Genomic DNA, 130,304 nt, shown 5'->3' on the forward strand with positions numbered 1-130,304 from the left:
CCCAGGGCCGCTTTCCCGCTGCCCCCATCCTCGTCTCCGAAACACCACGCAGCCCAGGGCACCGCGCTGGGCCTGGCTTCGCCCTGAGGAGGAATAAAGCGACGCCACCTGGGGCCATCCCGCCTGCCGCCCCTCTGCCCCCAGCCTGGGGGCGGTTTGAGGCGGTTTGGGTCAGGGCCTGCGCCGGGGCGGCCGTTGGCCGAGCGGTGTGAGGTGGCGGGGGGCAACGCGGGGCGGGGGGCTGCGGCCGAGCCCCTCCGGGGCAGGTGAGGCTGGGTGCGACGTCGGGGGAGAGGGGAAGCGCCCGCCGCCCCGCCGCCGCCGCCGTTCCCGCCTCAGGGCGGGGTGGGGCCTGGCGCGGCTCCCCGCCGCCCCCCTCTCCCTCTCTCCCTCCCTCTGCCCCCTCCCGCCTCGGCCGGGCGCGCTGCAAGATGGCGGCAGCAGCCGAGCGCGGCGCGGAGCTGCCCGCGGAGGAGCCGCCGCCGCCACCGCCGCCGCGGGGGGCCGGGGCTCGGTCGCCGCCGCCGCCGCTGGGCGCCGAGGAGGTGGCGCGGCGCCTGGGCAGCACCCGCCGCCAGCTGAGCAACAGGCGCAAGATCCTGCTGCGGAACCTGCCGGCCGAGAGCAGCAGCCAGGTGCGGCCCGGCCGCGGGGGCGGGGGGCGCGGGGGATGCTGAGGCGGCGGCGGCCGGGGCCGGGCCGGGTCCCGCCGCCCCCTCGCTCGCCCCTTCCTGCCCGGCCGCGGCTTCGCGGGGCGCCGTCGCTGCCGACAGCTCGGGGTTTTTTTTTTTTGGGGGGGGGTGCCCTAAAAACACTTGCTATATGTGTTTTTAAGCGAGCCGCCGTCGGGGGTGGCTCCGCAGGTGGCCGCCAGGCGCTCAAGACTCGGCAAAACGTTCCCTTTTTTTTGTGTGAAAACAGAGCTCGAAAGCTTCAAACCTGCTTCCCTCGCAGAGGATTTATTCTTCTTCCTGGCGTCGGTCTTTCTGAATCCGTCGGTGGTTTGGGTTGCTCTGCGCTTATTGCAGCTGTTAGCGAAAATTAGCGAACTCTTAAAGGGGATGTTAATAGTGCGTGAGTCGGGTTTTTAAATGATTTAGTTGCGCCACCGCTTGCCACATCCTTAAGGGCTCTGAACTGGTGGGTGTATTTAACTTCATGTGCTAGCGTAAAAATATGTGGTTATGGTTTTTATTGTGAAACACTCCTTGTATCTCTTCCTCCTTTTCTCTAAAGTAGAGGTACCTACTCAGGTCAGTACTTACTACCTGTAGGTAAGCGCAGTATATGAAGACTAATACTCTTTCCATAACTTCCATAGCAAGCATCCGTTCTTTCTAGAGAAAATCTTCCACAGATCAGTATAATTTGGCCCAGGCTGCAGGAAGGGCTTGACGTGGCCGTTCTCCACGTCCTGGTCTCGTCCGCGTGGTGCCTTTCGGCCCGTTTAACCGTGCTGCAGCCCCGTCGCGGGTAACTGCATCTTCGCAAACGGGAGCTTTGCTGGGCTCCTGCGGGATGGTCGTGCAGAGCTTCGCCTCTGCTCCTGGCGGCCTCCCCTTGCTAAGTCACCGCTCGGAAAACCCCGCTTATCTCTATCGCCTCGAGGGCCGTCGCGGTGGTGTTGGCGGAGAGGGCTTCCCGGCATGTCACGGCATCCCGGCTGCCGAGAGCCGCAGCTCCGTCACCTCGTCAGACGCTGCAGTGGTTGCGTTAAACCTTGCTGTTTCCCACAGCAAACGCCTCGTGGATTCACATGTGGTCCGGTTAAATACAGATCCGGTATGCGTGGAAACTATCAAATCTGGTGTTGCGTGCTCAGACAAAGAATGCTGCAAGACAATATTAGCGTGAAAGTCTAGTTTTGCAGCCATACGGTATCCTGGAAGTTTGCCCACTTTGTTTTGACGACTTGGAAGCAGCTGAGACCAATGTCTTTCTCTCAATGTGTGAGATTCTTGTGCTGTTCATCTACTGCTAGGCTAGAAGCAAGGTCATACTGCACAGGTCCTGAAATACAGTTGGAAAAGATGTTACTTTAATTTTTAACATAATTGAGCAATTGGTGTTGGTATGTAAAAGTGGAATAATCACAGTGTAGAGAGGAACTTTCTATCCTGGAGTGGTTTGGAAGGGAAAGGTATGTTTGTGGTCAGGCACGTTAAGTATAGCTGTATATTTGGCTGTCATGTTACTTCCATAAATTACCATGAAATTTATCGTATCTTAAATCAAATTAACACCTTTGGTAAACGCTATGCAAAGATGTTTTCTTTGCCACTTTGCTGTTGAAATGGTTGGTTGTCCAAAGAAAATCTGTTAAACTATTGTACAATTTATTCTCTGTAAAGAAAGAGATGAACATCACTGAAAATGCAGTAAAGGCTTTCGGAATAGGATTTCAAAAAGTAATTCTTCATCTCTGATCACTGGAATGCTGGGTTACCATCAGTCCTGGTTATTACGTGAAGGAGTGAAGCCAACCTTTGCTAAAATAGTTTTCCAGTAAGAAACATTTCTTTTGCTGATATAGATATGATTGATGGAGATGTTTGGTTCTGTCAGAAGGTTTATTGTTTTCAAAATGAGAACAGAACTCCTTTTTTTTCAGGTGAAATTAGGTAGTGAGGGTTTTCCTCTGCCTGTTGCAGCTACATATTAACTTTTTCATTTATTATTGTACACGTAATCTTCTGTTACCTTTGGAGTTCCACCTGAGTTAAATTGAGGTTAAAAAAAATTGCTCCTAAGGCCACAGGAAAAGTGTATCTTAGTTGAGAAGTTTCTGAAGCAGAAACAGACAACCACAGATCTGTAGTCTTAGAAACCAAACAAATCGATTTTCAAGTGTCAGAAGTGTTGCCATGTGGCTATGGCGAGGGGGAAAAGGGTGCCCACCTTTGAATCTTGGTAAGTTAGATTTCCCTCTGAATGCATTTGGCCACATCTGTATTCCTAAGAAAATCCAGTGCCTGTTTTTAGGAGGAAGAGCTGTCCAAAGAAAGCAGTCTGTCATTCTCAAGTAAATCGTTTCCTTCTTAGCTTGGTTCATCACGTGCAAGTGTGAAGGGGAAGCAAATTAAGTCAAAATTACTTAGAGAAGATTCTTTCTGCAGTGGCCTTACAGCTCAGTCTGCAGGTATTTGCTAGCAGGTTTAATACTGCTTCAAGCAACTCTCTCACTGCAGTCATGGAGAGAGTTTGGGGTTCTGATTCCTCCAGCGTAGTATCTAGACTGTGCTTCACTATGGCTGCCAAGATCTCACTGTATGCAATTTGAATTTTTTTGCCTTAACGCAATATTTGTGTCTGTAGAGAGACAAACGCACGTTATCAAATGTGGTTCAGTAAACTGACGTAACTGTTGCTGTGATCTCTCTCTGAATCCTAAGACAAAGCACTGTTGCTAGCTGTACAGCTGTATTTTTTTATTACTTTATAGATTGCTGAGAATATAAAATTATGTGGACATTAATTTGTTCCTGATCTGACTGAGGACTCTGTTAGCTGGGTCAGCATTGCTAGTAAAACTGCTTACCAGATCAACTCCTGCCTAAACTAATGCAGTGTTTTCCCTCCCTCCCCCAATCAAAATTTTTTTTATCATTGTGGCCATATGAAAACTGTATTAAAAACTTGTTCAGTTTCTTCTTCTAATAAGGCATCCTTTCTTCTCCCAGCCTGGCCTTCCTTCTCAAAAGCTATGAAAGAGGCGCAATCTGGTGACACACCATGCACTAGGTATTTATTTCAAATGTACTTCAGATTTTGGGGTAATACTGTAGCACTGGCTACTGCTTTAAAGGAGAATTCAGGACATGATTTGGACCAGGCTACATCCTGAATTGCAACTTGCCCTCCTCTTTCTCCACGGATCTTGGTTCCCGGCATCAAGAACACCGCGCTGCATACCAACCTTCGCATACAGGACGTGCTCTCCGAAGAGACGATCCCTTCTCCTCCATCGGCCTTTGCAAAGTATACTCCCCTAACATGTATTTCTTGTTGCAAAAGTGGGGGAGCATCATCTGCTTTTACCAGAGTAATGGTTTTATGGCTCCATTAGGCTAAGAGGCTATAGGCGGCGTCCAAGCAATCCTAGCAGGGCAGTGCTATGTGATGTTTTACAGTAAGGCAGGAAAGGTCTCACTGGTATCAGTGACTTTTCTAAATTGTCAGATGGTGGGTTTGTTCTCATTAGCATTAACATCCTCTGATGCGTTTTCATGGTGAGACTGACATTAATATCAAGGATCTTTGCAGAGAGACATAAAGGTAAGCTTAGCTGCAGTTGTTTCTTTCATTCTGGTCAGTGCTCAGTGTAAATTAGCAACATCCTGGTTGGAGGTCCCTTGCGATAGCTCTGTTGTGCGGGTATCTCTGTGATCCATCAGTTCTGAGGAATCAACTCATACATCTCAACAGCAAGTAACGCAGTTGCGACCTGTGTTGGCAGTGCACAGTGTTCAAGGCATGCAGCACAAAGCGGAGGTCGTTGGATGGGCATGAAGCTGCTCAGGGTGCTCTGGGTCACAGGAGGACCTCTCAGGGCAGAGGGAGTGAAGGAAGTCCTGTCTCCCTTTTGTCCTTTACTGCAGGAGAGATGCCAAGAACTTCGGGATGACCAAGGTGTCATCATCTATGTCCTCATCTATGTCTGATTAATTTCCATGTAAGTAGCAGCTTATAAAGGTGATATAGATTGGCAGTCTGATACTATGGCATACCAGCTGAGATCTCACAAAATTGCTCTTAAGAAGAGTAGAACTTGGTTTATCTTTTTTACTAATCATCACTGAGATGTATAGGAAGATCTCCCGCATCCACTGCTAAAATTAGATGACCAACAAGGGCAGTTCATTTTTGATTCCCCTGTGTGCTCTTTGCAGCTAAGGAACCAGTGATGCATAAGTTGCACTTGCTTTGTGTAGGGTATGAAGTAAAGTAGGGCTGATTAGTTATTTTAATGCTCTGTAATTCTTCTTTGGCACAGCAGAATCTAAAGTCAAAGCATTCAGATGTTGGTAAGGAGCTGGTACAGTCCACTTGTAGGCATTTATTTTGTGTTTTGGGACCTGATGTTGCTCTCCATGTTTTTTTTCCCCCCAGTGTCTGTTCCTGATCTAAAGACAAATCACCACTTAGAATGATGCTGTCTCTGTTTTTTATTTCTTTTCTCTCTGGATTAAGCACAGCTTTTCCTTGTTCCTTTTTGATCGAAAGCCTTTTATGAACTGTGATGTTTTCAGGAAATCTCTCTCTTCCACTCTGTTGTATGCCAGACACTTCAGTAGAAGGGGCCTTTGTGTTTTGGTTTGTCCTCTGTCACACTGACCGACCATGAACGGCTTACTTGCCGGATAGGGAGGAATGCTCATGCCTTAGGATGGACGTGCTTTCTGATTATTGCTTTCCTTTTGCCTTGTGCTCTCGCTCTCTCATGTTGCCTCCTCTGTGTCTTTTTCATGTCATTTAGTTTGCATACGCTCAGGTATACCTAGTACGATGAACTGTTCCTCTTATCAACACGTTAATACGTCCCTGGAAGAGCAGAGGAATATGTTTTTCATTCCTTATCCAGGATAAGCCTGTTGAGAAACTGTTGTTCTTCTGTCTTAATACTTTCTTCTGTTACTGTATTAAAGATCTGTGGAGTGCATGGGTTTTACAAAAGTGAGAGTCAGTTCTTAAAGAAGAAGATACCACTACTTTAGTATGCCCCAAAGGCAGGTTATGGCCTAGGATTACGGGCTTGATTTTATTTCTGGTTTCATAGTTTGTGGCTGTTTGTGGAAACGAAGAGGGAATGCTGTGAGGAAGAGCTTGTGGCCCCAGCTATATGCCCGCTATTCCTGGACACCAGGGCAGGTGGGAGAGCGGGCACACTTGGTCCAACAACCAGTGTTCATGTAAGAATTTTCTTTAAAGCAATGGTGAAAAAAACTGAAAATTTCTTGAAGAGAACATACCTCTGTATGAGTTTCTATGTGCAGCTGGCATGGAGGGCCCAATCCTTGCCCGAATTTTTGCTTCTTACTCATAAAGCTGACAGGAAAGTTTAAACTTGCACCAATCCTTGTGTTTTGTTATCTGAACCTCTTGTTGGTAGTGTCTAGCGCTATAAACCACAGTTCTTGCTCTCCAGCACATTCTCTGTGGTTTTTCCTCAATAACAGGTTATTTTAAACTATGTTCATGTTCTCTTGCTTACTACTGTTTCTCACAACGGACTTTTTTATATATGTCTACGCTGAACTGCATGTGTTGTCATGGGCTCAATGATTTGGTGGTCTAAAACTTTTGAATTAAATGGACATCCCCTTATGGCATTTGTAAATGTAAAGCTTTTTCCTGAGAAATCCTCCTCTTTCCTACTCTGCCTGCACAAATGAAAACAAAGTTTTTTCTAGTTGTGAAATGATTTAAAACATCTTGACTAGCCAGATATGTTATTTGGTTCAACTAGTTAAAAAATAATTGATTCCCATTTCAAGAATGTGTTTCATGAAGTTCAGGCCTTCAGCTACTTACTAGGAGCCAAGTTATAGACCAGGCTCGTACAGTGTTTATGTTGGAAACGCCACTAAAGCTTACTATAGAAGTCTTGCCAGGCACCATTATAATGGTTTAACATTTTTGTTGCCCAAACAACATCATTCAGTATTACATCTAGAGAGAGAAATACTTACTTTTAGGGTGCTGTAGGCTTTATATACAATATATTGTGCCAGCTGATGGCTGAGTATTTCTTGCATGTATTTTTGCTTGCAGTCCTAGGTCCTTGGTATGACAAGCTGATTTTATTAGAAATAATATGTTGAGCTTTCTTGATTTGGTAGATGGGGCAAACATGCCTGCTAATGACTGCCTTTCTTGTGCACATTTCAAAAAGGGAGGTAACGAAGTGCAAAGATGGATCCTCTCTAGGGAAGATGTTCTCTCCCTTTGAGAGATGCTGATTTCAAACAGATAAGACACAGTGAAAACTCATGTTGATAGTTCTTCCACCCAAGACAAGATGGGACAGGCGAAGAATTAAAGTATTTCAAGACCACGTTTCTTACAGTAGTAAATATTACATTTTACATTTTTTTTAAAGTCTGTGTAGTCTATGTTTACAAGTGCTTTCTCTCAAAAAAACATTAGGTTTACAATTTGGTTTTGCTTTTTCTGTGCTCCTTTTGAAGTGCGAGCTGATTATTCTCTAGTTAAGATTTTAGTTTTTACTAATGATTAGATTAACTGGGTTTTTTTAGTTTATTTTGAAGAATTTTGAAGATTTAAGGAACTGTGTAATAGCTAAGCATTATTAGTTACATTTCCGTCCCAGGATGTTTAGTTAGAGCTGCTGGCATGGTCAGTGTGTTTATGCAACTGCTGTTTGCCCCAAACAAGCTTCCTCCGCTGTTTTTCTTTTTCTCTCCATTCCTGCGGCATGTATCGCCCAGCCCGTGCATGGGGACAGATCACATGGGAGCTGCAGCGCGCCGGTTTTCTTCGGCACAGGCACGTCTTGGAGCTGCGCTCATGCTGCACCGTTGTGCCAGGAGCTGGTGCTCGATGTCGTTCCGGGCTCCGGAGCCCGCCGCGGTTCCCTCCTCGGAGTGCAATTATTGAGAACCAAGATACGCGCCGCTGTAAACAGCGCTTGTGTTGGAAACTGCACGAGATTCATTACTGCGATAACTCTGCCAGAGAGCATTATAACAGTTTACAATTTTGGTTACCAAAATATTATTATACAGGACGACGTTCTGTGTACGATGCTCATGGCAACTAGACCTTCTGTGTGTCAGTGGATGTTGCCGTTTTGCTTAGAATTATGATTCAGTAAAATCATTTATTCTTGTAATTGTCAGTCACATTGTTTAGACTGGTAGATTCATTAATGAGAGGAAAAAATCCTTTACGGAATTGCAGAATCACAGAATGGCTGAGGTTGGAAGGGACCTCTGGAGATCATCTAGTCCAACCCCCCTGCTCAAGCAGGGTCACCTAAGAGCATGTTGCACAGGATCGCGTCCAGGCGGGTTTTGAATATCTCCAGAGAAGGAGACTCCACAACATCTCTGGGCAACCTGTGCCAGTGCCCTGTCACCCTCACAGGGAAGAAGTTTTTCCTCATGTTCAGATGGAAGCGTCTGTGTTTCAGTTTGTGCCCGTTGCCTCGCGTCCTGTCGCTGGGCACCACTGGAAAGAGTCCGGTCCCATCCTCTCGACACCCTCCCTTCAGATACTTGTACACATTGATAAGATCTCCTCTCAGCCTTCTCTTCTCCAGGCTAAACAGGCCCAGCTCTCTCAGCCTTTCCTCATAAGAGAGATGCTCCAGTCCCCTAATCATCTTTGTAGCCCTTCGCTGCACTTGCTCCAGTAGTGCCACATCCCTCTTGTACTGGGGAGCCCAGAACTGGATGCAGTACTCTAGATGTGGCCTCACCAGGGCTGAGTAGAGGGGGAGAATCACCTCCCTCGACCTGCTGGCAACACTCTTTCTGATGCAGCCCAGGATACCATTGGCCTTCTTGGCCACAAGGGCACATTGCTGCCTCATGCTTAACTTGGTGTCCACCAGCACTCCCAGGTCCTTCTCCGCAGAGCTGCTTTCCAGCAGGTCAACCCCCAACCTGTACTGGTGCCGGGGGTTGTTCCTCCCCAGGTGCAGGACTCTGCACTTGCCTTTGTTGAACTTCATGAGGTTCCTCTCTGCCCACCTCTCCAGCCTGTCCAGGTCTCTCTGAATGACAGCACAGCCCTCTGGAGTATCGGCTACTCCTCCCAGTTTGGTATCATCAGCAAACTTGCTGAGGGTGCACTCTGTCCCTTCATCCAGGTCATTGATGAAGAAGGTGAACAAGACTGGACCCAGTCCTGACCCTGTCACCCACAACAATCACTCGCCGCTTCTTCCGGGTGTTCCCGCAAGGCACAGGGTCTGTCAGCCCAGTTGCTTCCCTTGAAGTCATGCCCAGCTCCTCCTCAGCCTGGAGGGCACTAAACCTGTTCCTCAATTGCAAGTCTTCAGGAGTAGGAGCAGCGACTCCAACAGCTCCTGGGGAATGTGGTCTGCGGCGTGTCATGACCATACCTGAGGAAGCGTACACTGCTGGGATCGGAAACGAAGGTGCCTTCGTGTGCCCTTCTGCGCAAACTGCTGCGCAAACTTCTGCCTCTGTTCGCTGCCTCTGTTAGCTGCGCTTTAGGAGAAGTAGTTTTGTAATTCTTACACGGGAAAATACTAACTGTGGTGGGGCTTCACCAGCAGGCAGGGTGACATGTGGAAGCAGAAGCCACCGCTCCTGCATGGTGCCACGATGGATGCTGTTGCAGCTGCCTTGCGAAACGCAGGTGCATGGTGATGGTGCCAGGCCACAAGTGGCTGCTGTTTGTTTCTGCCGTGCTCGGGGAAGGCCTTTGCTTACATTCCCAGCGAGCCAAGAGGGTTGCACTGGAGGAGGTGCCTGATTTGGATCACCCGTTTCTCCTCCCAGAGTAAACTGTCCTTCCTGGCCCAAATATTGGGTAACTGCTAGGAGCAAGGGGACAAATGATGTTCAGCACCGTTGGCGCACAGTGCATGCTGGAATATAGTTAAACCTGGTTAGGAGCAGTGGCCTGTTCTTCTGCTTTCCTTGGCAGTCCTTTTCTGGCAGAACAGAAACCATTAAAAAATCAAAAGGATTGCAGTGCTCATTCTTTTCTACCAGACCTAAATGTTGAAAGATGTTGAGGGTAACATTCAGAAAAATGCCCGAGTCACTTGAATAAGAGAGACTTGAATTCAAAAGCTGGCTTAGTACTTTTGAAAATATTATGAAGACTCTTAGTCTAATGTAGATAGATATATACATAAATCTGTTTAATTTGAAGGAGTTTACGTTTGTTTAAGGATCAGTTTGGTGCCTTTTATTTTAGTAAATTGTCGCAAATGGTCCTTATGTGAAAGATGCTTTCACTGAAATCATATATAGACCCAACTGTGGAATTAAAGGTCTCCATCCTGCAATGGGAGCTGTGGGAGCACAGGAACGAGCATCTTCCCGGAAGAGCCTGTTGCAGGATCCTGCCTGAGTTTGCAGCAGTCTGTGGAAATCAGCGTAAAATTATTTTGCTTAAATCAGTTTTTCATTTTCATTACGTTCTCATCACTTTCGACATGAGACCTCGTCATTATCCCATGAAGATACACTCACCACAGGTTATTTTCCTTCTCAATTAAAGTTTCAAACAGTCATTAGGAAATCATCTGAAATCATCTGGTTCACAGAGGATTTTCAAGATAGTGTTAAGAGCCATTTGAAATAATACTTCCTGCTACTTAATCGCCATATAAAAATTTTAAGGTTATTCTTTTAAAATAATGTTTGAAATAGAAAAAGGGGCCACATTTATATTTTTAAGTGGGACAGTAATAACTCCAGTAATAACTCCATTGGGAGTGACTTCAGGGTCGCAATATAGCTGAGCTCTTCAAAGCTTTGGAGAAAGCCCCTTGCTGCTTCAGTCTCGCGCGATTGTGAACAAACTGCTATCATAATCCTCATTAGAGAAATGTCCACGGTCAAAGCACCTACCTGACTCGAACCATTGAATTGTTCCTCGCATATTCTGCTTTTCAGAAACCGCGTTCTTATCACATCTGAATGGAAGATGGCCGGTAGCCTGAGAAGCACTGTCATGTATTATTAACGTAGTATTTGACAGCTGTTAACTAGTGAAACTAGAGATTGGTGTTCACATGACTAAAAGGTGTACACCTGATACCAGCCAGATAGGACCCGATTAACCTCTAAGCGGTATCTCTTGAATTAGCAAACCTGCGGGTAGACTGAGCTCCTGGAAATTGTCTGCAATGGCACTTTCAGATAAAGTTTGTTCATTAGTCTGCTTACTCAAACCGTGTTTTGTTTTACTGTATGGGACTTACCCCACTAAAAGGTTAAATATGTCCAAGTTAGTACTAACTGCCTCTTCCGGGGGCTGATTAATGTTCGTCTCTTCACTCTTGCGGTTGAGCTGGTAATAGTTCATGTTTTTTGTGGGGCACCCGCATACATTTTGCTGTAGGAAACCGGGACACAACACACCCCTTCTGTGCTCCCTCCTCCCCGACCCATCCCATTCGCCTTCTCTTTCCCCGTTAATTACTCTGAGCGAATAAAGTCAAGGGGTTCGTCGTTGACCACCTGTCTTACTGACAGAGGATACTTCCCCAGGGGGTTTTCTGGGCAGAATTCATTGCGAGTAGAAAGAATATCCATTATTAAAGGAGTGAAAATCTGCTAAAATGAACTTGAGCAATTAGAGGCAAGTAGAGTAACTGTTGCATTTGATCCTGGCCTTGCTTGCCCTCAGTAGACGGCATGATGTGGTGTTGCTGATATCTCTGGTCTATGTAATGTTTTAACTATGCTAGCTGTGCTTCTGAGAAACTGTGTTTTTTCCTATGTAGTGAACTGTGGTGTAACTCATCTTTATCAAAAGACAGTCAGCAAGACACCCTGTTGTGCCTATGTGCCTTTATATAATGAAATAAATTTATCAAATTCAGTAAGTTCATTTTTCATATGAGATAAAACATGGCTGCAAGATTATAACAAGCTCTTTTGTAAACAAATATTTGATAGTGTTTCCATGGTGACTTTTTCTGTTTATTGGGAAAGTTTTAGTTCAAAAGATGAAGCTGAATTTATACACTTATTTATTAAGTCTGGTGAATTGTTTTTCTGATGTTGCTTGTACTTGTCTCTTTCAGGAAATCCATGACTTATTTAAAGATTATGAAATAAAGTATTGTTATGTGGACAGAAATAAAAGAACAGGTAAGAACTTAAAATCTTCCAGTGTCATACGTGTCCATGCTGTGAGGAAATTAGGGAGGGACATCTGCCATGGGTGAAGTCACCCGCTTATCTGCCAGCGCATCATGCGATTACCCCTCCGTGGGTTTTTTGGCTGTAGAGTTTGTCAGCTTCTACCAAAGTCAATGGAAAACTGGAGAACTTATTGACGTCAATGAAAAGTAGATTGGCCCACTGTGGTATCTTTTGGGCATTCCCCTTAATCAGTGTCTTTTTGGGACAAAGTGAACCTAAAATGGCTAATATCCTGTGAAAAATTAATCCTGAGGCCTCCCTTAGGACAAATCTTCACACATATGTATGACTTGAGCAGAGGAAAACGTATCTAGCTCCAGATGCCTTTATGTCAGGTAATATAAGCCAGAAGCACTTTCTTTTAGCCATACTTAAATCTTTGAAGGAAACATTTTCTTTAATAATATTAAATCCTGACATTTTAAAGTTTTATCTTCCATTTAGAAATTAATTTTCTAAGTAGGGAATTCACAGATCTCTAGTGGCTGTGAGATACAGAGCTGGGCAAACGTTTCTCTGCCCGTCCCTGTCCTTCCAAATCGTCCTGGGTACCACGCACCGCAGCCTGGGTCATCTCCTGAGGCGACCTTGCGTTGCAGGGCCAAGTCTCAGTGCGGTGTCTGTGCCAGGTTTCAGGCAGGATTTTGCCAGGATAATGGTGTTTCTGGCCCTCAGGAGCAAAAGTTTGTGTGTTAGTGTCCAGTTATCTTGCGAATTTGATTTGATAGCTGTAAGGCAAGTGTGTGGGGGAGGTACTATAATCTGCTATCTATCAACAGTCGTATCTATGCGTTCAATGTGATGGGCATATTTGGAAAATACAGCTGGTTGCAGCTGTTGGGAAAGAGTGAGAGAAGGGTGAATTTTACCATTTCATTTAGATCCTCTCATATATAACTGTTTTTTACTACATACATGTCAAACTTGCATATTCATGTGTATTTTTGTATGTTTTACTGCATGCCTCTTCAAATTCTGGTGGCTGCAGTACACTTTTGCTTTTTGCTTCTCCTTTTGATAGAATAAATTATTTTATCTCGGGATTCAGGAGTTTTAAAACGGCTTAATGTCACAGAATCTTAACATGTTGCTATACAATCAGCAAAGGTTGTTTGAGTCTCTCAGCTCTACAGGCTCATGTTCTTAATATTAGAGATTATTTTTGATATTAGTAATTTTGCTTTGCAAAATTTGCTAGTGGTTTTGTTTTGTGTCTGTGGGTGGTTATCTGTGCTTATTTTGTCTCGTTTAAATAAGTACCGACACATCAGAATAGTCATCCACCCAAAAGGTCTTCAGATATGTAGTGCAGTATGAATTACTCGTGTAGGGAACTTCATTTGTATTGGTTTTTTTTGTTGTTGTTGCTAGATACATTTAGTGTCTTTTTAGTTTGATGGAAGTAATCAGAACTTTGTAGAGCATTGTGGTCTTTTGAATGAGTTCTAAAATTCTTCTGAGTAAAAACAGTATTTTCACTTTACTATACAAACTTATTTAAAATTGGTGATGAACTCACAGAAGTAGCCATAAGTGACCTGAAAACTTTTGGAAAACAAATTTTATCTTTAAAAAAACTAACTGAATTTTTAAACTTGTTTGTCATCTATCCATACCTTTTGTGTAACCATTCCTAGAATACCAAATATTATCCTGTTACACAAATCTTGCAGTGCTATGTCAAAATTCTGGATTGTACAGCAGTGGTGATTGCCTCGTATTTTATATCTGTTTCAGAACCAGATTGCCCATTTCCTCACAATCTTTTGAATTACTACAGATTGTAAAATCCTTTGCAAATGCGTTGTGTGTTTGTACAAGCTGATTGCTTGCATGAGCCGTAACAACATTCACTGGAACAGCACAACTGAGATCTCAAATATTATGTGTTTGTCCATAAGATTATACTCAGTTCTTTATTTGCTTTGTGAATTAACACAAGATAGTCACATTTGTGGCACAGTTCAGATACGACTTTAAAATACTCTGTGGATGTTTATATTTTATTTAGAAATCCTCTTTAGACTGTTGTAAGGTTTGATTATTTAGACATGAAAGAAAATGTTAGCATTTCTGCCTCTGAATAGTGTCATCTTACAGTTCATTTGCTTTTTTCACTTGTGCAGTGGTGTTCGTAGAAACGGATGATTAATAGGTGATCTGGAATAAAAGATGTTTTCTGTTCAAAGAATAATCTTGCAACCAGAGCTTCCTGGAGTTGAATTTCAGGAAGTGATCCTATTGCAGGAGGATAGGCTTTGGTAGGACTAGCACGAGTTTACCCAGAGTCATGGTGTGGTTTATTCATAGAAAGGATCAACAAGAGAGTTTCAACAAAATAACTGTGCTTAAAAAAAAGAGAGAGAGCAAAAAAAAGTGTTGTGTAAGTAATCGTACCAGGATGCCTGATTTATGACTGTGAATTCTGCGCTATTCTTAGTTTGGGGATAGTTAAGAATACTGGATGTATTTCTTGGCTTGAGTTCTTCCTACAGAAATGATAATTGCATAGCGAGGAGGAAAGCATTCTTTATACTTGTTTCTGGACAAGTGAGACTCCAAATTTGGTTGTAGGATAAGAAAATACAGTTACCGCAGTTCTCAGGCTGTGGTTTCGAACAAGTTTCTTACACTGAGTCTTGTTGCTGCCGACTTCCTCTTCTGTCTTCGGACCTTTTTGACTGGGCTCCTCGGCTTTGTTATCCTGGTTGTGTGCGTCCACCGAGAGAGGAGTCAGGCGAGGCGGATTGGGATTGGAGTAAACGTCCTTGCTTGGCGTTTGAGATGTGGGGAGATTCTGCATCACCTGGGCTAGATGCGATGTGGTGGCCAACGTCTGTACCCCAAAGCGTGGGCCGGCAGGACTTTTTAAATAGTGATGTCCACAGCATAGCTCTGAGTTTTCCTGGCTTTTGCTTCTTGAGATTGAGAAATGTTTGCGTTTGAGGTATCTGAATAAATTCGTGGCCATAAGGCAGGGTGAGGTACCTTTGCTGCAGTTCTAGCAAGGTCAGGCAAGACTTTGCAGAGCTCCAAAGAACAAGAGATTTTCCTCCTGGGGAATAAGGGTCCTTCTCATGAGTATCATTAAGGCAGACTTGGAATAGACTGAGCTAACGACCTGAGCTTTCTGGATTATTTCAGGAGCGTTGCTGGCTTAAATTAATCTCCCTCTAGGGATGTGGTATTTCCTCGGTGTGGCAGACGGTTGGATGGCATTTGAAAAGTTTCAGGCAAAACCTGGGATCAAGTTTGAAGGGAAACCCTTGATACCCTTTGTGTGGTAGCTTTCTAATAGGCTAAAGACTGGCAGAATTCGTTTATCAGATGCTCAGAGAAATTGTGCATTTTCTTTGTCGGTTCTGGCAGGCACATTTTTAAGCAAAGCTAACCTTCCAGCCTCTCGTGTATTAGGCCTATAGGTCGAAGCCTACATACGACATATAGTAGAAGAAACTCCATTGGAATTTCTGGACTTTCAGTGTTGCCCTTTCTCCTGCTGTTTTAATGGATGGTATTTTCCCTCCTGGTTTCCTTGTCCCAGTAATGAAATTTCAAACAAACTACATATGCGCAAGTGCTTTTGAGATTTGCATGTACTTGTTTAAAGGAATTCATAAGATATGTATTAGTTTGAGAGTTTTTGGTGAGTAATTCCCTCTAAAATGTTTTCTTTTAGAGGGAAAGGGAATTGTTCAGAAGACCTGCAGACTTGATACAGCATCTTTCACACATTTCTATTAATTTTTATTCCCGAGTTAGAATGTTTTAAATGCCATAAGGACTTGAAACCTAAAAAAGATCCAGTAACCACAAAGTGAGAATTTATGGATGCTATCTTCAAAGAAATTCAGTTGAAGCAGGGATATGTTGACCTCAGTGGAAAATGTAACTACTCTTTGTTTACCAAATGTAAAATATTGTTGGATACTAAGTAGTGAGGGTGTATATGTTTATATACACACTCACATTTAAAATCTTTGAATTAATTAGATATAATGTCTGGCTGATAATGGCAGATTTTAAAATATATAATACAAATGTATAAATGCCAGCATTCCTGGCTCTGTATTGCTTCCTCATGATAAATTCAAAACTCCTGTTTTTCCTCTGTGACTTACATTGGCGAGTTTTGGGTTGGCTTGGGGGTGAGACAGGCTATCGTAATTACTTACGTAGCCGGAAGGAAGCTATGGTAGATAATGTAACTTGTTTTGGTCTTTTACAGCGTTTGTTACTCTGTTAAATGGAGAGCAGGCTCAAAATGCAATTCGGAAGTTTCACCAGTATTCTCTCCGGGGAAAAGAAATATCAGTGCAACTCCAACCAACAGATGCTTTGCTGTGCATTACTAATTTGCCCATTTCATTTACGTTACAAGAGTTTGAAGAACTTGTGCGTGCGTATGGCAACGTGGAGAGGTGCTTTTTGGTCTATAATGAAGTCACTGGCCATTCAAAGGGCTACGGCTTTGTGGAGTATATGAAGAAGGACTCTGCTGCGAAGGCGAGACTGGAACTGCTGGGGAAGCAATTAGACGAGAACACGCTCTTTGCACAGTGGATGGATGTTAATCAGCTGACTCCAAATCTTATTCACTCTAAGTGCCTTTGTGTAGATAAATTTCAAAAAGACTATGCTGATTCAAAAGAACTGATGCAGACTTTCTCACTAAAATATAAACCTGTGTTCTGCCAGGTATGTTGAGTTTGTGCCTTTTGGAAGATCAAAGTTATGACCTAAATAGCTCTATGTTTGCATACTGCACTGCTTGCTGTTTTGTCTTTTTATTCTTCATTTAAGCAGTGAATGGGTATGCATGTGCATTGCAGTATATGATGTGGTACAAATGTTTTATTGGTATGAGTTTGCAATGATTGGTATAGATCGTCTGGGAATTCTGCAGGAGACCACTCCCATGAAGTGCCAATAAAATGTTTATAACACATCCTGTCTTCATGTATTTTATTGAATGTTATTTCAGAAATATTTTAGAGCTTTTAAAGTAAATGTTAATAAATGGTTTTATTGCTCAGAAAAGAAATCCAGAGTATATGAGCACCATAAGTGCAACTGTGTAGATTGTGGAGAATATATATAATTAATATCTTTTAGAAACCTCTGAAAATATCTACTGTGTTTTTTCCATGGCTTGGGATCTCATAGTTGCGGGCGTGCTATTGATTGAAATGCTACATCTTTTGGGAAGCTTGCAGGTACGGAAGAGGTAGATCATTGCTTGTCTTTGCAAAGATAAAGGTTTCCTTCTCCTCTGGGCGGCCTGTGAGATACTAAACAACAAATAAAACGTTGCTCGCAGAAGTCCTGCAGAGCAGCGCACCATAGACAGGCAGCAGCAGGAAAGCTGTATTTATAGTCACGCAGTTGGGTATGATTTCACTTGTTTTTTGTTTTATTAAGTATCTTGGAAGGCTGCTCAGGGATTAGCTTCAAGGATAAGCAGCCAGGGATTTTGAGCGTCTAAGATCAGGAGGTCCATCAGACTGTCTGGTCAGACCACCTGCAGGCCATTATGTCTCCCCAGAGCCTCTTTTGGAGCCCCGGGAGCGTGCACTTGGCTGAACCGTATCCTTGCGCTGGCTTCGGCCAAACGCATCCAGAGGCGGATGAATTGCAGGGAACTTCCCAGCAGCCGCCCGTCCCTTGTCGCTGCGCGCTTGGGTCTGTCTCCTCGGCTGGCCTCCGCTTCGCTCCGCTGGTGCTTGTTTTGTCTGTCTTTCCCGGCCCGAGGAGCCTGTGCCCCCCTCTGTTTGCTTCCTGTAAGAAGGCGTTACACACTGTAGCCAAGTCCCTGCTCAGTCTTTTTTTAATTAGCTGAACAGATTGATCTTTTAAAGCCTTTTACTGTAGGCCATCTTCCCAGCTGTCAGATAATCCTGCGGCTGTTATCAGCGCCCTCAACAGTTTTTCAATGTTTTAAAATTACAGAGTTCAAAGACTAGCAGATTTCTTTGATAAAGACTGTTTGCCATAACACTGCTCAACTGTGCAGTTAGCAGCCTTTAAAAATTGACTTTCACCTTGCTCCTTTAATCCTAATGATACGTGAGTCACCCCTGGCATAGGCGGGGAGGAGGTGTTCGTGTATGCATTGGGTCAGGTAATGGCACTAGGTACGTGTTTATAAAATATAGGAATTAAACAGTATGCTTTTGTGTTGTAAAAGAGACACCCGGTCAAAAATACATCCAAAAAAACATTCTTGGCATGCTTTCATGTTACCTCTCACTTGTATAAATACATTTTATAATAGACTTTTATAATAGGTCTATTGTAGATAGTAGTTATATAAAAGTATAGATAGTAGATATATAATCTATCTATAGTAGGTATGTAGTATCTCTATAAACTGTTTATAGTATATCTACAGTAGATATATAATCTGTTATAGATAGTAGATATATAATGATAGAAGGAATGTAGGTTTAATTGTGATCATTTATGATTTGTTCTCAGTGATTCTCAGAGGACAGATGTGATTTACTCTCCATCACGCCTCCCGTTTCCCCTGGGCAGGGAAAAGCCCTGCCGGGTAGGGGAGGCTCTCCGCAGCCAGGGCTGTCGGGCCGCAGCCGGCGAAGGCAAGGGGCGCTGGCCGCTGCGACAAGCCGAGCGTCCTGTACCCGCCCCGTGCCTCTGTATCAGAACAGCACTAGTTAATTCTGCTTTTATGAATGAGATGATCTAAGAATTAAGTGCAAAGAAAGGCAAGAAAGGAAGACCGAGAAGCGGTGGGAAAAGCAGTGAGGGGTTGTGGCACAGTATGCAGAGAGGTAAGAGAGGATGGAGCAGCAGAAACCTGGGGGGGTTCAAGGGGGAACGACTAGGCAGAACGCTTTAGCTTCATCTAGGAAACCTTTGTTAGAAGAATTAATACATTTTAGAAAAACAATATGTTCAGTCTCACTCTTGGTTTTTTACATTTTGATTATTACAGTGTGTGTCTTCTCCTTCCATTTCTTAGTCATGGTGAATCCAACCTTCAAACCACTCGTGCAGTTAGGTTCTCTGGCGGTCATTTTGATCGTTGTGCCCAGCTCCTGTTACGGCTTCTCTGACGTAGCTATCTTGTACTTCTTTTCTTCCTTCTGCTGTTAACTCTGATGCCATATTTCATCATGTAAATATGTGTGAATTAAAATTCTTAGTTGAACTCAATAGAGCCCTTTTTTCTTTTTCTGATTTATTTCATTTTATTCCTAAGTTTACATCCTTTATTTTATTTTTTTTTTTTGAAAACACTTTTATTTCTCCTCTATTGAAAATGGAAGCGTTCTGTCAGGAAGAGCTGAAGCCAGATATTTATGCATGGTTCTTAGAAAACTGGCATTGCCTAGGAGGGACTTACAGGAACATGTATCATCATCTACTTCTTTGCTTTAATGGAATGAACAACTCCTCATTCCTTTCCCAGGTCACCTTTAAATTGTAGCTAGGAGCTCTCCGCTGGTATTTAGATAAGGGCAGAGGGCTTTTCTTCAGTACCTGCTTATTTGGGAAGTTTAAAAATTCCTGATCCATTTGCAAAAATACTGATAGCTACAGTTTTACATATTAAGGGAGTTTTTAAACTGTGCTTGAAACCGCAGTAACCTGCACACACACACACATATATATGTATGTGTATATATATATGTGTGTGTATATACATGTGTGTTCTGCACAGCTCTTCGCAGAGGTTAGTCTTAACAGTGGCATTGAATATTTGACCACCACCTTTTTCTTCAGAATCGCTGAAATTGATATTTCAATTGTTACTGTATTTTAAGTTTTACTCTTTGTGGGGCCTAATAGTTGGGAGTAGGTTGTTTTTTCAGTGAAATCTGGAGGAGGCTTTCTCTGTTCCTGTTCATCAGAACAAGTAGCAGCATATCATTTCTGTTCATTTTGGGACTGGACATTTTTGCCTAAGCTTTACTCCCTCCCTCCTCACCCCTTTTTTTGTTTGGTTTAAATCTGCTCATTCTGCTTTAAAACTCTTCAAACAAAGGACAGAGCATTGTTTGACAAGTAAGCCTGTTTCCAGTCTGACTGATTGATCAGTCTGGCATCTTCTGTCAGCATTAAATACAACCGCAGACTTCGGATCCTCTCAGAAGGCAGTATATGTCACTGGAATTTATGTTGTTACATGTTTCAACAACTATCATGTAGTCTTCTGAATGACGTTTTTGTTAGTGCAGGCTTAAATAAGCTGAACAGTAAAGAGTTTGTAATTCTTATCCTGCAAAATAAGAACTGTTGTAGGATGTGGCTGTATTTAAAAATTCCTTCTCAACCTTTTTATGCTTTAAAATAACTGTTAAATACATTTCATAGCTCAGGTTCTCCATGAGATTAGTTGGAAGTGACAGTGGTAATTCAAGTAGACACAGGATGCCTGCCTAATATAATGTGAAGCAATGATATTCAGGTTATATTTACCACATTTGAGAAAGAAACGTATTCATTTAGGTAGGTATTAACATGGGATGTCAACAGTTTGCAAAGTATTTTGCAGGGGTGGGTGAAAATATTGCAAGATGAATCCCTGAAATTCTGCATTTTTGTTCAGTGTGTTATGACATGTTGTTTCAGTTTGCTCAGGATGAAGACAGTTATATTGGTGACTTTGCAGTGGTGGAGTACGAAACGGCAGAGCAGGCTGAGAAGGTGCAGGAAGTCACCGATGGCATGACCGTCAGAGGGAGGAGAGTGCAGGTGTCGTACTGTGCCCCGGGAGCGCCGGGCAGGAGCACACTAGCAGCCCTCATAGCGGCGCAGAGGATGGTAAGAGGGCGCTCCGCTTGCAAAGGGAGGTGCTGAGGTCTTGAACGCGGGTGCTATGTGTTCATGCGTGCATTTGAGCGAGTGAAATCCACGTGGAGCTCCTATTTTGACTGGTGCTGGTTGGTTGGCCGAGTGGCAGCCTTTTTAAGCAGGAGAAAACCTGATGAAACATGAATGCTTCAAGTGTGATGCTGCGCCGAAAAGCAACTCCATGAAATTACACTGTGAGATCTTGTGTTTGTATCCATGTAAAGACTGTGAGTGAAAACTGCTAATACGATAAAATCAGTAATGAGTTTGTTGTGCCCTGCGCAACCTGAGTTGAGTCAAAGAGCTTGAGCTGCATTTGCATTAGGAAAATCGCTGAGTTTTCAGAAGCATCAGCCATTTTTTGGGTCTAGCTAGCCTATTTCAGTCTCCTCCCTAGGCAAAACAAAGCCATATACTGCAAGGAGGAAGGGTAAAATATGGCCGTAAGACACCACAAAGTTACGCTTACGTAGCTTTGTGATTTTAGTAAGTACAATTTTCTGTGAGAGGAGTTGTTTCAATTCAAAACAAAAGTAAATGGAAGCGGAGTCATTTGAAGAGCTATAACTTGGTTTAAAACAAAGAGACAAATTGTCAGTTTTAAAATAAATTTCAAGGTAGTAGAAATGGTTTAATTTCATGCTCAATATAGAAGAAAGCTTTCTGCACCCACATGTCATATCAGATTATTTCCTAGAAAATTGGATGTGATAAGTGTTACATGAAGCTGTCTTGAAAGTAAAGCAGAACAATCTTGTTATGTATCTTTATAGAAGAGGAGATGAGTGGAGCTATTATAAGACAGCATGTGTTGGTCATGTTAACGACGCCTTTCATATCCTCCTTTATTGATAACGCTCCCTTGTTTAAGGGAAAAAAAAGAAATGGGCCCTAGGGAAAAATAATAGGTTTGAAGCTTTTGGGAAGTAGTTAGGAGTTTCGCTTGGGGGGAAGGAGCATAGAAAGGAGCAGGAAACAGAGAAGGAGATGCTGGGATTATTTTTGTGTGTAAAATGAAAGAGCTACATCAATGTCATGCAAATTTGAGCTCTTTGTGGTCTGAGAAATAATTCATAATGTGTAAATTGCAAAGTTGGCCTGTGATTAGACCTTTAACTACTGCAAAATCTGGGAGACAGAGTGGGAACATTCAGGTACTTCTAAGTCTATTAGGAAGCAACAGGAAAAGTGTGAGAGCAGAAACCAAGACACTTAGCGAGAAAGGGGAGAAAGACAACACTGATATTACCTGAGTAAAGGTAGTGCTGGGCTGTATTGTCAGTTAGCTGTACAGAACTAAAGTGAAATGGGTTGATTATTTAGATTTGGGATGTGGATGTTTTAGCTCGGGTTCTGTGTATCTTATTCAAGAAAACAGTAGGATTTAAATGTAGGCATTTAAATGTATTCTTTGTTTTCTCCTGATTCTAACATTTTGATCTCTCTCCATTTGAGATGAGGAACAATAGGAAGGGATTGCTTCCAGAACCAAATCCAGTGCAGATTATGAAAAGCTTTAGTAACCCGGCAATGTTGCAAATGTTAATGCAGCCCCAGTTGCGTGGACATACTGTTAAACCTGGTAAGTTGTTTGAAGCCGAGTTAGAAAAGAAACCCTGTGCTTAGTGGTATAATGCTTTCAGCAAAGGAGAGAAGCAGGAATAGCCTTTTAAAATCTGTAGACAGTTTCTCAGTGTATCTGTGTAGACACTTTTTCATTCTTTATGAAAGCAACAGCAAAGAGGATAGTTAAGCTACTGCAGCAGGGTAAAATTTAGTGTTACCTAAAAACACCCTTGCACTAACTCTGGGGTCTCTGAATGTTTATATTAGAAGCAGATCTAAAATGAAATCTCTTTTCCAGACATCATTAAAATTTGCAAGTTTAAATCTGATTCCAGATCTGAACTTTGCAGCCTGAAGTCTTGCCTCTTAAGTTTATACTATTTTAAAATGATTATTCACACTTGTATGCTACCATAGTTGTACATAGCGTTTCATAAGAAAAGCATTAGCCCAAAACATTTATCTGAAGGAATCTGCCTTCTCAATACGATGAATGTGAATAAATATATTAAAAGCAATCTTACCACATTTCAAATAGTGAAAGTATTGGGAACAAGAATAGGAGCAGATAATTTGGAGAGTCAAGTGGGATCAGCTAAGAGTGTGTGACATATGTATTGTACTATTTCTCACTTTTCAGTCTTACCAGTAGGCTCAAAAGTACGGTTTTCACTGGTGTTTGTCATGGGCTCCTGGCTTCCTTTGAAAGCTTGTCATTTTGCTGGTAGCTTTGAATAATCAATCTTCTAATTTCCTGAAAATTCTCTCTGTAATCTTTTCTTTCTCTGTACTGTGAAGCTTCACCTTTACTGTGATCGTTCTTTTGGTGCTGTAAAACAAGTAATTGTACTGCTGGGAAGTCTTTACTTTGTCTTAGCGTTTTAATCCCTTAACATTTTTTTCTTAAATTCTCTGTTCTGTAAAGCTGTTACTTTTTTACAGTTTGAACATACTTCAGCTTTCCTTGATGAAATCTGCTAATTTACTACCTTTTTATAGTTGGAGAAAGAGAAATTTTGTGTGAAGCGACTATATCTTTCAAAGCACTTTAGCTAATGCTCTGGTCTTGCAATTGGCTGCAGGCATTTCTGCATCTTTGAGTAAAACTGTCAACTTCAGAGGAGCTTCATGAAAGCACATTTGATCTCTAATATGCTGTTAACTGCAGATCAAAGCTGGGTACACTGAAAGGTTTCATTATAGTGACTGTTATTGTACTGGAGACTTTTCTGGAAACCAAGTCTGAAATATATAGAATAATTCTGTAAAGACCATTTTTCCCCCTACCTTATAAAAATCCTGTAACTTTTTCTTGTGTTTCTAAAACAGTTCTTGGAGCATCTGCAGGTTTACCTCACCTTATAAATACAGCAGTTGGCCCAGCTTTTTTGCAGTTGAATAAAGTTCATCAGGTATGTCTCTCAACACAAGATAACTTTTGTCAAAACAGATATTCGTGGAGATCTTAGCATGAAAAAATATTTTAAAATTTTCAAGAGATTACAGCTAAAATCAAGTATTCTCATTAAAGCTGTCTCTTAAAAAAAAAAAAGCACTCTATTACGAGATGCCTGAGGGGATATAAGTAATAGCCCACTGTCCTTACTCTCCACAAGTGACTTATTTTATCTTACTGAGTTTTTGATTTTCTAACACCTGCTTATGAAGCAACAACTTGCCATTTCTGGCAAAAAAATCACCCCTTTTAGAGGCAGAAGAGCATGGGGCATCCATTTCTCTTGGAGCTACTCATATGTACTGTCTGTAGAGATGTTATTGTTTTATCTTATTCAAGCCAAGAAGCTCATCATCATCTTCATTTTAAAGCTTGCAGGAGTCAAAATGTGCTATATTTGCCATAAAAACAGTAATTTGCAGATGTTGCTTCTTAATCAAAAATAAACCAAAGCAATGAGCTGTTTAAAGTGTTCTCGGAGTACTTGTAATTCATTGTAAAGTTGGTATGACTTCCATGTAGACTCCAGGATCTCTGAAAGTTCCTATAAAGGCTATTTAGGATGAATTTACCCTGGAAATCGGTGATGAGAGCAAAGGCTGGAATAATACCCTCAGCCAGAACTCCTCCCTGCAGCAGTGTGCTTGGCCCACGGCCTGCCGAGCGTCCTCCTCGTCCTGGGGTTCGCTCAGAGGCTTCTCCGGTGTTACAGCTCTGCTGCGAGCCGTAATTTGCCTTTAGTATTCGTGCAGGGGGATTTTCATAAGTCGCTATGAGGGACTGGAGTCAATTCCATTGACTTTTTCTTTCTGATGTTTCAGAAATTCCCATACAGCAAATAAAATCCTCTTAAGTATTCGTTATTATTTCTGCTACTCTTTTGGCAGACGTAGGCTTATAGATCTTAGAAGAAACTAACCTAAAATGCAGATATACTCTTTACAGTAAATATATTTAACTTTTCTGTTTTTCTCCTAAAAAGTGCCAGAGGAATATATTCATTTCAAATGTTAAACATATTATTTAATTCTGCACCATCAAATGAGTCGCTTTTGCCCTGAGCAATGAAAATCTTACATCGTTATTTGCTTGTCCTTCTTTTATTTAAACAGTATCTGCAATTGGTATATTTAGTTACTGCTGCTCTTTCTTTGGTCTTGGAGAATCTATGCTTCCTTGGAAGGCAATATGAATGCTTTCTAATCCCAGCTGGAGAAAGGCATGTTTTACACAGTTAAGAGTCTGACTGATGATGATCCCATGTTTCTGGCTTACAGGGCTGCAGCAGACAAGTTAGTGCTTTCTCTTTGGAGAGACTCGTGCATCTAATACTCTTCCATGGAGCCTCCCATCATTTAATTAGCTCCAAACCTGATCTAATAGCCTGAATTTTGTTGGCAGTGATTTGATTATCTCAATTCCTCCTGCTAGGCTCATTTTGCTGTTATTCAGTGACTTATTCCAGGCTGTTCCCTAAAGCCGGAGAAGCAGGTCACTCTTACTGTCCTGGAATTCAGTATGGTCACAACGCGGGGGAAGAGAGAGCGTCTCGCAGGCTCGACTCCCTCCCCGCCTCCCCAGCCCCACACTCGCTCAGCTGCCTGCGTAGGTTGCTTTTGCTATTTTATATTCAAGGTTTTCTAAAACAATCTAATAAGAAGAAACAATATTTTAGGATGATTCTGCCAAAACATTATAAAATAACTGATAGAAAGATCCAACAGAGAGGAATTTGAACAAATGGGTGATTCACCCGCTAATTTTTCAGCTCTGGAATTAGCATGACTTTTAACTTCTTTCTTTTAATTTTTCTTAATTATGGCTATCATGTGCTAACATAATGCATTTTAAACTTTTACAGTGATGTGTTTTCCTGAGTCATACAGCTGTTTACTACATCTTTATTGATGCAGGGACTTCCTTTTGCAGCCGATCAGATTTTCCACTCTTGTATTCCTGAAAGTTTTGCAATTGAGTTAATATATTTTCTTTCTTGGCATAACCAAGTTTAGGAAGAACATCCAGTGGTATTAGTGACAGTAAATGGCTGCAGATAATATCTGTGGAAAATCTTTAAGGCAATTAAAATAGCAGATGCATCATTATCCAGATATGTTTTAAAATAGCAGGTTTCTGAGTCTAGAATCTAACATTGTAGTGCCTAAGATGCCCTTGTTTTGCGTGTTGTTTTATTTGTAAAGAATTTTTAAAGCTCCAAAGGACTGTTCCTTTAAGTGAATAGCCACATTACAGGCTTATAGAGGTTTTTTTCTAAGAAATCTGACCCTATTCTGCAGAGACGCAACCTAGGCTTGAAAATTTTTGTGAGGTGTTATGGAGCTGACCATAAAATATGCAGAACCATACGTCCTGAGAGCTGCCTTCTCTTTAGGTATTAGCTTCGTTATCTGTTTTATGGTGATCTTGCCTATGTAGGAAATTTCAAAAAATGAGGACGGCAGTACTCACTGTGATTTCACACAGTCCGTGTCCCGTTCGTCTCTTCTTGTACTGCTGTACAAAAACATTTGTAGAGCAACTTACGTTTTGCCTGGCGAATCACGCTTGGGAACTGCTGCCAGAAAGATGGCTGAAAACAGTTTCAGGCATGTGTTCAGCTAGTACGAATCCTAATGTGGTTTTGTGATCTGGCGTGGACAGAAGTTTGCTTTCAAACCGCCGTGCTGGCCTGAGCACACAGCTGAATATACCTGCAGCAACGTCTGAACGTGGTATCCCAAAGTTGCTGATTAAGTGCCTCGATTGTGGTGGCGAGCAGCGATACAGAATTTTTGCCTGAATCACAGTGCAAATGACCTGCCAGCTTTTTAATGTTTCTGGAATAGAACTTAGTGTAGATAGTTCCCACTAGAAAGGGGAAAGAAAACATATGTGGATATTCCTCTCTGAAGCAATGATACGGTTTGTGAGACAAGGGATGAGAGTTATAACAGAGTTATAACCCTGCTAGTTATAACAGAGCCCTGTAAAGTCTCTAGCTGCCTGACGGAGCTTGTGTATTGGAAATGCAGTGCAAGGCACAGTGCAGGCGGTAACAGATGCTGAGGTCCTTATTCGTGCAGCTGGTACCGCTGAAGCCCTGGTGACTCGTCTTTCTTACCGTACCAGTGCCTCGCCTAGGCTCTCTGCAGAGGCTTCAAACACGTTCACCCTTTCCCGGTGGCTTAGGTGCAGGGGCTTGAATGGAGTCTGGATCGTGTTTGGAATATACTCTTGGTCCTGTAAAAACCATCACAAAACATATTTGTGGTTGTGGCTGTGGGGGGGAAAAAGGACGGCTAGGGGAAAGGAAGGTTAAAAGAACTTGAAGTCACTTAGCTCTGTGGAGGAAATAGTTATTTTCTTTTGCTGTAGTAATTCAGAAGATGATTTCAATTTCTGTAAACAGTATTACCGGAAAAAGAAGGTACTGTTTTCCATGTTTCTCAGCTAACACTTCTTTCATTAATTTCACAGAATTCAGTTCTGGGGAGTACATCTAATTTACTGCTGCAGAGCCCTCCTCACCTGCCGTTGCCGCAGCAGCAGCTCGTGAAGATTGAGAACATTCAGGCTAATAGTGTAAGGTCGTCACTAACTCTGGCTATCTTTGGATACTCTTATAAGTGAGAGAAGAAATAAGGTTTTTTTAAATCTGTTTTAATTTAACAGTTTGCTGTATCCAGAAAGATTAACTGAAATCTGTTAATCTGAAAATTATAAGAAATAGCTACAGACAGATTATTTACACATTTTCTATTCTTCCTTACAGAAACCGGGTTTGCTGGGAGAACCTCCAACGATGCTGCTTCAGACAGTACTGGGAATAGGGGTGATGCCATCTGTGAGTTCGGGCATGGGAACCCGTGGAGAAGCTCATAAGTGTAAATGACATTTTATTTCCTACTAAATCAGCTTGAAATTATGTATTTTACTTTCTCCCACTTTAGCAAACACAGTGATATGTTTGAACCTTACCACTGCACAGTAAGGTGGGGACAGAGCTGGACAATAATACAAGTCATATAGCTATTCCCTGTGAAATGCCTGGGGATATTGCTGCACTGATAAGTTTTTTTCATGAAGCGGCACAACGTTAGAGGCCTCCCAGTTCAATAAACTGAAACATTTTAGGGGGAAAAAATCAGAAGTGCAAAGAGTGTATATATATATCCATTTAACTGTTATAATTCTGTGACAGATATATGATTCCCTCCTCCTCCTCCTCAAGAAGTTCAGTGTATTTTAGTTCTCAGTGTATTATTTTTACTCTGTACATTTTTAATTGCTTTATAATAATAACTCTACAGTAATATCTTATATTGTTTATCCCACCCAAAATAAAAATGCTTAGAATGAGACCATACGTCCCAGCCACACTTGTTATTTCTTGTGGCTAACTAAACCTGCCTGAATTTTTTTGCTGGGTCAAACAGGTATACGACTGTAAGCCTCAGGAGTAAGCAGAAGAGTTCAATGCGTACGGGAATGTCTTGTGTATCCTGTATCTAAGGTCGTAGCATCTAGCGTTATTGCAGCGTGTAGTGTTAACGTGCCTAAGGCTTGTGGCATTTTGCATGCAAGCCACCTTCTCTCTTGGTGCCAGAATTTGACCGGGGAATGTCTTCCTGTGCCTTGAGGGTGCAGATGGGGCAGCTTAGACATGTGAGGTTTTAAAGGAGCGTTTGGTGACATCTCTTTCATCGATTCATGCAAGTGAAATCGGCTGTGATCCCATTATCTTAACTTAGTGCACTCAGAAGTCTTACTTTGAACTACCTCTGTTCCATTTTATGTTGAATTTTGGCGTAAAAGGGTTTCTTGTTTAATGCATTTGTCTTCCAGACGGATCAGAGATCAGTCATTGTATCTAGCAGCTCTTATGGACATATCATTAAATTGATGATAATCTGTGCATGCTTTAAGCAGGAAACAAGCCTGAAGTATGTTGTCTTGTTGCCCGGCTTCTCTCCTCTGCTCACCCATGGGAGAGTAGCTGTGGCACTTGCTGAGGATTTGCAGGTTGTCAGAAATTCTGCTTGCTCAGTTCCTAGCGTTTTGAGTACACTGTAACGTCCAGTCGTTGACTGATACCTGTTTTGAATGCAAATTCCTAGGCACGGTGATGCCTTTAGTTTTTATGAGGAAAGATCAGTTGTGACACTGCATACTGTATCTTTTTATATTACCTCCATTGACAGCCCTATATTCTGCAGTGCAAGCTGGGCCCAACCCTTGTTAAATAACTTCGTAGCTGTTGCATTTTTGCTTGGTGTCCTGGTTACGTTATTAAAGGAACTCCCATCCGTTTCTAGTTCTAGACATGATGTGATTAATGTACTAACCAGTAGCAAATAAGAGCTTTCTGAAAGCTTTTTGCAGAAACCTATTCTGACTTTCTAGATTTTAATTTTAGAGAATGCTGTCTAGCTTTTTTGTTTGTAAAAAGAATTTTACTAATGCCAGCTGGTGTAGGGTTGTTTTCTCTGTATCCACGTGCAAGACCTCTAGGATGTTGTTCAAAGGCTCTTTGAAAGCAGCAGGAAATGCTCAGTAACTTCTTATGAAAGGGGATGTTTAGAACGAGAATGTTATCAAAAACACTCCGTTTTCTTTTATAGAGTTAGCTTTAAATGAAGTTGTTTGTTCCTGGGTTGCTAAAAGCATAAAAACTATCATCAGAACCCAGTGTTCTGTGACAGCTGTGAAATAGATCTCTAAATGTTTTTCTCATCACTTAATAAAAACCGCAGACAAAACGTACAGATAAATCTTGCCTAACAGAAAAGTTTCTCCATTTATGGTTGACTGCAGCATCTAATCTGACTCCAATTCAAACAGCAGCCGCGGCAGCAGCGGGGATGGGCATGTTGCCATTCTTCCCAAACCAGCACATTGTTGGACAAGCTCTGCCGGGGCAAAACAACGCTCCGGATAAACAATCCCCCGCCGAAGCGGTCGTCTCGGCGGCGCAGCCCTACCACCAGACCTTCACCAATCTTTCTGCGGGAGCCTTGCGGGCCGGCCATGCCAAGCAACAAAACCAGCTAAAAAGTCCTGATGCAAGTCTGGGGGTAAGGCGCACCGAATACCAGCGTTTCCTTTTCTCCTGGTATTTTTCATCTTCTTTCTTGTATAATAAAAACACCGGATTTGGTGTTTTTATTTTAATATGCTTAAGAGTTATCTGCAACTGCTTATTGCAGTTCTTCACTATAAAATTTGCTAGATCACAGGATCATTCATGAGACGCTTTAAGGTCGTTTCAGCTATGAGTTATAGGGAGAGAACAGCAATGCTCTTTGGTGGTCCAGAGGAATTAACAAAGGAATCTTTTTTCCGTGCTGTTTTTTTTTCCATGTGTATGCCTCGTAATATTTGATGATGAAATTATCTCAAGGGAAATGTCCCTTTTAAAGACTGAAAATTGAACTTGTGGTGGAATTTGGTGACTGATCGGGAGCAATTCTGCTGGTACATAAGGCCTTCAGGTTTCCAGATCATGTTTATGTACATTTGTGTAGGTAATTTTTCCCCTTTTACTGTATATCATCTTAGCCACAGTTGACATCTTCACAGTCTGAAATCAGTTTTATTGTTTATTTCCCAAAGCCTGAGGGGGAGTGGTTGAAGCAAAATTGTCTATTAAATTTTTTCTGTGTTTCCTATGATTAATAGAATTTGGTCTGTGCATTTACTTTTTTTATAATGTACTTTGGCATATACATGGAAACAAGAAGATCTTATTTAATTCAGATCAGATCTCCATTTTCCTTACATATTTTCTGAAGCAGCTGAAGTGACTAGATTCCATAGGGGATTGGTGGCTGTATTCTTTACACAGCTTTGACAGATTGGGTCCTACTTCAGAAAGTAGGCTTTTTAATTTTTAAATCACTTTTTACTGTAATTAAGTGGGATTTTACATATATATGCCTATGTTTTACTTATGTTCGTTTACAGATGGATAAAATACATAGGTGCGTGTGTATGCCTATATAAAATCAGTGTTTTAGATCAGTGTTTTGTTTAGTTAAAAAGGAATGTATTGTTTATGGTGAGAAGTTCCTTCTTGGTAGACGTTCTAATTGTTTCCTTTTCCGCATCAGCAGACAGATGGCCCCATCTGCAGAAATCACTTCCTTAATAAGACATCCACAGTTTGCACGCTGATACTGAACAGTCATGCTAGCTTAAATGCCAGCCTTTGTATCCAGATTAAGAATTTCAGCTCTCTGTTAAAGTTTTTTGTGTTTGAAAACTGGACTCACAGTTTGTGAAAAGTTGATGATTAATACTATTTTTAGTATTTTTAAATAGTGGGATTTTTTCTTTGAAAAAAATCGGTGGAATATATTTAGAGTAGGGTGCTATAAACATCTTTGAGCTATGTATTTCAGACAGGCTATCTAACTTGCCATAGCTGCTTATTTCAACCCTATTTTTGGTGGCTTTTTCTAATACTGTAAGTAAACCTCCTGCTCATACATTAAACATAATGTTTTGTCTTGCTGAGCCACTCAGCTATTGAAACTAGCAGCTGTTGGCAACAGTTTTCCCTCGGAATAACTGTGCTTTTCCTTCCCGGTGAACTATTTGTCTGTACCTGCAAATTTTCTTCTTTTCCGCAGAGAGCCCTTCCCTGTCAAGGGGCCATAAACTGATAGCACACACTTCCTAGGCCCTCGTAGGAAAACACTTCGGGTGGTTTGGAGAAGTGAGTCCGTCCTGATGCTTCATTTCCACTCATAAACATTTTCCCCTTTAGAATAAGGGCCGGCGGACCAAGCGATCAGTAAGGTGGTATAACGGCACGTCGCAGACATTCCCATCTGAGCATGGGGCTCGTTTGCCCTCCATTTGCTTGTGACTCCGGGTGACTGGAGCTGATTTTGTCTTGGCTGTGTACATGATGCTAATTCCCTTCATCTGTGGTTGCTATGGCGGTGGTTATGCATTTTCTTGAATGTATATGTTTTGGATTGTTTTTTTTTTTCATATTCCTCAGTAACTTACAGTTTAAAGAGACACCTTCCTAAAAAATTATTTGACAAGAAAAAAAGTCTAGGCAGTGTGTCCAGACAGTGTGTCCCCAGTATTTATGCAGAAAGATTTCCTATTGCTTTTCATAGGGCTATACTTTTTTTTTCGAAATCATGCTGGGACGCATATCTTATTTCTGACAAATGTAGTGTGAATATAATGCATACTGACACAGGATACTTCTCCAATTATTTTACAGACTCCCTTGAAAAAACAGACCTCGCTGCTGGGAGAACCACCAAAAGAAATACGTCTTAGTACCAACCCCTACTTGAATTTGGCGAGTGTGTTGCCTGGTATATGTCTTCCAGGTAAGCCACCATTCCGCAGTTTTCATTGAAAGTTTTCTTGACCAGAACGTGGCAAATTGTTGCTCTGCTTGGCAGGTGATTCGAGTGACCACAACATTTATCTTTAATGAAATCCTATATTCTGTCTTAACATTGCTATGTCATTTATTCTCTTAGTTAATATTTTATTTGACAACGGGGTAGATTTTCAGAGTTGATGGGCGTAGTGATGTAGATAAAGCTTCTGGAAATCTTTTCAATTATTTGTAACAGTTTAGTTTTGAGTGCAGCACAATCTGAAGTAGCAAATTTCTGTTGTAATCGCAGAATATTGCTATACTGGAGTGCAGCCAGGACTGAACTGTTTGAGTTAACTTGTGCCGTTTATGTGAACTGTGTTTTATTGGTGTTATGGACAGCAATTGCCAACAAAGTCTCTAGTCCACCGCAGCAGACTGGACTTTCGAACAACATTTTGGATGCTGCTGTGTCTCAGGGAGCTACATCACAACACGGAGTGGAAAATTATTTTAATTACTCTCAGCAGCATGGGGAGTACACACAGGTATGTTGTTTTGCAGCACTTTCTTTCTTCTGAAGCCTGGTTCGTCACTCAGAGCTCTGGTAGGAGGATTTTTGACAGGTTGCTCATAGATCGCTTGTCTTTGGGTCTGAGGTTGGTTATTGTTTTTCTCTATGGACTCTCCAATGCACTTCTTGGTACACGTGCGATCTGTTAGCCCAGCATGGAGTTGAATGGTGTTGCCCAGCATCACCAGCCACTCTTCAGGGGATCCCTAGGCTTTCCTGTGATCTAGACCCTTGTAAGTCCTCTTCACCGATAGTTTATCTCTGTGAGTGGCGCAGAAGAGATTTAGCACAAAGTACACTTAATCCCAGTCAAAAAAACCTCAGCATGTTCCCTGTTGCAGGTCATAACTGTTGGAAGATTGCTTCTCCAGAACCTTTTCTGAATTTAGTACAATCAGCCAAAGAATTATTCTCATATAACTTCTGGCTTGGCTTTTGTTTGTCTTCAAAACCATGAAGTTTTTTCTCTTTCCCTTCCCGAAGCAGTTTTCCCGAGCGTTGGCTAGATCCCAGAGTGTGTTCTGTATACCAGAAGTTCTTGTACAGCTTTGGGAGTTTTTCCACTTTCTGCCAGTTGGTTTCACTGCATAGGATTTCTTTACCATATGCAGCATTTGGTGATCAAAGTATGGCCATTTAGGTGGAGGGCTGCCCCGATCGAGAGTACTGACAGCAAGGACTGAATTTCACAAACATTGGGACCATCTGTGAAATAACATTCCTGTATTTCCATTAGCCATCACTAGTCTATATAGAAATATAAGAGTACTGTGATTCTAGCTGTGTGCAAAGCACGTATGGGAACGGGATAGTAGCGCTCTTGGATTTTCTGTATAAAAATCTTGGGTCTACTCTGAGAAAGCCCTCGTGGCTGTCTCCTCCTGCCCCCGTCCCTACCATCTCCTCCTCCCCCGAGTCAGAGCCGTTTTGCCTGCCCTCATCCCACAGTGGGGAGAGAGAAGTGAGCTGCACTCCTGTCTTTTCCTCTCCTAGGCTGGGGACAAGGAAATCTGAATTGCTCCAAAACTCCCGGCATGGAGCGAGGCTGCTGCAGGAGTCGCTCAGTCTGGGGGATTGGGAGGGGCGCGTGGCTGGGCCTGGGGGTGGCAGGGTCTCGGCTCGGTGGGCCAGGAGGGGCGGAGGGGACAGGATCCCTGGAGAGCGTTTGCTGCGGCAGGGAGCTTTGCCAGGGCCACCCCCCTGAGCTGGAGCAGATCCGATGGAAATCTGGGTGAGAGGAGCAGGAGAGATTGACCGCGGGCGCTGTGCAGTGTGTCTCATGCAACCGCCTGACATAGGCTGGAGTGTCTTGCCTGAATCTGATCATTGGTTTCAAGTTTATTTTGATGCCTCCTGGAAGTAGTTCCCATCCCCAAGTCCTTGAAATCTTGTTTAAAAAAAAAAAAAAAAAGTACTATTGCCATATTTAGTGTTATTCTTAATCAGTAGCACGAAGGACTCTGATGGTGTCGCTGAGGTACAGAGATGCCGCGCGACGTCCAGCCCCATCCGTACTTCCCTGTAACAGAAGCGACGTTGCGCTTCTGCATATGCTGCCAAGGCAGCGGTGCCTTGTGCATCTTTTAAGCACTTAATGTAGCTGTAAATGTTTGGTTTGAGCTCTATCGCTGCCCTTAAACGTGTTTTGATGCTTCTTGGAGAGCTTTGCCTTTAATTCATTCTCCTGTCCTGCGAGGTGGTAAGAATTGTTTTCATGTCAAGAGATCTTAGTAGGCAGCTAATGGGAAGAGGTTTTTTCCTCCTTTATAGGAGGCTGTTCAGCAGTGGTATCAGCATTACGCTCAGGCATATAACACTCCCCAGGCCAGAGTCGATGAGTTTGAAACTGAAGCCTCCGAGGTGAGAAATAATTTTACTTTCCTACTGTCTCCGCTGGCTGTTTGTCCCGTCGGCTGTGAGGATGCTTTAGGCTGCTGGGCACCTGCTTTGCTTGCGGTACTGGCTGCTGCGGTACGGTAGCGGCGAAGGGCTGGGCTGCGCGGGAAGGGCGGCGCTGCCCGTTACCGGTTGGGGTCCCTGCACGTTCGCTCTTCAGGAGTCGGGCTCATGCTTTCGACTGTGTCCTCTGTAACTGTTCCCCCCGCTAAGCTCCCACGGTCCTAGTTACCCCCAGTTACCTAGGAAGTTCAGGAGCGTATTAAAATACTCCCACCATGAAACAACACTTCATGAAGTTATTTCCCAATGAGTCTATTTAAGGACTGTTTTTCTCCCAGGCCATTGTATAGCCCTTGTGCTACCATTGCTTTCCTTTTTTTTTTCCTTTTTTTTTTTTAAAGGAATTATGTAAAGTTAAAAAAAAATCCTACATGGTGCTCAAGAAATTGCTGCATGCCTGAGCTGCTCTGAATTGCTCGCTCTTCCTTATAGCAACTGAGAGTGACTGAGGTGTTTTCATATCCGCTGACCGCTCATGAGTATATCAACTAAAATGAATTATTAAACGTATTTTCTTTCAACTGGTTTATCATGGATCCCATTCTGCATTTAGGAGTCTACAGGTGGATCTTACCCAGCCTACAGGACCTGCTTGCAGGTTGTGCCTGTATTTTACACGGCAGCCCAGGGATCATGGCAGCCAGGCAGCTGGCGGCGTCCCCCACAAAACCCCTTAAATAAGGGGAGAGGGGGCCGGAGCAGAGGGGCTGCAGGTGCCGCCCAAGCCTGCTGCTGGGGGAAGTGCTGCTGGTTTGTCTTATGCTGCCACCGAGTGGCTAAACGGTAAATGAGATGTTTTCGGAGGCCCAAGTGTGCCGAAAGTTGCTTTCCTTCCCCCAGCCTCGCCAGAAAAAACAAAGCAACACTTTTCATAGACCTTTGACCCAGGACAAGCCCAGGTAGAGTCTTTCCATTGCATCGTAGCTGCGCTAGTCAGGATCACCCAGGGTTCCTGGTGGATGTGGTAAGCGAGAGCAGCGGTTGGGCAGGACGCGCCAATGCCAGACCTGCTCCGAAGCCCTCCAGCGCCCTGGAGATCGGTGCTCGGTTACTACCACCAACCCCCACAGGGGAAGAAAGGTTGGAAGTTTATGAGCAAAAAGTTCTTGGAAAGGTGGTGTCCCTGAGGATGAACGTGCAAAAATGCTTTTAAGTAGGTAAGTAAAGAAAGTAGAAAGTAAATGAAGAGGGAGGAGGTAGTTCACGCTGTTTTCAGATTTTTGTCTGACTTGCGGACAGGGTCTGTGTTTGGCAGTCAGCGCCTTTGGGGTAAAATCTCTGACGTGAAGGTAGCAAATCATGGCAGCATACACGTTGCCTTCAACGGCCATTTTTTACTACTATTAACTGGGCTTTGAGAGAAAAAACATTTTCAATTGGCTTTCATTTGAAGTACGTACCAGAAGTCAGATGCAACCTACTTCAGTCCGACTCACCGAACAAAGCTTCCTTTGTCTGCTGGACCCAGCAGCCACTTGGTTTTCATCAGTAAAACATGCCAGAGGGACGGGGAGATGCTGTGGAAGTAGCGAGAGCCAGTTGAAAGGAGGCCGTAGAGTCCAGACTGAAAGACCAGTTTAACACAGACCAAGATGACGGTAATACAAGCTTTGTTCGGTCCAAGCGCAGGTCTTCCCGTTTTCTAGGAAGCCCTGGGGCGTACTGACTCTAGGTAAATCACAGTGCTCCCATTTTTATGGATGGGCAAGACCTTAAACGCCAGATTGTCATGTGTTTTGGAGCGGCTGCAGGGCGGCATGCTGGTGAGCATCATGAGCTTTGCTCCTTGTGAGTCCGGTCCTGGCTGTGCAGTCATGAGAGCGATGATGGTCTCCGAGAGCCTCCGGAAGGGAGCGGGGCCGGCTCACCAGCAAGGCTGCTGCATCCGGAGCAGGCAGGATTTAGCCCATGATGTTCTGGCGTTAGAGAACTTGCATCTGAGACTTGGTGTGAAATCCCCGTTTTTTGGAGGAGATTTAAAAGGAACGTGCAGCTGTAGCAATTCACGACTTGTGGGCAGCAGACAGAGCGACTTTGACGTGTCTTGGAATAAAGGTGGCTGAGGCCCGAACACGTCGCGTACTGTGAAACCTGTCACCATGTGCAGCAAAAATCTGCACTTTCCGATTCCAAATAGCTGTGATGTGACTGGAACCGAGGGAAATTGTAACAGCATTGAAAGAAAAGAGATAATCTGGTGTTTGTGTTAACTGCAACTTTTCGGTTTATTTCCAGTCTAGAGAGGGAAGCTTGTATGTGAAGATGATGTTAAACAGCTTGCTGTGAAGTCTGTCCTCGTGCCAGATGCCATAAAAGGTAGAAAGAGAGCAAGCCCTTGGCACAGACCAGGCAGAAGTATAATTTGCCTTGACAGCTAGGTGCTTTTCTCATTCCTGGAATTAAATGATAAATCTCAGAGGGTTCACAGAACCGATCCCAGAGAGGCTCCGTGTTGTTTAAGACTGGGGGTGCTTTGGTGCGTGCTCGCGGTAGCCCTGCCGTCCGCTGTTCTGCTTCTCTAGCTGCGTTTCCGAGAGTTGGAAGGAGCCTGGTCGGAGGTGAAGCAAGCAGGGGTGATGCCGTAGGCTGAGCACAAGCCGGCGCGCGGTGGAGGACTAGTGTAGCCCACGGGACAGGCTCTCACAGTTGTTAAAAGTGCAGGAGAGAGGACGGAAAGAAAAACAAGCAAATTCCTACTCATGATAGTGACAGTTGCACTCTAAATGAACTGCGAGGCCAGCAAAGGGTGATGATGTGAGCCGTGAGTGTCACCTAGCAAGCGGCACTTCCGAGAGCTGGCCAGAGAGGAGATAGGAGGCTCAGAGGGGTTTGGTCAGCATAGCTGTTCTTGTGGTTGAATTAAGGAATGAGACTTGCCCAGTTTGTGAAAAATGTGTCACAGTTGCTAAAATATTAATTGCAACGTGAAGCCAAACCCCAGACTTTGTGATCGAGGAGCCAGGCTTACACCAGCACTCAGTGTGGCTGAGCAGGAGGTGGAGAGACCCAGGCTCAGGTCGTTCATGCAGAGCAGCTACTTGGCCAAGCCGTTCGGGAATGTCGTTAATGGCTCGTTGGGGGCAAGACAGGCAGAGTTGTTAATCGGGGCGTAAGCTGTAACGTGTCCCTAGAGCTGTATCGCTGTAGGTGCATGAGTGTTGTAACTCGCTGCGCCGGTGCATCCCAAAGCGGACTTGAACCTGGGCATCGCGTAGCCCAGAAGCGCCCCGGCGCTGGGGCAGGGTTGGGCCACCCGTGCCCTCGCCAGAAACCTGATCCCGGACTCTCAGGACTTTCTTTCCCCATAGCGGTGTGAGGCGTTTTAGTTCAACTGAAGATTCATTTAAAAAAAGCATCACCACTCTCCCCTTCGCTGCTCCATCAGACATGAGTTCATGGCTGCGGGTGGTCAGAGGCTACCTGGTAGTCGACACCTCAAACCCGCCTTGGCCTGGCTGCAAAACAAGTCCTTAAAAATCTTATTGTTTGCAGTGACAGCTGTCCCGTGACACTCTAACCCATTCGCGTTTTTGAGGGAAAAGACGGGGGTAAAAACGGTAGCGCGCTGGTGCCCTGCTTTCAAGGCTGAGCATGTCTCGAGCCGCAGCAACCCTGCAGGTAGCAGCACGGCCACTAAGCTGGGGCTTCTAACGAACAGCCACCTGCAGCGCGGCGCGGCACTTAGCCCCGCTTCTGCAGGGAAGGGGCACAAAGCGCCGCGTGCAGCCGTGCTGCAGAGCCAGCGGCGCGTTTGGGGTCAGGCCCTGGCTCCTGGGGCTCGGCCGTTCCCAGACCAGAGCTGTGTTCCTGGCGCTGCTCGTTCGGGATCACATGTCGCTGATTTGCTTCTTGTCCTTAGGTGGCTCCAACGAGAAGCGAGAAGCGAGGCTCTTCGTACCTCATTTCCTCACCAGACCCCGGCCCCGTGGAGTACCTGGGCCAGCACATGCAGGGCTCAGCAGTACGTTACGCCGAATCCTCTCTTAAAAAAAAGCGTGTTTATTGAAATTTAATCATCATCAGGTCTGCCTTAAGGTGTGACGGCAGTTCTCATACCTCTGCTATTTATTGCTGCCTTAGCGCCAGACAATGCTTCTTTCTGCGTGGGTTATAACTATCCCCAGAGGAACGATCCTGTACGGCAGGCAGATTTGCCAAGTAAACGGTGCGTATCGATAAGAACGTAGACATTTTGGAGTAGCATGACTTGCCTGCCTTGAGGATGGACCGATATTTCCATTTTCCTGGACTGCTGACATTAACAGTGGTCGGAAGCTCATAAAGAAAAGTAACAACTTGATTTTTTTTTTATTAAAGTAACTTACCAGCCAAAAGCAATAAAAATACTGAGGATGGACTGTGGAGCCTTGCCCTAGTTTTCAGGCTGAGGAAGTTAAAAGATGACGTCTTAATAGTAATTTTTTTTTTTTTAACTCAGAATGTGTCTTTTTTTCAATCATTTTGCTTTTTCCAGGATTAAGACCTCTGCATTTACAGCCTTTATATTTTTAATATTTCCTCTTAATCCTGGAACGAAGATATACCAAATGTATTCAGAGCCTCTGTGATGTTTTCAATAAATGTTTGTTAAGTAAGATGCTATAGTGTGTGCTGTCTTGCAATATGAAATCGGAGTTGAGCAGGTAGGTGGTGTTTGGGCTGAACAGTAATCGTTGTCCGCTCTGCGGCCAAGAATCCGCGGCTCTTACTTGGAGTGAGTAATTTACAGGTTGTGACTGCATCTGCGTATGTTGGAAAGCACTGGAGCAAAATAACGTCAAGCAGCCTCCTGACAATCTCCGCAAACGAAACAGCTAGAGTCTTTCTTTTCTGCTGTACATCCTTGTAGCTGAAGACTTTGAAATCATTATTTTGGGTATCGGTGTTCGTGACAGAAGAGCTGTGAGCCAGCCGTGGGTAAGGGCCCCGCGTGCGGGCGCCTCCTCGGAACCCGCTGCCGCGTGCGTTGGGCTTCAGTCCTTTAGCACCGAGGCCGTACCGGCTGGCCCCCGACTTAATCGCGGTACTGAATTTTTAAAAATGTCTTAAGCTCTGCATTTCAAGCTTTATGGTGTGACTAAGACACTTATTTTTAAAACTTAAAAAAACCCACTCCATCCACAAGTGCTGTATTGCACAGGTAGTATGCAATGCGCACACAGGCAATAATTCCTCCAGCTGGCTGAACAGCAATGCATTTTATAGATGTTTGGTCTGTCGGGGATTCTACACGTATGTATTGATAAATTCACTTGTAATAGTTGTTCAAACTGTTTGTATATGCAGCTTTCTCAAAGCGTTACCCTTTTCGATAAATTGCTGGGGCATTTAGAGTAGCTTTCTGTGAAACAGAAACATCTCTGGTAATAATTTAATGTACAGAAAGGTTGTTTTAAAGAAAGACACCATGTTCTGGTCACCAATGCTAGAGAGTTACATTTAAAAAAAAAATCTTCCTCTGTTTGATTTATGATTAAAACAGGTATGCACATGGAGAAAAAAAACTTTATTAGCTTTGTTTGTATAAAGAAAGAGTAACAAAGTGCTTGCTTACAGCTTTAAATCAGGGTCATAACTGACATACAGAAAAACAGGTAATACTGTAAAAATAAATCTGACCTGGTTGCAGCTCATAATTACAGGGTTTTTATATATATATATATATATATATTTAAAGACATCTTTCAGGTAGTTATTGCCAGAATTATTTCCTCATAGCATTTTCAAAATCCAGGCTTGGTGGGGAAAACGATAGTTCCAAGTTCTCGGACAGGGTCAGCAAAAGGTTTCCAGTTTGAGTAACCGCCTGACAGCTTCACAGAACGACTGCAGTGCTCCCTGTTAAATGCTAAGGCTGCTCCCGACAAAAACGCACGTGGTCCCAGGCTGGTCCCAGCCTTTCACGCTCGTTAATCGAATACTCCTCAATTGCATGTTTTGAGTCCGTAAGTCAAATTACAGTCCAATGCTATTATTATTATTTAAAGCATAGCCATTTAGCACAAACGAACAGTCTATCTACTAACCTCGGTTTTGTCCTGAGTACTTTACAGAAAAAAAACCCTGCTAAAATTAATTTACACGTTGGCTAAAAAATTCCCTGACAAAAAAAAAAAAAAAAAAGGCATGCCAAGTACCCTGCTGGCAGCACGGGCGAGACGCTGACAGGCTGGTGCGCGTTCAGGGCTTTGCTGCTTCGCTGGGGAAGTGCCGTGCAGGCTGGTGCCATCGCTTCGTTTTCTCTCCTAGTCCCAGCGTGTGCAATTATTTTCCCGGGCGCCTTTCGCCGCACCGCCGCTCACTCGCGTGACGCGCTGCAGGGCCTCGTGTTTGCACGGGGAACAGCGGCGTCAGCAGGAGGGAAGGTAATGGAGGAGGGGAGGGATGTGTAGGTAAAAGCAAACTATCAAGAAACCAGGTTTCTCAGTGAAACGTGTATTTACACATGCTGATTCATGCTTTTGTGGGGGGGAACATGACAGTCAATTTTTTTAATGTATGAGAGAGCTCAGAACTGCAGCCTGGTTAAAAGGCTTGACTGGTTGTTTTAGCTTTGGCTTTTTTTGTGCCTGAGTTGGGTTTTTTGAACTTTTTACTAAAATGTAACTGCACGTGACAGATACTTGTCAGCCAGAATTTTTAAAAAAACTTCTTCAAGATCCTATTAAAAATTATTAAATGGCTGTCATAAGTTCTCTCATGTCCCCTGGTTTCAGGGTTCAAGGAACGCATGTGAACAGCAGACTTGCTTGTTCTAAGTGGTACGGGTTATTTCTATGCACTGAGAACTGTAGCATTTTTTGAGACCGTTCTTTCAGTTTGTATTCATCCAGGATAGTTCAAATTGTGGCTACCTTCATCAAATAAAGATAAAAATGTCTTGCAATAACTGGAGCAAAAGGAGTTGAAGCTATTTTTTCCCTGCTATACCATCTGATTTTGATCCAACTGGTGACTAAATAAAAAAAAAAAAAAAAAGGAAAACTGTTGGAAAAAGAATCCTTTAAACACATTAGCACAGTCAGAGTACAAACTACAGTAGTTAAAAAATGAAAGGTTCTGGGCATTTATGTTTTGACACACGTTTGAAGTACTGACAGTATAAAAAAGTGAATTATATTTTATTCATGATTGTTTCAAATCCTTGAATCAGATTGTGAAAGGTTGTCCGTTCATCATGTTTGAATATCCAACACTTCCTCATCAGCTGGTCAACCTAACAAAAAAAAAGAATTTTTTAAAGGATGAATAAAACATCTAATTTGTTCCTCCAATAAAAACGAAGGAGCAGATTCTCGCTGCCATGAAATGCAGAACAATACTGAAGCTAGGAGAAACATGCCAAGAACCGTGAATCTCGGAATCAGCGAGTATCTGTTACCTTTTTCGTGGTTTAAGGAAGAGGTAGGTGCCTGTCTGACAGTGCAAACGGTGCAATCACGGTGTGAACAGTAGCTTAAAACCTAACAGCTTCATCACACTTCCAGGAGCGCGTGTTTAGTCAAAATTACTGCTGTGCGCCTCGGGAATTAACATCCTGGTTTAACCCAGGTAAGTCAATGTCAGCTAGGGGCCGGGGGCTGCGCAGGCCGCTCCTTTCCTCCCTTTTGCCCTCCTGGCGCTCAGCAGTCCCAGCCGGGCAAATGCCGTTCTAATAACAACCGTAAAGCGTTTCCTACAACAAGTAATTGGGCCTATTTGGCCATGAATGCGTGGCGCTCTTGCTGCTTATCTAGCGTAAAAGGAAGGAGGAGACCATTATAAAAGTCTGGGTGCACAGTTACCTCTTCCGGGCAGTTGGGCGGACGTGGCAAACGCTTTTCTTCTTGTAACACACGAACAAGCCGCGCTACCGTCATCTGGCCTTGGGTGGGACCAATCATTTTCAAGAATTCCTGTGTGAACAGCAAAATCAGTTGTGCCTTCGCGTACTCTGTAAATCCGTACCGTTTAAATTTGATGTTAAGATGGTATTTTAATCTCTAAATGAAAATGAACAGTAGATGCTTATCATATAGATCACACGCACCATATACGCACATGAGAAAACAGATAGTAAAATCTGTAAAACTAGTTTCCTCACCAGGACATGTAGTCACGACAACTTATCTTTGTACAGGATCTTTAGTGAAAGACAACCATGAGGACTGTTTATGTAACGCAGAAATTCATTCCATTTCTTTTTTCAAAAAAAAAAAAAAAATCTAGTTTAAGCAGCTTTAACAGTAATTCCTTCGACAGCCACTTACTGCCATTGGACTGGATTCTGAATCGCAGTAGGTGAGCAGTTCATACAGCGTCACTCCAAATGACCAGACATCGGAGGCAATGTAGAATTTACTCTGGAGCAAGCATTCTGGCGCATACCTACAGGCACAGCACAACTTGGTTACGGTTTTTTTTAAAGCTGCACAGACCTACTCACACGTGCACAACCCGTATGCAGCATTAAAGTAAGCTAAATAAAGAGACGTCTGCATTTGCATAGTCAAATATATAAATTAACCTACCCACAGGGCTTGGGATGCCATGTAAGTAGTGAACTAGGTACAACTGTTACACAGCAAATCACTCTGAAACTAACGGAGACCAAAATAACCAAAAACAAAAAAACAAAAAAAAAAAAGGGAAAATGGATCATTGAGTGCAGGAAGAAATAAATGGTGCACCGGTAGCTTAGTATAGTCTACCGCATGCCTCTTCCTTGTGCTGATGTTGTATGTTTATTTAGGGTTCTTATCAAACCAGGAAAAATCTTCAGGAAGCCTAAGTCTCTGGGAGCAGACAAGTTATTCTACCGCGCAGTCTGGTCAATGAAAAGAAGCTGTACGTTAGTACCAAAACACAGGGCTGTCGAGGTCATCTTTGACAGTGTAATACTCCTTATCAGTTTCAATTGCTTTGGTGAGACCAAAATCTCCGATCTTCACTCTGTTCTCGCTTTCAACGAGGACGTTTCTTGCTGCTAAGTCACGGTGAACGTACTGACAGGAGCCCAAATAATCCATTCCCTAGGAGGGAAGAAAGCCTTTTATGCTAGGTTCTCCAACAGTGAAGTTGCTGCTTTTCTCCCAACTTCCCTTTCAAATGCTCCCTTGCTCGTGTAACAATATTCTATCCAAATTTCCCATGGCAGGGTCTCCTAGCGTTGGCACTTTTCAGGGTCCTTTTCTTACCCCTCCTCCCTCTAAACTCTGCCTTTGGGTTCCTGATCTGTTAAGGCTGTTTTTCTTGTTTCTGGATTGTGCTTTTTTCAGCTTTCAGCAGACCAAGCTCTCTCTTCAGTCCCTTCTCTCCATGGCAACAGTTCCTTTGCACACTGCTAAAATCAGATGTCTGCGTCTAGCCCTTCTCTTACAGCCGCCCAGTCCACCATAACCACTGAACTGCAGCCTCTTGCAGGAAGCACATTGCTTTACATAGTCTCACTTACTGCATTGTTTACTTGCACCTCTTCTTCGCATTAAAGACTGCACACTGCTCTTCCTTTCTTGCCAACATACCCTGTCTAAATGCTGTCCTCCCTCTTCTCTAATACTTTCAATTCTGCAGTAGGAACAACTTCTACTTCTTAAAGTGATCTTTTATGCAAGGGAAGCTAGCGGTTATGCAGTTATTTCCTTGCTGTGTGAATAACATCTGAAACACTGGACAGACTGCTTCAGGATTCAGGTCCCTGGAGACAAAGCAAGGAGAACGGATTTGTTCATAAACTGAGCTTCTCTGCTCCCACCCCCCAATTACTCTATGACATTAAACATTATATTTAACTAATTAACCAGAAGAGTTAAAAAAAAGGTGCTGCTGCCAGGCTCACCTTGCAGATCTGAACTGCGTATCTGAGAAGTTGTTTGAGGTTGATTTTGTTCTTGTTCCGCGGGAGATACTCCTTTAGGCTCCCAGAAGGAAGAAATTCCATGATGAGTTTAATCCCACTTCCTCCTAAAAATGTAATACATGTTTTAATTTGCAGGCATGTAGCACTTCTCATGTCATTACCACCAATAATTTTTGTATGTGGCTCATACCATTGGCCAACTGTTACTTTGCAATAGCACTTGTTCTGCAGCGGTATCGTATGGCCACAGCCAGACGCTAACCAAAGGTCACCAACTCCCATTAGCGGTCACTGCTGAGAGCCGTACAAATCCAGAGCAGAATCTATTCCAGGCAGCAGTGATACTATTCTTAAATATTGACTTAAAAAAACCCACTACTGCAACTGCAAAATATAAGGCGATGGGATTCTTTTCTATGAATAATAATAAATGCTTCTAATAACGACCTGTGGGTCTATGGGGTTATAACTGGGCTGCAATGGTCAACCCACTCCTGGAACACGAATCCAGTCTGCCCAGGTGCTCATTTCTTTTAATGGATTTGGTGAGAACAGCAACCACTTTGGTCATGTCAAAGTTAGCTGAGCACAAAAAAAAGGCAGGAGAAGGACTTCAGAGATAAATTGCTGCTTCTTCCATGAAAAAAGATCTAAATCCGTAAGACAGGAAGCAAGACTGTTTGCTTTTTAAAATCCTGAATTTTTAAAAGAAAACTCTTAAGGCATGTGCTTTAATATTCTACATAAGGATTTACCATCTTCTATGCAAATTCCCTTATACTTGACAATGTTTTCGTGATAAAGATTCCGCAAGATTTCTATTTCCTTCTTAAGGTCAGCAATGTGATTCCCTCCGCTCTCCGGCTTTAGAGATTTAACTGCCACTTGTTCCCCTGTATTGTCGCCTTCTGGATCATATCTGCAGAGTTCAACCTTGCCAAAGTGACCCTGATTGTAGAAGAAGAGATAGCGTTACTGAATACAATGCTCGCTAACCATACTGTCACTGATGCACTACTTCAGGCATTTATGATTCCTGTCTTCCTGTTGTGACGCAGAAAGCACATATTGCTGTGTATACACACACACACACTCACATGAACATTTACTTATATAAAAAATACAAAGACCAGAAACTGCTTTTCGTAACAAATTCGCAATTCAGATCACTGCGTACTAGACTTCCATCGAACACTGCCCAGATTTCCGTACAGAATACGCCTCCTTTCTACAGCTGGGTTCGCCACATATTCTATGCCACCTTTAGCCCCGGCTACTGGGTGCATACACACATCCTCCTCCTCCTCCTGATGCCGCAGCTACCCCCTTACCGTGTTACCTGTTCAATAAATAACGCAGCCACTCTTCACACTCAACCCTGGCTGGACTTAAGGGCAAGCTAGCCCAGAAAAGCTCTGTTTCTGCTTTCCAGCGTAGGGACCTAAATCTGCCGTGCCACTTACCTCTCCCAAATCACGGATTCTCTTCAAGAATCGTTTTTCAAAGAGTGTGGGATCGACCTCTGCAACAGGCTTCTTCTCAGAGACAATATCAGGATCTGGGAGTGGAAAAAAGGAGTCCCAAGTTAGACAGGTTCCTGCAAGGTCATCTTGGTCTTCACACTTTGAGACATCCTTGCTCATTTCCAATCCCCCACTGCTAGCGTGTGTCTATCCCTACTGTCACAAACTTTTCTTATTTAAATCCTGCCTACTTCTTAATAGGGAATTCCTTCCATTTGTACATGTCAGCCTTTCACTTGCTGCTCTTCCTCTCTCACTTTGTGGGCTCCTTGCTGGGTCTTCTTCCAGATTCAGTTTTTTCATTTGCACAAGGGTCTGGTTACACGTGGCAGCTCTACACTTCCCATCCAGGACTGTAGTAGTTATTCAGCTTCTATGATTATTTATTACCAGGTATGGGAAGTCCAGTTTTGACCTTATTACACAGCAATCTTCTTTTAGTTGCTCTTTAGTAACTTCAGTATAAGGTGAACCAGGAATCAGTTATCTGAGTTAATGCTACGAGTCAACAGAGGCCTATGAAAATCTCATGGAGATCAAACATTGTCTTCAAACTAACATAAGCTGTTGTATGAAATATGGAATATCAAATGAAACAGCAGTACATGACATAAGTTGCACATTCAGTACAAATTAAACACTCGCTTATCTACAGAAAAGACTATTATTTCCATTGTCTTATGAACACAACACGCTCCTGTCAATACAACTATACACAGTCTGGTTACTGCCACCACACAGTATAACTCTACTAGAATGCTGCCGTAATGGGTCCAACCTGGCCAAGCAAACTGATCTTCCTTAGCCAACCCTCCACCTAATGAGCAAAATCATGCCTTACTTTGTTCCTCCAGTTTGTTGATGTCTCTCATAATTGCTCTGAAGAAGGGTCTCTGGTTGGGGTCGTAGTTCATGCACTGCTTCATCAGGTCAGCCAGTTCCTTGCACGACGGTGTTGCCAACACAAAATGCCCCTCGTAGAACCGCTCCTTCTGTAAGGTGTAAATGGAAACTTCTGCATGCATTTTGGATTTTAAGTGAATAGACCCATGCTCTACGTCAGAAGATGTGGCCATAAAATACTTAACTGTGAGCTTTTTCTTAACTTCAGCAAAAAAAAAAAGTCCTCCTTTGCAGCAGTAATCCTAAATCATTGGCCAGTAGTACTTATTTCTGCTGAGCCTGCTGTAGTTTGGAGCAACCACTTAGAATATCCGACACTTCTAAAATGTGCTGAATGTTTCATCTTTCAGAATTTGTTTTTCTGCCGGACATCAGACTTGCCACATTACTTACGGTTTGGGACAAACGGCTAGCTGGAAGTGCTTGCTAAGGAACAACACAACCCCGGCTGTTCCTCACAGTCCCTGGGAAGGTGACAGCTTTAGGGCAGACGGGATGAGGGCAGGCTTGTGCATTTTCTAGAGCTCTGCAAAACTACCCCAGCTGCCTGCCACATGCAGGAAGCATCAATACTGCCCAAGCAACAAGTTCCTTTCAGGTCCCTCTTGCTAAAGCAACTCAGGCAGTGACTCAAGTACTCAGTCATTTCCTTCAAACAAGTAGCAGCTGCTGTCTTGCTCCCACTGCCTTCCTAACGCAGCAAAACTTCAAGAGAGAAAAAGCACATATGAAACATGCTGAGGGACTCCAACAGTGATTAATATAAACTGCTAGCAGTAAGACAGAACAAGGGTTTGGTTTGGTGGGGTTTTTTTTTTAACTTTCAGAGCAAGCAATGCGGTATCCCACAGGAGACTGGTTCTGAACTAATGTCCAACAGAAACAAGCAGGAACAGAAAAACCTAGGTACTTTTAGGCTGAAGCTGTCAGTTTACAACAGTGTCTTCAACAGTAGAAGTTAAATGTGGTTACTTCAGAAGCTTCTTCCTACACAGTAGAAAAAGGGGGATCCTTGAGGCTGACACATTCCTTATTCTTCCCAGCTACATCAGGAAAGAAAAGATGGTGCAGATAGTGAAATTTCAATATTGGGGAGGCAGTGGGAGAACAGACACAGGGCCGGTGACAAGAGCACCAGCTCTCTGGGAGGAGGAATCGCTGTCCCTCCCAGAACAGCGCAGGCATTCACTGCCCTGGCAAAGAACTACAATGAATACTGGAAATGGCTCTTGCTGAATGAAAATGAGGAGGAGGAGGAACACGTCAAAAACATGAGTGATCAGTACTGTCTAGTAGTTTGGAATTGCAATCATTCAGAAGATCTGAATATATCAAATTGAATCCAGCTACACAAGCAATGACCTAATGTACTGATCGTATGACCGGAGTCTGGGCAGTGTAGTAGAATGACACCCGCGAGAACCAGAAAAAAGCAGCTTTTCTGTCTAGTGCTGGCTGGGTAACACTGTGCTCCAGCACCACAAACTTGATGTCATCTTCTCACCCCTGTGCCTGTGTGGCTAGTTTCTGCTGTCCTCACCAGAGGTGGCTACGTTACAGAGGCAGCTTATGTGACTACCTGCAAAATGCTCTCGGCTGGACAGAAGGGTTAGGAGAAAACAAGTGTGATCAGAAGCATCAGAAGTTCTTTTTAACTGTTCTTAGGGCGAGTCTTGAAAATCACCAACAAGGTCAGCGACAAAGCAATAATTAGCAATCTTTGTTGTATGGCCAAGAATTCCACTGCAACCTGAAGTAATTTAGATGGAATCAGCCCCTTATCAAGTCCAGCTGAGCTGATTTTTTCATAAGAACTTGAAAGCAACTCAAATTGAGTATGGAAACTGAAGCGGCCAAGGAGAATACATCTGAGATTTCAAAGTAAGATTTATGTAACATGCTTTTACCTCTGCTAATGTCTTGTCTTTCAGTGGTATTTCTCCATTATAGCAGATTTCCCACAGTGTTGTGCCAAAACTCCACTTATCTGCTGCAACGCTTAAATTTTTTGAGTCTTCAACACATTCAGGTGCAATCCAGGGGATTCGCTCAACACATTCTTAGATAAAACACAGAGTCAAAGCATTTTAGAGTTAATGTCAAAGGCCTGACATCCAGAAATTGAGATTCCCTCTCCACTAGCTCACTAACATAGCTTTTCAAGAGAAATGAATACAACAAGCACCCACTGTCAGCAACACTCCCTCACTTCTGTATAGTTTTCAGATCTATGAAAGATGAATACTTCTAATTTAGAGCTGGTTCTATGTAGTATAAATCATCTTTTTCCCTTCTCCTCCCCCACCTTGTTGAAGAGAAAAATTTGATTCCTGTACCATACCTTGTCTGGACAGCACAGTTATTGGAATTCCTGGGTCACTCAGCTTTATGAATGGACCATATTCGGTGTCAATTCCCTCTCTTGCCAGTAGGATATTTTTAGTACACACATTTCCATGTACCAAATCCTTATCCTCCTATAATAAGGGAGAAAAAGAATACAATGAGTGCAATAATCCAGCAACGCTCTGCAAGTGCTCTAATATCCCTAGCATGGGGGAGAGGGGTGTCAATGTAAACTATTCCAAGTTGAAATCCAAAAATGTAGCTTGGAAAAAAATATCCTCCAGAGAAACAGGGGAAGGAGGAGTAGGGAAACATACTGTGTGGATTTTAGCATTTTTATTCATAGACCTTGATGCATTTTGGGAAAAAGAGACCAAACTTATTCCTTCTTCACAAAGAATATAATTGCAGAAAGTGGAAGCTGTGAATTTTCCAAGTACATACAATGAACTGGTGGTAAATGCAAGCACATAGGCTGTTTGGTGCGCTGACAGAAAAGGACCTAATCATCTTCTCTGAGAGCCTTTCTCTTTATTTAAAGCAACATAATGAATACAAAAAAAAAATCCCTTATACTGCACAGTGCTACTACCTGAGAAAGGAAATTCATTTAATTACTAATGCACATGAAATCCATGTGGTCTTAGACTGCAAGGTATAGGCAATACTTTTCTCAAGATGACTTCTTACCAAGTAGCTTAGTGCGCTTGCAAGTTGCTTGGCAACTTTGAATTTCCAAGGAGTTGTCAGAACTTCACTTTTCCGATGCATAAACAGATCCAGAGGCCCACATTCCACAAACTCTTCAACCATGATATCTACAAAGTCAGATGCTTTTTGTCAGTATTGCAACAACCACAGTGTCTGGAGTAATCTGACACACCTGTTACCACCTTCATTTTTCCCAGGGCAGTTGGTTATAGTGTGCCGTTATTTCACCTTCTTTAAAATTTATTTCACTGCTCATGAGCAGTCCGGATTAAAAGGTGAGAAGAGAGGCTTCACATAGTAAATGAACAGTAAATCTGGAACAAAGCATTCCAAAGGCCGTAAGGCAGAGCCTCACCAGGGAAGTAACTTCCATGGGAGGCTGGTTTGTATTGGCTCTACTACTATCACTCCAGCTTTCTGACTTCAAGGAACCATCTTGTAAGGCACTTACTCGGCACTGGAAGGGAAAGCTTGTTGGTGGCAGGGACTCTGCAGCTGCCTTGCTGTTCCAATTCCACTTTTGTTTGCATTAAGAAAACATGTAAGAGCCCCAGCTGTTAATCACCCCTCCCTTGGCACCAGTCCTGAGCTGAATGGCTGCCCTGTCCTTGCCAAGCCTGCTACTCAAGAGTCCTCTCTTTAGAGACGTTAACGGAACTCACTTTCTACATCACGGACACAGACTCCATGGAGGAGGACGATGTGCTTGTGAGAAACTTGCCTCATCATGCTTGCCGTTTCAAAGAATGCCTGTTGGAAAGTGAAAGAGTTAGCCATTAAACTGCTGGTGACTGGGGCAGCCAAGCATTTAAAGAAATACAGACCATCAAGTAACAAAAACATTTGCAAAAGACCACTGTGTTTTCTAGTAACACGCAGGATCAACAGTATAGGGATGTAGCTCCCACTGTAGTAACAGGGTAGTGGAGGGCTATCACAGATGCGTTGTTCTTGTAAACCAACCTTCTTCACTGCACTGCTGCAGACGAACGGCTGCTAAGCCTCAGCACACCCTGGGTGCTGCATTAGCCTCTCTCACTAGATGCTTAAGATGCAGATCAAATAACTTGCCTCTGGCCATGTTGATAACAGAACTGATGACACAGTCCCAGCCCACTGTGGAGCTGGGAGTTCATTTCTCATAGGTAGAAATATTCTCACTGAACTCCATGGCTCTAAATTGACACGGTTCAAAGATCCTGGGTACACCTGTGCACCTCTCACCAGGGCACGATAAAGAGTCCGTTGCTCCTGTGCTTACGGTCGCCGCATACGCAGGCTGGAAGCGAACGCTGGTGTGCTCCTGCCAGGCCACAATTCTCCTTGCTGTCTAATGAGATCAACTTACCAAAGCACTGACTCAAAAGTGCTGATCAGTGATGGATTTTACTGCCTAAATTGGTGAGATATACCTTCAGCATTTTCCCTTTCCCTGTTATACACTCAAACCTTTTTTTTTTTAAAACTTGCAAAGCTAACCAGGTACAATGTGGTGAGGAATATTGTTTGTAGTATAATAGACCAAAAAAACCAATGAACAAAACCAACAAACAAACAAAACTTGCCAAAGAAATGTCTCTGTGACTAGGGTCCAAGACTTTGAGGAGGACTTTAATTTCTTTTTCATTTTGATACCCTTCATTCTCATCATCTTTGTAGTTGAGAATTCCTGAGTAAATCTGTGTTCTTGTCCCTCTTCCAAGATGTTCACCCTGAAATGTAACATACCATATATTTTCAAACCAGAACACAAAACAAAAAAGCGTAGATTTACGTGAATAGGCGAATCTGCGCTCTAATCTGTCTCTCAGAATTAGCCATCTACTTGTTCTAGCTACATACAGACGTAAATTTATTACAAAGTGAGAAACCAAATGACAGCTTGTTATTCTTCCCTTTATTATTCTGAGTATATTCACTCCTGTAAACTCATTTGATATTAATGGGATATTATATCTCCATTAGCACCAAACAGGTTCAGAGTGACTTAATGTCATTAGACTAAGCATCAAATGAATAAATAATAACTGGCCTCTTATTTACAATAAGTAGCTATTGATGCAATATTTAATGACTTTCCAAAAGTTACAGGGAGTAATATTTCAATGGAACACTTTGTTCAGGAAAGTAATTTCATCCCAGATAGTAGGGGATTCCTTTTTGAGATATTTTTGCAGGAAAAGTTTGTACGCTGATTGTAAATATACCAATCAAAACCAATCCATATAATCTATATCTGTCTTCCCCAGTCAGTGACACAATTTAAAAAGAAAAGAAGCAGCTTTTAATTTAACTGAAGAAGCTAACTACATGACTTAAGAGCCAAAGACTTTTAGACATGTTAAATGGGATTCATGCATTCAAGTCACTATGTGCTTTTTGAAGTTTATTCAGGTCACTTGTGTCCCTAACTGCATATGATGGTCAGAAAATTTGGGAACTTGCATGCTAAATCATTTCAGAAATCAAGATTTTGACTTCCAAGACTCTTCAGAGCTTTTGAATATTTTACCCTTATTTTTCCTGTAGGATATTAGTTTAAAACTCAAGTTGTCCATTTCTGTAATATGTCAGGCTTTAAAAGATACAGGTACATTTAGTAAACAAACTGGGTAGGAAGAGCAGCTCCTAAGACATGTTTTTTTAAGAATGATCTTGGAAGCAGCTCTTTCCAAGTATACTAGAAAATTGCTAGATCATCAATTTGATTTCTGGTGAAAGACATTATTTCCAAGTTTCCCTTCTTTTTCCCATGCAAGGGCATGTAAACATTTGGATTCCTTTAATCAGAGACTTTAATACAAGTACAGATTCAAAGGAAGTTTTGTTGAAGAGAAACGAGAGGGGAAGAACCCTCCAACCAGCCAGAATATGGTGATTTTATATTACTTTATTGGGCATGGTAGCCTGCCATACTTGTTTGACTACAAGAGACAAATACAGTTCAGCAGCTACCTACCTGTAAAATTTCTTCCTTGAGGATTCGATGGAAACTTAGCTGCCCTAAATGATAAACAGGCTGCCATTCCTGAGCCTTCTTGGTTGCAACTAGCAAGTTGGAGATTTCTGGAAGGCAAGGAGAGGAAATATTCTTTAAGACTTTTTAAAGATGGCTGCACACATTCATCTTTCTCAGCCAGTAACATTATTGTATATGCTCTCTGCAAGGTAAATTCCCAAATGGATGAGGACAAGGAAGAAAGGAAACTTTGACTTAACTCCTGGTCAATTATCTTTGGTTCTATCATTCAACAGAATTCACTGAAATACAGTTCTATATTTTACATTATATTTACAATCTTAGTATCAGCCATACTGGGGAGTATAGTCCAAAAGCAACTGTTAAAGTGTTTACTGCACTGAGAAATACCTGGGACCCAAATAGGCAGTACCTCTGCCACCTGTTAAGTAAATACTACACGCACTCTCCTGCCAACAGCTATGCCTCCTTCCCAGCGCGGGGATGAGTAAGAGACAGCTGGAGCCTCATTTCCTCTCTTTATCCCCTCAAAAATTTCTTGTGCTCTGGGAAACACTAACAGTCTCTGTCTCCAGAGCATAAGACCTATATTGAAGAGAATGAACAGAAGGCAAAGACACAAAAGCCCAGCACCTTCTCCCCGCTGCTTCCAGTCAGGGGAATGGCATGATTAGATCCAGAAGCCTTGTACATGAATTTTGTTTTCCTGTGTTTGACAGCAGGAGTTATTTATCATTATACGATGGTTTTAGATGTCTATGTGCATCTCACCTTCCCATTACTGGGAGCAGAACATGTGTGTCAAGACTAAACCATCATCTAGCATTCTTAAAACTCAGTGATGGACCACAGTTTTTCCAATCTATTTTTTCTTCAGCACCTAAACTACTTTGTGAATAACTAATTAAATAGACAGTTCAAAAAGGGGGAAAAAAAAGACCTAAGGAAGAGAAAGAATTGTGAAGAGCAAGGATAATGCACCAAAGTCCAGAGACATGACTGCCCTAAAAAAGGAAATAAAACTACTGCCAAGGAAAATCAGAGGTGGGCGGACAACAACTCATCGACCTGTTTTGTTTATTTTATTCCAAATACATCTGCCAAAATGTAATCAAAATGTCAAAATGTTTAATCTCTCCATGCTCCAGACAACTAGCACTGTTCTTAAGAAGTGTCGATAAACTCTGTGTCTATCTACAGAACACTCTCCTCTAAAACCTTCAAAATAAGAGGTAATTAATGTAGCTCAGTTATTCCCCTTATTCTGACAGGAAACCATTATCTGATCAACACAACCACACCACTGCGTATTTCCTCTTTCATACAAAATTCTGCTGCAAGAAACTTGTAGCTTATGGCAAACAATTTTAGAAAGTGTTGGCACTGACAGTTTAACAAAAGCATGATTGTCCCAGGCCATCTAAAATCTGACCTCACAGACAGGTCTATTGGCATAAAGTGTGTTCTGCTTGTAACAGCTGCTGACCAATTCTTCCCCACTGCCTCATAAAGATTAATACAGTAAACAGTGGTTCATAATGAGAGCAAACAACCTTCAACCCAAAGGTTGCACCACAACGCACTGCAGGCTGCAACCCTCCTTTGTTAGGAAAAGCAACGTGACACGTGGCAGTGCTCTGCCTGGCATACGTGACTCTGCGGAGCAAAGGAAGACCCTTATATGGTCCCTGCTTCCCCGCAGCATTTCAGCATGTGACTGTGAGTCAGCTGTGACATTTTCTTTTTAAACAAATCTGAAGTTCCGCCTCTGCTGTCGACACTGCAGGGCCAGTTGTTTAGGTGCAAAAAGGCGAACTTGAACTTTTCTCACCGTCATCTGAAAAGTTCATAGAAACAAGGCTCGTGACAAGCAGCAGTCCCTGAGCATCCTGTGCCGAGCTTCTAACATTAAAAGGAAACCCCCAATACCTTGTTCACAGTGCTTACCTTTGCTCTTTGACAAGACTCCTCTTCCATAAACAAGCAAGAAACATTATTATACATATAAGTTTTTTAAGTGACAGAGCTTCACACAAAAACATACTAAAAATGCCTCCTATTTCTAAAGTTTGTCTTCTTTCAACAACAAAGTTTGTTTCTCTTAAGGGACAGACACTACCTCTTGGTTTTGGTTGGCAGCACCTCTTCAATGTAAAGCTTATGTTGTCTGTCCGAAGTATCTGTCCTTTCAGGTGATCCATCAGCTCTTTTAAGGATGAGAAAGACCTGTTTGAACCATGTAGGAAGTATCCGCCCTTCTTCACTTCAATCTGGAAGTTTTTGTACTGGACTGAATTATTTAGCATCTGCTGTTAGGGAAGGAGGGGGAGAAAGAAGCAAAATATTAATCATTAAAGGGAAAGAACGTTCATAGAAGCTAATAAATCCATATAGGGCAAGTTCTCATAAAGGCTCCCCAAAAAGCCTTTGAAATTACATCTAGGACCAGTTAAAGCCTAGCTCCTGAGCTAAGCTTCTCTAACCAAAGCTTCAGTCCCATGAAGGATCATAAAAAGAGTGGAAGATGAGCAATATAAAGATGCAAGCATCTAACAAGTCCAAATCATTGCTTCTGTGTTTAAAGCTATAAAGCACAGCATAAAACCACACAGAAGCCCTGATTCTTCAGTAGGAGTTTTCTCCCTGCTCAGTCAAGAATCACACAGCCTGGACCCTGGTTTTAAAATCTCAACTTAAAGATAGCAAGACTCCCCTTCACAACTCATACTGTTCAACAAGATGAATTAACAAGGTTTTAGACTTTTGTTCAAGTATTCCAGTTTCATTCAAAGGTATTAGGGAAGAATGAGTGTCAAGAGAATGGAGCCAGACTCTTTTCAGTGGTGTCCAGCGACAGGACACGAGGCAACGTCCTGAAACACAGGAAGGTCCATCTGAACACGAGAAAAAACTTCTTCACTGTGAGGGTGACAGAGCACTGGCACAGGCTGCCCAGAGAGGTTGTGGAGTCTCCTTCTCTGGAGATCTTCAAAAGCCGCCTGGACGCGATCCTGTGCAACGTGCTCTAGGTGACCCTGCTTGAGCAGGGGGGTTGGACTAGATGATCTCCAGAGGTCCCTGTCAACCTCAGCCATTCTGTGATTCTGTGAATGGATCTTCATACTTATCTATCTCAGGCCCATGCCCTTTCAAGGTCTATCCTCAACTTCTGCTTCCTCATCTCTCACATACTGCAGTTTCATGCAAACCTCTCTTCCTTTTCCTCTCTAAGCCTTGCAATAAGGCTGAATGTTTTCCACGACAAAAACTCATTTCCTGTTTCAATGCCTCAGTTGCCCTGTCTGTTAGAAGACAGTGATTTATTTTTGGTTTTGTTGCAAAGGTCTACAGATGAAGACTCCAATATCCACGCTAAGAAGTGGCTATTATTTTCAAGGGTTTTTTTTCCCCCACCATTTTATATTTTTGTTTCTGATTTCCCTTCTTGGCCTCATCATTCAGTCTTGTAATCTTTTTCTTGAAGGGAAAGTGTTTTGTAAGCTTTTATGCTAATATTATTGTTGCATAAGCAGTTTAAATATCATCCAAAAACTAGCAAGTCAACTGTGGGCTTCCAACTGGAGTCAGTGAACTTCAAATTTTTATGTAATTATTACATTCTTCTTTTCTATTTCTAACCATGACTATATGGTTTTCTCACCCATCCCACCTCTTGAGGTTTTCCTTACTACTCTTATCTTCTACAAAATATATTCCACAAGCTAACTCTCTGCAAGACCCCTTCTGCAGCGCTCTACATGTAAAGCCAACTGTCCTCACTCACTATCCTTTTTCAAAGTCTCAGTAGAAACATGTTCATATATTTAAATTCATGCTCAAGAAACATTAGGTAAATTGCAGTAACAAAATCTGTATGTAATTCTCACAGCATAAAGTAATCCAAAAAAGCTTAATTTGAATCACGTTCACGCACACATTCTATTGCTCTGAATGTTCTGGATGTAATGAATCATATTTCAGAGATAGCACAAAAGTCTACGGAAAATGAACCTATGAGCACAAGAGTGTACCCCCTGCTGAAGTCAGCTACCAAAGACAGGGAAGAGTGACTGTCCTAAAGAACAGGAATATATCAACATGGATTACAGGGAGCAGGTAGCCTTTAACTCATTACCAGATTATTGCTGGTAATGCCACACCTGACGTACCTCTGAGCCATCAAAACAAGTCACTGTCATGAGAATGTGGTTAAAGTTTGTGCAGCTCCATCTCAGCACATACATTCCTGCTTCGTTCCCTTCTTGTCGCAATTTGTTGATGGCGTACTCCGTACTGAAAGAGTTAATGCACAAATGAGGAAAACTCACAAATGAGCAGTTGCATCCACAAAAGACATGTACAACAGCAACTTACAAATACTTACACTATTATTTATACTATTATAAAAACATGATTTGTGTGCATTACACACACACATGTAGGTGCACAAGAACAGAAGAAAGATACATTAAGCTCTAAGAATGCTTAATGGGGAAAGTCTGCTTCTAACACAGCGCACGTAGTTTTCTGTATGTTGTGTCTTAAAATACAAGAGGAAAAGCCAAAAAGGTGAGCAGGAGGGAAAATAATTCCTTTAGCTATTAAAGAAAAAAGGAAGGTTTTGTACTTCCATCCAAGGACTCCCAGGGCCAGTGAAGATGCAGTTCACCTTTGTTTACCTAAAATATTACCATCAGTTCAACTAGCAATGGTCTTTATAGCTATTAGTGAAGTAAGTCTTAAAATACTCCTATAACAAGGAAACACGGTTTTATAGATGGGCAAGTTGATGTGGAGGGAATAAATGTGGAGTGATAAATTTTCCTTATAATCGGAAGACAAAATTTAGGAATATGTGACTGGTTTAGGGCAAGAAATCGGAATTTTTATCTTGTATATTAAATGCTGATTATTGTTAATAAAATAAAACAAAGTAAAGTATTGAAGAACAGCCTATGAGAGGGAGAACTGAAGTACACCCTATCAGAGAGAGTGCTTTATGTATGCCATTTTTAATGGCCAGCACAACTATGAAAACAAAATGACTGCAACCTATTAGAAATGTAGCAGTACAGCAAAGATGCTGTTAGCGAAGGGCTTTTTGCTTTTTTGTTTTTTTAAACACTCTAAGTTGTCTCAGTTTTGTTTACCCTGACATTACAAGAGTTTTGCCATTCTTTTGCTGCCTGCAATAGTACAGTCAGTGCTGCTGAAAATGCAACTCTCCATTTTCAGCTGCATAGGTAAGGGAGCTCTCTCCCTTTTCAGCAAACTTCCTCCAACTGTTCATATAAGCATGTGGGAAAGATTTAGTTTGGAGTTATAAAAATGAAACCCACTACTGCCAGCTGCCTTGGTTGATGGTATCTATGTTGTCCTACAACCTTTGGGTAACTAATTCTGGGCAGTACGGAAGCCCTCCAAAATGTTAAATTTCCTCAATGGATTCAATATGCAACAGAATTAGAGGACTAATTATTTGAGTAGGAAAATTAAAACCAAACCATTTTACTAACCAAATGGGTCCGTGGCATCCATTTTTTATGTTGTGCTCAATCAGCGGAGGAGCCACATCTGTGCAGAGATAATGATGGGCATCTGCTGTAAGTCTGAAGTATCCGTCTATCAAAGATGCAAATGACAAGGCCTCATCATGTGAGGACAGTTTTAATTCCTATAACAAAAAGATATTTTAGTCAAGAAATCTTACAGTTCAGTTAAAACACTACATGAATATTTTAATATGCAACAATCTGTGTTCTCATTTTATCACAGTTTTTGCATTGGATGGCTAAAAAAATTGTCCAGAAACTTGTGACATTATGACTCTCTCTATATATAGTGTGTGTATATATATGTATGTATGTATATATGTGTATGTGTATATATATATATGTATATATATAGAAGGCCAATGGTGACCATCTATATATTCCACCCCCATTACTAGCTAGAAATTTTAATTATCTAGCGTGATGTAAGGTCTGCTGTAATCCTATGAGAGATCTGTCCAGCAAACTCTCATGCCAGCCTTTGCGAAACACCGTAAGTTTAGGACCAGGACAGTGTGCTGGATTTGAAGCCAAATGAACTTTGGTGGCTCCTTTCTAAATTCTAACAGCTGGCAGCCCCCAGCAAGAGAAAGTCGTTAGGATACGAATACTGGGTATCTATAAATTGACTTTCCACTCCCTCCCAGGTCCTCTCCGCGTTTGTGTCCTCTCCCTCTGCCATCATTTCTGGGTTCCTCTTTCTTGATGCTGCTTTTGGCTATCCAAGACGTACACAGGAAGGCCACCGGCTGAGAAGCCTGGCAAGGAGCCTGCTGTAAGTTTGGGGCTCCAAAGGGAAAATAAGTTGATAAACACTAGCAGTACGCAGTAAGAAGTGTAGAGGAAGTACTGAGCTCATCAACTGGCTTCTCTTCTAACTAGCACTTTTGCATTTGTATGCTGAAGTCAGCATATTTATCTGTTATTTGAGAGTCCCATTAGCAAATGTTCCTCAAAGAGGTTGTCACCTGTTGCCCAACACCCCTGTGTCATTACTACAGCTTCTTCCTGTAGGAGGGAAACCTACCTACGCTTGGTTCTTACCATCCTTTTGTTATCCTGCTTGTTAATGCTAACTGTGGAGTCCTTGATGACAATGTGGGTGATTTCAGGAAAATAGGAAAAACTGTTCCATGAGTCTCGAATTTTGTGTTTTTCCTCCTCCTTTTTGTTTTTGCCATCCGATTTTTTCCTCTTCATCTTATGTTTCTCTCTCTCTGTCTGTGCAGACTGCAAATACATTTGGGATGAAAGTATACTCATAAAAAACCATACTTTTTTAACACAGGTTTTTTACTCTAAAACAATCTCATGACAGAATAATCTTCCACGGGTATTTAATTCTTGAACACCTTTCGCACTGAATTAAACATTTGCTTGTACCTGCAGTGTGTCTGTATTGCAAGGATATACATTCTCAAGAACTGTCCGTAAGACAGTCGTCTCGAGGCTGAAAGAGAGGTTTGAGAGCAAAGAAATCTTAGGATAAATTGTAAGTTTGGCCAGCAATCACAGTGCAATCTTCAGCTAGGCAACTTACCTCTACCAGTATGATAGGAATATTATTATTAAGAAAGGACTGAAAGGGTTAGTTTGAAATTTCCCAAGTATGTGTCTGAGGTATCCTTTCAGACCTCAGACCTCCCCGCAATGCATGCCTCAACCCCTCCTGAGAGCAGCTGCAGTTCTGCATGCAGACCACAACAAAGCTGGGCAGCTTACAGATCAAAAATTTTGGACAAGTAGCTACTAACCCATTAGATTATTTAAAAGATGTGAATGTTCAGGCCTGAGCAAAGCTTCCTGCTATCCACAGAAAGCTTCGCATTGAGACAAAAGTTTTGTTTAGGCATTTAAATAAACATGGTCTACAAATCAGCAGAAGCAGGATTTTACAAGGCTGCAAAAAAAAGGCTGCATTTCTTGCAAGCTTTTTTCCCTCAAATATCAGTTGTCATCCCCCCCCACCCCAATCAATATTATCATTTAAAACAGAAATTCTCCATCAGAGACAGAGGTCATTAACTTGCATCTAACTGGAGTGAAGCACAACACTTTCTGTGCTACAAAAGATAGGAATCAGTAAGTTTCTCATCACTGCGGGGAACTGAGGGAAGCAAAAAGAGGTCAATCTGTTCATGTATTATAAGCTGAGATAATCTATAGTATGTTCCAGTATGTTCCCTCCAGACCTAAAGCATACTCAATGGTTATGTACACAAACTACAAAGAGGTTAAGCAAAGAGACCTTAGGAGCACTGAAATGAAGAACAACGTATAAAATATTACTGACATAAGAAAACTTTTCTTTAATGTCACTGTAATATAATTTTATTCATGAAAAGTCTGTCAGCATGACCAAAGGTGGCATCTAGGGGTGCCAAATACATAAAAGCAGTGTTAATGCTTGATATCATGACAGAGCACCAAACCCTGAGGGTCTCCACAGAAGCTGATCTTTAAAGACCTATATCTGGTTTGGCAAAGACAGGACAGTCTTTGGTTTCCCTGGAGATTTTTTGCACTCAGAGAAGCAAGGGAAAAGTGCTGTATGGGCACAATAGGTTTTATGAAATTTCCTTCTGAACTACTGCACGCTTGCCCAATCATCTCATCCTTCCCCCAAAGCTATCAGTTGATCAAACCATGCAGCAGTTGTATACCACAGAAGTCCTCCTGTCTTGTAAGCGACACTTAATGACAAGATTTTGAATTTTTCCAGATGTAAAGGACAGTACATTAACAAAGTGTCCAATTTTATTTGTAAAGGATAACTGTTCAGCCTGGAGAAGAGATGGCTTCAGGAGAGACCTAATAGTAGCCACCAGTGCCTGCAAGGGGGTTATCAAGGAGACAGAACCAGGCTCTTCCCAGCCACGCATGGTAGGAGGATGAGAGAAAATGGGCATAAGTTGAAATAACAGAAGGTTCAGAACTGACAGAAGAAAAAACATTTTCCCCATGAGGACAATCAAGCAGTGGAACAAGCTGCCCAGAGAGGTGGTGCCATTTCCATCCTTGGTGGTTTTCAAGCCACAGCTGGATCAAGCCCTAAGCGACCTGGTCTGACCCCAGAGCTGACCCCACTTTGAACAGGGGGTTGGACCAGAGACTCCTGAGGTCCCTTCCAACCTGAATGATCCTATAATCCTGTGAAAGAAATCTTTTTATAGAAAAGCTGATCTGCAGTGTCTAAAGATTATATACATTTTATGAGAGCTGTCAGGTCCCTAAAAGTAATCCTCGAATTCGCACTTACAAAGGGATACTCACATTTGGCTTGAGCCGCCACTGAATTCCATTGTTTCCTGTTATGATCACTTCATATTGTGGGAGGATCTCGTTGTCTCCACAGTTAAACCTATTTATTTCATTCTCGGATGAAATCAGCAAAGATGAAGTCTCAAAAATTTCTGCTCCGTAATGTTTAGTCAAGGTCTCCATTGTTGACAAGTATTTAACTTTCAGATCATGTGGAGACACGCTACTGTCAGAAATGGTTTTATTGTTAAACTCTTTAAGGAAATCCTTGAAAACATTATTTATCCGAATTCTGGTTAAGAAATTCCTCTGTCTGATGGTCTTGTTCAAAGTTTCAGGAATATAATGCTTGTAACTAGAAGGAAGAACAGCGCTATGAGTTAATATTGTCATCTCCTAAATTTTTAATTCTCTAAAATGCAACTGCCTTACTTTAAACATAATTTACAGAGAATGGATGCAGTAAATCGTTGTGTGTTCAGGGCTACAGAAGTGGTCTATAGTATTAGTAGCCAACGACAATTCAAATAACAACCTTATCTGCACGTTTTGTAGTCAGATGGATACAGCCCATTCAAATCAATAACATTTCCTCAGATTAGTAATTTTCAAAACGAAATTTTTTTAAGAATAGTTCACAGCACCTCTCACAAAAGCAACAATTCGGTGCTTGTACACAGACTCAAAATTCTAACAGCAGCAAATCTCAACATTCAGGAATGATTTCAAAGAACCTTCATCTCACTTGGTCAAAAGATGACGTTTGAACCAGCAAGAATGACAAAGCTGTAATTGTAATCCAGTATGTTTAGTTGCATGCTGTCTATCTGAAACTTTAATTGCAATATACTACCTGCTAGAAAGAGCACCACAATTTTATTTTGATGTGATATATGAAACTAAAATGTTACTAAAATGGGTCACTAATCAGCTGTTCTGCTGAATTGACTCAGCATTTTTCTCATTAGGCTTCCACTTAATAATGCTCTAATTTTTTAACCTACTGACCCAGCACCCTGAATTTATAGCAAACCAATTGGTACGTAACACATCAGTGTGCTAGTTGCCCAAGCTGCATAAAATTTCATCTAATCTCCAGACAAGAAAAAGCTTCAGATATTCTATTACATAGCCCTACTGACAGGATTAGGAAGACCCACTTCCCAATACTAATGTTGGAGCTTATAACTCCTGTACAGTCAGACCCTAGAAGGTAAAACATTTAATATGTCTTCTAGAAGAGGATGGCCAGTTTGATTCTAGCAGGCCTAACAGTGAACAAGAAGTTATCCTCACTTACCTGACATCTTTGGGAAGCTCTGGAAGTTTCATATTTTTCTTGATGGCATAGTGAGAGATTGCAAGGACAGCCATTCCCAGACATTCATTTTCAATTTCATGAACTTCTTGATCATTTTTAGGATCACGAACTGGTGCCAGGCCTTTCACTAAGTCATACTGTCCCTTAATAGGAAGCAAAAAAAAAGGTATTAGACTTGACTTTTGTCATAGTTTATCTACTAGCAACCAATAGGTCACAAGACCAAACTCTTCTTGAGCAGGAAAAGCTGAAAGGCATGAAAAGAAGGGGTAGGGGAAGAAGGGAAGAGCTGTGCAATAGAACAAGTCTTCTCTTAGTTCAGTAAAACAATAGCGTAGACAAGCACTAGTCACACCATAAATGTGCCTATCTGAGAAGGAACACCAACATTTGTGCTTCACAGAAGTCTTTTAAAATGATGGTTTCTGGAACACAAGTGGAATCACCACATGGACCGTCTCCAGTGCATCCATCCCTTATACCATCCACAGCTGTGTGGATTATCAGGAAGAACCTATGTTGTCCCCCTTGGTGAAAATGATTTTGTCAAGCTAGGCTCTCAGCTAGCACTGCTCAAATCTTTCCAATTCCCAGTTCGCTTGTATACGTTAGCTTACCAAAAATCCACATTTTTATTAGCTAAAGAAAGCATACCCTTCTAGCACCAAATTTTTTTGGTACAGAATGAACACTTCGTGTCTCTGCTTGATATCTGCTCCTCATTACCCGATCCCTTTACTAACTTCATGTTCTTAGTCTTTAAGCCACATTGCAAAGCTAAGACTGTAAACTTTCAGTGGCGGCCACCTTGCTCCGGGACTGCTTGAGAACCACTTGGTTGTCAAAGAGCAGACACATTTCTGTTGCTTTATACTAGCACTAGTGTTTTTCTTTTTGGCTTTTCTTTTTAAATGGTGTGACTTAACAGTAAATTTTTGTTTAATGTAATATTGTTTGACAATATTAATTGGGGTTCTTACTCATTCACCAACTTAAAAGGTATTTTTGCTTTTTTTACTGGAATAAAAAAATTAAAAAAGAAAAAAAGCTGGACACAATCAGCTTTGCAGCACATTTTCAAGCAGTAATTTTGCAAAGTTGCATACATGAACACAGGTATATGTTCACATTCTGAATGAAATAAGGCATGAGTTGATTATGCAGAAAAAAAAACTTTCCTCCTTTTATTTCTTTAGAATGCAAGTAGTACCACCAAAATGCACACTTAGCTGTACCTAACTTGGTATTTTATTTTATTGTGGTTTCACAACAGAAGTGTTCACTTTTGCAGCCTCAAGCTATCTCATTTCTAAAGGACACAATCATATTTCAGTCTGAAAATTCTGTAGTTATTATAACTCAGAATTAACAGTAAACACATTTTTCTCCAATGTGTTTACCGTGCTCATTTCACAAACCTCCATCAACTTCAATCTTTTTAAGAGACTACTTCCCTTTTCCTTGGTGAAACCAGACATTTTCTCACTTGCAAAATTATGTGTGTGTGTGTGTGTGTGTGTAAACTTGTTTGGGTTAAGAGCATAAGCTTTCTGAAAGAGGGACCCTGCCTGCTTGCCATGTTTAGCACACCGCATGTGTTAGTAACAAGTGGGAAGCGCAAAGGAAAAAGACACTGCATTTAAGCAGGCTGTGGGACAGTGGTATTACCAGGCAATGTTTTAACACCACACAATAAAAGAAATTAATTAAAAGGACACTATATCACCACAGCTTTTAATATTGCTAACATTCAGCTGTAGAAATTATAAGCTGTAGAAGTTGCACAGTCATTCTGTGCAAATGTTTCACAAAAGAAAAGGCAACAGCATTTATATCCAAAAATAGACAATATTAAAGAAAGTGTGCCATAAAATACAGCCCTGTTTGGACTGTGGAATAGACAGTTTCTTTCTAAGTTCCGTATATGGGCAGACTGTTCCTCATGTAGCAAATTCTCTTTGCTCTACCATGCAGAATTAGGAAGAAAATGCTTATTAACATCAACAGATAAGGTTAGAAGAGCTTTAATGTTTGAAAATAGGTCTTTAAAGCAGACACAACTTCTGCTGTATTAAATAGCTTTTGTGTAACTAAAATAGCTGAGAGACTTGCATACGAGCTCTTACCTGTGCAAAAATGTATTCTAATGAGTTTGCGTCAAGTATGGGGGTTCCTTCTAGAGCTAGCTTCTTCTCGTAAGAGTTCTTGGACTTCTTTGGGGAATGCCTCCACACTGAGGGTTCGCTTTCACTTGTCCCATGCCAGTTTGTAAAGTAGTATCTTGCAAGAAAAAGAAGGTGAACTTTAAAAACTTTTTCAGGAAAACTCAGCTTACTCTAGATATACATTTTAAACTTTTAGAATAAAACAGTCTAGTTACAAGCCAAAATCCTTCATTCTTCTACACTGAGATTACAGCTCACACCGGTCCACTGCCAAATGCGCACTCCTAGTCTGAGAAACTGGGGAAAAGCAGTGTATTAGTCAAAGGTCTTCAGCACTTCCACTGCACAGTATCTCACAACCTTCTAACTCACAATATCATCATTTACTACCCATCTCTCCCCTGTGCAGTCCACCAAATAAGAATGTGCCAATCAGCTGGCAATGACGCTTTAATTATCTCACACTGCTTGAGCAGTGCAATGCCTCCCCGTTGGTTGACACTTCCATTGCAGGATGAAGTGGCCTATCGAAAGGGCCAACTTCAAACCTCCTCCTCTACAGAGAGCAACACGCAGCACGGAATTGCCCCGAGGACCCTCCCGGACGGCTGCGGCCAGAGGCAGCGCTACACCTCCCCTGCCACCTTGGAATTTCTACTGCCCTTCGGTTTAAGAAGGAGTACTAGGTGGAGCTGGTATAAAAGACACTAATTCAAATCATCTAGTTTTAACAGATTTCTGTGTATATTACAAACAAGCTTTCTACTTGTATCCGTACACCAGGCCTCTTAAGTAAACGCCTACTAAAAGAGTTGGCATCTACTGAAAATGAATTAATTTTTTGAGTCCAATCTTCTGTTAGCACCTTTTGAAAAATCTTTGCCTAAATGATTCCATTCCATTCTATTAATTTGTGATTATCTGGGTTCCAGTAACAAATTAAGTAAAGTTAAATTAAATCTGGTTTGGATCAATGCTTCTTTTGCAAGAGTACATGCTTTGCACATGACCATGACATGATCAATTAGGAGGTCAGAGCAGAGCAAATATATCTACTAAATAGGAAGGATTTCTATAAGAATACGCAAACAGCAGCACCAGCAAGCAATGCAAAAATACTTATTAATACAAAGGGAGGTGAGAAATTGGACATTTCTGATGGACAACGACCACAGCGAGTGCCAAACAATTTGTTTCATAGTAACACGTGAAGCCTTGACAGCTAAGGTTTTAATGTCTATCTAAATGTGTGATAAGTAAAATCAGAAAGAATCTCTGTGATCAAAATGAGAATAAATAGCTTTATGCAGGAAAAGGACAAATGAATTTGAACTGTAATAGACACTGCACATAAAAGGAAATGTAAAAAAAAAAAAGAAAAAAAAAAGAAGAAGAGAGTAGATAAAACCTAAGCTTTTATGTAGAAAATGCTGAAGCATGTGATGGGTATATCCAACTCCTGACCTGGAAATACATGTTTTTTGTATTCAAAGAAAATGTTGAAAACGTAAACCACTTTATAAACTATGAAGACACTTGGAGCATTATAAATAAAAGGTCCTTCTGTTTAAGTAACAAATCAGAATGTTGCCCAAGCAGTTTCTTTAAATAACAAACCAAAATGTTGCCCAAGCAGTTTCATTTTGCATGTAATGCAATAAAAATTGTAAGAGACGTCTTAGAAGACAGAAAGAAAGCAGACAGCAATAAGTCAATTGGCAAATGCTTATGAACACTATTGTGGAGGAAATGTCCGTGTGAGTGTGTATTTTAAAATACATGACTATAACTTTGTGATTTGCCTCCGATCAGAATGGGAATTTGTGGATTAATCCCCAGTTCTGCAGTGACGGAGGTCAGTATGTACCAGTCTCAGTGCAGAGTCGAGACCTTAAGAGCCAAAGACAATTACTACTTTTTATCAGTTGAGCACTATGTGCTTTCATTACATGTGTTATCCGCGCAGTAAGCTGGCCATTCAAATGAAGAATTATGTATCAAACTACTCTTAAACAGACAAGACTTTCTGTATTGTTTCTGTCTTTTCTTTTTGACAAATTCCCAAAAAAGCCTGAGGATACGGCATGAGTAGGAACACCCACACACAACTATGGCAAAAACTCCTGACAAGTACTCGAAGACAGCGGAGAATTTCTTTAGTTTAAGCATAAAATCAAAGGAAAACAAATCCTTCTGCCTCCAGGAAATTACTTTGTTTCCTTATGCTCCCTTATAAGACGAATTGTAATTAATACCTACAATTCTTTTGGTATTTCCTGAAAATAATTATGGGCAAGTTATTGTGTACTGTTTGCAATTGAGATGATAGTTTGTTCCTTTACCTATTAAACTGTGCTGATCAAGACAATACTTTAAAGTTACAACAGAAATTAGAGCCCCATTGTTTGAGGAAGCGTATAAACAAAGTAAGGGCCGGCCTCTGCCTCGAGGAGACCGACACTCGACACTTGCGACCAGCCGGCCCGGGAAAGGGAGGACTGCTATTCCATTTTCCCAAGCAGCAATGGAAGCCCAGGTTTGGCAGCCGGAAAGCCCGCGGAGGAGCGAGAAGCCGGCCTCGGTGCGCAGTTGCAAGAGCGTGAGCTCCCTCTCCCTCAGAGCCTGCTGGCTCCAGGGCAGCTGGCGCGCTGCCTGCCGGAGCCGCCGGCGGTGCCCTCCTTTCCCGACTTCCCAGTGCCTGGGCTCCCTTTGCCGTGCAAAGAAATGTCGACAACCTCTGGCTTAAACCTAACCCAGCTACGGAATAGTTAAACTCCTCCTCCACCAGCTTGTGTGCTCCTTAGTCAGGATATTACAACATATTGTGGTTTCTTATGTTGTAGACTTTTTTTTTTTTGGTTGGGGTAAGTGAAGGAAATACAGAGCTAGTTACAAAGTTTCCAGTAAAAAGCAAGATCTTTTAAAACATCATTCTGTGTATATATTGTAGGCCAAAAGTATACCAGCTGGCACAGACCTGAGATGAATGGGGGGCTCACGCAGTCAGAAAGCAAACTTGGAAGCTTTCAGCAGTGGAACAAAAATCTAAACAACTAAAAGCACTTGAAACTATTAGTCATGTACCTTTGTTTTATATATATAATTTTGCTAGGACATTACTAAGTCAAGCCCATAACAGTAATGAAATGTCAGAAATAAGGTTGTTCACACAAAACTGATTTAATCTCTGCATGATTATATACTGCCTAATACAGTGCAATATTAAATAAGCCCACACCATTTTCCTTTTTTAAGAGGAATCCTGCCTCTCACAGAGCTCAGAGTAAACAGCATTCATTCAGAGAACAGTTATTCTGAATCCTGCATTGCTCATGTTTTTTCAGTGCTCAGCCCTGTTGCAGTTCAGGTGCCCAAGCCAAGACTCACAATGAATCAGAAATGAAAGCAAGGAAAATCCCACTTCACCAATATACTGCAGTATTCACAGGGAGACAGGAATCTTTATATTATAGCATCTAAGTTCATATAATCTCTTCCTAAATGTATTTGAAATTATTTTGAACATATAATTGGCCCAAATTTTGCAAATTTTCATGCATGAAGTACATCTGACAAAAGAAACACCTCTGCCAAAATTCAAATCCCAACTCCAAAGCTTAAAAAAATATACCACCAGAACAAAGCAGAGCATTTTCCCTAGCTTTCTTTTATGAAATGGAAGAACAGAAAAAACTCCAGAAAACAGATTTCAACATAGAAAAATCCTGCCTAAATACTTAAAATTTGACAGAGTTGTAAACAGCCAAAGAAGATTTATGAGGGAGCTGTCCAAGCAATTTTAAAGAAACTGGTTTTATCAGACATGCATGCAGTATGTAGCTGAAACGAAAGTGTACCTGGAGGGCAGTCTCACCCTTCACCCAAAGCAGAAACACACAAACACGAAATACAGTGGAAATCATTTTTTAAGAATTGAGTTAAAAACAGCATCGTGCTTTGAATCAGAGGATCAAATTCCCACAACTACATTTTGAAAATACTTTCTTCCTCTTTTAAAGAGAAAAGCAGACCACATCAAAGAATTTCAGTATCGGGGAAAACGCCCCAGATTCACATTACAGGAAGAAAAAAAAAGTTTATCCAATATGCCATTGAGCTGACTGATCTTTTAAAGCAAGAAAGGGCAACTAATGCTCTGTAAGAGGCCGCTAGAGTCCTCCCAGCTTCCTTCAGGTAGTCACTCAGTTCTATTATTGTATGGTGTTTATCTACCAAATTTAATCACAGCTGTTATAATCTGAGCTTAGCTGAGGTTAAGTCATTCATGCTGCTAATAAAGAGACCATGTTAAAGAAAAAGACTATAATACCCTCTTCCTCCACTAAGTATAGCTACTATATAGTATAGTACATACAGTAAGTTTTTTTGAAAAGCAAAGATCTATCTGTTAATTGTCAGTAAGTTTTTCTTGTAACAGTTCATCCAATAAAAATAGCAATTCTTGTATAGCACAAATGTAATCAGAATTGATATTCCTTACAGAATATCACCTGAAGTTCAGTCTGATGGCATACAAGGAATTCAGACCCTGGGAACAGTGTTTTGAATTTTCTGAGGCATTCTCCAGTCTAGTACACCCACAATTAGGCCACACAGACTCCCCTACAGTCCTAGGGGAGAATTTTAAAAAGCACAAGCATGCATCTTCTTCCTTTCAAGTTAACAGTAAAATTCCCATCAACTTTAGCAGGAGTACAGTCCACTTTGAACACTTCAAATGGAAATTGAAACATGCAAAATACTGATATGATAAACCAACATTTTAAAGCCATTTTTCAATTTAACTTTTAGCTAGTTCAGTCACCGACAGCTTTGTGGATTTGGGTTCTTGTGGTTTTCAACTTCTGGGGTTTTTTTTCAAGGTTATATAGCAAAGACAAAAAACTTCTGGAGACATTTCAAGCTTTTCCTGTTAATCTCTTATCTATGGTGTGAAGAGCAAGCTGCTTCTTTTGGTTTTGCTTTCTTGCTTCTTAAGAGAGCTCAGTAGTAAGAGTTAAAGCACCTACATATCTTTGAAAGGACAATACTAATACCGTGGTTCCCAGAAAATTCATTTTTCAGATGTTTTACACTTACCTCATTCTGTAATGGAGCCGGTGTGATGTTTTTTCATCTATCTTAAAGACCTGGTTGGGTGCATACCAGAGTCTTTTGTTCTCATCAAACAGGGCAAAGAGATTATGGCACAGTGGAGATATACCTGTTAGAGAAACAAATGCATTAATTCAGAAGGCTACAATACATACACACACCCCAAAAACACAAACGCATAAAGCAAACATCTGATCTTGCAATATCTACCATAAAAAGAAACTGATAGTATGATTAGTTTAAAAAAAACACTAAAAAGATAGGGTTAAAGGGTGTGTGTTGGTTGACTCCATTGATTTTATCTTGTATAAACCGATATCTCAGATACTTCTGATGTTAAACTTACTCTGAAATCTTGATTTTGCCAAAGGACTGGACTTAAAAACCTTTACCTTTTCCAGACCACAAAAAGGTGTGTTTTAACAAAACTACCCAGAAGTACCACAATTTTGCTCTCAGTTTTACTTTATTAATAAATTTTGCTCACATAGTTGAAAGGGAAGGTTTTAGCGAAATGATGAAAATCCCCTCCCTATTAGCAAACAGGCAGAAAAGCATAACATGTCGTTTTTCCATTCTTTACTAATTCAGCAGAGAGTTTTCCAACAAAGGCCAGACTTTGATGTGTGTTTAGGCTGATCTGCGTTAACCTTTGCCTTTACATCATCCCAGCAAAAAATAAGCTCTAGTATGTTTACAGGACTAATGTCTGAATTCTTTGCTCCAGTTTCCTCTTCAATAGGAGGCAGTACCTTTTTGCAACAGGTATATCTGAGGCCCCAGCCACGCATGCGTCTCCACTGCAGAGAGCACTAAAGCACGTGCTTAAGCGCCCTTCCGAACTAGGGCCAGCTACTGAGCTCATTGTTCAGTTCCTACAAAATCCACTGAAATCAATTCTGTTTTGAATTGGGGAGAGAGAGGAGAAGGGAAGGCGACAAGCCAAGGAAATAAAAGCTGAATAAGCTAACTGCAAAGTTCACAGAACATGGGGTTGGGTAGCCACTACTTTCTGCAAGTAACCTGGCAGCATGCGGATGCCATCAATGGTTTAAACTCTCAGCAATTCAAGCTGTAATTCAAATAAAACAGAGACCAGCATCACAGGCTTGCTGAAAGGTAAGACTTTTGTACTTCCCTTGGCTGAGAACAAGAGAAGTAGAAAGAAGTTCCCCTAAGGAATGTTCCCTTATAGGTGGGTTTTAAGTACTTCCGATTTTCATTAACACCTATTCAAAAACAAATCGAGTACTTATTCGATGGGGTTTGTCCTCCAGATTGCCATCATTCTGGCTCTTAGAATGGAAGAGAAGTAATTAGGCAAGTGAATTGGAAGGTACTTGACGTCTCAAGAACCAAGAGGACAAGGGAAAAGAAAATATTTGAAAGCTGCACGGAAACTTATGCCCAGAAACAGGAGGTCTGCCTGCATATACAGCCAGATTCACCAATCCCGTATCAGCTGAACGATATCCAATGTTCCAAAAAGTGAGGAATACAAAATTGGGATAGGAAGAAAAGAAAAAAAAAAGATGAACCTTAAAAGTGCAAGTATAAAAGTATACCAGAGCCCTGATTCACGAGGGTTAAACTTAGATTAAATCTACTGATTCCAGTAGAATTATCCACATATTCAAACATTTTGCTGAGTCAAGGACCAAGTGACAGAGCTAGACATCTTCAGTCTATGTTTCTGTACTACTGCAATCGTGCACAGTTCAGGTAATATTAACTGGTGAATTATTAATACCGTAGACATCGTAATTCTCTGCAAAGAAGTATCAGGTAACAGAAGAGAAAATTAAAACTTGGAAAGTAGAAAATGGTTATATTTTGTTCCCATTAGTCCTCTCCAAAAAGTGGGGGTTTTATAACAGCACAAATCTTGACAGGCTTACTAACTAGCATATGAGGTAAAAACAGCTTTGTTCAACTTACTAGTATATTATGTCTCCTCTTCTCCTAAAGGGAGCCTAATCCTGCCCTACTAAAATAAAAAAATCAGTACCTGCATCTGCCAGAAAGCAGGGGGCAAGGTCATCTTTACAAGAAGGTCTCCACCGTTTTTCCCACTCCAAACAACTTAAGTACTGCCCAAGCAGACCCTCACAAAGGCTTCCATCCCGACTATACATCACGCATATTTCTCCCACAAGCACTGACTTACATGCAGACAGAGATGCAGCATTTTTGATGCTGTCAGGCCTTGTCTCTGAGAACATACATAACATCCATATACTCACAGCACTTCTGAGCGGCTTCAATGCACAGCTCCTCTGAGGTAAACTCGCCACTGGTGTACAAAATGGGATGTTTATCTTGCAGGTAAAAAAGTATTTCTAAACCCTGATGCTGAGGTTCCAGGTTTACTTCACTCTTCTTTGTGCTCCTCATTTTTGCACAGAAAGCCATGGCTTTGCAATCTTCTTTTACGTTTAGATACTGGAAGTGGAGGAAAAATATTTAAAGAAAACATGATAAAGAAGAGTTTGATGGCAAAATGCTATCAAACTCACTGAGATGCTTTGCACATTAGAGCTGAAGTCAGTGGAAAGGGTTGGGGAAAACACTCTAAGCACAGTAGTCTGGGTTCTTATACATTTAAAGTGCAGTTCTAATCTGAGAAGTGACTCAGGACAATGTTATTGTAGAGTTCCATATTTCTAATTGTTAGTTCAGGAGCAAGCACTCCAAAGCACAAGTTTCCAGTTTCCACACAAAAAAAAGATGAAAAAATAGCTGAAAAGAGACTATTTAGGTCTGAAATTTTTAATTAGACTGACTTTCGGTTTTAATTAAATTTGATTCATAGATAAAATTAAAGATGGCTTGAAGCCACAAAATTGAGAGCTAAGTTTGCCTAAAAGTTTTGGTTCATTTTATCTAGCAAAAACATTTGTGTCAGTACACAAATCTGCTGCTTAAGGAGGTTATTGAATACCATGATGGGCTAGGCACAGCATTTCTCAACCTTTTCACATTGGTAAGCTGATTATTCAAAATCAGTATTTTTCATAAATGAGGGGAAAAGTGAAAGAAAAATATGTCAATGATTATACTGGTTTTGCTATCTCTGTTTCCAGTAATTCCCCTCCACTGAAAGTTCTGGTGGTTCCATAACTATTCTGGAAGGTTTCTCTTCTTTACTGTAAAACAGGAATAACTTTCACACCCTTAAGCACCTAACTAACTGAAAAAGCAATACTGGCTAATATAAACAGTACAATTTAACAGCATAATTTATGCTTGCTTAAAAAACAGGTTAGACAGCTTCTATTATTACAATCTACAATAACAGCTAAATATTTCTGATAGTTTTCTCCCCTCTCACCATTTGTTTGTTAAACTCCTTATACTTAATTTGCCATGGTGAAATGGGCTTTATTTGAGAGTTACTTTTTATTATTCTTTCTCTCCATAAGGAAAGAGCAGCACCAAGGAAGTTTAATGCAATGTCTTTAGGACTGCCAAGAAAGAACATGATGCACCTCTGACTCAAAAGGAAAGGCATGTTGCTTTATATCCAGTGCTTAAACAGAAAGAGCAATAATGGAGTTAGACGAACACAGACTCCAAGTACTATGCGGTCTGTGTTGCATGTTTTACTAAACTTTATCTCAATTAATAACAAAAGTCCCAAACACCTATTCTATGGTTTACTTTTCCACCAAAAAAAAAAAAGGAAAAAAACCCCCCAAATCCAACACACCTGCATTTATGTGACTGTCCGATCCTCTAAGCAAATGAAACAGGTTATCTTCACGCTTTCTAAGAGCGACTTGACTCTGGCTGAAAATAAGAAAAAAAAGTGTCAGGAATTGTTTTGTACAGTTTTATGAAACACAAAATATAAGGTCAGCCTGATAAAAAGCTATTTGCAGTCAGGGGGAATCTTTCCATTAATATAACTGAGATTCAGATCTAGTCTCAAAGACAGTTAGAGCAACACCCAGGAATGCATTCTGCATATTCTATGCAAATCTACTGATTTCTTTTGAATCTTTGCATACACTAGTTGAGATACAAACAAAAAAAACAGGGGAAAAGCCTTGATTATTTTATTGTTTAATTATATTTTCAGAGCATCAACAGTCAGTTTGGTTTCATATTCAGGGCATCCCTACTCTTAGTTGTGACCCCAAAGGAGAATTTTCCTCTTTGTTCCATCTCCTTCCTGGCTTTTGAAGTCATTCATTCTTCCCATTTTTATCTCTATATTGCTTACTCCAGTTCTTCCCTAGTCTCTATTGTTTCTCCTCCTTCCAGATTTTCAGGTTTTGTTCTTTGTTTTTTATTCTCCTTTCCTCTGTGAAAGGTGCAGTCTTGTGTGGACTGCAAAGAAAAGGGGAAACTACTCAAAGGGGTGAACATCATTGCAAGGGTCTTATTTCTTTCTGAGGAACCTTGTTCAAAAGGAATGAAGACAGTGACTTCAGTGCCTTCAAGCAGTAGGGCACCTTCCAAGAACCTACATTTTTTCTAAGCTTTATCTATGCATCACATTTGTTCAAAAAACACATACAGTTCCAGAGATTTTTGCTGTCTTGTGTCAATTGCAAGAAATAGCCTCAGTATTTTGGGGCTGGTTTGCAAAACTATTTCCATCCAAAGTTAGAGCTTACACTTGTCATCTGAAGCAAACTGGGAAAATATCAATACTATCTTTTTTAAATGGTAAGCACAGTAGTTTGTCTATTTAAGGTATTTTCTGATGCCAGGGTTGTAAAGGGTTGTAAAATCAATGAGACTCTAAAGGGGCACTTAAGAAGCAAGGGGAAAGAAAAGTGGGCATCGCTAAAAAGTCAAGGGAGCACAGGTTGCTCCTCCTCCCACCGGCAAGGGAAAAAGCCAGGCCTGCCTCAGCTATGGGAAAGGATTCTGAACTTCTTGAAGAGAATAAGGATGTGGGACTCCTGTTCCACATCTCTGGAAACATTCCTCCGCTTTGGCTTTGAGTCACTGTTCAGCAGTGTCTGTCCCATGCTCTCACGGGAAAACCGGCCCAGCAGCCGCAGCTGCTCACTAGACCATGGCAGCCCAGGTCCTGGGCTAAGAGGAATGAAACTGGAAAATGCTAACCAACGACGGCACTGGGCTATATGCTGTTGTGCAATTCGGAGAGTAACGAGGTCCCAAGGAGGGCCTGGTATTTGGGATTGGGAAACATTTCTAAGTTTTGATCTGTAGACATTTCTGAAACCGAGCACAGTTCTGGAAAGCCTGTGGGAGTGTCTTCTCATTAGTATTGCATAGTGTTGTTCTGTCTGGAAATACATGAGTATATTCTTCTTGTTAATCTGTGAAAATACACCAAAATATATGAGGAAAAGACAGGGCCAGGTATGGATGCTGGTGGAGAGGGCAGTGCATGGTCTTGGCAAACTAAATGTGACAGTACTGCTCATTTAGTAAGTACGTCACCCATCACCCATTCGAGGCTGAACAACTCTTCCATTAGCATTCTCCATCCCTTCCTTTTTCTCTTCTCCCCTATCTCTGCCAAAATGTAGTTGAACTAAATGAGCTTTTTACATTTTTTCTTTTTTTGCAATAGCTTTAGACCTTAATTTGACACTGCAGACCAGTGAATACTGCTCAAGAACCCTTAGGGCACAGTTTGCAGAAAGTCTGGCATTTCTGCTTACGTACTGCAGCAGATGTGATACTATCACAGAAAAAATAACATTTAACAGCACAGCACATATTTACAATTAAATTGCATGTTCCTTCTTTCCATGCCACTTTAATGCTAAATTTGAGTTTCCAGACACATTCCCTCAGCAATAATAAGGGGAAGAAGTAATTGAGAGCACGATTACTGGAACATGCAGACAAGCCAGGAATTATTTCTGTACAGCACAAGAAAATTGAAATGCAAAAGATAATGGAAGTAGCTGTAATCTAACTAACTGAAAACACTCCCTTTTAAACTAAATATCGTACTATTGGAAATCAATATATTTTAATGTTTGTGTGGGTTTGTGTTTTGAAGGGAAACATAAAACCATTGCATTTGTGCAAATTCATAAATCATAACTTTAGCTTTTCAATACAGTGTTCTTTGGTTATGCTTAATAGCTCATACTTGTTTCTAATTATATCAGCAATTCCCAGAATACTAAAGAACCATAAGCATTGCTTCATCTACAACATGCTTCTGGGGGCGAACCAAACAAGCCAAAGTCTACTCCCTAACTTACCATTCACTGATGAGTTTTCCAGATATTCCTATGTTCAGTATAAGGAAGTCACCTTTTTAAAAACACACCTTAATAACTTGAATAGTCTCCCCAAACTCCTACATTCACCAAGGAAAACACCTTTTCTGTCTTAGCAGTATTATTTCTCACCAGACTTATACAATAGCATTAGCATAAATAGGTATTAGGCAAGAATGAAATGCATTGGGGATGCATTTCAGATGGATAAACGCTCACCAGTGCGTGGATATGAAGCATCATATCCAGGGTGCCAAGACTCGCTGGCCAGTCTGGTCCTAGCCAGGAGAGCACAGCGCGTGTGGCCCATCACTATTCACCCCGTGCTGCCGGCTGTGCTGCTTCACCGCACACGACAGGGCTCAGCCCCAAAGCCAGAGGGCTCCTCCATCTCATGTTTGATGACTAGAGAGTTCTCCAAGGCCATTACGTTCAGCCTCTCACAGTCTTATGTACCACATTATACAGCCCCCATCACAAACCCTCATGCTTCATCTCAGAAGAAATTCAAAGGAGATTTTTTAATCCTTTATCACTTAAAGGCAGTTTCAGAGCCTCAGTGGACCACTGCTTTTTTATCTGGTGCAATTCTTCTCCCTCCCTTGTGAATGTTTCTCTGATAACTTCAGGACACCAGCTGTATCCTTTCTCAGACTTCATTTTGCTTGGCTAAACAAGCCATGTTCTAGTGGTCCCTTCCCACAGGACAAGCTCCACTTCCCCCCGTTCCTCTTCACGGCACTTCTTCAAGCTAAATCCATCCTCCTGGCACGGCGGTCTTTCTCCAGAAGACATTTGCCTGGTGCCTGGTACAACCACAGAGATGCGCCTCAATCTCTCCTAGCAATAGTTTGACTGATAGGACAGCGTTTACCTTTTTTCAAAGCACATTTCCCTTCACCTGATCTCTGTTTGGAGACAGGCTTTTGTGATGTATATTGGAAAACATTTAGGGGAAGATAGGAAGGCTCTTCTTGAAATACTGCTTAACTCCATACCTTGAAAGCTGGCGCATTATAACCTTTCGAGCATTTCCCAAAGCAAGTAGTTCCTCTGGTCATTTAAAGTCCTGAACAATATATACACACACACTTGCCACCTTCTTAAAGTTCACATTTCAGTCACAGATAACTCAACTAGCTGCCAGGGTTAGCAATTCCCAGCCTGGTGGGCCCACCAGCAGAGGGGGACAAAGGTTCGACCTTCTCACAAGGGTTACAAGGACTTTGGGTGCACACGGATTATAAACAATATTACGCACCCACAATTGTCAAAACCTACATCCAACCTCTTTGGACTAGGTTAATGATGAACAGACCTGGGGCCCATGGCAATTATTTTTGAAACCCTCATAAAATCATGGTAACAGAAAGACAAAAAGTTAAAAAAGGCAGAGGAAATTCAAGAAGGCAGGTTGTTAAATCAATTTGTTTCTGGTTTTGCTATTAAACTATAACAATTAAAATTTGGAGAAAAACATTTGTTAAAAACTCAAGTTCCTCCTTGCCATGGCCAAGCAGAGAGATTCAACCACAATACACCTGGCATTTCTAAGGAAAAAAGACAAACATACAACACTTAAATAATTCCTTTAAACCTCTGCATGCCTCAAAACATGAAAAAGGGGAGGGGGCATGAATTAAATGTTTCAGAAATTATTTGCAAATCTGTCCTTGAATCAGAAGTTAACAGGCAGTCTTGGAAGGAAGAGAGAGGCAAAGCTGACATTTCTAAGAAACCTCCTGCAAAGCTGGTAACATCCTGCACCTCACGCTGCCGAGAGTTTGCACTCAAAAAAATATGCCCATAAACTCAAAAAGAGTTTCTCATGAATAAAGTAACAAAAGATAAAATTGCCAGTTGGGGAATAAGGATTTTGGTGGAGATATGTGAACATGCCAAAAGCCAACCGAATCTGGCTCCAAGCTTCAGGGGGTGTTTTTAAGAAAGCTCTTCCCATGTGAGCTCTAGCAGGATTACAGACTGCATGCAGCTTAGATTTCTGGTGTGACCCAGACAAAGGATTTTCCCCCCCGACTCCATTTTCTCATTTTCAGCAGGATGCACCTGAATTTTCTCCCGCCAGAGCTGCTGTGATCCCAGCCCATACAGCCCGTGCCGCTCAACGCACCCTTCATTCGCAGCAGCCCCCAGTCTGAGTCAGCATAACAGCCTGTTGGCTCAGGGAACTCATCCAACTAAAAATGAACCGAGGAGAAAAACTGATTACGTTTAACCCAGATAACTCCTGCTGGCCCCGGTCCCGTTTACCGCGGCGCCTCAGGAGCCACCGCAGGCCCAGCTGCTGCCTTGCCGGCTGCCAGAAGAAACGTCGGCTGAGCCCCGCGGCCGGCACGTGCTTCTCCTCCCAGCCTGGCCCCGGCGCCCAAGGCCTCCAGTAGACCCTTTGTTTCCATTTGTAAAGCATTTTAAGGTGCCAGCTCTAGAAACGAAAACCTCACAAGATTTAGGAACCTGACAACCCGCTCTTTGCCCTTAAGCCGAGGCAAATCTGAGCACCGAGACTTGCTCTGACTAAAACGTGAGTTCTACTTCCTGCGTGTTGTTAGCAGTTCTGACGTGAAAATAAGACCCAGTGTGGCTAAGGAGTTGTGAGAACTCGCTGATTTACTCCGCTCCCGATGTCCCGTCCTGTCTCTGATACCATGTGGCTACTGGGGATATAATCGTTCTGACTATAAACAAAGAATATTGAAGCAAAATGAAAAAACAGAGGGTCTGTTTCATTGGCAAAAGTCCCTAAAATGTGAGGAGAGGAAAATACCAGAAAATACCTGACCAAAATAGAACTCGATTTTAAGAACTATTTTCAAGCTCTTCCTCTTTTTCCTCAGCCCATCCCCTCCTTGTTTCATGAAAGAGACACAGCTAGGGCATATTTAGGCTTGCTTACGTTAGAAAAGTAATATACAGGTTTTCCTTAAGTGGGCAGGGCATGCCATTTTTGCAGTATTAATCGTTTACGTCAGCCAGAAAGTCCTCATTTATTTTTTCCCAATGCACCAGCAAAGAAGTGGCCACATGGCACGCAGTAGAGGGGGGGGTGCGAGCCCTGCCATGCAACGGGGGTACTACCCGCGGTTGGCACTAGAGACATTCCTGTCATCTAGCGCAACTAACTGGGCAATTACCCGCCGAGCATTTAAATCTAGGCGTTCTGTTTAGCTGACTTCATACATTTCAGCAAGAGTACATGACCGTACCTATGTGATAGCAAATAGTGATGAGGAAGCACAGGCAAAATCCCAAATCATCCACTGGGCTATCAAACTGCTGCCTAACCATCCTCCTAGACCAAGCCCTGGGAAACCACAACCGCCACCACAGCAGCAAAGATCAGACCAGCCTTGACTCAGTAAAGGTCACTGGAAAGCAACGGCAAAAACTTTCAGCTAAAGTCAAACACCGCAGTACTCAGAGCATATACAGGTCTAAAATTCCTGTCCACATCACTCTGAGGACAGAGAAGTGTCCAGCGCCGCCTCTGCTCTCCTCCCTGCTGCCTAAGGAGCCCTTGTCTTCTTCCGACTGAAGAAGCAATTGAGAAATCAGCTCCCAGCTTGGCAGACCTGCTGGCTAAGCTAACTCAGTACTCCACGCTCCCATTTGCCTCGGTCACAAATAACTTAAGCATATCTACAGGTGCTCTTTTCTGGAGATGTTTCTGTCCAGTTACACTGAAAAAAAAGACTTTTGAAATGTTATTTTTGGAAATTCAAGAACCCAAATGCTATGAGGCAGAAATGAAGTTGTCTTTCTAACTGTATGTAGTTTCTTCTTAAGCATATGCATTATGTTATCATCTTTATGTATATCATAACATACAATTTTTTTTTCACGGGACCATTTCTCAGGATGGATCACATTCGCTGAATGCCCAATTCAGCGTTTTATTTTATTCTATGCTAATTACCCAAGGTGTGACATCACTCTGAGCTGTTTACCTCTGCTCTAAAACCAGAATTACTAATTTCCCTTGGGTTTCTCTATAATATTCATTCTATGATGTGACTGATCTATGTTGTCAAACTTTGTTTTATAAAACAGGCTAAGAGAACATACCACAGAAAATTTCAGCGTAAATAGCAAACACGTAGCAAAGTTCCTAAGAACCGAAGAACAGAACACATACGATCAGATGTCAGCCAGTCTTCATTATTCACACGCTTGTATTAACAGGTGTTATATATTTCTCTTTTTAGAAATCTAACTTTGAGAAGCAGAGTACAGAGAGTCCTATTGCATTCAAGTACTGACTTCTTCAGACCATGCTGAATATTGCACGAAACCATACAACTCAGTCTTACATTATGAGAGCCCAACTGTGCTCATTTCCTGCCCTCTTCCCATTCAATTTCAACAGCTTCTCTGAACCTAGTGACTAGTCATCTAGCACCCAGAACAACTTCAGCTCGCTCACAAAGCTGCGTGTTAATGTACCACTTTCCTTGTCCCGTCGCAACTGGTGTTCTAGATGTGTGAGCGTGCACGCACACACAACCTCTCGTTTTCCTCTGTCTTAGCTGATCTTTCCAGTCAGAAGTTCCTTTGGATATTAGCTGGGCTTCTCCTGACTGGGCTGGTGTGAAAATCCCAGATAATATAGTCACCCACAATTTTTATAGCCTGCTTCTAAAATATAAATGTGTAAGAGAGCATACCCAAATTCTTTCTCATGCACAATTTCTGGTATAATAATTGCTTTAAATGACACAATTCTTGAGAAGCTAGTAAACAATCTATTATATCCTTTTAGAGCCAATGTTAAGCACTTTTCAGCTAAAGCAGTCTCATTTTCCTTGGTGGCAAATATATTCACATATCAAGCTACTAGCCATCTTGGAAATACCACACCACGATAGATTTTTGTGCAATTATCATGTAGCCATTACTCCAAAAGCTAGGTAAAAGTCCCTTTATTTTCTTTCACAAGTCAACCAGCTAAAAAAGATTGATGCTAATGGGACTGAAGGGGGATTCCAGTCTTAAAAGATTTTTTTGGACAACCTGTTTATACTCCTGCCTGAGACATATTAACGATGGCTTTCCTTCCTTATGTTCTCTTCCACTCCCCTTACCTATGTCCCTTCCCCGTTCCTAACACACGGTGCTTTTTTCACCTTTCAGATGTTTTGGAATGTCACTGGCAATGCGCCATGTCATCTTCCCAGCAATGAGCAGATCTTCAGGAAACTCTGCCTCTTCCTGGTGGCACTGCGCTGATTTAAGGGGTTTCCTGACGTTTAGTTCAGAAGCGTGGAAAAGCTTTTAGCCCAACTTCTCCCGTATGTATTCCCCAACAATACAAAACATCAAGAAATAGGAAAATCACTCAGCGTGGCAAAGACCTCCAAATCCACATTTGCTTGGAAGAGAAAACTCTATGCTGAACAGCGGTAAGCATGTGCAAAGCTTTTTCTTCACTGCTTAGCTGGCAAGTGATAACTTGTTAGGTCACTAGAACTGTGTGTTGCAAGACTACACATTTGGTCTTAGCCTGCCCCAGTTAAAAGCTCTAACTTCAGTGAAATACATTTAAGTTAACCTATTGTGCATCACAACCGGGGCGGACAAAGAGCAAACACGGGGTCACATACAGCAGCTTCACTAATGCATGGCAACTTGTTAACCTGCTCTAACAGTCACCTGCCCCAACCTGAAGTCAGCACAGGGCTTATGTCTAGAAACAGACAATTAAACCCAGGAAACGTCTCTACCTTTTTCAACCAAGGAAAAGATGCCGTAATAGCTGCACGGATCCATCAGATAGGCAGGAGTGGAAATGAGCACAGAAAGAACAGTAAGAAAACACTACAATACGTGTGACATCTTTTTTTGCCGACTGGAACGCTAAAAAAGGCTAGCGCCTTCACGGAGCTCATTGCGTTGTGTGCATCCATGTCAAGAGCAGCAATCCGCCTGGGATGGTGCCAGGATTCGAGAGTACAAGGAGGGAGCTGGTGTCCAACAATGCGTCAGGACGTTTGCAAAGTTTCAACACCTCCCTTTCCTCCTCTACTAAACATTTTAGTAATTCAAGCTTCCTCTGCTCCCTGAATAGTTAGGACTGATGAAGAAGCTATCAGCGGTTTTCCTTAACAAGAAACCTTAACCAGAGAGATGAAGCAACTTCAGTCATCCACTGCCTTACAAATGAAGGTCTGTAATGGCAGAATGGCTCCTCTCTTTAACTGAACTGGATCAAGAGAGGTTGTTTTGTTCTGCTCTCCTGAGCCGTAAAATCTCACAAGTGCCACCACGCTGAAATATGCAACGAAGAAGTCTGACCTGTGGAGACTCGTCATGCATCTACAGGTGTTCTGTTCTGTAGCACTCCAATCTTCTGCTGTGTAATTATTCAGACTGAAAGAGTACCTGGGAGGGGGGCTATTTGTACCCTCCTTTCACAGAACCATTAAATCATCTTTAGCATCCTACAGATTTGGTAAATTCCTTCAGGGGGATCTCCACAATCCACTGGTGCTCCCCAACAAGGGAATCCTACATTTTAATTGTTTTTAAAGAAAAAGAATGCTTAGATTTATTATGACAGCATCTGGACTTCTGGTCACGTCTGAGATCTTCAGTAAAAAACAAACCAAGTGAACAGCTGATGTCTAGTAAAGGCAAAACTGATCAAACCTTATAAGAAACACTATTATCATGCCTCTTCTAAAAATGAGTAACCAAAGAAGGAGAAATTAAATGACTTGCCCACTTACCCAAGAAATCAGTGCCAGCATTAGTAACTGAACCCAGGTCTCCCACGTCCCACACTGTAGCCTCTTAACACAAGAAGCAGAATTAGCAGCAGTCGTTCCTCCAAATACCAGTGGTCTGAGTAGGAGGACTTCACACACTACTAGCTTCCTAGCTTTAGCATGTGCAAAGGGGTTTGGCCTTCACAGTGACCACAGAGCTACTGCAAAGCTATCCTCCTCAAAGAGTCACCGAGCGTTCACAGACCACTTTGACAGCAAGAAGCAAAGCTCCTATTACACAATAACCACACACGGTCACTTCTCTCGTGTGTTGAGCCCTGTAGCCACTTCCTTGACAACAGCTATAGATGTTCCTAACCTTTTTCATTTTCAAATTGTATCACAAAATGGAGGCTCTTGTCCCAGTTCTCTCCACCTCCTGCTTCCTCCTTCCCAGAACTGGGAAGCGCTAACTGCACAGACTGCGCATTACGACAGTGGAGGCAGAGAGGGACTGCAAACAAGCCACAAGCTCGTTCTTCGTCCCCTGTGCAGTAACATACCCCTGTGTCCCTCCACAACTTACAGGCCAGAGCTGCCATATGCATAGAGGTCATCTGGCCCCAGGGAAGGAATGGGTGAGAGAAGGTTTTGCTAAAGAAAAAGTTTCTTACCCCAGAGGAGGACCTCACCTAGTGCCACTCTGGAAAGCGGATGAACTCTCCAGAAACTGGCAACCCAGTAACTCCTGAGGAGCAGGAATTAATGAAGGGAAAGAGCAACCTGAAGTTGATCATAGCAACCCTCAAAAGAATGAACAGAAATATCAGCACATCTTTGCATTTTACCTGGTCTAAAAATAAGTGTCACTAACTTGTTGCCATAAGCACTTAAATCACTCATACAGGCTTAAACAGTTTTATCAATTTTGTCAACTTCTACTTTGCATATGGCAAGAGATTTGAACCCCCTAGATTTTTTTATTTGTGAAGATTTCTTGTAGTCACAGGCTTCCTGTGGTGGCTTTGCACTTCGGTAAGTGTTTTTTGATGGTTTGCTTTTTTTTTTTTTTAATGTGGTGAGAAGATAATGTTTAAACTTGTTCTTAATGGCTCACCATTGAAAACAAGTTATAAACAAAAGCAAACAAAACTTCACCAGTTATCTTTGCCTCTCTGTACAGAGCATAACCACCAACAAAGAGATCAACTAACCAACGTTTCTTCTATAATATAGTTGTGAAATCATACAATTTGCTACTGATAGCAAGATTGATTTGATCTTACAAGTGTCTTACCACTCTCTGTGTCCTCTGCTCATCTTTATCAAGTTAAAATCACTGCTGTAACGCTTGTAACCCCAATATTAAAAGTAGGTGCATGCACCTCTGGCTGGAGATGATATGGCCAGAAGTCAAAAAAAAAATCTCAGGGTCGAAGATAACGTCTCAGCTAAGATCCTTTTTGTTAGGCACTATATATAGTTCCAATATAAGGAAATGAAAAGCTGAGATTTGAAGTGCAGACACCTCTGCAAATTGGCAGGTATTAGAAAGCTTGCTGTTCTGGTGGCGGAGGAGGTAGTAAATGTAGTTGTGTGGCCCCATAATTCACAGTGCAACATCATCTGTAGCATTCACTACAGACAAAGAGACAGAATAGGAATGGAGCAAGGACAAAAATCTCGATGGAATTCTGGATCTGAGCACAGATCACCTCTGTTTTTACTGACAGAGTTCCAGATTAATCCAGTTTGGCATAAAACTGAGGCATGCACGTTCAGGCTCTCTAGCGTTGGACCAGATGACCTGCAGAGATCCCTTCCAACCTCAACCATTCTGTGATTCTGTAAAGCTTTACATACAGCTACCAAACAAAAGTCACCAACCAAACAGGGCTGCTTCTACCCAACTCTTGAGCTCTTTGTACTATCCAGTAGTGACGCCCTCTTGCGCACTCCCTCTTCCTCCTCCTGCCCTCACCTGACTTCACTAGTGTTTTTAGCAATGGTACACCTCTCTTTCAGTTAGCTGAACCTAACTGCATAGATCAAAATGCGGCTATGCTGCAATCAACAAAGCTACTAAAACCAAGAAAGAAAAACATACATCATCAACAATAAAGATTTTTTAGGTGGCACCTCTGTGCCCTTCAGAAAGAACCTCATTCTAGCAGGTGCTGGGACTCCTAAGACAGTCCTTCACTGAGAAGGACTCGCAGGGACTCCAACCCATCTCCCTCAGCAGTGTGAAGTCCTACCACTCTCAGAAAAAAAGCTCAACTACTAATTGTGCTTCTGGCTCTAGTAAGTGAGAAGCCCTGGACCAGAAAGTAGTGTTACCTCTTCTTCTGCCAGGTATATTATGATTTCTGCTATATCATACTCACCATCACCTACAGCTGAAAACAGACTTTCCCATGTGTGGTTCCCACTGGTAAACAAAGCTACACTAAGCTTTTCTTTCCCATCCCGCTGCCGCCACTATACCACCACATGCCATCACACAGTCACTGTGCAGGTCACTGGAGCATCCTTGACAATGAACTACCAATACTTCAGTCTCTGAAGAAACTGCTCCTTTGTATCAACTGGTCATTTTTGCTGCTTGTTAGGTGAATTACACACACAGAGTTGATAAATGTTGCCACAGAAAGCCACTGAAAAGCTACAGCCTGGGAGAGACTGATTTACAGGAAGAGAAGAGCTCTGAAGTAGCAAGGCCAGTGCCACACTGACCTTGAACTAAACTCTATTTGCCGGGAAGCTAATGAAAGGGAGTTAGTCAAGGTAATATTTCAACCTTTTCTTGTTATACCTATTAAGTACTGTATCTTGAATAAGTTTTTGCTTTCTCAGACACTGGGCTTCATCTTTCTCACTACAGTGAATTGCAGTCATAATGTCCGGAAGTAAGATTTAAATTACTGTGCTCCGTAGTACCAAGAAGTGTCTAATCCTATTGCAGTGCTTCCAACAAACCTGAAGCTGTTAAAGCAGTCTACAAATTGAGGACAAATGTTTTAATGGTGCCAGATGTAGCAAAGGGGGAGCAATTACATAAAAACTGAAAGCATTAAGATTAATTAATGCTGCAATAAATAGCAAGGCAAGAAAAAAATCTGTATTTAGCCACATATGTGCCCAAGAGACAGGTTCAAAGGAAAGTGAGTCATATGGAGCTTTCCAACCAGAAAGTTCCCAAAGAAAGTTATTGGACAATGCCGGTATAAACTATTTAAATCAAAAACATTTGGACTGTTTATAGAAAAAATGTTCTAACTTTAGAAAAGCTTGAGAAGAGCAATTAGCTTAGCACTTCATTTAAAGCATGAATAGCCATTTAAAAGAACAGCGAACCAAGATCCATTGGCCGTTCTCTTCCAGGGAAGCTTACTGAGGAGCTCTGCAATCAGTTCACCCGGAGCGAGGGAAAAGATTCCTTCCCTTCTCCCTGCCTCGGTCTCGAGGCCTCCGAGAGACCCACCTCCGCCTCCAAGCATGATGTCTGGGAACAGGGACTGTATGCTGGAACAGGACAAATGTAGTCTCACTAAAGTGCTGGGACCACGAAGTGGTTCAAATGCATTTGTTTTTAGCCCCTTCTGAAAGGCAAAGGCTGTATGTAGGGATGGGCATATGTATGAGAGCGCAGGCTTGAAAATAGGAATGACTTCTGCAGTTACTTTCCTATCATTTCAGCTAACAAGTCCTGAAGTTGTTATCCAGACACTATATTTTGTGATCTGTGCAGCATGATGAAACAAACAACTGGTCATATTTGGCCCAGATGCCCCGCTTATTTATTTAGGGGGGCTTAAATGAAATCTAACTGAACCAAATCCAAGGGACTGCACCAGTGTAAAAGGTAGAGGATGACAGCTGGGCCCAGTGTGCTTCAGGGAATACTGTACTGAAGGCCAAACTGCTTTCTTACACTGCAGAATCCCATCTAGTTAAACAGCTTTTACTATTGGCTCCACCCAGTATAACATAGAATCAGACATAAGATCAGTCCCTCAGAAAGGAAACCCAAAGTCAGGTTTTGACACTGCTATTTGAAGCTCATTGTATTTTTTTTTTTAAAAACTTTTACTGTAAATGATTATTTCTTAATAGCACACTATACACATTGGCATGCTCATACCTATGCATATTCTTCAAAGTATGTGTATAGCTGGAGATGAGAAAGATATATACTGTTGTTGAAACATAACTTTTAATTAGTGGGAATTGCTGTTCTTCACTGCCTGCACGTTGGGATGAACATACATAGCAATTATTTTTTAATATCAACTAACCAACCCATTTAAATGTCTGAAGGGATGGTGTAAAGGGGGTGGGGCCAGACTCTTTCCAGCAGTGCCCAGCAATAGGACGAGAGGCAACGGCACAAACTGAAACACAGGCAGGTCCATCTGAACATGAGGAAAAACTTCTTCACTGTGAGGGTGACTGAGCACTGGAACAGGCTGCCCAGAGAGGTTGTGGAGTCTCCATCCTTGGAGATATTCAAACACCGTCTGGACACAGTCCTGGGCAATGTGCTCTAGGTGATCCCGATTGAACAGGGGCTTTGGGCTAGATGATCTCCAGAGGTCCCTTCCAACCTCAACCACTCTGATTCTATAACTACCAGAGTATACCTGTAGGATAGTTAGCTGTAAAAACTATTACTCAGAGGAAGGAGCTGAGACTAGATAACTGGCTTGTCTAAAGCAAAATGAGAGACAACACTAAGTGCCTCATTCTGAGTCCGTTCATTGCTTATTCTCTGCTCTCACCACTTCCCTTCTAATCAGAGGCCAGGAGCTTCTCAAGGAATGCAACCATTCAGCTCATCTGCAAGGCATCTCTAAGGATTGTTGTGCTATATGATGCATTCTTACCACCAAATGATTTATAAATGATTAATTTCATATATCCCAAAGGATATATGAAAGCCAGCCAGAGGTGACTGCAAGTGTATGGGAAACAGAAGAGTACAGAGAATGGTGTAAAAACGCAGAGATAAAACTTGAAACAGGTTTATTTTTCAGTCTGTCTGAAAAGCGATGGAGTAGGAACTCATTTTTTCTCCTCTAAAAAGGCAAGTGCAGTTAGACCTCTTTTCTCCATCAAACGGGCTACAGCAGTATGGATGTAGCAGTACAGCTAACAGCTGAACAACGCGAGTTTACACTGACCTTTACTACCTTGGGTCTCAGGTAAATGATTTGTTAAGAAAGAAGCACTGTGCTCAAAACATGTTTCCCAATCAGAACTGACAGAGGAGCTTGTCAATACTTGCACATTACCCTCTCTTTCCACTACATCTGACTAAATGCAGACGTCTGCCTTTGAACTAGATGCTGTAATGCTCCTTTTACTGTCAAGGAAAACTAAGATGTATTTTACCTTATCCTAAAACAGAAATCTAAAGTTGGTCAGATGAGGTGTCCTAGTCACTCTTTTGACTAAAAAGGGATCTTAGATATCTGTAGCTTAGCTAGTCTCTTTAGACTGTAGACTCAAAAGCTGGATGAGAGGACTTTCCCACAGGATATTCTTCAGTTTACCTGCAGTTAATTTTATATTTTTGGGTTCTAATGAATCCTTAGATTGTTTACCTTACTTTAAAAAGAGGGGGTAAGCCCTAAATATCACTTGTAAGGCTGGTGAAGGAGTGACACTCCAGAACTCGGGCTAAATCCTTTTTCTCTGATCCTAACAATGTGACAAAGAGCTGAAACTGGAAAAAAACTTATCAAAGCTGCAGGATCTTTTCTTGCTAAAAAAAAAAAAAAAAAATACAAGTAAATTGGCAGAAAGCACTTGAAACAAAAGGAAGCCAATTAGTGAAAGCCAAATGAAGTTATTTAGAAGGGAGGTCTCAGAAGACAACCCAAGCTCTGGCAAAGAACAAGGATCATTCTGCCTCTCTTCGGTCATCAATAAGCAGCATCTGAACTTCAGCAGTTTTCTGATAACCGGGTGGGATGCTGGTTCTGCGCTAGCTTTTTTGACCACCCCCCCCCGTGCCCAGCCCTAGAGCCTGTGCTTGCTGCTTTTTCACTTACACGCACACAGTCATTCACTTGAAGAGTTATCACCTACTCCTTTTAGAGTACACACAGTGTCACTCAAACTCCAGATGTCTGCTGGAAACTGAGACAGCACACATCCTCCATGGTTTCATACTGCTTCTCCTACAGGACTTAGGAATATGGGACAGCTGTTACTTTAGGAAGGTCAGGCTGCCAACTGCTGTGGTTAGAGTCTAATATAATAGCTGTTTTCTGCTTGAAATAGAGAAACACCTTGATAGTCTTCTAGTATTTTGTTTTTTGTTTAATCACCTGAGACAACAGACATAACTGACAATTTAGTATTTAAGCACTGGCAGACTTTATCACAAGAAACTTGTTAGGCAGGAACACGGGAACGTCAAGAAACCCATAAATCAGTCCACTCCTCTGTTATCACTGACAAGAGAGACGTAAGCATTCCTCATGCGGTTACCTGAACTGATAATCTGAATAAAGCAGCATGGTGTTTCAAGGCACCATTCCAGCAATTATTATGGATTTTTAACCAATCCAAGTTCTAACAATTATTTTCATCAAGTTCTCTGCTGTCTCTACTGATTTTTCCACTATCCGCTCTAATTGTGAATGCTAAAGGCTTGATGTGGTGTGCTTGTCACAATCAATAGAGTTGCTGGTGCAAGTCATTTGTCAACCATGAGCTATACTCTAGTATCGCTCAACCAAGCAAGCTAAATATTTACGCTCAACTCATTCAATATGTTGGCCAAACATATATGCTATTTTTAACTGACTTGTTAAATAGGAGTAAATCTTGTATGTTTACCTTAGAGCTGTGCAGACACTGGTTCAAAAGTGGTAAGATGCCAGTGGCTTTAGTGTACAATTGTGAGCAGTGGAACTTTGTCCGTGTGTCCCCCCCTCCTTTTTCTTTTCTTTTTCTTTTTTTTTTTTTTTTTTAGGACTTTGGTTGGTTTTTGGATTTTAGTTTGTATTGCAGATTTCAGAATTATCCTATCACTGATGGCTTGGGTACAGAAGAATGTCTAAAGCTTGCCTTTACATTTATCCGTACCCAGATGGACATCACTGTGCTAAGTATCTGACATGAAGGTGTGCAAGGTATAGAATCTCACTCTGACCAGTTTCAGCCTGGTAGTCTAAATATTTTTCTGCCTAGAAAGTCATATGCCTCTTCCACTTTACCACTGCAATTTAACTCTTCTCCAAAATTCTGGTAGGCCTGAAGCATCTTATGTTTGTTTATGGGCCACAGATTTCTCTTTGTAGAAAACATTTGCTTGTCCAGTCCCCACAACTGCTATGTGGTAACTTGGTGGTCTTCCCTTTAACAATGAAAACATCCTCCTATGAGTCCTACACAATATCTGAAAGCTGGAGAAAAGAAAATCTTAGTTATATATAAACCACTTCTCAATTTCTGGTTTTGGCCAAGAGCAGTTTCATAAAAGTTCATGGCCAATCCTCACCATTCGTTTTTCAGGCCAGGTATAATTTTATTTCAGACCTTTAGAAGCATATAGCAGCAGACCCTTAGCACTTCTTAGCTGCAGCTCTCTTTCCCTCTCTCTCAATGCCTCTCTGGCAACAACAGCTTCAGATTTAGGGAAGTTACACTGCTGGTAAGAGTCAACATCCACAAATCAGCAGTTCTTGCTCTGTGCAAACTGAGGCTTCCATTTCTAGCTGAAGGCCCTCTCTGCTTTCCTGCCACCGACGAGTCCCAAGATATTAGCGTGTACACGCAATAAGACAGCCCTTCTTTCCAAGAGGTCAGTAACCAAAAGTTCTCTTGACTTCCACCGCTCAAGCAGGCCCAGTTTATTCAAAGTCAGCCAAAGAGCCTCTGATTTGAAGAGCTGTGACCTCAATCTCCCTCCCCAAGTGCCAAGACATAGCCCAAGTAATTTGGCTGTGCACTGGGAAGCATTTTCAGCTGCAAGAAAAGAATGCGACTTCCAACCAGCAGCTTGCTCTGCAGTGAACACCCCAACCTGGTGGTTGCAGTCTTCTGTGTAACACCTTGCCAAGAGGCGGGGAGAGGCAGCTGGAGACCTGCATAACAGCAAATCCACAAGCCACACTCTTGCACCTCCTTTGGCCCAACCCCAAATCCTCACTCAGCAGCAGTAAACAGGAAGCCACTGCTGAACTCCATGACATGCATGCGCACAAGCTCCTAAACTGCTCCCCCCTGCAAATACAGCTGTTTTCATCTGCAGAGAAGGGAACAGCTCCATCTGAATGCAAAGAAGGGAGTAAAGGCTGCACCTTACTGGTCATCACAGGAAGGAAGCATGCTGTTGTTCTGCAAAGTCACGTAGACTGCAAGCAGGGTTTTGCAACAGAAAAGCCATCACTTTTATATGCATTGTAGCTAAAACTCAGAAAGGTTTTTTTTAACAAATTAATTAATGTCCCTTATGAAATACACTTCCACCTCTAAATATTATGAAGGGCAAACAGCTCCCAACTCTAGCTACTCATTACCGCCCTGCCTTGCCTCTTCAGCTGTGCCACTGCTAGCTGCTCTGGTTCTAAGGTCAATGTCAATTTATCCATATGGGCCTGGAAATGATGATGATGATGTGAATACTGGACTGCAGTTCCTTGGAAAACTTCAGGAAGAACCAGCATTATGCCAAGACCTAAAGTATTAGAAGAAGCAGGACTGAAGACATCACTACACTTCAGTAACATAAGCTACTGCCATGAAAATGGTCTTTTAAGACCTTGCAGCTTTTCACTGCCTTTCCTGTAAAGGGCCTAGTACAGTAAATGTGAGTAAGCAAATATTAAAAATAGCTCAGCAGGGACACTCTCGTTCAATCGCTTTCAGTGGTGACTCAAACATGTATGACTCAGCCTGAGTATCTACTGCCATACCTACTTTCCCAGTGCTCACGGTAACACCTCTTTCTCTACATACTTGACAAAGCTGCTGCCGATCTTGGGACCTCCAACAAAAAGATATCTTGCCGGCTGTTTCAGTTTTCTTCCTGTCATACATGCCACAACATGAATCTCTCTCAGAAAGTCTCTCACAGGCAATTATCAAGCATCTCACTTTAGAAAATACTTTCTTACCCTCTCCCCCTCCTCGTTGTGGCCACAGAGAGTTACTGAGTTGCTCTCTAATATCATCTTCCTAGAAATCCGTATGCTCTGCAGACAAGCTTTCCAAATGCAGTGTCTCTCTGCAGTTATTCGCTCAAAGCACCCGATAAAACAGAAAAAAAACCCTTCTCAAGCACTTAGTCTTATTTACTGGACTTCACAGGAACCAGCAGTCGCATACAGGGAATTTCCATGTAGTTAAGTTCATAGCTTCTACACTTCAACTGTACATTTACGATCAAAACATCAAAAGAGAATAAAAAAGCCATTATGAAACCTTCATAACAGATGTAAAATTTAATTAAGACTAATCAAGATAATCAAATATCAATTACAATCTGTTTAATACTACAGATACTATATAGGTGGCAATATGTGATCCCTCATGCTTTATATACATGAATACTCCTCCAGAACTACTTATGTGCTTAAAAAAATATATATATATATACACACACATATACATACATACACACACACACCAAAGTCTTTGCCAGATTTGCAGTAATATCCCATAGCCCAAATAACTTGCTTTCAAAATTCATGCCGAAAAAGAGATCATAAACAAAATGACAAAAGGGAAGAAGAGAGACAGGTCAATGGTAGCAAAGCAACATCATATAGTAAATCAGCATGAATCTCCTTTACAGGTTATGTAAATTTTTTTTTATTGTGTCTTCATTTCTCACTGACAAAACAGCAGTTGCAAGTTTATTTGGGTGTTGATGTTTTCTTGGGATGTCAAGGAAAAGAAAATGCATGAGGAGAACCACTGATCTAAAACCTTAAAAAAAGCTGCTTGATATTTTAGAGAAGTCCCAAGTTGTGGAGTGCTGAATTTGCACTATTTTATTACACACCTTATGCATGAGTCAGAGTAACTTTTCCGCTATATCATACTTTTACCAGTCTTAGAAATTATCACTTTCTGCTTTTCTTTGCCAGGGCAAGCAGAACCTAACTACCTTTTTATTCTGAGTGTGTTCCAAAAAAAAAAAAAAAAAAAGAAGATAGGTAAGCGTTGTGCCTATTTACATAGCTATCAAATAGTATTTGTCTGCTTCCAAAATTAACAGTGATAAAGTCCCAGCCCAAACTGTCAAGTCAGAAAAACAGGAACTGTATGCTAGAATTAGGGCTTTCGTATTTCCCCTTTAGAACTTGATACCAGAACCAACGATACATTTTGCCTCTAAGAGGCCATGAGAGCCAAAATCTTCTGAAGTGGGGGGTGGGAACTTAAAGTCAAGCCTCTGCAGCAAAGATTTAGTTCTAATTTCAAATCAACAGCGCGTAACTTCACACAGTTTACTCCTTCTCATACTTTCATGAATGAGCAAACACAGGACAGTGAATACAGCTCAAACAGAAGGGCCACTAGAGGGGTCTTTCAGTGAAACCCCACCACCACTAAACTAGAAAGAGCTGGAGAAAGGCAAGTTTAAGGAAATCTGAAACACATCTCTACCCTGTTTTATAAACTGTGATGCACTTTTGTGTTTTACAACTACAATTCCAAAGCTTAGATTTCAAAGCTAAGGCCGGTGGAGGAAAGGAGCTTTTGGAAACAGGCAGCTGGGCGTTCCACGCTGTGCTCCAGGTCTGTAACCAGACAACGTGCAAATACCACAGTGCAACTCTTCTGGGGAAGAAATATTTAATTGTACTGTATAATACTTCCTACAAAATGATACTTCAAAAGCAGCTTTGGAGAATAAATCCGTCTGTTAAAGTGTGTGTACTTCTGTGGAAAATAACAAAAAAAAGAAAACCACGGTAGGTGCACAGTGCACAAGCTAACTACCAAGTGCACAGCCCGTAAAACAAACTCAGCACTCCAAGATGGCTACTTCAGCCTTAGCTCCAAATCCTTTTAACCATAAAAGTACTTCCTTTTTGTTTCCTTAAAAGCAACTCAGAAATTAAACTGTAAATTAACATGCAAGAATTCTAGCAACAAAATTTCTTTCAGATGTTATTATATTATTGGTTTGTGCTAGCATACAAATATCCCCAGACTCAAACTGCTCAGACAAGTTATGCTACAAAAGGCAATTCCTTATCATTTACAGAAGTATCTTGGCTTTTAGGCAGACTAGAATCTTCACTTCAGACTACTAGCCTACATCATTTTAATTGCCAGAAAGCTGCTTCCCATGGGGGGGGGGGGGCGGGGGGGAAATCAACTTAAACTTAAAATGCATCAACACTGAAAAGATTCTTAATGCTTGACTAGCTTAAGAGTTTAGTTAAAAAAAGACCAGACCATAAGAATACTTACGATTTGTAATCTAATCAACCGTTCCACAATTTGAAAGGTTTTCCTTTAAAGGGAATGAATATTTTAGGGAATATTAAGCAGATGTCAGTAACATTAAGCAAATCTCCGTATTGAAAGGTTGTTAATCAGAGAGCTCGGACACAGAGCAAGCTCAGAGAAATTAGTTGCAAGTGATCTCTATGAATTTTCTCCCCCCCCCCTTTTTTTAAACCTATCTGTAATTCCTAGAGTAACTGGGATATATCACTCTTCCATAAATTTTCTTAGGCAATCCAGGAATTATCACAAGAAGAGGAATTATCCTGCTTTTCAAACAGATAATAAAAATCTTTTGCAGTATCTTACAACTAGAAATCTGGCCATAATCAAGCTGTATTTCTTCTGATTTGAAGTTCTTTTATGCTGTGAAGTAATTTTTTTTTAATGGCTAAATGTACATAAATTGTACTCAACCAGAAATTATGGAGTTAACATTTTTGTACGTATGTGGTCTCTATGCATATGCAATAATTATTTTTAGTCTGCAAGGTTATTTGCAGTTAAAAACAGTCTCCTGCACTTCTCCATACCCTTCTAGAAAAAAAAATTTTTTCCTCATGTTTTAAAGGCAAATTAGCAGAACAGAAGGCAGTGTGCTGTCAGCCTGTAGATATTCAACAAGTCAGTAGCGCAGAAGTTGTTGCGCATCACAGTGTTATTAACAACCCAACGCAGAACAACCAACCAAGCGAACATCACCGCTGCATCTTCCTCACGGCTGTGCTGCAGGCTCCCATCACCGTTCATTCAGTGTCCTGTGGATTACACAGGTCAGACTCAAACCCCATCTATGAGTCTACGCCACTCTTAAATCCTTGCCACTTTCTGAGGCAGAACGTGTGGGAGGAAAGGGGAGATTTCAGTTCTCCCCACAATTTCCCTTCTGCCTTTCAAAATGCATCTTATGCCAACGTTCTGGGGGAGTTACGGGAGATCATTTTTGGACATATACTTAACGGTTTCTGTTCTGGCAGGATCTTCACCCAGGGGGAATCGAGGTGTTTACATGGTGCCAGTTCCACCTTTACATTGTCCCAGTCCTTTTATCAAGCTGAAGAATCTTAAGCAGAAAACAGATTCTCCACATTTGTCAGAGGAGTTCATGTACAATTTTAAGTGCATGATATCTATGGTTATGACATCCTTGAGCTTCTCATTTTCTGTTTTGTTACCAAGCTACTCGAAAGCTTATTAGCATCCGTTTGCTTCCAAGAAGCTCCTACAGCCTGACTTTATGGTGGTCAGTGTACAATTATCTCTTAACATTAATCTCTTGAAATCATGAAAGTCTAGTGAAACAACAATAAGAAAATATTCTCATGAACAAGTTCACCTGAAATTAAGAGAAACACAAAAAGCCCTTTCCACAAGATCACTATGAGCAGAATTCAATTCCTAACCCCTACAGAGACGATAGATATGCATATGTTACTATTTTGTTACCAATCATAATGAGGAATGCCAAGTAAACTCAGATGCAAGAGGATATTCAGAAAAAACAAACTGCTCTATACTTTTTATGTTTCTTTAATGATAATAGAAGACTTGATTTGTTAAGTGTTAAACACATCAGAAATACCAGACCACTTTTTTTTTTTTCTCTGCAAGAAACTGAGAGCTAATGGACTGTGACCAGAAGTCTCTGAAATCAGGGCAAAGGAGACTGGAAAAAGAATTTCTTTAGGCTTCTTTAAACTTTGTTTCTGCTAGCTGTTATCAGATATTTAACCTAGACTCCTGAAGAATACTTAGATGAAAAACTCTTTTCAAAGACTTGCCCTGTCATTTTAGTTAAGAATTACTGAAGTTTAACTGAGAACTATGGAAGCCAAAAAAAATTTTAAAATCTTGTAATTTTTTTTTCTGTTTACTATAACAAGAGAGCAAACAGATGTGGCAAGGGGAACAGAATAAGCATACCTTTTCTCTTTAACAGATATTCTAGTAACAAGCCATCCCTTATCAGCTACTATCATTTACTTAGTTTTTAGATGACTCAAACACAAAATTGTTTTTAGTCTGGCAAAAATTCCAATTACAGAATTTGAGTTTATTCTAAAAGAAATTTATATTTATTCATAAATTAAAAATACACATATCAAGGTGATAGTTCCATTAAATCACAACTTCTGTCTCAAAACTGTTTGGTGTACAAAGTAAAAGTATTATCTTCTTAAGCATAATGATCTATAGCATTATCAAAAAAGTTATGAAGATTACATTATGGTTTTCTTTGCATAAGTCCAGTGCCTTTGACTTAGAACAAGATCATAGCTGTAAAAGCGTTAATGTGCAAAATAAAAGGAGAGCAAATTACTGAGAAATTAACTGTATTGAGCTTCTCCCCCTTAAATTACTCTTGCTCACACATAAACAAACGAACAAAAAACCTTGTTTGTTTTTTCATTCATTTGTTTGTTTTCTCCTCAGGTCACAGCTTCTCGAAATGAAGAGGATCAAACACAAATCAGACCGGAAAAATATACCTCAGCTGTGAACTAAGAAAGCTTGATATGGAACTCAAGATTCAAAATCAAGACAGAATTCCACAACAGCATTTCAAAATCATCAGTTTATTGTAGAGTATTTAATAAAGAAAAACCAACACACTAGGGTTCTTCATAAGAAGCTACTGCCTAGCTGTGCACTGGTCCTCCTGAAGTCCAAAATATTTTCAAAACAGTTTTTCTACCTAGATCACTACACTAGCCTGAATTGCTAAGGAGGATACTAATAATTTACCTATGCTCGGTGTACTAACATATTTTTTAAAATTACATTGGCCATGAGCAGACATCTGTTATACAGATAGCAGAGCCGGCTGGAGATGTCACTGCCTACTTCGGTGGTTACCAGCCCACAGCTTTGCTGGCGAAAAAAGGAAGTGCATATGGTTCAGCTGCAGAGAGGGGAGGGAGGGCAGTAACTTCCAGCAGAAAGGGAGCAGTAAACACCTGGGGGATGGTAACATCTGAAGCAGTTTCTAAGGCAATCATGTACATGTATGCAAACTGCCTTGGCCTTGACTGCAGAACTCACACTGTTTAAGTTGCTTTAAAGATGTAAGCTGAAATATGTGTTAAGTCTTACTTTTAGCTGGAGCTGTGCAGAAAAGTTGTAGTTCTAACTTTTAAGCCTTTACCAGCTTCAGTGAAATTATCGGAAAGAGACAGTGGTTTTCATCTCAGCTGTATTTTAAAGGCTGTACTCACCACAAAGCCTGGCACCAATGCATTTCTTAAAATATACAATTTTTCCACTTCATTGATGTGCACTGATTTGTCTATGCTAAACTGAACTTGCTTGGAAATCTAACACTAAAATATAAATGGGAATTAATAGTATATATGCATATAAACAAGTACAGCAGTAACTGCTAGTTAAACTTCATTAACCAGCTAAGTAACAAAGACATAATGGATTGAAAAAGTCCTAAGTAACTTCATGCTTTCTCTGATGAAACAATTGCAAAGAGCAAAATGAGATAGTGCCAGCATAACAGAGGTGAAGCTTAAGTGTTATCCAGATTTGCCTCCCTAAAGAGCCAGAGTCATATCATAGATTTATAGGCTGGCAGGGCCTGCCCTCATCATCCAAAATGAATTCTCCAAGTGTACGGAGCAAGAGGGTGGTTCTATATAAGTGCTTTTCTGCATGCTAAATGACGCATAAAACCCTGACGTCAGTAAATACCATGATGCAAGTGAATTTTAGAGAAGACTATTTCATGTACGCTGGGCGACATGAAGAAGTCAAACTGCTTCCACTTCAAAGCATACTAGTATTTCTTAAGAAGGTTTTGCACAACACAAAGCATTCGAGTTAATGTATCCCTGTGGAAAGGATGGGAGGGAGTTGACGGGAAGTCTTCTAAGTTGGAACAGGTATCCATCAGTGTGCTAGCTGCACAACTGGGGAAGGTGACATGCTATAACAAGAGTACCTGAAGACAGCACTGCTATGATTTGCAACATGAAACCATGGCCTCGCTTATACCCCTGCAGCACTGGACTTCCCTGCTCCTCCCTGCAGACATTGCACAAGCTAAGAAAAAAGCTGGCTCTTTTTCCTCTTGATTCAACAGCTAACTTGTAAAAACCTGGAGACATCAAACACCTTGTTTTTATTGCAAGGTACTTTCAATGAATACCAACAAAGAACAAAGTTAATCTGTACAAAGCTAACAACTGGCATCTTAGGTTTTAGTTGTTTCAAGTTGTGTTCAACATACGCTGAGAATCCAGGATTTAAAAGGTGCTTTTTCTTCCTAAATAAAGTGAGCCCTTTGTTTGTTGATGCACCGTGTTCATACACATTTAACTTGCCTGCATTGTAAGACACATGGACAGGAAGTTGGAACGACTGTAGAAGCAGCAGGATTCTTTTTAACTTGGCAGAAGACAGTTATGTTACCAAAATGAAGCCTTCTTTAGCCAATTCTCTCTACATATCCCTTCACTTCCCGACTGTGTTTTTACAGTGAATTCAAACTCATTCTCTCCTATATTAATCAATGCCATACTTTCAAGAACAGTATCTATGGCCATAAATTACTACCGAAACAAGTGCTGGTATACAGAATGCAAGGCGTTTGTTTTCAGAGATGCTTGGTGATAAGAAGTAGTTCCAAATCCACAGGCTGACATGCTTATGCCAGTGACTTGCACCCTATGTAGAGACTTGTTTTGTATCATCAAGGAACAGAACTTCTGACTATCTTTCACAAAGGCAAAGATACAATAGTGTTAACAGAAGCAGAAATTTTCTTGTCAGTAAACAGATATGACCTTACCAAAAATGGGCATCAGCCAGACTCATTTTTTCTGATCTACAAGCATTTTACAGAATCTGGGTGAACTTTGACTATTCCCTGTCTTTCAGAGATTGAGTTAAGAGATTTTCTGAAAACCCATACATAGCAGTCAAATAAAATACAATTAAGCTATTCTCTGCCTAGAGCACGCACTGATGTTTCTAAGAGAAAAACACTTAGTTACAAAGTCATGATGTCATACCAGTATTTCAGAAGAATCTGGTGTCCATTACGGCCTGCAGACCACTCTAATGGTCCTTAGCATCAGAAGTGGTGGGAGAGCAAGTTTTGGAATTGCAGTTATTACTTTACTAATGAAGTCGAATGCATCTATCTTGCTTCGGCTCAAGTCCTCGAGGTAGCGAATGCCATGAACTGTGAGGGAGGAAAAAGATCAGATCTTGAATTAACGGGGTTACAACTACTAGAAGTTTCCACTAGAAAACCACAGGAATGGGGGGAAGGGAGAGGTCAAGGGGCCTTCATCCTCAGGGTGCTACTGAACATCCCATTACTAACCCAGAAGTCCCTCAAATGGTGGGAATACAAAGTAAAGACAATGCAGTCTGCTTAGCCAACATAGCCAAATGCAAAGCTCTAGGAGCAGGAAAGAGGAACACAGGGCACACCTGAGCAGCTGAAATGTATCAGAAAACCCAGTTATTCTGGGATGATCAAAGCAGAAAAGTAACTGAGTTTGAGTTCCCAGTGTGATGGCAGAGGAGGCAGATTGCATCCATGGCTGCACACAGAAAGGCAGCGACCCTTTGGGTTGTTCTGGTGCACATACTCTAAAAGCATCCAAAAAGTGAAAAGGTTGCAAAAAAGTGCAAAAAAAAAAATCCGCAGCAAGATGAGCTCAAAAAGCTTGATTTGTAACTTCAATGTAAGCACTACCATGGGAAAAAGGCTGCATATACTAAATGGATCTTTAGTGGAGAAATAAGAAATAGAGGGCAGAAGACGAAAGCATTCAAATTAAAAAAAAAAAACAAAACACAGTTTAATACAAATGCGACACAAAACAATGGAAAAAAACAAGGAGGAAAACAGCATTTTTCATCCTTTGCTTTCAAACAAGAACAGACAACTCCTGTAGAACAAAGTGCTCCATGATACATTTACAGAGCTGTAAAAGGGAACAACAGCAGCTCACGCACACAGGTCAGGCTACCTGTTTTAACTGGCTGGTTCCTCTTGAACTTTTAAACTCTCTAAATACATGGGCTCTGACAATTTCAAAGTTATTAGTGTTTGTTTTGCTGTACTTTGAGGAAAACTGAAATACAGAAGCATTCAGAAAGTGAAAGGTTATTTCTTGTGCATCATCAGTAAACATGAAAAACCTGGAGCATACATGAAAACTGTATAAAGTAAACTGCAAAAGTCAGCTTGTAATTGCTGCTGATCAAAGTCTCAGAACTGAGGGTGACCATTCCCTCCTTCCATGCAGACTACTAATGTAAGATGTGACACAGAAGTGACTGAAACACGCTGGGTTCCTTTACAATGGCATCCACTGCCACAGCTCAACATCCTAGGGATGAACAGCGACCCATGCAAAACAGCAGATTAAAATACGAAAGGATGAGCCTAACACAACACTTGAGCTAGATATGGTACCTCTTACACTTTTTTTTTTTAATAACAACTGATGCCCCACAAACTAATGCAACTTTATCAAAAAACAAAAACCTGCTTTGAATTTGTTGTTAAACTCTAGTAAGTAAAAACCAGAGCAGTGCAAAGACAGAGGTACTTGTGGATGGCAAGCAACAGGAAGTTATTTAGACTGCACAGGTGCCAAGGCTTTTAAAGTTTGTTTTGTTTAATGTACTGCTTTCTGCCATTAGCGTCTCAAAATGAGTATAAAAGCTGGTTCTGCCAAATTCATTTCCCGCAAAACTGCATCCAAATACAAATTTCTTGCATGTGTTCCCTCTCCTCCCTCCCTCCGCTTTCCAAGTCACAGATCTAGTACAATCTGCTTCATTTTCTTTATCTGAAAAACTAGAAGGCTTACTTCTTTCCTTCCTTCTGACACAAAGTATGTGAAGTTGCTCCCAGAACTGCTGTATCCAGCCCGCCCTTAGGCATGGTAGTCCTTACAGCAGTGTTAGGAGGTTGTGATGATGGGAATCTTGAAGCAAGGAGGAGAGCGTGATGACCACAAAACTTGTGAAACCAAGATCCACAGAGGCAAGGAACTGTGACTTCACATGTGTGGAGTGTGGAATAACTCTCAGTCAAAAATCTGATACCGGAGAATACCCTTTATCTAGGGGACAAGAGTACTTTGCTTGTCAAAAGCTCAATTTAAAATACACAATGTCCTATATTTGAGACCTCAAGGATGAGCAGCTGTCAGATCTGGTTTACCCTGGCATTCCTGCTACTCCCCAAACAAACCACTAAGAAATGAGGGGGAGGGAGGAGGGATGGCAAACTCTTACAGACCTGAAATAAATACTGTATCAATAGATGCTCACTTTGCTTTACAAATTAAGTCCAATCTCGGAATAAAGTGCAACACTAACAATGATCCAAGTCTCTACAGAAGACCATGAGCCAACAGCTCTGATATTTCAAAGGCTGAAGTTTTCAGACCCTTTATATTACTCTACAAGCACCTACATAAACAAAAATCTTCAAAGCTCTTCAGCAGAGAGCTGTTGCCATCCCTTCATTTCATATACTAGTTGTGAGACTAGCTAATGCAGGAGGTTTTCTCTCATTTGAAATAGTGGCCACTGGAACAGAGATCTACAAGAAGTCAGCAAGCCATTTCCACAGGAGGAAATAACAGATGTCTGTAGCACTCACTCCTTATTTACAACCAAAAAACATTCAATATTTTCACCTGCAAGCAGCTGTTTGCCATGCCACCTGGGAGTTATTCAAGGAAGGCAATTACTGCTGAACACGAATTTTTTCCTGTTCACAACATCAAAAGTCAATATTATCTCAATCTCAACTTCCAGCCAGCAAAAATTAAGCAGTTTAAAAGATCTAGTTAGAACTGGAAGATCAACAAGCTCATTTTGATAAAATATGCACCAGATCAAAGGGCAGTTATTAAGACTACCACTAATTAATTTAAGTATTTCCACACCCTGTTAAGTTACAAGGAGGCCACCTGATGGGCGATCCAGCCTGCTCCACCTTAGAACAGCTGGAAGTGACAGGAGACAAAGCTTGTAAGGAACAGTCTCCAAAACTGCTAACAGCTTGCACTACGTTAGTATAGAGGTGCCACAACAAGTCAGGATCCCTCTCAGATCCACGCTACAAAAAAAGAGAGTTTGTACACTCCTCAAACAGTGGTAGGCAAACCTCCCTTTAGGAGCTTTCTACCAGATGTATAAAGAGCAGTTATCACTTATATTTTGTGTTCAAAGGGAGTTAATCCTTTGAGGGTTGGGGAGGGAATTATGCATTTCCAGGAAGAGAGCAGGGAAAGAAACATGTTGCAGGTATTGACAGGTTGTTTGGCCCAAGTCAGGACTGGTTCAGTGTCGCAGCTATCAAAACAAAGGACTCAACTCAACCCAAGACCCAGCAACCCCCTGAAGGCTGCATAATATACATAGCCATCCGCAGACTGACTCCTTACCTTCCTGAACTCCTTCCCCAGTGCACATATAGACAACCTAAGTCCTGACTCGAGGTAAATCTTACATGCTTCAAAAGGCAGAGAAAGGCCTTTTTGGTGCAGCATTAAACACTGATTTTATTCAGTTTAACAGCAGACCCTCCTTTAGGTAACAGACTAGGTTCAAAGGAGCAGAACGCCAATACTTCACAGAGCAAAGCTATCAAATACGTGGATTTATTATGGATGGGTTTCCCTAAGCCAGTCACCGTGTAGAGCTTGTTCTTTCCTAGCAACTCCTTTTTGCTGCTTTGGAAGCTCAGGAGCTAGATCAGAAAACCAACTTGGTATTTCAGGAACGCTGAGCCACTTAGTCCAATGCAAATGATTTTTCTGTTCTTTGGTAGCTATTAGTGCACTTCCTTAGACTCTTAACTCTAACTTTAGGCAGGTTCCTCCACAAACTTAAACTCCAGTTTGCTTATTCACAAGCTTCCAGTTTTTCTCCTTTTATCCTTTTTTTAAATCTGTTTTCACATTCTGCAAGAAAAATCTAACAGAACAATTTTATGGGGCAGCTATTCTAAAGCATTAAGTACAAATAATCATGATCATATAGCATGCAGAGAACCATATGTCACTGCTGATATCAAATAATTCACACAGTGTCAGAGGGCAGTAAAAGGTAAAGATATGCAAGGTAAGAGATGGAGGCTACACTTTTCCAAGTAGAAGCTGTTCTTCCAGTTTCCTGCAGCTCTGTTTTTCCGTCAGTTATATAACTTAAATCAGCTCGGGGTTGGGGGGGGATTATTTTCGTCAGCAGAACTGTATGAAGTTTCGTAAATCATTCAGCTATCCTGATCATGAACAAGAAAATGTCATGACTTGTTCCCTAAAAATCCACCTGCTCTGAAAAGGCCAGAACTTTAAAAACCACTAAATCACACTTCCTCACTTCCCCCTCGCCCTCCAATTTCAATCAAGAGAAATTTCTTTCAAGTTGCCCAAGAAAAGCACCACCAACTTTATTCCCAGTAACCTAGTACTTTTTTTATATTATTTTGGTTCTTTGGACAGATCAGGTGAATGGGGAAAATGCAGAACACTGGTGGCATACCTAAAGTGCTGCCAAAGACATCATGTAAGTGAGCAAAATCATCTTTCTCTAGTCTGTCACTTCATGTATTCTAGTGATATTTTAACAATAAATGAAAGTTACAATTTAGCTGCCAAACATCCCAAATGTTCTTCTGATATTCCACTTTCCTTCTTGATGAGATTCAAACATTTCTGTTTCATCCAACTAGCAAAAGAGTGGTATCAGCCCTTGAAAAAGCTTTCTTTGAAAAAAGCAGGCTGTAAGTATTAACTGACTGAATCACGCGCTGAACACTAAAAGCAATTTTCTATCAATTCGACAAGTGTTTGCTATTATCAATACCTGAAATCTAATTGCATCCTAAGTACTTTAGAGATTTGGAGCAACTGAGTGTGTTTACAGGAATAATGTCTCATCTTTAAGAAACTGCAAATTGTTGGACAGGCTACAAAACAAAGACTTGAGCACTGCCAGCTCATCATTCAGGAGAATAACATTATTTTATTAACTACTGGTGGACATGAGACAATTCAGGAACCAAGACCAAACTCAGTCTAAGCTTTAGTCTAAGCATGATTTCTGGTTCGTGGGTTCTTTTAACGACCATTTACAGATCTAAACACAAATCAATCTTAAGGGTTTGCTGTTATAAGTTTTAACTTTTCAAAATAATCCAAACACCTTCCTCTTCATGTAAACACACAGAGCAGCTCTTTCTTGTGCAATCCACGCCCAACACAGCGTACAGATTCAAGGGTTCTCTATTTGGCTTTGGGCTGTATTTTGAACCTTTCTTGCTTGTATCAAATCAGGCAGCAGCAAGATGCCAAGACATCTGAGGCCTGTTCTGATGGGGGGGGGGGAGGAAGCACTTCATCTCTAAGTCAGGGAAGGATGGGGAGGTATGTGGTGGGAAAGAGGTGAGCAGGCATCACTGTCAGGATACTACCTAAGAAAATGAAGATTTTTCCCTTCTGAGCAAGAGGGAAGTTTATTTCTGTGGATTCAGGCTTTTATTTGCAAGACTAAAGTATTCTAGAAGTGTCAGTCTAAAGCCACCAAATGAGCATCACAAAGAACCCTGAATTACTTCCAGCCTCTCAAGACATGAGGTAAAAGAGTTAAAGCAATTTTAAATTGTGGACTCTATCTACCTAAGAAAATCTGAGTTACGAAGGTATGTTGATCTCATTCCAGTGACTCAGTTAAGCTGCATTTTTGCTTTTTACTTTGCAATTCATAAGTTTACTTTCCAAAGCTTTTATATTAGATATTCTCTACAGATTTTGCTTCCCACATTTTTTTTTAATAACTCATTGGGCAGACGTATGAATTTGTACATATTAAAACCGCATAGTCATGAACAGTTCTATATTTACAGAATCTACTCCTCAAAAGAGGCTAGTTCAAAATTAAATCTAAAAGACTTTTTTCATGCAGAGGCTTCCAAAAGTTAATGAAGTTATATTTGTTCCAGTTCTGTGTTCATACTCTTCAGCAAATTTAAGTCACTCACTCTGGCTACCCACAGATTTTTTCTTCACTCGCTCGTCACACCTAACATTTCCCAAAGGGCAAATGCTCGCAGTTTTGCTCTGTAAAGCATAGAAAATTCTCTGTTCCACTGGGTTTGGGGTCAAATAGCTTGCAGATACTGCAAAATGAGATATATAAGGGCAACTGAATCATTATTGATATATTTATTTATCTATTATTTAGAAATGCTTCTAAAATTTGCCTGTGATCACTGCATAATTTTTAACACTGCAAATGACATTAAGAGCCTGATCCGATCTGTTGTTCACTAAGACTTAGCAGCACACTCTTAATCTGCTTTGAATCTCAAAGCACCTGTCATATAATGTCACCTAGCGCAAGCTGAGTTCAAGGTGCAACTTCCTGTATATTTTAAAAACAAGTGCCAGAAGGAAATGCCTACCACTCACCATATATGGCCAAATAGAACTTAACACACAGTGTGCCCTGGTGATTAGAGCGGTACCAGTGCGCATACATTTCTGCCCGAAAATAATCTCAAACAATCTTTTGCAAGCGAGAGTTAAACTGACTTAATTGGAGGTTAAATTTAAACACTGACGCAGGTTTGAATCTTTTTTTCTCGTTCCCCCCAAAACTTTCTTGGGCAAAAGTTATCTGTCCTCCAGGTCGCTACGCCTTAAGCGACACCCTCGTATCTCTGCTCAGGCAGAGCGATCCCCCCCCCCCGGTAGCCAAACACCCCCCCCCACCACCCTCCTTTCGAGCGCAGGGCTCAGTGTCCATTTAAACCGAGCAGAGTCCGAGCTCTCCCAGCGCACTGAGCGACTGCCATGTTGTCTTCGCGCCTTAACCTACACGCTCAAGCAGTGGGGCTGACATGTTTCACGTTTTTATTCCCTGGCTCTCCCAATACACGAGCCTTCTACACGTATTTTGGAAAAATCCTAACTCAGGAGGGATATGCAAGCAATACAGCAACCACTGTTCCCCCCCCCCCCCCCCGTATAGCAGAATTAGGTACTTTTTTAATATTATATTTAAGGTGTTTGGAGAAGGCAGAAAATCAGGCACAACTTGCCAGCTGACACCCGTCCTTGCTTCACATCTCGGCTTGTCCTTTTAGCTAATATATATCCCCAAAAGGTACCAGCACGACGGCCGTTACCACCGTTGGGAAAGGGGCACCTACACGGGGCTCTGGGAAAAAAAAGTCCAGGAAAGTGTCGCTCTCCCCGATGGACAGCAAACTAGAAGCTGGATCCCCTCTGCTCTTGCGAGCCTTTAAGTGGCGCAATCAGGCACACAAGCGCAAGTCAGCAGCGCTGCAAAGGGGAAGCGCTCACGGGGACAACCGGGAAATCCCGATGAGTTAACGGGGAAAGCTGCGCTCGCCTGCCAGGCTCCGGGGATTTCGCCGAGACTTGCTCGCTGCCGCCAGCGCGCCAGCGCCGGGCCGGGGCCGCTTCGTTCCCACCACCGACACAGCGCCGCTTCCTGCTGCCGCCCCTCAGCCCCGCCAACCGCCCCGCGGAGGGAAGCCGGGCGCCATCGCCAGCCCCGCGCCGCGCTGAGGCGAGGGGAGCGCGGGCTGCGGCCGGGCGGGGCCGCCGGGGAACCACCGCCGCCGCCATGTCGCGGGGCGCCCGCGGCCTTCCCGCCGCACCCGGAGCCCCCCTCCCCGCTCTGCCCCCGTCCCCTTCCCGCCGCCCCGGCTCCACTCACCGCTTCCGTGGTGGCGAGGCGGGCGGAGGGCAGCCGGGCAGCTCAGCCGCTGCCCCGCATGGCCGCGGAGCGCGAGGGGCGCTGCGGGGGGCGGGCGGCAGCGGAGCCGGCGGGCGCTCGGCGACGGCGGCAGCAGCGCGGCGGCCCCAGCTCAGCGGCGGCGGCGGCACCCGCCAGCGGAGCATGCGCGGGCCGCGACGCGACGCGATGCGCCCGGGGGCGGGGGCGGTGCCTCGCTGCCGCCCGCCCCTCCGCGGCGGGGGAGCCTTGGGGGGGGAAGTAACGACGGTGGCGGACCCTTGCGCCGCGCCGGTTTGCTACCCTGAGGGGCGGGCGCCTCGGGGGGTTAATGGCGGTGGGGGGCAGGGTGGAGCCGCCATTTCGTGCCTGTGGTGGGCGGGGGTCGCTCCTTCCCGCCCTGAGGGGAGGGCGCCGCGGGGGGTTAAAGGGGGCAGGGGCCGCCCTGAGGGGAGGGCGCCTCGGGGGGTTAAAGGGGGCAGGGGCCGCCCTGAGGGGAGGGCGCCTCGGGGGGTTAATGGCGGCGGGGGGGCAAGGTGGAGTCGCCATTTCGTGCCTGCGGTGGGCGGGGGTCGCTCCTTCCCGCCCTGAGGGGAGGGCGCTGTGGGGGGTTAATGGGGGCAGGGGCCGCCCTGAGGGGAGGGCGCCTCGGGGGGTTAATGGCGGCGGGGGGCAGGGGGGAGCCGCCATTTCGTGCCTGTGGCAGGCGGGGGTCGCCCCTTACTGCCCTGAGGAGAGGGCGCCGCGGGGGGTTAATGGCGGCAGGGGCCACCCTGAGGGGTGGGTGCCTCGAGGGGGTTAATGGCGGGGGGAGCCGCCATTTTGTGCCTGTGGCAGGCGGGGGTCGCTCCTTCCCGCCCTGAGGGGAGGGCGCCGCGGGGGGTTAAAGGGGGCAGGGGCCGCCCTGAGGGGAGGGCGCCTCGGGGGGTTAATGGCGGCGGGGGGGGCAGGGGGGAGCCGCCATTTCGTGCCTGTGGCAGGCGGGGGTCACCCCTTACTGCCCTGAGGAGAGGGTGCCGTGGGGGGGTTAATGGCGATGGGGGCCACCCTGAGGGGAGGATGTCTCAAGGGGTTAATGGCGGCAGAGGGGGAGCCACCATTTCGTGCCTGCAGCGGGAGGGGGTCGCTCCTTCCTGCTCTGAGGGCTGGGCACCTTGGGGGTTAATGGCGGCGGTGTGTGGGGGGGGGGGTGGAGGGGGAAGCTGCCTTCTGTCACTGATCAAAGATTAAGAGATTTTTCAGAGCTGCATTGTTATTTTTGCTACCTCCTGTGCTGAAGAAACAGCTCTTGGCCTTCCGCAGGTGTTTGGCGTTCAGCCTGGCTGCAATACAGCTATCACAGAGGTGACGGAGGCTCTTCAGAAACTCCGCAGCCCGAAGCCGTCGCGCAGATGGGTTCCTTCAAACCCTCTTCTGAAAATATAACTAAAAATGAGACAGAAGGAGCCTTGTTCTCGCAGTGGTTCCCAAATCTTTCATCTGAGGCTGCGGATGGGCTGAGGGAGCGGGGCCTGTTCAGCCTGGAGAAGAGATGGCTCCAGGGGGGCTGACGCAGAGGGAAATAGGCACGAATGGAGATGGGGCACATCCCGGGAAGTTTTGGATCAGAGAGGAGCCAGGCTGGTGCACTCCAGACTGCATAGGTCCAGGAAAGCGTAGGGAGGCAAGTGGACAACTCAGAGGTGGGTCCAAGGCGCCTAGACAGATCTTGTTGCAGATACTGTTAAATGATTTCTATCCAGGAGTCACCATGATCCCTCTTTTTCCTTAATCCTCACTGAAATCCACTCCAGAGCAGAGCTTGTTTGAGCATTTTTCTTCTGCGCCTCTTGTGGGAACTTGGCGGATGAAAACGGTTCAGCCTCCTACATAAAATGGAGAGCGAGGCAGTCATTGCAATCCAGTACAAGCTCTGCATCTTCAAATTAAAAAGTTTTGCGTGGGATGGGTATATTTGGATTGTCTTTAAAAAACATACAATCCTAGCTCTAAACTCATGCAGGCATGCACAATGAACTAGCATAAACAACTCGGTGTTTACACTCAAATGATGAGATACATACAATTCTCCCTTCTGCCCAGAAAAGAAATGGGTTTCTTCACTGTGGTTTCAAACTCTCTCAAACTCACAGGAAACAGTACGCGTGGAAGTAATATCAGTAAGAAAATGATTCAGTTCAATAAAATGATTTCCCCCCTTCCCACACGCATGCATATTTGGCATTTTCTTCTGAAAGAAGAGCCAATCTGCTGCTTGGTTTTGTGTGAATTGTCCTAATAACTGAATTAAGCATTTAAAAAATGCCCCAGTAAACATGACCCCATCAACATAATGGTAGTTTCATGTCATTTACTTCAGTTTAATCAGAGCACAGTGATAACATCTTTTGGTCAATGTCTTCATGCACCGACAGCACACACATGTGCAAGTCCCCTCGCTGCTACTAAGTGTTTATAAACTAGCAGCCAGTAGAGCTAAAAAGTCCTCATTTGTCTGTCTTCTGCCTCAGCTCTCTCGTCTTGATTTTTGATCCTTTTCTTCTGGAAATCAACCCAAAGCTTTCCACCTCCCACAACAGAGCTGGGGGCAGATCGCTGTTTTCCCCCCACCTTTTTCTTCCAGGGGCCTGGGAGAGGCCCTGGGGCAGGGCAGGGGCAGAGGTGAGTGCGAGTGTGTGCACATGTGTGTGCACCCATGCGTGTGTGTGTGCCCACTTATGCATGTGCATGTCCATGTGTGGCTGTGTGCCCATGCGTGTGCTGAGCACGGGCAGCCCAAGCACCGACAAAGTGTAATTTGGATGCTGTCACATGGTGTTAATTTTTTCCCCAGGCACCTGGCACTAATGTAGCTTTGTTAACAGCGCTCCATGGGTGCCTGGGTAAAGGGCTGGAGTCTCACCTCGTCTCAATTACTCCGGTAATCTTTACGCAGGTTAGAAAAGAGACTGAGGTTGGAAGGAGAGAGGGAAATTAGTTCATGCCACCAAATTGCACTTGTGAACGCATTGGCTGGCTTCGTCCGGCGCTGGGAGAGAGCGAAGTCCCCTGGCTAAGAAGGCTGCTACAGCCATGGTGTGGCTCCTCGCTGGGCAGAGGCAGGAGGAGGGCAGCGGCTGCAGGCTTTGCCGGCTGCTCGGCCAGCCCTGGCTCTTACCGCCGCTCGCCTGGGAAGGTCATGTGAGATGGCATCAGGTGGAGGTATAAGGGACAGAGAATAGAAATATGTAGGGAAACAGACTTCATTAGCGCTGCTGCTGGGGCGTTTATACCTTCACGCTCATCCAGATTGCGCAGAACAAGCCAACCCCTCTGGAGGGTCTCCAGGAGGGGATAGATGTCTCCTCTCCATCTCTACCTGGAGCCCCCTGTTCAGACGAGTGCAGGCACTGCTGCTCCAACACCGCTGGTCCCCACATGTCCCAAGCACGGGCCAACCTCAGCATTTCTCCGAGACTGTCTGTGCTGACCCTTCATCGCCAACCCTGTGGTCACCCATGGTGGCACACGGCTGTGCCAAGCGTGGTTGGGGGAGCGCAGCTTCCAGACGCAGCCTCTTATTGCTCTCTTGTTCCATATTTGCTCTCGCTTTGCCTGGAAGAGCTGTGTTTCCATTGATTATCTTTCATTCCTGCTAATCCTCTCCCTGTATAACAATAAGATTGGCTTTTCTTGGTGGGTCTCCATGATCAATAACATTTCAGATCTTTATTATTTATGCCTTCCAGTCAGGGCTTGTTTCCCAGCACAGCAATTGATGCTGCAGATGTCCTTAAATCCCGACACTCAGAGCTGCAGATTGGAGGCGAGAAGCTGGCAGCAGTGCCGTGACGGATGGGTTGTGTAACAGGCTTAGCCTGGGACCACCGCTGCAGCGGCTCCGAGCAGAGCGGCATTCCCCGGGCCTGCCGCCTCGGCTAATCCCAGCGCCCCAGACCACATCCGGGAATGACTCGGGCTCGCAGGAGGCCACGTCCTCCAGTGACATGGAAATTCTCATGTGCTCTTTATAAAAATGGAGCTGGGCTCCTACGGCACTTAGTCTTTAAAAATTGTGTTTTGTCTCCTGCCAGCAGCACGATGAGCCTTCCCCCCCACCCCCCTTAATTTCAGGATACTGGTGTCTGTTGATTCCTACTCGTTGTTCTGTGACATATGATTGGGATGAAATCAATGTGTTTATAGAAATTACCCCAAGAACTGGCAATGTAAACCAGCGGGGAGGTGTGGTGGGCCGTGGATTTGCGACCTGTCCCCGAACATAGCAGAGAGCTGTTGGACAGCGCTGCACGCTCTCTCGCAGTGCGGCACCAATTTAGGACTCTCTGCTCTTTCCAGCTACCAATTTCACAAAAATCTGTAGGAATTTAGTATTTTTGACACCTCTGTTCCTCTGCCAAATTGACTGGAAGTGACCAACAGGCACAAAAGCTGTCAGTGAGGACAGGCAGATGGACAGATAGACAGCACAGTTTTATAAAGCCTATTTCCTCGGGAAACCACGCTGAATGTTCAAATGTTCTGCTCTGCTTTTAACCACATTATGCCATCCTATGGCAAGGTTACAATTTTATATTAAACATCTAAAGCAATTTTCTCTAAGGGAATAACCACGCACATTTGTAGCTGAGTATGTTTTTATGCTTATAAAGAGAATAGCTGGGGAAAAGTCTTTGATGCAAAATGAGTTCTTTCTATCCCATCACAGGGGAAGTTGTGACTCCCAGGCCACGCTGATATCCTCCAAGAAAAAATGGCAAACTATAGATGACTGAACTCGACTGTCTCGGTCTTTGTGGATTAAAATTCAAACCAAAGTCAAACAAATTATTTCTTACAGCTTTCTTTAACGAAGGAGGTAGGGAAGGGTATACAGATTTTCCCCTACTTGCCTGCTCTGAGGTTCGTTTTCAAGCTTCCAGAAGCCAGGCTGCACCTTTGCCTCTCTTAATCTTTGAAATGGTGCCATTTTCTCACTATTTTAAGCATTATAAATGTTTAGAAAGCTTCTTCCATAGCATTTCAACATGCAGTGAGTGGCCCTGCATACGGTAAAGCACTTTTTGGATCCTCGATGCACCAGCCTGGAATTGATGGGACCTGCACATAGATGTGATTTAACACTAGCTAAGGGGTTTCATTTTGTCACTGATTTGTTCCCGACAGTATTTCTGGAGCCTGATTCTTCTCCTACGTATTAGTGAAAGCCTGGAGGAGGTGATGAAGTCAGAGGAGCTGTGTAATGCATAGAACAGGCCGCCAACTTTCAATCTCAAGTATTTCAGGTATTTCCTCTTGTAGTAATAGTATTAGAAAGCATTTTGACAATAATTCTCCGTGCTCTTGTATGCTTCTCCAGAGTGTCAGGCTATGTTCAAATTAGAATTTATTTTTAAAATGAAAAATGGATTGGGGCAGGGAGGGAATAAAGTGAATATTCTAATTTTGGGTGAATTTGTGTAGTTTTTCCCACAAGAAAAACACTCTTGTGTTTTTCCCTCAGGGGAAAGAAGCGGGAGCCACGAAGTGAGGATTCGTTCCTTAAGATCGATAAAACCGGCTGTTAAAGTTTGTTCTCTTTTCCTAAAGGCACAGAAAGGAGCGCGGGGCCAGGTGAGCGGAAGGCAGCAACACGGAGCCGGGTGAGGCGAACAACGGCCTCGGGCGCTTCGGTCCGGGCCCATCCGCCTCGAAGCTGGGCGTTGCGGGTGACTTTGGGCAGGACACCCCTCCGCGCAGGGTTTCCCCACCGGCGAAGCGGCTGCGCCTCCCCGTGCGGCATCGCGGAGGTCGCGAGGCCCCCGGATACTCGGCGACGGGGTGGGACTTGCCGCGGGAGCGGTATAAATAGATATGCTCGCCCCGGAGCTCTTTCATCTGATCTGTTGCCGAATTTATCTTAAACTTCCTGTGCTCGCCTAACAGGCATGAAACGGTGTTCGTGACCCTGTTTGCAGATTGCTCGCCTCTGTTTGGGGAAAAAAAAGTGGAAAAAAATTATTTTGAGGCATCTGGAATGTGTAAATCATTTCCTCATAATTAGCTACTTCTAAATGTTGTACTCAAACTCTTTTTTTTTTTTTAAAGCTAACTGGGTTTTCTAAAAATCTCAGACGGGGAAGAAGACGTACTTCAGTTTGGTGGCCCAAATTTACGTAGCAAAAAAATGATTACATTCTGCTCATCCAAAGCAGACCTCATTGCAATGGTGCTCTGGCAGCTGCTAATGGAAGCCAAGTTGGGGGCGATTTCCTGCTCGGGGGCGAAGCAAGCCGTCAGACCGGTGTGTAGGAGGCCTAACGCGTGGCTGCGTTTCCGACTCCTGGCCCGGGGGCCGGGGATCGCTCGCTTCGCTCGGTGCTGGGGAGCGCGGAGATGCCACTGCCTTATCCCGGTCCTGCCCTGGGAGCGCTCGTGTTGCGACTTCAAGTCATCGCCTGCTCTTTCCCGCTGCCACTTTCCGTCCTTCACTGTTCTCTTAACAAAATGGAACGACTGAATTATTTGCACTTTTTCCAGCTTTCTCTACTGAAAAATATACCTTATGTTCGCTTTTTGTGAACCAGAAGCTGGATCTGTGTAAAGCGCTGTAGGACAGCTGCAGCGAATGGAGTCACACCAGCGCCCGTGCCTCGGCGGCACGCTGCGATCAGCGCGGACTAAATCCGATTTCTTGTCTCGACCCTCTGTTGTTCTGAGAAATAACGAAGCAGCGTGGTGTCGTTGGCCAGCTCCAAATCCCACTGCTGACTTCCCATCCACTGAGCTCAGACTCGCTCTGCGAGCGCTCCCTTACCGCACTTCGAGCAGACTAATAAAACGCGCAAAGACAAATTGATATTGCCGGACCCTCAGATTCGTTTTCTTCTGCTCCTCTGCTTTGCAGCCGCCGCCGGCTGCAGAAGGACACGTGTGACTGCGGCACGGCTGGCCACGCCACCAGCCCCGGGAGGAAGCTGTCCGACGGGACACGGGCCGTAGGTTGCGTGCCATGTGCGATAGGATGTGTAACAGCAAAATCTAGGTGTGCAGACGGTGGCTTTTATAAGGGCAAACGTAGCATTAATTGGAACTGCAAGCGTGCAACAGTCCGAACGCCTTAGGACTGGAAATGCCCCATTTGTCCCCGGCAGCAGAGGTGTCCAGCTTCCCCTGATGACTGATATACAGCATTGCTTCACATCCCTCACGGCTCACAGGGCACAGAGCTTATTTGGGGCCTCAGAGGGGTGTTTCTCACCTTAGTGTCCGGCGGGCAGCCTTTCAAGAGAATACGCGGTAAACTGGGGCATGCAGCATTTCTAAAATCTTTAACGACGTACTACCGACTGGGATGTGCAGCCTTGCTTGGACAGCTTCCAAAGCACGCTCCGTTGCTGCTCTTTTCCTCACTTGTGCTTTTAGAAACTGTATTTTCTCGGTCTACGTTATAAGACAGGATTTTTCTGTGGTGTTTGCCATATCCCCCCTCCCTCTGCTGTACGGAGATGGAGAGTTAAGGTCATGTTTCAAGGAAGGGCTTTGTCCATAGTGGCACAGAAGGCTCCGAAATAAAAGCCGGATGGCAAGAAAACTCCAGAGCCTGCTCACATAGCGCTGGCACCTCGCCGTGCTCAGGGCAAATCCCTGTCCTACCGCTCGTCTCTGCCCCGTATCACCTGCTGGTAGGAGCGCCCGGGAGTGGTGGGCGATAGCCATCGTTTAAGGGATTTATCCTGCCACATCTAATACGTTCTTTATCCCCACAGGACTTTTTCCGAGCTCGCTGAGGATGACCAGTGTCACCGTCAGGAGCTCAGGGCCCCAGGCTTTGCCCTCCTCCTGCCGTACCTGGTGAATTCAACCGGACTGCCTGTCTAATTTAAGCGAGTACGTACGTGTTCACAGGGCTGAGGTCTAAGCTGATAAAAATGTCAGGGGAATTGTTGTAGTGAAAATATAAAAGAAGGGTAACTAAAAATGGATCCCACGCTTACGCTAGTTACAGCTGATTATATGTGTAAGAAAACTTAGTTTGCAAAAACATGTATGATTACAAAATCATAATATTAGTGAAGACTCTGTTTAGAAGTAGTTAAAATACAAGATCTGTTTTTAAGGGAGATCTAGATTTATAGGTGAAACAGGCCAGTTCCTACATTACTAAGTGTTCTCTCTGGATTGTGTTTAAATGGCATGATCTACATTAAGAGGATAATTGTTGTAGTGTACTTTGATATGCTTAGGTATGGGTTTGAAGTGCATCAATGGCATTCAGGTTGCAATCCAAATTCCTATGTAAGTAGTTGATATTGCAGTTTCATTTCATGACATTTATGGAAGTGAAAACTAGTGTAGGATTTTTCTCCCATTTTATGCAACTCTGTTGTTCATCATCTCCCCTGAAGTGCAACACGCTGTATTTCAAACAATTATTTTAAAAGGCTATGGTGTGTTTAATTTAGCTGAGTTCAAGGGGTGAATAAAGAGTGAAAAATCCTTACTCTAAGAAAGAACTAAACAGATCCTGTGTTCCTCTAATCTTTGTCAGATAAAACACCCACTGTGGACTGTGATTAAAATGAGCTTTCCTTTAACGGGGATGCAAATGCAACAGCAGCAACATGTCAAATTTACGTCCAAAATTAATTAGGCTTCATTAGCAATAAGCCTCTGGAAGTTTTAATTTCCAGAGACCCCTGGAGTATTGCATTTCAAGCCAAATGCAGCAAGGGTTCAGATGTTGGAGGGGAGGTGTCACATGGTGTCTTGAGAAGTTGTTGTCCGCACAGGATGGAAATTTTTCTAAAAAAGCGTGTGACTTTTTTTATCAGTCTGGGAACGTGAAGCCAAGGCATTTAAGGAAATCGCTTGTATACGAAACACACCAAATCTGCAGGCAATCTCAGGCACACATCCGAAATACCAGCACAGAGCCTCTCACATTCCGTTTGCCCATCCGTGGCCCTCTAAATTGTCACAGCCTTCGTCAACAGGCTGCCCCGGCACAGGTACTAACTTCTCCTCATCCGCTTCCCTCTGGAAGAGTTGCTTCTGCTCTGACACTCCAAAATGCTGACTCCAAAAGGTATTTGAGTGTTAGCACTTTTATTGGCATGTTTTTGGTAAATTCACACTCTCCCTATTCAATAGTCATGCAAAGTGAGATTCTGGTAATGGAAAACAGAGAAATCCCTGTAACTTCAGAGTAACAGAGGAAAACTGCTGATGTTCAGACCTGTTATGTGCCTCAGCTGCTCCTTCCTCTACCTCTACCTTTCTCAAGGGCTCTTTGCTAAAGCTCTTTGCTACGCCAGACTGGTAACCAGTGGGGTTGGTGCTGGCGATAAGCAATAACCAAGCAATAGGACTGAGCATCTTTGCTGTCTGCGGTGACGAGTGAACTAAGCTGGTGGTTTCAGTCCAGCTCCTACTCATTCAGCACAGAACAGACGCTGCTGTAACGAAGACATTGCCCTTGGTACTGAACGATAAATGCACGATACGTGCAGCCCTTGGCTTATTTCCGTGAACGCCAGCACCAGCACCGGGCTGCTCCCAGCAGCAGCAGTCGGGTACCAGCAGGGACGAGCCCCGTGGCTGGTCTCCGCTCAGGCGGTGCTACGCGATGCTGGCGTCGGGATGGGTCCGCCGGGCCCTCGCCCACACAACCCTCCACCAGCGGGAAGCTGTGCGTTACAAACACGGCTGCACCGCCGGCGGGCGATGCCCTTCGGCTCGGAGCGAAGCCTGCGGGAAGACAACTCGCCCCCCCCCCCCCCCCCCCCAGTCACCCTCTGCAATCACGGGGACAAGCCGGCCGCTCACCCATGGTCCTGCGGCCGCTCTGCTGGCGTTCTCCTCGAATCGCTGCGAACGCCCCCTCGCAGCAAATCCCCGTTCCCTTAGCTCTCCCGCTCCCGCAGCCCACGTTATGCGCGAGGCGAGCGGGCTGTCGGGAATCGTTTGCTCTCTCTCTCACGGACGTATTTTTAAGCAGGAGGAATCTGAGGCTTGTGTAAATGTTTAAACACGTGTCTCCCTTGAATTATTCAGCGCGTTCTGCCTGCTTCTGGAGTTAATTAAAATGGAGGGCGGTCGATAGCGCCAGGGAGGAGGCAGGCCGCGGGGGGAGAGACCGCCGATAACCACCCGACCTTTTTCGTCCTCCTACACGCTGCGAGCTTGCCGCACCGTAACTGATGTGCTCCTCAGCGGCAGTGACGAGCCAGCGCAGCAGAGAATCATACTCAGTTGTCTTGATGTAAGGAGACTGGTGTGTGCACGGCACCGGGGACTGACGCATCCTGAGCTAATTTTCCTCGGGAGGCTGCACTGCCTACTTCCAGAAGATCCAGGGAATCATCCAAAAACGAGAACTGTTTCTCTCCCGAGCGGTTGCAAACCGCTCGGGAGAGGTGGCTGCATGATGAATGAAGTCCAAAATCCCTGGGCATGTCCCCGGGTGAGACAAGCACGTGTTTTACGCTAAGGTAAAGTGAGCCCTGGCGCACAGCCCGGAGGAGTTCCTCCGGGTTTTGAAGGCCGGCACGCAGTCTGATAGTAGAGGGAACGGGGATAACGCTGCTTTCCGCATGGGGCAGCGCGCTGGGCATCAGGAGAGGCGAGTCTTAGCTCTGGATCTGTGGGTTTGTGGCCAACATCCCTATGATTTGTCTCTCAGCTTCCAAGTCTTTCTACTCCAATAGTGTTTGGGCCCAGAAAGCATGCAATATTAGCACAGTGTAAACATATGATCCTGCGTAAGAGTTTATTCATCCACACAGACCTTCCTGGCCCTCTCCTGCTCCTGGGAAACATTATGAAGAGGAAACTACGCACTAAGTTGCAGACTGTTGACTTTATCGTCTGTCTGAATACAGAAATGATAACAGCAACTTTGATATTATACCACATTGAAACACTTAGTTCCTGTTGAGTATTTTTGTCCCCAGCCAGACTTTGAGTTACAGTTTCCCTTTGTGAAGCTACTGACAAAAACCCAGCGTTTGCACGTCGCTCCAGCCAGGAGGAACAGTCGGCGGTGGGCTGAAATACCTTTTAGTCATTTCTGGGTTTTGGCAGAAAGGAGCGGTCTTGCTGCCTTGGGTGCAGAAGGAGCTGACCAACGCGATGCACGGTCCGTGCTCAGCAAACCATATCGCTGTCGGCACCTCAGCTCAGAAAGGTCCAGCAATCCCCAAAGGCCACAGACCGGTTCATTCAGCGCTGAAGTCCTCCCCGTGTCCATGCATTATTTCAGCATAAGTATCCAGTCTCAGACCCAAAACGCTGGCGTGCCCACGCAGCCTTACACTCTTTTTTTTTTTGGGGAAGCCGGTGCCCGGCTGTGTGGTCTTAGGAGAAAAGTGAGCGTATTTGCTGTGCTTACCTGGTTGTGTTCACTGTTTTGTGCTCCTGGCTGTTGTTGCAACAACTCACTCGTGGTTACCAGAAATCTCTGAAATGTGAGATACTGTCAAAAATATTTCATGCAGAAAGTAAGGAAAAATTATCTTTTCTGCGAGTGTCATTCTTTGTTGACACAGTACGCCTGGGGTCTACTTTTTCCGATAATGGGCACGTGTAATTGCCATTAATGTTACTGCACAGTGTTTGCATTAGGTGGAAAAGGACCCTCTCACCTGGAAACAGAAGCAAGAAGGTAATCGCAGCACTCCCCTGGGAACGGTGAGAGTGGGAGTACGGCTCTAACACATCAATCCAATTTAATGCTAAGAAAGAGAAAATAAGGTATTGCCACAGTTGAGCTTGAGCATATTTGTAATGAATGAATGATGCTGGATTCCCTTTATGTTCATGAAATTTTGCAAGCAGGGTGTGAAGATCTCTAGCCGATTTGTTCACAATTATTTGTGAATAACTTTGCAAACTGTTTATTTTCCATGAACAACCTATGATGTCAGATGCTGCTTTGGAAGGCAACATCTTTTCTTTTTTTCTTTTTAGGATCTAACTGTGCCGGTGAAGTGTAGGTGTATGAGGTGCACCGGAACCGATGGAGAACAGTCACCAGTGAGTCCTTTGCACTTCTGTGAGCAGAAGGTGAGCCCAGGAGGGGCAACCCTACCATGTGCTGTGTCCGAGTCCCGGATACTGGCTCCAAAAGCTTCCATGGTCCCATGAGAGTGCGTAGCACTGCCTCATTGCTACAGCTCCTGGACGGGGACTCTCTTTATAAACCCTCAGCAGAGTAGGATGCTGCATCTCAGCTCCATCCCCAGTACGTGTCCACAGCTCCCAGCTCCTCTGAAGGCTCTCTGGTTTACAGCTTCCTGGAAGGGGTTATGTGTTCATGAAGACAAGCAGACATAAAGGCTGTATTTGCATACAGCAAGATGCAAAAGATAGACAAATCTGTACAAGTCCTACCCTGCAAGCTTGTCTGCCCTGATTTCCCCCACTTTCGGCTTAGCCAGTCTCTCCAGGATCTATCTCCCTGCCCTGCCCTGCCTCACGGCTTTCTCTCCCCCATGGTTTGCTTCTTCCTCACATGGTCTCACAGCTAAACATGGCTCTCCCCAGCTCTGCCCTGCGAAACCCATGTTACGGCCCGACTTGACTTCAGAAAGCGGATTCTGCACACGATGTTCAACAGCAGCACGCTGTCACGCCATTAACCGAAAGACAGTTTCCTTTCATTATCAGAGGAACGAGCTTGAAGATGGACGGGACTTGTTTCACGCTGCACTTCATGGAGCCGTAATTGAGCTGCCTCTGCATCTGAAGGGGAAAAGATATGTTGAAGGGCTGAGCTGGTAAAATTTCTGGCCACGTGAATAGACTTCATCAAAGTCTTTACGAGCTGCTTCTTTTCATTCTAGTTTGGCCAGCATTTCCAGGCTCACATCTGGAAATTGCTTAACCTGACCTAAAACCAAGCTTGTCATTGTTACATTCTGCTATATCTAATCCTTATACGTACCAGAACATTGCAATTATGCTAACTGAGTTGTAAAAATGTCAGATCAAGAAGATCTGGATTAAAATTCAAGTGGAAGAGCTTTGCACTAGTCAGAGATAATTTGAATGACCAATAATTAAAACGCAGTCTGACGCACGCTGGGCATCACTGGACTTTGGGGTGATAACTGTGTGTCTGAAGCTCTTCTTTCTACTCTCAGTATGACTAAAATGAAGCTTTTCGGTACTGACATTTTATGCCATGCAGTAATAGAAGTGTCACATTTAAAAAAAATATTTGGGGCAAAGGCAAAATCTGTTACTGGTTTCAAGGTTCAGTGCTAGCGGATAATAGAAATCTTTTATCCTGCTGGTGTCAGGAGAAGCAGACACTGGCTGGCCAGCTTGCTCACAGCAGAAACTTCTACCCTTAAAAGGATCGTTTATGGATGAGAGCCAGGAGCAGAACAGATGATCTCGTCTGCAGCCTCGCAGCCCTGAGGAGATGTCGCAGGAGCAAAAAAAACTGCTGTTCTTCTCATGCAAAACGTGGGTGGGAAGAGGAGGGCCTCCAGATGGGAAAAGGGACTTTCCTGGTGAAAAAAGGCTGAGAACCACTGGGTTAGAACAAATCCATCTGGAACGACAGCCGAGATGTGTCAGAAGAAAATTACCTTTACTTGGGATCAAAACCATAAAATGCAGAAAGTTATTAGAAAACTGGTGGTCCTCAGAGAGCTTATTTCTGAGTAGAAAGTGATGTGATCACTGTATGCATGTTGTTTACATCTTTCTTCAACACAGTTTGTGGGAGGAAGTGCTCCACTGCCAAAAAAGACTTGATAGCTGCATTGTTCGTGTGTAGCAATATTTAGACATAGCAAACCCACCAGTATTTATAATAAGTCTGTCCAACTATGATATCAGTAGGAAGCTACAGGAAAAAGAGATGGAGGCTATGTCCGCTGAGCTAGAAAGGGAGATAAAGGCTGCCATTAGACCCGATGCAGAGGGAAGGTATTGTTTTCAGGCACAGACAGTGTTTTCAGTTCCTGTCCCATACCAATACTCTAACCTGTAATTGTTTTAACAGGAAATGAGAATCAAAATCCGAAGCCCAGAGGCCCATATAATTTGAGCAGGCAGCTTTGCTCTCCTTCGCCAGTACTTGAGGCATGCTGCAGTACGCACGGGGAAGCTTTGCTAACGTGCCACAGCTAGCAGCGCTCGCTAAAGCACTTGAGTTGGTTATTAAACCTGAAATCTGATCCCAAGCTCATTAAGTAAGGAGCCTTATTCCTTGGATCAGGTCCACAACAAAATTTGTGTCCACCTCTCCGTAATTACCTTACTTCCTGTGGGAAGGATAACCCAAAGGAACTTCTTTTCGATTTCTAGTACGAACCACTGCCTTCACCACTGTATTCATCAGCGAAAGCAGTCCTAAGTGCACGGGCTTGGAGGGCCTGGCTGAATGCCCTGGTACCGCCAGCTTAAGAACTCCAAGGATGCTTTTTCTCCACGCGCTTGCTGGCTCCCAGAATGACAACAAAAATAGCTAAAGGGAGATTTAAGCCAGGAGGGGCCAGCCTGCGAGCCTACAGAAGTCCCCACTCCCCCTCTGCTCTCCGGTGACCGGCTGCACATTTATCATTAACCAGAACGCCAGCGCTGCACGTCACACGAAGGAGAAGCGCGCGCGCGTTGCTGCCGTACGAGCAGAGACCACCACGATGCTGCACAGCAGATGACCACCTTTCAGTTAGGGGATGAGCGCGTTTCAGTCCAGGTCCCAGGGTCCCTTCAGGCTTCTGAAAGAGGCAGAAAGGAAGCTGAGGGTTGGCAGTACTAGGCTTAGATTTTCATCTGCCTAGAACTTAAAGCTCTTGGCAGCAGGATGCCTTTTGTATCGTTTGTACGGTTTCTGGTGCGACAGAGCCCTCCTCCAGAAACAGACCCAGGCCACTATCACAATACCAGTAATACTTTCCCCTGTTTAAGTGACGCACGCTGGCAAAATGTTCCATCCCAGCTGTACGGCACTGACACGTCGCGCTCGCAGACACAGCCAGCAGCGAGGTCTGACAGAAACGCCTTCCAGTAAGGGAAGATCAGAGGAGTCGCATAAGCCGTGTGATTGCCGCCTTGGAGCAGACCAGTGGCTGAGCTAATTCCCGCTCCTCTCCCTAGCAGCGACCGACAGCCAGCATTTCGTAGGAAAGCACAGGGCAAGCCATTGGGCAATCATGAATCATCCAGTGCAGATGGAAGTGCTTTCCAAACACCACCAGGCTAATGACCCCAGTTAATGACGACGGTATCAAGAATAAAGCGCGACCTCCGGCAATTGCGGCACCAGCCCCCAGCCTCTGCAGTCTTGGAGGGCCACAGGCTTCCTCAGGGGGGATTTGGGGAAGGGACACCACAGACACCACGCTAAGGGGTTGGCGGGTCTCTGCTTACGTTATGCAAAAGCCCCTCTCCGTTTTCACGACTCCCAGGCACAAATTGGCCCAATGGGCCCCTCTGCTGTAGCTTTCTAGCACTGCAGCCTCGCACCGCAACACCTGCGCGCCGCACAGGTCCCCTCGCTGCGGGAGGCTCCAAGGGCACGTGGGATATAAAAACCTCAGCCTCTAAACAGAACTTGTATTGGACAAATACTTTTTAATTCACACGGCATAAAAATTACAGACCCTGGCTGCAGCCAAGAGCACCATCCCTGATGACTGTTGCCCTTCTAGATACTTTGATGAAACGATCTGAAGAAAACTAAGAGTTTGCAGCCTCCCACTCCCTAGGGCTCCCAAAGGCATGGCACAAAGTGAGCCTTGTGCAAGGTCAGGCCTGCTAAGGCCAAGCTGCACCAGTAACAGACCATGGGGCTTGGTGCAAACTGCAGCACCTCCATAGCCTGCTGGCTGGACGGTAAAATGAGCAGTGTCCTATGCAGCAAGAGGTACAGAGACTGAGTTAGGACACTAGTTAGATAAGGTGCTATCATCTTTAACAAGAAAGACCAGAACGAGAGCTGGGACTGTAGGAGGTGATGGACTGTGCCCTTCCTAGGTGCTTACACAAGAAGGTATTTTGTGTTATCTGTGCACTCAGATAGTTTTACGATCCTTGTGAACACCACACTGAGCCCTCTCCGTTATCTGAGGTCGTTTCCCCTCCACACCCCATTCCTTGCCAGTAGGGTGCAGACTTGGACCAAGGGAGTTGTTTTAAATAGCTTGAGGAGGGTGTCTAAAAGAGGGTTTGGTTTTCTGTACAGCTACAGAGTCATTTCTGGTTCTTCTGGTACGCAGCAACCTGCATCTCTGCTTTATTAACACTCCAGCAAACTGCACAGGACCCTGCTTCATAGCACAGCATTTCTGAAAGATCTTCCAAGCCAAGAGAGTCAATTAACAGGCAAACTCTCAACAGGGATGAAGCATAATTTTTATTCAAGTAAAACCAGAAGTACCTTAACCATCGATTCCCCCCTCCCCCTTGGCTGAGTTAAGAGGTGCACTTAAAATGAGCATCTTCCACTTCAGCACCGCGCTGCATCGTAGTTGCGTAAGTAAAGTCCTTCAGTCCCCCAGCTCTAAGGGAAACCCTGCTCTTGGCCGGGCAGCCCTGTGAAGCTCAGATGGCTGCCATCCTTCAGTTATCACAGTACTGTACCTTTACAAGAGACAGCATCAGCACTGTGATAACTGAGCCAGGGCAGCCTGTCAGTCATTGCAGCCACCGGCAGCCCCCCTGCAACACCGCTGAGCCGAGCGGGCAACTCCTCAGTCTTCTCATCCCGTATGTCTCCAAAACGGAAATCACTCCAAACACCGATGCTCAACTGCCAGGCGAGTGGCTCAGAAACCTGATGACCATTTAACAAAAGCGGCTTCGCATCTGAGGTTACAGTCCAGCAAGCTTTCCAGGTAATGAGTAGTATCTTAATGAAGGTGGTGGTGTCTTCAACGCAGCTCAAAGTGTTTTTAAGAAAAAACAAAGACAAAAAAAGTAGCTTCTTCTGCCCAATCAGCCTTAAAAAGCCAAATCTAGTAACACTGGATTTAATGGGGAAAGGGTAACATGCCCACTCTGCAAATACCGCTAGAGAAAAATGAGGGCGTTCCCCTCCCACCTCCTTTAAATTCACTGGAGCTGGAAAACAGCATTTGATGTTTATGCTACTTAAGTATTGAATGTCATGAGCCAGCCAGTGGGTATAACTGGCGAAGAGCCAGGGAAGTTAATGGAGCTATGCAGTTTGCAACAGCTGAGGACCGGGACCACTGACAGAGGGAGTAAGAGGGTAGCACCTCACCGTGACCGTGCTGAATGCTGCACCAAGCACGCTACGCTCCTACCAAAGCAGCAGCACTGTGGAATTTTACAGCACTGCAAACATGTTCAGCTGGGCTTAATGAAAGTTTGCCACATGTGTTCGCAGAGCTGGGATGGCAGAAGCCCATTTCTGCACCTACCAACAGCTTTGACAGGAGCAGCACCAAACTAGGCAGACGCCAGTCCGCTGCGTCCAGAAGCGACTGCAGCGGGAGTAAGCAGAAGAGGCGCCTACAGGCTTCAGGCGCTTCAAGCCTGTGGCTGGCATTTTAGGCCATAGGACCCGAATACAAACTTGTGAATTAAAGAACTGCACTACAAAATGATTAAGGATGGGGGAGGGGAATATAGGTTGACACACACTTTTTTTTAAATAAACAGACATTGCAATAAATATCATGGCACTGTTCCCCCCCCCCTTAGCTAACACCATCAAATAAACAGATTGAGTTCTGCAATAAGTTACAAAAACCCAAATCTATCTCTCAATGTGTTACACTGCTTTACAAGGTGAAAATTAATGGGTTGTTAGTTTTTTAAACATTATATTTAAGATATGAGCTGTACTAGTGAAGTCCAATATTTCTAACGGGAGGAAGCAGAAACTCCAAAAATGATTCAACACTCTAAACAAACAACTTACCTGAAAAAAGCATATCCTGACACGTTATACAGGCTTTTCAAGAGAGAAATATGTAACATTCAGCTGCGTCCAGCTACTATCAAAATGGTGTCTTGCACGTTTTGAACTCAAGAGGGCAACGGAGAGACAAACATGAAGCATCTGAAATGAAGCACGCAGTGAAAAAACATTTGTACATATTAAAACAAACTACAAACATACATTACATAAAAAGGAGACAGTCAACAGATTATGCAATACTGACGTAAGCTGCTGACACAGATGAGTTAAACATATATCCTAAAACTTGCTGAGTTGCCACCAACCATAAATTAATCGGCATCATTAAATAATCTGTTATTGCTAAGAAAAACTAAAAAAAACTTGGTAAAAACAAATATTTAGAAGCTCTGTACATATAATGACAACTTTTCAAAAGGAAGGGGACATTAAAAAAAAAATGAACCATTTGCACTCACTTTAAAATGTTTTTACAACACTATTATTATCCCAGAGGAAAAATTCTACTGACTTCAATAACATGGCATAAGGTAGAAGTGGGAATTTTGTATTTCAGAGGTTGAAGTGATTAGAGAGAGATTGCTGTTTTATGGTTCAAGTATGTCCTGATCTCATACTTAAGACTTTATTCCATGCTTCAGGAGTTTCTATTACACTATTTAAAGGGAGAAGGTACACGACCGCAAAGGTGAACGGTCCTTCCCCAACAGCCATTGGTACAAAAAGACTATGGAAGTTGCATACATATCCTAAGGGGTGATGCCATTTTCTCTAGAGAGGATGCTCCAATACATATATGGTTCGTTTCTCACATATAACATGCACATGCTGACTTTGCATTGCTCAAGTCAGAATAAAAATACAGAGACCTAATGTAAAAAGCAAACAGAAGTACAAATGTGCAAAAATGAAAATTACATTCTCTATTATTATCCAAAGAAATCCCCCTTTTAAACTAAAAAAACCCCCGTTAATTTAGGGTTTGGGGCATTTTTGTTCACATTATTAGTAAGGTATTGCACATGTCCATGATTCTTTTTTAATTCTCTGTTCCAGGGTTTGCCGCCAGATCTTGCTTTTGAAAGTCTTCTGGATCTGTCTAGATGCTTTTTAAACTCTGACTCCACCTTCCTGCCCCTTTGGGGCTACCAACTCAGTGCATTTTTTTAGTTGTTCTGTGTGAAACAAAATGCCTTTAACGTTGCACAGACAGGATTACTCATTTGCCCTGACCCTAACACAAAAGCCTTGTGATTCTTCACCCCACACCTGTCAAGCACATCTGACTACTACAGCCCTCTCTCGCCCTGCATTTCCAGAAGCGTTTCAGGTGTGCAGCTAGCAAAAATGATTTCCACCTTGATTAGTGTTATTAAAATAACAACTTGCAGAAGTCTGAACAGGAAAAATCACAAATCGCGAGAATACAACAATCTGAAACAATTGGATAGCTTTGATACACAGGGAAGACGCTGAATTCGGAGAAGCGATGGTGCAAGCGGTGGCGGTACCTGGTGGGTGCCCCGCACGGACGCCGCCGTCGGAGCTTCCGTGGACGTGGTGCCTGCAGCGGGAATCCGGCCTCAGCGACGCGGGAACCCGGCCTCGAGCAGCCGCCAGCGACAGCTCCCACGAATTCCCTCCCAGCGGCTGCAGCTCTCGGCTCCGACGCTCGTCCCGGTCGCAGACCGGACCCTCCCGGCTCACCCGCCCCCGCGAGTGACCCCCCGGCCAGCCCCACGACCACCCCCCCCCCCAAGACGTGGGCAGCCCCACAACTAGCCCCACGACCACTCCCCCCACCTAGACGTGGGCAGCCCCACAGCCAACCCCCCCCCAGACGTGGGCAGCCCCACGACCAGCCCCACAACCACCCCCCCCACCTAGACGTGGGCAGCCCCACAACTAGCCCCACAGCCAACCCCCCCCCACCTAGACGTGGGCAGCCCCACAACTAGCCCCACGACCACTCCCCCAGACATGGGCAGCCCCACAACCAGCCCCCCCCCAAGATGTGGGCAGCCCCACAACTAGCCCCACAACCACCCCCCCCACCCAGACGTGGGCAGCCCCACGACCATCCCCCCCACCCAGACGTGGGCAGCCCCACAACTAGCCCCACGGCAGACCCTCCCCCCCCCATAAGATGCAGGCAGCCCCACAACTAACCCCATGGCTGACCCCCTGCCCCACCCCCAGACATGGGCAGCCACACAACCAACCCCCACAACCGACCCCCCCCCAAAAAAACAAGGACACCTCATAACTAACCCCACAACCAAACCCCCCAAGACACGACCGACCCCCACAACCGAGCCCCACAACCAACCCCCCCCCAAAAACACGGGCACCCCATAACTAACCGCATGACTGACCCCCACAACCGACCCCCCCCAAAATGTGGGCGCAGCCCCACGACTAACCCCACGGCCAGCCCCACAAGTGACTCCACACACACACCCCCCCCGCAGACACGGCCAGCCCCGCATGCAGCCCCCCAACCCGCCCCCCCGGCGCGGGCAGCCCCCCCGGCGCTCACCCGCGGCGGCGGCGAGGCCGCCCGGAGCCCCCGCGAGCCCCCGGCGGCGGGTCAGACCCGGCGGCCCCCCCGCCCCCCCCCCGTGGCGGCGGCAGCGCCAGGCCCCGCCCGCGACGCCCCTGTAAACACCGCCGCCGCCGCCGCCCGGAAAATCATAGTGCGCAACGGGGCGGCCCCGGCCCCGGCCCCGGCCCCGGCGCCACCGCCCCCGGCCGCGGCCCCGCGCGGAGCGGCCCCCGCGGGGGGGGGGGGAAGGGGGGAAGGAAGGGGGCGGGGGGGGGGGGCGCGCGGGACCCACCTGTGGCGGCGGCCGGGGCGGCGGCGGCGCGGCCGGGCCATGACGCAGCACGGGCTGGGCGGCGTGAGGGCCGCCATCTTGGTGTGTTTATGGCAGCGCGCGCGGCCATGTGACGGGCGCTTCCGGCAGCGCCGCCCCGCGCGGGGGCGCGGGCGCGGACACAGGGGGGGGACGCGGACGCGGGGGGGACACGGACGCGGGGGGGACACGGACACGGGGGGACGGGACATGGGGCACGGACACAGGGGGCATGGGGACGGGGACACGGGGGACACGGACACGGGGGACACGGGAGCGGGGGAGACAGAGACACGGACACACAGACAAGGGGGACACGGACATGGGGACATGGACACAGGACACGAGGACGTGGACACGGGGCACGGGGACGCAGACATGGGACGTGGACACGGGACACGGAAATGGGACACAAACATGGGACACGGATGTGGACACGGAGCACAGGGATGGGACACAACACAGACATGGCACATGGACACAGGACACGGGGGCATGGGGACATGCGATACGGGACATGGTGGGACACGGACACTTGGGACACAGGAGACGGATGTGGGACACGGCACGGGATATGGACACAAGGACACAAATACGGACGGGATGGGGACATGGACACGGGGACACAGGTGTGGGACACATGGGGACAGGACATGGACACGGATGGGGACGCGGGATGCGGATGTGGGGGCAGAGGGACACGCACACGGACACAAAAAAGCCATCTTTTAGATGGAAATGGGCGGTGGGCGTTCGCCACCTTGGCCGGACCCTTGCGATGCCCCCGCGGCATGGCACGGCCGCCCCGGGAGCGTCGCTCGTGCCGCGGCCGGCACCCCGATCCCGAGGGGCCGCGGCCGGCCCGGAGAGCCGCCCACCCGGCCCCGCGGATCCGGTGGGACGGCCGAGGGGCCCGCTCCCGTCCCCGCGCCCCCGCCGCCTGTGGCACGCGCGTGGACGCGGCCAGGTTGCGAGCGGCCCCGATGAACGCAGCTTGCGCCTTTAGTTCTCGGCGGCGCCTTTTTCCTCTTTCCGTCGCAAAATCCCGGGCGGATGCTCCTCCGTGCTGCGGGTGAATGCCGGGGCGCCACGGAGGAGCTTTGCTCCGGGGTGCTTAACCCCTTCTGTTGCTTTCAGAAGGGATTTGCAGGGGACGATCCCCCTTGGGGGGGGCTGGGCCCCCGGAACACGCTGTGGGACCCATCTTTGGGCAAGTGGGGCCCTTTCCGCAAAACTTCCGGGTCTTGTCTGGATCTCCTGCACTCACCAGGCCCGGAGCGTGCTGTTCCTGCTCCTGGGGGAAGGCCCCGCTCCTGTGGGAGCATCCCACTCCCGTGGGAACATCCTGCTCCCATGGGAAGGCCCCGCTCCAGTGGGAACATCCCGCTCCCGTGGGAAGGCCCCAATCCAGTGGGAGCATCCCACTCCCATGGGAACATCCTGCACCTGTGGGAGCATCCCACTCCCATGGGAACATCCTGCTCCCATGGGAAGGCCCTGCTCCTGTGGGAAGGCCCCAATCCAGTGGGAGCATCCCACTCCCATGGGAACATCCCACACCTGTGGGAGCATCCCACTCCCATGGGAACATCCTGCTCCCATGGGAAGGCCCCGCTCCTGTGGGAAGGCCCCAGTCCAGTGGGAGCATCCCACTCCTATGGGAACATCCCGCTCCCGTGGGAAGGCTCCACTCCCATGGGAACATCCCACTCCTGTGGGAACATCCCGCTCCCGTGGGAAGGCCCCACTCACATGGGAACATCCTACTCCTTTGAGAACATCCCACTCCTGAAGGAAGGCTCTGCTCCCGTGGGAGCATCCCACTTCCATGGGAACATCCCGCTCCTGTGGGAGCATCCCACTCCTGTGGGAACATCCTACTCCTGTGAGAACATCCCACTCCTGAAGGAAGGCTCTGCTCCCGTGGGAGCATCCCACTTCCATGGGAACATCCCGCTCCTGTGGGAGCATCCCACTCCTGTGGGAACATCCTGCTCCCACGGGAAGGCTCCACTCCCGTGGGAAGGCCCTGCTCACATGGGAACATCCCACTCCTGTGGGAATGCTCCGCTCCCGTGGGA

At 43.6% G+C, this 130,304-nt stretch overlaps 2 protein-coding genes and 1 long non-coding RNA gene across 11 annotated transcripts; 1 reads left to right on the forward strand and 2 right to left on the reverse strand.

Moving 5' to 3' along the window:
- Positions 1–416: 416 nt before the first annotated feature.
- Positions 417–39,198, forward strand: RAVER2 (ribonucleoprotein, PTB binding 2). Of its 8 annotated transcripts, XM_067301368.1 has the most exons (14): positions 417–635; positions 11,756–11,822; positions 16,105–16,574; positions 20,475–20,666; positions 22,152–22,278; positions 23,592–23,674; positions 27,196–27,300; positions 27,491–27,602; positions 29,533–29,792; positions 31,961–32,072; positions 32,471–32,616; positions 34,413–34,502; positions 36,837–36,917; positions 38,461–38,540. In XM_067301368.1, exons 1-13 carry the CDS (start codon positions 432–434, stop codon positions 36,885–36,887), a joined length of 2,019 nt encoding a protein of 672 aa, XP_067157469.1. In that variant the 5' UTR covers positions 417–431; the 3' UTR covers positions 36,888–36,917; positions 38,461–38,540. The 8 variants fall into 8 exon arrangements, with proteins under 8 accessions (XP_067157469.1, XP_067157463.1, XP_067157464.1 ...); XM_067301362.1 differs by lacking the exon at positions 36,837–36,917 and having other exon boundaries at positions 38,461–39,198; XM_067301363.1 differs by lacking the exon at positions 36,837–36,917 and having other exon boundaries at positions 29,560–29,792; positions 38,461–39,198.
- An 894-nt stretch (positions 39,199–40,092) lies between these two features.
- JAK1 (Janus kinase 1) lies at positions 40,093–107,573 on the reverse strand. Of its 2 annotated transcripts, none has more exons than XM_067301361.1 (26): positions 107,467–107,573; positions 99,753–99,925; positions 74,026–74,105; positions 72,560–72,758; positions 70,302–70,425; positions 65,163–65,316; positions 63,016–63,179; positions 61,728–62,070; positions 59,499–59,684; positions 58,419–58,576; positions 57,072–57,195; positions 55,022–55,208; positions 52,882–52,988; positions 51,488–51,634; positions 50,585–50,672; positions 49,902–50,029; positions 49,207–49,342; positions 48,773–48,924; positions 46,804–46,954; positions 45,903–45,997; positions 45,195–45,387; positions 44,419–44,543; positions 43,440–43,612; positions 42,851–42,968; positions 42,386–42,496; positions 40,093–41,817 (listed from the first exon to the last, which is right to left on the reverse strand). In XM_067301361.1, exons 3-26 carry the CDS (start codon positions 74,029–74,031, stop codon positions 41,716–41,718), a joined length of 3,471 nt encoding a protein of 1,156 aa, XP_067157462.1. In that variant the 5' UTR covers positions 74,032–74,105; positions 99,753–99,925; positions 107,467–107,573; the 3' UTR covers positions 40,093–41,715. The 2 variants fall into 2 exon arrangements, with proteins under 2 accessions (XP_067157462.1, XP_067157461.1); XM_067301360.1 differs by having other exon boundaries at positions 55,022–55,211.
- Positions 107,574–125,297: 17,724 nt separating this feature from the next.
- LOC136992528 (uncharacterized) lies at positions 125,298–128,282 on the reverse strand. The gene is made up of 3 exons (XR_010884810.1): positions 128,206–128,282; positions 126,880–126,932; positions 125,298–125,509 (listed from the first exon to the last, which is right to left on the reverse strand). It is a non-coding gene; the product is annotated as an uncharacterized lncRNA (long non-coding RNA).
- Positions 128,283–130,304: the final 2,022 nt, after the last annotated feature.

This window comes from Apteryx mantelli, chromosome 8 (genome assembly GCF_036417845.1).
Source record: "Apteryx mantelli isolate bAptMan1 chromosome 8, bAptMan1.hap1, whole genome shotgun sequence".
NCBI lineage: Eukaryota > Metazoa > Chordata > Aves > Apterygiformes > Apterygidae > Apteryx > Apteryx mantelli.

Bases quoted from the DNA above. Each gene is read 5' to 3' on its own strand.
- RAVER2 (XM_067301362.1), top strand. From the start codon at position 432: ATGGCGGCAGCAGCCGAGCGCGGCGCGGAGCTGCCCGCGGAGGAGCCG. The intron at 27,301-27,490 runs GTAAGGTCGTCA...TCTTCCTTACAG, and splicing joins AGAACATTCAGGCTAATAGT to AAACCGGGTTTGCTGGGAGA. The intron at 29,793-31,960 runs GTAAGGCGCACC...ATTATTTTACAG, and splicing joins GTCCTGATGCAAGTCTGGGG to ACTCCCTTGAAAAAACAGAC.
- JAK1 (XM_067301360.1), bottom strand. The intron at 49,343-49,901 runs GTAAGAAGTCAT...CCCTTATTATAG, and splicing joins CAAGCGCACTAAGCTACTTG to GAGGATAAGGATTTGGTACA. The intron at 42,497-42,850 runs GTAAGTGGCTGT...CTGTTCACACAG, and splicing joins CAGAATCCAGTCCAATGGCA to GAATTCTTGAAAATGATTGG.